The sequence below is a fragment of the Schistocerca cancellata genome, chromosome 5, assembly GCF_023864275.1.
Source record: "Schistocerca cancellata isolate TAMUIC-IGC-003103 chromosome 5, iqSchCanc2.1, whole genome shotgun sequence".
NCBI classification, from domain to species: domain Eukaryota; kingdom Metazoa; phylum Arthropoda; class Insecta; order Orthoptera; family Acrididae; genus Schistocerca; species Schistocerca cancellata.
In genome coordinates this window covers 408388407-408532585 of record NC_064630.1, presented here as the reverse complement: position 1 = coordinate 408532585, position 144179 = coordinate 408388407, and the positions used below count along the sequence as shown (strand labels likewise).

At 40.0% G+C, this 144179-nt stretch overlaps 1 protein-coding gene across 1 annotated transcript; it reads right to left on the bottom strand.

Annotated features, from left to right (window-relative positions):
* Positions 1-34571: 34571 nt before the first annotated feature.
* On the bottom strand, positions 34572-103844 carry LOC126188225 (probable deoxyhypusine synthase). Its single transcript, XM_049929777.1, has 9 exons — positions 103713-103844; positions 102639-102825; positions 100635-100744; positions 100390-100554; positions 90351-90569; positions 65665-65857; positions 64848-64951; positions 53560-53685; positions 34572-34724 (listed from the first exon to the last, which is right to left on the bottom strand). Exons 2-9 carry the CDS (start codon positions 102814-102816, stop codon positions 34626-34628), a joined length of 1194 nt encoding a protein of 397 aa, XP_049785734.1. The 5' UTR covers positions 102817-102825; positions 103713-103844; the 3' UTR covers positions 34572-34625.
* Positions 103845-144179: the final 40335 nt, after the last annotated feature.

The window sequence follows — 144179 nt, the reverse complement described above, 5'->3', positions numbered from 1 at the left end:
CAGGAGAGTACTTCAAATTCATTGGTCCTACATTCCCATCGGAGGCTGGCGTATTTCATTCTGTCACTCTTCACCTGATTTACTTCAGTCTCTGCGGACCGTGAATTCAGCGTGAAGTTGCTATAGTCACAAACACGCATATTTTGACCTTTGTTGACCAATCCACCGTAGCTTTGTGTGGCTTTCTCGCAAGTTTCACTGAAAACGGGAGGACGGACATTTATCAACAGGCGTACAAGTTCTCCGTCTGCTTCCCGGTACACCAGCATGGGGTCATCCACCCACTCACTGTCACTCATCTTAAGGCAGCTGGAGGCCGCGCCCCGTTACCGATTTCTCAGAGCTTGAGCCGCCCTATGCTACCTATTGTCACTTCCCTTCACCGCTCCCAGCCGGCCTCGGTCAACTCTTGAGCACTTCCCTGGGATAAATTAGCATCCAGTAAATTGACGCGTTTCCACAAAGTTTTCATGTCGTGTGAATTACTTTAAAATCATCACCCAACATTAATTATTCCAATACGTCCATACTATATCGTCTACAAGATGCATTGTGCCTTGTCAGTCATTTTTGTTCACCCCTACAGTTCGCTCAACGTGAGTTAGGTGATCTTTAATGACTTCATGTAAGGGGCATAGTTCTTGCAATCTTACACCTGTGCAAGCCTCTTCATCTCCCAGTACCTACTGCAGCCTACATCCTCCTGAATCTGCTTAGTGTATTCATCTCTTGGTCTTCCTCTACGATTTGTACCCTCCATGCTGCCCTCCAGTACTAAATTGGTGATCCCTTGATGCTGCAGAACATGTCCTACCAACTGATCCCTTCTTCTAGTCAAGTTGTGCCACAAACTCCTCTTCTCCCCAATTCTATTCAATACCTCCTCATTAGTTATGTGATCTACCCATCTAATGTTCAGCATTCTTTTGTAGCACCACATTTCGAAAGCTTCTATTCTTTTCTTGTCTAAACTATTTATCGTCCATGTTTCACTTCCATACATGGCTACACTCCATACAAATACTTTCAGAAACGACTTCCTGACATTTAAATCAATACTCAATGTTAACAAATTTCTCTTCTTCAGAAACGCTTTCCTTGCCATTGCCAGTCTACATTTCATATCCTCTCTACTTCAACCATCATCAGTTATTTTGCTCCCCAAATAGCAAAACTCCTTTACTACTTTAAGTGTCTCATTTCCTAATCTAATTCCCTCAACATCACCAGACTTAATTCGACTACATTTCATTCATCGACGAACCTCAAAGTTTTTATTTCTTGTCCATGGATTTTGAAACCTACTCCAAACTTTTCTTTCGTTTCCTTTACTGCTTGCTCAATATACAGATTGAATAGCATCGGGGAGAGGCTACAACCCTGTCTCACTCCCTTCCCAACCACTGCTTCCCTTTGAAGTCCCTCGACTCTTATAACTGCCATCTGCTTTCTGTACAAATTGTAAATAGCCTTTCGCTCCCTGTATTTTACCCCTGCCACCTTCAGAATTTGAAAGAGAGTATTCCAGTCAACATTGTCAAAAGCTTTCTCTAAGTCTGCAAATGCTAGAAACGTAGGTTTGCCTTTCCTTAATCGTTCTTCTAAGATAAGTCGTAGGGTCAGTATTGCCTCGCATGTTCCAACATTTCTGTGGAATCCAAACTGATCTTCCACAGGACTGGCTTCTACCAGTTTTTCCATTCGTCTGTAAAGAATTCGCGTTAGTATTTTGCAGCTGTGACCCTCTATATACTCCTTCCACCTTTCTGCTTTCCCTTCTTTGCTTAGAACTGGGTTTCCATCTGTGCTCTTGATATTCATGCAAGTGGTTCTCCTTTCTCCAAAGGTCTCTTTAATTTTCCTGTAGGCAGTATCTATCTTACCCCTCATGAGATAAGCTTCTACATCCTTACATTTGTCCTCTAGCCATGCCTGCTTACCCATTTTGCACTTCCTGCCAATCTCTTTTCTGATATGTTTGTATTCCTTTTTGCCTGCTTCTTTCACGGCATTTTTATATTTTCTCCTTTCATCAATTAAATTAAATTTCTCTTCTGTTACCCAAGGACTTCTGCTAGGCCTCGTCTTTTTACCTAGTTGATCCTCTGCTGCCTTCACTACTTCATCCCTCAGAGCTACCCATTCTTCTTCTACTGTATTTCTTTCCCCCATTCCTGTCAATTGTTCCCTTATGCTCTCCCTGAAACCTTGTTCAACCTCTGGTTTAGTCAGTTTATCCAGGTCCCATCTCCTTAAATTCCCACCTTTTTGCAGTTTCTTCAGTTTTAATCTACAGTTCATAACCAATAGATTGTGGTCAGAGTCCACATCTGCCCCTGGAAATGTCTTACAATTTAAAACCTGGTTCCTAAATCTCTGTCTTACCATTATATAATCTATCTGAAACCTGTCAGTATCTCCAGGCTTCTTCCATGTATACAACCTTCTTTTTTGATTCTTGAACCAAGTGTTAGCTATGATTAAGTTATGCTCTCTGCAAAATACTACCAGGCGGCTTCCTCTTTCATTTCTTAGCCCCAATCCATATTCACCTACTACGTTTCCTTCTCTTCCTTTTCTTACTGTCAAATTCCAGTCACCCATGACTATTAAATTTTCATCTCTACCTGAATAATTTCTTTTATCTCATCATACATTTCATCAAGTTCTTCATCATCTGCAGGGCTAGTTGGCATATAAACTTGTACTAGTGTAGTAGGCGTGGGCTTCATGTCTATCTTGGCCAGAATAATGCTTTCACTATGCTGTTTGTAGTAGCTTACCCGCATTCCTATTTTTTTTATTCATTATTAAACCTACTCCTACATTACCCCTATTTGATTTTGTATTTATAACGCTGTATTCATCTGACCAAAAGTCTTGTTCCTCCTGTTCATATATACGTCCAAATGTTGCACCTCTTGCACTAGCACAAGTGCGTGGAACAAAAACGCATGCACAAAAATTAGTGGATGGAACATAATTATACAAGCACAATATTATGTCTACAGGTTGCCTCATTGTTCAAACAGTCTCCTAGGCATCAACTTCTTTGCTTGATAGTTTGCACTGCATTTATTGCGATGAAAAATGACAGAATAAGAATACACAAAGGCGACTAGAAGTAAAACATCAAAATAACAGAGATACGAGAAATACAACGTGACAGTGAGCAGGCGACGTTTCGTTTGTAAATTTCAGATGGAGTCTAAAGCAAGATCGCAGATTTTCTGCCTGGAAAACATCAGCGATAAGGCTGTGGTCACAGTGACACCGCCATTGGGGTATTCCACTAACAACCAACAACGGCAAAGAAAATGGTTCAAATGGCTCTGAGCACTATGGGACTTAACATCTATGGTCATCAGTCCCCTAGAACTTAGAACTACTTAAACCTAACTAACCAAAGAACATCACACAACACCCAGTCATCACGAGGCAGAGAAAATCCCTGACCCCACCGGGAATCGAACCAGGGCGTGGGAAGCGAGAATGCTACCGCACGGCCACGAGCTGCGAACGCACAATGGCGAAAGATGTCTGATCTTTTCAAATCAATATTCCACTATGTTGGCAGTTTCAAAGCAAGCAGTCTCAACACGCAAACTTTGGACGGCCGCCGGTGGGATTCAAATCAGTTTGTTTTCTTTCGTCGATTCAGGGAACGTTTTCACACACAAAACATGGATTGTTAGAAATTTTTCAGTGTAGTTCAAGGAAGAACTGTTTCGTAGCATTCAGAGAATGAGAAATATAATAACTGGCATATTTCTCGCAATCTATGGCCTGAAATCACTACTTTATTGGAAACCACACGTTTTACCCACTTCAAATATTTAATAATAATAAACTGAACGTCACCTTATATTAAATTATGTATATGCTGTTGCTGTCTAGCTGTTTTAGCCATGTCTCTACTTCATGCAGCATGTCGTCTGCAATATATGAAATACCTGTACTGTATCTGAAATTTTAGGTCTAGATTATAACCTCAAAAAATTATATGTTCAACCGAGAAAGGTGACATATGTCAATTTTGATGCTTAAAGTTACTGTAGTGAATATTTGTTGGGTTGTGGTAGTCGGGCATTAGTTCTCTATAAATTGTTACTACTGTTACTGGTGATTTTATGTTATGAAGGTAGTGATTTTGACATTGTAAATGTGGAGCATGTGTACCCACTGTTCAGTGCTTTATATGTTCTGAGTATCTTCTAAAATTTAAGCTTGTTGTCATGGCTATCGAATTTTATTAATGTAAGAAGTGACATGCCTGCAAGGGAAGGGGATACATTTATTAAGAGCAGTTTTGGCTGTTGTGTAAGAGCACAAACACGCGAACTTTTGACACCTTGCGGATTTATAGTTACTTTTCTTTGAGTGCTGTTAAACGTAATGTAGACGCGGTAATCTGAAATACACGCCACTAAATCTACCGCGCTGTGCTACATATTGATCGTCTAGACTTCAAGAAACTTGACCTCAGGGTCGCAAACACACCTTCACTTGTGCACATTTTAAGGAGCATCTGCACATGCACAGCTGGTGTGACATAATTGCCGCACGGGCCAAACACGTAAGGATTTGATAAACAATGTGCACTGGCCACGGCGTGTACTGCTATAATCCTTTCAACATAAGAATAAGCCTGATGTAAACAAAGCACTATGTATTCTTCCGCATTTGCTGGAACCTCATTGGATTTCCGTTTCACGTGGGACTGCAGGCAAGCTGTTTAGAGTACTGTCAAGTACCATAATAAGGGAACGTTTTGTGCTGTGCGTTACGCGCACATCGACTTAGCGATAATACGGGACAACAGCTTTACCTGCACATTTAACTTGGACAGCGCTGTCCGATCAGCTGGTACGGCTAGCCTGCAGCGACGTGACCAGCTGCAGTTCTCACGTAAAAAGAGACGAACAGAGGGGCAATACAGCTTCTAATGTCATTTAATTTTTAATCAGAGTGAAATAACACACTGCAAATCTCCCGCAATACGCTCCTTAGACGACCAGACGAAACCCGCAACACGTTATCGTTTTTAGCTAACGTACTATTGTAAATAAAAACAAGAATGATGAAAATTTCTGACGTAACCACAGGGTAATTTTTCTACATAAGCTGTGTATGATGTAAGACAGTCTTGAAGGATTTCACTGTATACTTAAATATTGAAGCCACTGAAGGTATTACTTACAATCAGTCGTTTGGTAATCTCTTAGCTCCTCCCTTATGTGCATCTGAGAAATACATTTCAGTTCTGGAAGTGTCACCTGGTACGTTGATGACGGCCTATCGATAACAGAATCCATGAAGCCAACCAGGCACAGCATTTTGTCTTCTTCTTTTATGATGAACCGTTCTATATCCCGCAAGCATTTTGCAGTGATGTGTGAAAAAGCTATGTATGTTAGTTCCAGTACGTCTGGCAGCTTAACAGTCTTGTTAATTCTCTGCCAAATCCTGCAGCTTGGCTCCAGATCAGTTCTGTTGAGTTCATACTACAATGGTAAAGTAGCAAATGTAAAACTGCAGCATTTGTATGATGTTCTCGATGCTGTGAACTCCTTTTTCCTATCTCCTACAACACTGTATGAAATTGAAGATATTATTTAAAAAACAGTTAAAAAGATTTATCCTGCATGGCATGATATGATACCCTGCTCCTTACTTCACAAGTGTCGAAATTACATCAGTGGACCCCTGTCAAATACCATAAATACCTTATTTCCAGGCGGAACATTTCCAAACCAACTAAAACTTGCAAAAATTATACCTCTCTACAGGAAGGGAGAGAAAACGGACATAACAAACTATAGGCCAATAGCTATACTATCTCCCTTCTCAAAAATATTTGAATACTGTATGTCAATTAGATTAGAAATATTTTTAAATTCTAACAACATAATCACATCTTCCCAATACGATTTCGGAAAAATAGGCCCACCATATACGCTAGAAAGTGCTCAAGTTTCGTTGACCATAAACAACCTGCTGTTTGTATATTTCTTGATCAGTCTAAGGCATTTGACATGGTCGACCACAAGTTGCTTCTTATGAAACTCCAGAAGTATGGGATTAGAGGTGTAGCCCACAATTGATTCCATAGCTACCTTAGTGAAAGAAAGCAATATGTAGAAATAAAAAAATAAAAGACATCCAGGAACTGTGGGTCAGACACACGACATACAACAAATGATGTCCCTCAGGGATCTGTTCTTGGCCCTGTTCTTTTCATATTGTTCATAAATGACCTCCCACAACACATACCAAATGGCAGCTCCTTTCTGTATGCTGACAACACAAACATTCTGATAACCAATAGAAGTGACACATTGCAAGATGTAGTCAATGAAACTACTTGTCAATTACAATCTTGGTTTGAAACGAATAGACTACTCATAAATACTCAAAAAACTGTAAATATGAACTTCCACACTAGACAAAATCTTACCCCCTTCGATGTGGTTATAGTTACTGGCAAAGATGACATTACAAACTAGTAGGATACGAAATTTCTTGTACTTACCGTCAGTAACACTCTAAATTGGAACCCACGTATTGAGGCACAGTCACAAAAGATTAATAAAATTTGTTATTTATTCTTCATAAACTAAAGGCTATGCCTTGTCGATTTAGCCATGTCCCTCTCTCCATTGTCATCCTCTTCAATTTTTCATGCGATTTTATCCCCATATCTTCTTTGATGTTATTAAAATATGTTGCTCTTAGCCTGCCTCTTGATATTTTCCCTAAAAATTTTCCTTCAAATACATTATTTAGGAACTGGTTGTGTCTCATTACAGGCCCTATCATTTTTGATTTTATTCTTCCTATATAATTTAGCAGCTTTCTGTTCTCATTCACTTCTCTTAAGATGTGTTCATTACTTTTTTTGTCTACCCAGCTTGTTTTTGTCATTCTTCTCCATATCCACATTTCAATTGCTTCCAGTCTCTTTTTCTCAGCCTCGCCCAGAGTCCACGCTTCACAGCCATATGTTAAGACACTCCAGACATAAGTTAGGGCAAACTCTTTCCTACTTTCTAGGCTTATATGTTTGTCTGTTCATAAATTCCTTTTATTTAGATTCTCTTTATATCTATGATACATTTATTGTTGTCACTGATTGTGCTCCACATATAACAGAAGTTATCAACCTGCTCTAGAACATATTAACTTTACCATGTTCTTTTGTCTTCCCTACTACCATAGTTTTTGTTTTCTTCTTATTTATTTTTAGATTAAATTCTCTTAGAATTTTGGCAAATTTTAGCAACATAAACTCCATTCCCTTCAGTGAGTCAGCAAGTACTCCTTTGGTTGTTCTTTTCAATTTTTCAATGGTTTTTCAATAAATAAGTTGAACAAATATGGTGATAATGGGCATCCTTACCTTACTCGCCTCCTTATTTTTGCTTTCTTCTTCACACCATTCACTTCTATCTCTGCTTCCTGCCTTTTACACAGGTTCCAGAATGCCAGACTGCCTGATTTTCAGCCCATAAGTTAATTCGTCAATTAATACATGATTTAGGAATCTTGTACATTTGTCCAAAAAATGGAAAAGTAAGAAAACTCCCACTCACACAAAAATGCGAAATGGAGAGTAACAAAAGCTTAAACATTATTTCACCTTTGTCATAAACTATACTTAATTACATACAAAACAATGAAATTAAAAAAAAATAATTCTTCCTTTTTTCAGACAAGTTATGCATATTATTATTATTTCTTTCCTTTCTCAGACGTTATGTCTGGTTATAAATGGAAAGTGACACAGACCTTGTTCAAGCGTGACTTCCTTTTAATGGTACGGTATCTGTTGCATTGCATTTAGAAACTTTCGGGCAATTGAACATGTATCAATAATTACAGATTTCTGTAGTTGTATATATACGTTTGGATGTAGCTGTATTGCGTCGATGTACTGGTGGATATTGTGTGTTATGACTCCTGTAGTTTATAGTATAGTTGGTATAATGTCAACTTTATCCTGATGCCACATGTCCTTGACTTCCTCAGCCAGTTGGATGTATTTTTCAATTTTTTCTCCTGTTGGCCTTTGTCTATTTGTTGTATTGGGTATGGATATTTCGATTAGTTGTGTTAATTTCTTCTTTTTATTGGTGAGTATGATGTCAGGTTTGTTATATGGTGTTGTTTTACCTGTTATAATGGTTTCTGTTCCAGTATAATTTGTATTCATCATTCTCCAGTACATTTTGTGGTGCATACTTGTATGTGGGAATGTGTTGTTTTATTAGTTTATGTTGTATGGCAAGTTGTTGATGTATTATTTTTGCTACATTGTCATGTCTTCTGGGGTATTCTATATTTGCTAGTATTGCACATCCGCTTGTGATGTGATCTACTGTTTCTATTTGTTGTTTGCAAAGTCTACATTTCTCTGTTGTGGTACTGGGATATTTAATAATATGCTTGCTGTAATATCTGGTGTTTATTGTTTGATCCTGTACTGCAATCATGAATCCTTCCGTCTCACTGTATATATTGCCTTTTCTTAACCACATGTTGGATGCGTCTTGATCGATGTGTGGCTGTGTTAGATGATACGGGTGCTTGCCATGTAGTGTTTTCTTTTTCCAATTTACTTTCTACATATCTGTTGATGTTATGTGATCTAAAGGGTTGTAGAAGTGGTTATGAAATTGCAGTGGTGTAGCCGATGTATTTATATGAGTGATTGCTTTGTGTATTTTGCTAGTTTCTGCTCGTTCTATAAAGAATTTTCTTAAATTGTCTACCTGTCCATAATGTAAGTTTTTTATGTCGATAAATCCCCTTCCTCCTTCCTTTCTGCTTAATGTGAATCTTTCTGTTCCTGAATGTATGTGATGTATTTTATATTTGTGGCATTGTGATCGTGTAAGTGTATTGAGTGCTTCTAGGTCTGTGTTACTCCATTTCACTACTCCAAATGAGTAGGTCAATATTGGTACAGCATAAGTATTTATAGCTTTTCTCTTGTTTCTTGCTGTCAATTCTGTTTTCAGTATTTTTGTTAGTCTTTCTCTATATTTGTCTTTTAGTTCTTCTTTAATATTTGTATTATCTATTGTTATTTTTTGTCTGTGTCCTAGATATTTATAGGCATCTGTTTTTTCCATCGCTTCTATGGAGTCGCTGTGGTTATCTAATATGTAATCTTCTTGTTTACTGCGTTTTCCCTTGACTGTGCTATTTTTCTTACATTTGTCTGTTCCAAAAGCCATATTTATATCATTGCTGAATACTTCTGTTATCTTTAGTATTTGGTTAAGTTGCTGATTTGTTGCTGCTAGTAGTTTTAGATCATCCATGTATAGCAAATGTGTGATTTTGTGTTGGTATGTTCCATTAATATTGTATCGATAATTTGTATTATTTAGGATGTTGGATGGTGAGTTCAGAGCAAGGCAGAACCAGAGAGGACTTAATGAGTCTCCTTGGTGTATTCCACATTTAATCTGTATTGGCTGTGATGTGATATTATTTGAATTTGTTTGGATATTAAGTGTGGTTTTCCAATTTTTCATTACTATGTTTAGAAACTGTATCAATTTAGGATCTACTTTGTATATTTCCAATATTTGTAGTAATCATGAGTGGGGTACACTATCAGAAGCTTTTTGGTAATCAATGTATGCATAGTGTAGCGATCTTTCTTTAGGTTTAGCTTGATATGTCACCTCTGCATTTATTATCAGTTGCTCTTTACATCCTCGTGCTCCTTTGCAGCAGCCTCTATGTTCTTCATTTATAATTTTGTTCTGTGTTGTATGTGTCATTAATTTCTGTGTAATGACTGAAGTGAATATTTTGTATATTGTTGGTAGGCATGTTATGGGGCGATATTTAGCTGGGTTTGCTGTGTCTGCTTGATCTTTAGGTTTCAGATACGTTATTCCATGTGTAAGTGTATCAGGGAATGTGTATGGGTCTGCAATGTAACTGTTAAATAGTTTAGTTGGATGTGAATGTGTTGAGGTGAACTTATTTAGCCAGAAATTTGCTATTTTATCTTTTCCAGGGGCTTTCCAATTGTGCATAGAATTAATTGCTCGGGTGACTTCATGTTGCAAAATTATCACTTCAGGCATTTGTGGTATCATCTTGTATGTATCTGTTTCTGCTTGTATCCACCGTGCATGCCTGTTATGTTGTACTGGGTTTGACCACATGTTGCTCCAGAAGTGTTCCATGTCTGTTATGTTTGGTGGATTGTCTATTTTAATGTGTGTGTTATCTATTGTCTGGTAAAATTTCTTTTGGTTTGTGTTGAATGTTTGGTTTTGTTTCCTTCTATTTTCACTTTGTTTGTATCTTCTAAGTCGTTTGGCCAATACTTGTAATTTCTGCTTCTTTTCATCTAATTGCTCTATCGCTTCTGGTTGTGAGATTTTACCTAACCTTTTTCGTTTTTTGTCTAATATTTAATTTCTTATAAATTGTGTTAGCTATCCGATGTCTTTTCTCAGTTTTTCTATTCTGATCTGTAGCCTGTGTTGCCATGCTGGTTTTGTGGGTTTCTTCTGTGTGTTGGTTGGTTCTGATCTCTGCCTAGTGTGTATATTTAGTGTAGTGAGTGCTCTTATGTAAACCAGTAGTTGTAACTTTTCCTTAGTTGTATTTTCATTTGTTTTGTTGTGTATGATTGTGTTGATAGTTATTGTTGTTTCGACTTGTGGGTTATTTGGTGGTCTATGCAAGAATGGTCTAATGTCTGTATTTGTGTCTTTGTATTCTGTATATGTCAGCTGAAATTTTTCTTCTGTATCTAATATGTGTGTCACTTTGTGTTCTATTTGTGCTTGTTCTGGTGGCTGTCTTAAGATTTCGTTTTCCTCTGATTGTTTAATTGATGCGTGTTGTTCTTTGTTTGCTTGCTCTGGGATGTTTGAGTCCATTACTGTATTTTCTTCTTCTTCTTCTGATTGCACATTATTTTGTTCCAGTATTTGTTGTACTTGTTGTTTGATGTTTTCTAATTCTGACTGGGGTATCCTGTTATTTTTGATTATTACACGTATCTGATCAGTTAGTCGTTGTTCTGTTAAAATTTTAATTCTGGGTATCTGGTAATAAATGTTGTGTATACTTGTGATCTGTATCCAGTTGTGTTGGTTCCTAAGTTTGTTGCTTGGTAATAACAGAACATGATGTGTCAGTTAACTTCATCTGACCATCTCATCCTCTGTCTTTGTTTCCCTTCTAGAGTGGTTGTAGGAAGCATATCCTGCCGAACACCTCTATTTGGATTTAAATCATTTTCCGTGTGGCTAGCAATGTCGTTACCATTGTGGACAGGCATAGGATTCAAGCGTCGTCCCCGACCATGACAGCGCTTGTCCGAGGCTTCATCACACTAAAAGGGGGGTTGCCCTATTAGTGGTATGTTCTTTTCGTCGCCTTTTACGACTGGCAGAACATACCGGAGGCCTATTCTTTTCCCGGGCATCCACGGGGTTTATTATTATTATTATTTCTGTTATTATTGTTAATATAATTATTATTCTTGATAGTGGCTGACGTTGTATAAATATGTTGATAAGCATAACTGCTATACAGCAGATGTCGTACACTCATATTTATATGAATTTAAAAATTGGTGAATACCCAGAATGTATAGCTACGAGCCACCACTGACTAAGAATAATAGTACAGGAACCACAAATTGAGACACATATAGTATGTGGGAAAATGACACGACATTTACAGCCAGATGCGCACATTCTGCATTTGTGGGTATGTCCTGCATATATTTCTTTGCCTGCACGACGATGCACTGTGCTGGCAGAATCGAAGTCTGCAATATGCAATTTCTCCCAAACGATGTTAGACTATTCAGTAAAAAAAAAAAATTACGTTATTTGTAGCTTTATATGTCAGCTTCATGGTGAAATGCCCATCATTTCGCTAATTGTCATACTTGTGTTGTACTCATTTACCATGTGTAGAATTATGAAACCGGGATTTGGTTGCAATAACTACACGTCTGTTGTTTGAAAGTGTTAAACGATATTTTATTAAAAATAATCTCCATTGCTATTTATACATTTCTCCCACCTCCTTGGCAGGCTATGAATGTCACGCCAAAAAAAAAAAAAAAAAAAAAACAGTTCTCTTTTTGAAGCAAACCAGTCAGCGAGCCATTTTCGTACATTTTCATACGAATTGAAGCGTTATTTGGCGAGAGTGTGTCCCAGTGATACAAACAGATAATAATCGGACGGAGCCAAATCTGGAGAACAAGCCTCATGCCCTAGTATTTCCCAAATGAATGACTCAATCGTTTCCTGACCCGTTTTGCTGTGTGTGATAGGACGTTATCATGGAGCAATATGACTTTCTGTTGCCTTTTTCCATATTCCGGTCATTCTTCACGTAATGCTAAATTTAAATCGATCATTTGCTGTTGGTAGCGATCAGTGTTAACGGTTTCACAAGGTTTTAACAACTCATAATAAATACACCCTTCTGATCCCAAAAAACACAGAGCAGTCTCCTTTCCAAACCGATTTGGTCTTGTAGTGGTTGCCGGTGGTTTGTCTGGATTCACCCACGATCTACGACGCCTAGATTTCTCAAAATATATCAATTTTTCATCATCTTTCACTGTTCGATGGAGAAACGACTTTCTTTTGTATCTGGCGAGCAGCATTTCACAAACTGTCTTTCGATTTGCTTGCTGTCTTTCATTCATTTCATGCGGAAGCCGTTTTCCCACTTCCTGCACCGTTCCCTTAGCTTTCAACCGAAGAGAAACGGCTTTCTGCGTCACATTCAATTATTCCGCAACTTCCTGTCGAGAGTAAGTATCAGCTTCATACAATAAGGCCTGCAATTCGTTGTCCTCGAACTTTTTCGGTAATTTCCCGCGCTCATCGTTTCTCACGCTAATATCACCACATTTGAATTTTTGAACCACTCAATAAGCTGTTTTCCAAAGAGCATGTACACCGAAAGCTCCGACAAGCATTCGATGCGATTCAGAAAATCAATGCTGAGCGCAAATCATAGTTTGTAGGCACAAAACTCGACATGGTTATGGGGTTGACACAGGTACCGATGTATGGAACTTGGGTTACTGTGTGTTGACATTCGTCGTCAGCCGTTAGAGGAAGCAGATGGCACTGCATACACGGTCTCATAGGCTCTACCCTGATGGCTAGCACCATCTGTAGGGAAATTCCGGTTTGATACTTCTACTCCTGGTAAGTAAGACACTTCGTAATATGTGTAAATATTACAATGAAAGATATGGGTCAGTGTGATTTTGTGGTTGGTGCATATGCATAAGTTACTGGATTTGAAATTTAACTAACATACTGAATTTTTCTTTATACTTGGGGGAAGGTCTCTATCTCCCTCCGATCTCGGGAAGATATATCGTACGTAGCGTTTTCATTCCCGATTGCACACGCGCGAGAATGATTCATAACATCCCTTATACCTCCAAATACTGGGCGAGATATCGAAGCGAGATCCTGGCAAATGATAGCACGCAAGAGGAAAGTATTTTGCCAAATCACTAACACATGGAACTTTCTTATCTATGGCAATGTATCAGAAGTTATAGCTCTTAATTTATGTTTTCAATCCAGTGCTGTAATTTTTAAGAGTCATCGAGAACCAGTGAAAAGAGAATTTCCTAGTATGAAAATAAACATGAATCTCTCCTCTTATTTTACTGTAAACTGACATTACGAGGTTTTCCATAAGCTATTGACTTCTCTGGTCGCCAATTTAATGAGACACACTGTTTCAGTAATCTGTCGCAATAGCTGCTGCAAGCTTAGTTAGTGCAAATTGTATTGTGTTTTGGCAAAAGAAGCACAGCTAAACTTGTCAATATGAGAAACGTAGCCATTACTCATAAATGATGTGAGTTTGTTAAAAATTAACAGAAAGGTGAATCGCCAGTTCTTTGCAGTTTTGGCCAAATCTCTACAAACCATCGTATCTTTAATAGTGAACTACTGGAATGGAAACTTACCCACAGATTTTCTTCCTGTTCTTTATCTGAACAATATGAAAATAATATCAAGCATGCTCTTCAGGCAGAGTAACAAGTACACCCAGAAGCTTGTTACTACTCATCTGTGGCTAGCCAAACTGACAATGTGTGATTAGCGAATAAAGGAATTATCGAGAAAAGTGAACAATTCACCTACCATACAACACAATGGTCAGTGTTCTGATTACAGCCGAGAATAATGTGTTCAAAAGAAACGCAGAAGCTCATTAGGTGTGCCTTGTGAGGGGAATAGTTCATGTTGTACGAAAAACATGGTCATGAACGTGGGCCTGCCTTTGTCAGAAGTACATTTCAGCCAATTAAATATACCAAAACATCGAACTCTTTCAGGATATTCATACTTTCGGAATAATACCAACCACATTCTTCATTTGTGTAGTTTCTTGAGTAATTAGTTTATTGATGGGATACCATGGATGCAACCACTGAAATGCTTTTTTCATCACCACTGCCAGTTAGAACATTATTATTCAGAAGGTTACTCGATTGCATCTAGCTTCCAGTGAAAATGTGATATCTACACAAATGTAGTGTAATGTCTCTTATTACATACATATCCAAGTAATCACAGGGAAACTTTTATCCTTCAGAACTTGGACACTTTTTAACATGAGCATAACAGGAGACATATCTGTAGAAATTCCCACTTATTGAATTTTTCTAACAGATTGTACAGATATGTCACCATAATAGGCAGCACGTAGACAACCTAGTTTCACTATATAATATTTAAAATTTCCTGCCTTGCTTCTTGATCACATGATTTTCTAATATTTCTTATTTCACTACCCTAATGATGAATCGTCTGCCCCCTCTTGCGATTTGAAGAGATTGTGGAGGCAGAAGCTATAGTCCCAGATCCTAATGGCTCACCAATCATTGTGCATTGTTGTTGACAAAAGGAAAACAATAACGAAACATAGCAGATGTAGCTATAAATAACTGAAAAATATAATGTACTGGTACTTGTGAAGAAAGGCCAAGAGCTTAAATGCCGAAAAACAAAACATTACTTAAATATTAAGTCAGTAGTAGGCAATATTTTTCGGAAACCCAATACTACCATTACACATATGTGCAGTGCCAAATGGAATATAGGGGAGCACTCTTTCCCCACTCCGAAACTCACCTTCCCCATACTTCTTGCACAGCATACAGTATGACAAACTGTACCACAACCACAAAGCCACACAATATGGCCCATGCCCATCTTGCTTCACCTTTGCGCCGTGTCTCAATTTGTGCAGTCGCACTTACACCTAATAAAAAGTTACAAAAATGCGCGCTGCACTGCGCCATGCCACACGCTCTATGCGCATCTCAATTTGCTAAAAAAAAATGTTTTAAATGGCTCTGAGCACTATAGGACTTAACATCAGAGGTCATCAGTCCCCTAGAACTTAGAACTACTTAAACCTAACTAACCTAAAGACATCACACAAATCCATGCCTGAGACATGATTCGAACCTGCGACTGGAGTGGATCACGCGGTTCCAGACTGATGCACCTAGTAACGCTCGGCCAAACCGGCCGGCCATCTCTATTTGCATCTCGCGTAATTCGGCGAGGGACTGTGCGCCCCAACGTGAAGCTGTGCAATACGGCCATTGTACCTCGTGTGCGTAGGCCAGCTGCGTGGCAGATGATGCCAATGTAAGAGAAAAATCAGTTTTCCGATTTTCTTGCTGCAAAAATTGCTTAATGGTAATGGAGCAAAGATACATCATTAGCATCGCATTTTGTTTTCCATTGAGATTCTCCGTTTTCTTTACCAAATTAAAAACCACTTCTTTCGGTTTTGTGCAGTTTTTTCATTATGTAATACTTCTTATTCGATTCTGTAGGAACTAAGTGGCACATAAAAATTATTTTTTATTATCTCATAGTTTCACATCATAGCTTGATGATGAAGTGCCTATTTTTTCGATATTGGTCACTGTGGTTCTTAATTTCTAATTTACCTATCGTATAAAATCGTAAAATGTGGTCAACGACTCTTTACGATTGGTTCATTTTGCGTGATACAACACTGCATACGGAATGTAGCTAACATGTCGAAATTGTTTTTAAAACTCAAACAAAGCCCTATCTCACTGCGGTATGGAGAAAATAGAAGCTGATATATTTTGTTTGGGACACTGACACCAAAAGCGCTGCCTGAGAGTGCCACATGCAAGTAGCCTGTAGCACATTCATGAACAGTTCGTGGAAGCAGGCACATTATTCCGTCTTCACCACGCCCATCCAGTAAGCACAGATGGGCAGATGAAACGCATTTTTAATGTAAAACTCGTATCTTGAGTATCAAACACTGAAGACACATTGCTTATGACATAGCAAAACTCCTTACAACACAGTTCAGAACCACACTCACGATGGAAATATGTTAGATCTAATGGCAACAAGTAGACCTGAACTCCTTGAGGATGTCCCCATGAAAACTGTTATCAGTGACCATAAGCAGACTGTGACAACAATGATTGCCAAATTACAAAGGGCAACTAATATAAGCATAAAGATACATATGTTAAATAAAATAGATAAAAAAGAAGTGTCATATCTCAATGATATACTTAGCAATCATATACAACCACTCGCTCATAGAAAGATCCGTACCCAGCGACTGGAAACATGTGCAAGTCCGACTAATACACAAGAAAGGAGATAGTGGTAATCCAGTGAATTACAGACCCATATCACTAATGTCGATTTGCAGTAGAGTTTTGTAAAATATACTTGCTCAAACATTATGAATTACTTCGAAGAAAATGGTTTATTGACAAAAAACTAATAGCCAACATGTATTCAGAAAATATCGTTCTTGTGAAACACAAATAGCTCTTTATTCTCACTAAGCATACAGAAGAATGGAAAAGAAAATTGAGAATGCGCTAGGTGACGATCAGTTTGGCTTTAGGAAAAGTAAAGGGACGAGAGAGGCAATTCTAACGTTACGGCTAATAATGGAAGCAAGGCTAAAGAAAAATCAAGACACTTTCATAGGATTTGTTGACCTGGAAAAAAGCGTTCGACAACATAAAATGGTGCAAGCTGTTCGAGATTCTGAAAAAAGTAGGGGTAAGCTATAGGGAGAGACGGGTCATATGCAATATGTTCAACAACCAAGAGGGAATAATAAGAGTGGACGATCAAGAACGAAGTGCTCGTATTAAGAAGGGTGTAAGACAAGGCTGTAGCCTTTCGCCCCTACTCTTCAATCTGTACATCGAGGAAGCAATGATGGAAATAAAAGAAAGGTTCAGGAGTGGAATTAAAATACAAGGTGAAAGGATATCAATGATACGATTCGCTGATGACATTGCTATCCTGAGTGAAAGTGAAGAAGAATTAAATGATCTACAGAACGGAATGAACAGTCTAATGAGTACACAGTATGGTTTGAGAGTAAATCGGAGAAAGACGAAGGTAATGAGAAGTAGTAGAAATGAGAGCAGCGAGAAACTTAACATCAGGATTGATGGTCACAAAGTCAATGAAGTTAAGGAATTCTGCTACCTAGGCAGTAAAATAACCAATGACGGACGGAGCAAGGAGGACATCAAAAGCAGACTCGCTGTGCCAAAAAAGCATTTCTGGCCAAGAGAAGTCTACTAATATCAAATACCGGCCTTAATTTGAGGAAGAAATTTCTGAGGATGTACGTCTGGAGTACAGCATTGTATGGTAGTGAAACATGGACTGTGGGAAAACCGGAACAGAAGCGAATCGAAGCATTTGAGATGTGGTGCTATAGACGAATGTTGAAAATTAGGTGGACTGATAAGGTAAGGATTGAGGAGGTTCTACGCAGAATCGGAGAGGAAAGGAATATGTGGAAAACACTGATAAGACGAAGGGACAGGATGATAGGACATCTGCTAAGACATGAGGGAATGACTTCCATGGTACTAGAGGGAGCTGTAGAGGGCAAAAACTGTAGAGGAAGACAGAGATTGGAATACGTCAAGCAAATAATTGAGGACGTAGGTTGCAAGTGCTACTCTGAGATGAAGAGGTTAGCACAGGAAAGGAATTCGTGGCGGACCGCATCAAACCAGTCAGTAGACTGATGACCAAAAAAAAAAAGCATAAGTGCTATCGACACAAGACGCCAAATTGATTTCATATTTTTAGATTTCTATAAGGCTTTTGACACCGTTCCTCACAAGAGACTTCTAATTAAACTGTGTGGCTATGAAGTATTGCCTCATTTGTGTGATTAGATTCGTGATTTCCTTTCATAAAGGTCACAGTCATAATAGATGACGAAAACCCATCGAGTAAAACAGAATTAATGTCTGGCGGATAACGCTCCTTTCGCAGTAATTCTCGCAAACGTGACATCATTTTCACGTCACACACAATATTGATAACCGCATGATCGGCTACCGACTTTCGTTTGCATTCAATACTGGCCTCTCACAAAATTTCATGCGCGCGTACTGGAGATTTACAAAAGCACGTCATTCTTGGAGTGATTCGTTATAATTATTGCTATAACAAAATGTCACGTAATGATTTTTCGACGGTTAATGCCTTCATATAAGAGTGCTCTCTTAGGGTTGAGTTATTATCGTCGATAATTTACAAATTAAGAGGGAAAACCGTTCGTTTTATAATTTGTAGTACACTGTTTCAGTGTAACGGAGCACTGAAATTTATTACAAACACATCATCATTGTCATTGACTGTGACTTAACAACACATCAACGATACAAGCTTTCAAGATAGAATGTGATAGCCAAGAGCAGAGATAAAATTCCCCTTGTTAAATGATAGTGTAAAGGCCTGTCCACACGCAACGATCTGTGTGCGCAAATGTCTGCGCACATCACATCTGCGCAGACAGATCGTTGCGTGAGGACAGAAGATTTGTACCAACCTAAGGTGTGTGCAAACCTGGAAGTTGGAGTTGGAGGTTTGAGCGAAACCTCTCAAATCTGTGGGTTCAAACCACATCTGCGCAGACAAGTTGCAGCGTGTGGACAGGAGATCGCCGCAAATCTGGCGCGAAACAGCTCTTTGCTCAGTCTAGTGCTTGTATTTGTGCGCACAGGACATTAAAATGGCTGATACTCGTCAGTGTTCTCGAGAGTTTGTAAGTGAATTCATTGAAATATATAGAAACCACCCATGTTTGTGGAAGATTAAAAGTAAAGAACTGAGTGACCGATACAAAAAGACTGCAGCATACAATGCTCTAATTGATGCGGGCAGTTGACGCCTCGGCAAACAGAGAAACAGTAATAAAAAAATAAATTAGTTCCGAACTGTTTACCGAAAAGAGTTATCCAAAGTTCAGAAATCTAGAAGATCTGATGTAGGGTAGATCAAGTATAACCAGCCAACGTTATGGTATTTTGATCTGCTTGGCTTTCTTAGTGATCAAGAAATGCCAAGACCGAGCAGGAGTACAATTGAAGATAAAATTGGAGTGTCAATGTGCGAGGAAATGGAACACGAGGTAATGTAAAACAATATATTTCACATACGTTTATCAAATGTTGTTTCGATATTGCATTTGAAAATTCCAAATCCTTGTAGCTCCTTCCTGCTGCTAGGAATCTTAATGTTACCGCCAGCCGTTCATGAGGAGAAATTGCCTTTCTCATACAAGTATTTTTTCTCATAACATGAGGGGTTACAAGCTTTAAGAGATAATTAAAGTTTCGACATTCATCCGCAAATAATTTCGCCAGTCGTTAGGTTCGCCCTGCAACTCTCGCAGTAAATTTGGGTCTAGTGCAGCAGGGGATACAACCCGTCGGCTTTGAACAATGACGTCATTCCTTAGTCATAGATCGTAATGTCTTCACTTCGAGGCATAGATAATAAAGCAGTTCTGTGTTCTAATAAGCACTATCATTAAAATAATTGAATGTAAATCTAAAAGCGATCGCTTGATATTGGGTGCATCATTTTATTGATTGCTTAATGAAGTAGGATCAGTTTATTCTATCTCGTGAGATTTTTTTTTAAAGCCAAAAAACACTTATTAGGTACTGAAGGGAGCTACTTAATAAAGTAGGATCAGTTTATTCTATCTCGTGAGATTTTTTTTAAGTCAAAAAATCGTTTCTTTACTGATTGCTTAATGAAGTAGGATCAGTTTATTCTATCTCGTGAGATTTTTTTTTAAAAAAGCCAAAAAACTCTTATTACGTACTGAAGGGAGCTAGAACACTAAGAAGAATCGCTTCTCGGCTTTTGACAAGATATTGCTTAATAAAGCAGGATCAGTTTATTCTATCTCGTGAGATTTTTTTTTTTTAAAGCCAAAAAACACTTATTAGGTACTGAAGGGAACTGCTTAATAAAGTAGGATCAGTTTATTCTATCTCGTGAGATTTTTTTTTTAAGTCAAAAAATCGTTTCTTTACTGATTGCTTAATGAAGTAGGATCAGTTTGTTCTATCTCGTGAGATTTTTTTTAAAAAAGCCAAAAAACTCTTATTACGTACTGAAGGGAGCTAGAACACTAAGAAGAATCGCTTCTCGGCTTTTGACAAGATATTGCTTAATAAAGTAGGATCAGTTTATTCTATCTCGTGAGATTTTTTTTTTAAAGCCAAAAAACACTTATTAGGTACTGAAGGGAGCTGCTTAATAAAGTAGGATCAGTTTATTCTATCTCGTGAGATTTTTTTTAACAGTCAAAAAACCCTTATTACGTACTGAAGGGAGCTAGAACATTAAGAACAATCGCTTCTCGGCTTTTGACAAGATATTGCTTAATAAAGTAGGATCAATTTATTCTATCTCGTGAGATTTTTTTTTAAGTCAAAAAACACTTATGGTTTTGACAAGATCAATGTTTATCTCTCTCGCATTCCTTTGTTTCTCAACATTCTCCTCAGCTCTTTCATCTCTGTAATACATGCTCTCTGGCGACTTGTGACGTCATTGTTCAAAGCCGACGGGTTGTATCCCCTGCTGCACTAGTCCCGTAAATTTACGTGAGAAAACTGCTTTCGCTTTCGCAGCCACTGTCTACACCATTTTGACCGCTTTCTCTGTTTCCTGCTGTTGGTCTGAATGTTTTTTGAAACACAAGTTGCGAACACAGACCACAACAGAACTTCCTCCATTTCTATATTTCAAAATAACTGAATTAAATTTTTGACGTTTACGGGGAGCGTACTCGCTTGCCACTGATATTTCTTTTCTACACCGACAGATGGCGGGCGAGTTTCTGTCGTGTGAACACACCACATTTGCAGCGATCTTTTGCATGTACAGACAGACATCTGCGCCGATGTCTGCGCAGACAGATCGTTGCGTGTGGACCGGGCTTAATGAATAACGACGTGTTTTTTGGAGTCGAAAGTTGTTGGTTCGCATCCTGTTACGTGCAATTTTTTCCATGTTAGCGTTGTTACTTTCTTATGACTATGCCACAAGTGTGTTCTGCAATATTATATGTTATTTACATAGTGTCTGATCTGAGAACGAAGGATGAAATAAATATTTAGTGATTTCTGAGTCTGTGGTTAGGCAGGGACCTAAAGGAGTGCTGAAATTACAGCGACTGAAACGAGCAACGATAAAATTAATATTCTTCCTTCTCACAAATATTTGGCGCTCTATTTTCGAATATATGCCGTCTTTTGAGTGTGAAACAAGGAGCATTAACATTCATATTATTCCTTGTCACAAATATTTAGCCGTTTATTTACGAATGTTTGGCATTTTCCGAGGGAGTGGTTGGGCTGGAAACTAAGAGGACAGCCGAAATTGCTACGAGTGAATAGAGAAGCAATGATAAGGCCAATTCATACTGTCCATCATGGCACCGTCACATTAAGGTGTAGTATTCATACTGGCCGTCACAGTCGTGCTGTCCGTCATGTCACGGCACTTCAAAGTCAATTCAAGTCACATGATCTTATCTTCCATTGCTACCCTCAACTATCCTTTTCGCGGGAATTGCGTTCTTTGCGCGATTATTTTCTAGTATTTTTACACGCAACGTGCACATACATAACATAGTACAGTATATGCTTGGAGCTTGAGTTAACATTTGTATGAAAATGACGTTTATTGGACTCAAATGGTATGCAGCTTGCAGTGATAGCTTAACAAACGAAGCAAGTGTGTGGGTCCGAAAAAAACGTCATCAAGTGATACAGAAGGGGAATTTCACACGTTTTACAAGGAGCTTGAGGAAGAGGAATCTGCATTTTATATTTTGGAAAGTGGAAGCATCAGTTTTTTTTCATTTCTTGCGTCAAATTGCACCTAGAATTACTAAAAGGAACACAGCATTACAAGCTTACATCAGATTCCGTTAAAATTTGCTGTAAGATTATCTTTAGTTGCCAGTCCATTTTGTTCAAATGGTTCAAATGGCTCTGAGCACTACGGGACTCAACATCTGAGGTCATAAGTCCCCTAGAACTTAGAACTACTTAAACCTAACTAACCTAAGGACATCACACACACCCATGCCCGAGGCAGGATTCGAACCTGCGACCGTAGCAGTCCCGCGGTTCCGGACTGCAGCGCCAGAACGTCCATTTTGTGCATCAGCTATCATATCTCCCTCAGTATCTTTCCCTTCATGATGTACAGGTTTTATTTACATGTTGTATTTGGCTTTTAGTAGTACAAATGCCTTATTTGTCCTGGTGTTAGCTAGTGAAACCACATAAATATGGTCACTGGTGCTTAAAAAAACTGTTTCACACTCAATTCAGAGAGCTGCTTAACAATAAACAGGCCGGACACAAACATATATTTGAACAAACAAATTGCAATGTCTGAATGTTTTAGGGCATTTCTTTATAAAATACTAAAAATGCCTAACAACATGCAAATAAATTCCACCTGCCCACAGACAGTACTTATTTCACTTCAAGTTGCAGTTATGTTGCAATACATTTCATCGCAGAGTATTAAATATGATACCGGTATCTAAAAAAATCCACTTTACAAATTTTGTAGATGGCAAGTAATTTAGTACCTACTTTCATGTTGTACAATTCAGATTGCTGTCTGACTGCTTCAATTAATCTGTCTTCATTTATTGTAAATTTTAACAAAAAATAACGAAACGAAACAATTTATAACTAATATTGAACAACAAACAACTGATATCAGTACAAAAACCACATCAAAACGAAATATGGAGATCTGCCCATGGCCGTGTATAGGGGAGAAATGAGCTTGTGGGACATGTGATCAGCAGTGAACAGTTGACAAGACTTTCCTCCGGCGAAATCTTGACGGTGACGTGACGTGACGGTCAGTGTGAATTGGCCTACGTTCACATTCTTCTTTGTCATAAAGTCGATAGCCGACCAAGCGGCCATTGATATTGCGCATGAAGTACTGTTTGCAGGTATTGTTGAGAAAATAGCATTACCCACATCTGGCGTTCCCATTGGAAGTTTTATACGCCTTCTGTCATTCCTGGTCTGCGCAAGCAATTTAAGGTGGATTCACACTAGACAAAACGTCACCGTCATGTCTCCTCTGTAGTTCAAATTGTGGCATTCACACACACCGTCAATGGATCGTCATCAACACGACAGGACACATCACGTCACATCAAGGTATCTCGGGAAGAATTTGTTGACACGCCATTTCTAGGGTCATGTGACATTTCCCTGTTGCTGCCGGCAATTAGCACCGCCATATTTGTTTTGTTTAGTTCAGCCAAACGGCTCATGTAGACATATGAAATATTTATACAACAATGACTCCTCCTCTTCTAGCTCCTCTTAAAGAGTGTGGAACTTTCCTTCACAGTCTAGATTTTTAACATTTTTTTTTCTAACACAGACTCTTTTTGCTCGCTGTTCGTGTTCCTCATCATCAAGTGCAACAGCAGTCATTGCAAGCTGCTTTAAACTTAATTTTGGCATTTTACTATGATGTACTACGAACTACGAAATAGCGCCTCTCGCGGGTATTTTATGAATTAGCTGTAACATCACGGCCTTCATTCGACGTTGATGTTCCGGGTTGTGTGAATGCTGGAATTACTCCGACCTTCGGCGCTCAGAAACGTGATGGTGACGTTCTGACAAGTGTGATATCTGTATGGTGCAAAAAATGGCATTACACTCTAAAACCACAAAAATCTAAAGCCTATAAACTCAACAGCTTCTCGGGGATTACAATTACAAATAACTAAAACTGGAATAATCACATGGATAAAGTTGTGGGGAAAGGAAACCAAAGATCACCGATCTACATCGGATGCGATTGGCAGAGAACATCAAAAAAGTTCAGAGAAGGGCAGCTCGTTCTGTATTACCGCGAAATAGGGGGGAGAGTGCCAAGGATATGATTCACAAAGTGAGGTGGTAGTCATCAAAACTAAGGCATTTTTCGCTCATGCAAGACATTCTCATGAAATTTCAATCAGAGTGTGAAAATATTTTTTTGGCGACCATGTACATAAGGAGAAATGATCATAAGAGAAATCAGAGCTTGCACTGAAATATTTAAGAATTCGTTTTTCCCATGCGTTGTTTGAGGGTGGGATGGTAGAGAAGTAGCTTAAAGGTGGTTTGATGGATCCTCTGCCACGCACTGAATTGCTAATTGCTGAGTAACCATTTTGATGTGGATCTAGATGTAGGACTTGGAACTTTCAGAACAGGATCGTATAGAGGAACTATGGATCAAGTTTAAAAGAAAAGTTCACCATACACTGGATAGATATGTACCCAGTAGAACAGGTCATAATGAGAGGGTCATTCTATGGGATACAGTCACTGCAAAGAAACTTCTAAGGAAACAGAAACTATCACATAAAGCTGGGAGGACCGCCCCAGTTTAATCCTTCTACTACTGAAAAGATGAATGAAATAGCTGTTAGTGCCATTGGTGTTGAGAAACAGCTGAAATCACGAAAACTGAACTAAGCTCCAGGGCTCATTGGGATCCCTATCAAATTCTAGAGTGAATTTGTGGCTGAATTAACCTTTCTTTTTACTACAATCTATTGTAGTTCATTCAAAGAAAAATCTGTTCCCAGTAATAGGAAGAAAGCACAGCTCACACCCATTGAAAAGGCAGGTAGTAGAAGTGATCCACAAAATTACCATCCACCTTGACCATGATATGTTGTAGAATATTGGAACATACTCTGAGATCAAAGATAGTGAGGTATCTCAAGCAGAATGACCTCACCTATGGCAACCAGTATCAATCATGTGAAACTCAGGTCACAATTTGCTGACATAGTGAAAGCTTTGGATGAGGGCAGTCAGGTAGATGCAGTATTTCTCGATTTTTGAGAAGCATTTGGCTCAGTACCACATGCCTGTCATCAAAATTCTGTGTGTATTATCAACAAATTTGTGACTGGATTGAGGATCTTTTTGGAAGGGAGGATGTAGAAGTTATCATGGATGAAGGGTCATCATCAGATGTGGAAGTAACTTCGGACTTGCTGCTTGTGTTTTATGACACTTTGAGTGTGCACAAGGGAAGTGCGGTGAGACCCTTGCTGCTCGCGTTGTATGTTGATGATCTTTTTGACAATACTAATAGCATGTACACAACCTTCTTTTATGATTCTTATATCAAATGTTAGTGATGATTAAATTGTGCTCTATGTAGAATTCTACTAGGTGGCTTCCTCTTTCATTCCTTTCTCGTGACACTATGTTCACCTACCTTTTCCTACTATTAAAATCCAGTCACCCATTACAATTAAATTTTGGTCTCCCTTAATTGTCTGAGTGATCTCTTTTATCTTATCATACATTTTTCAATCTCTCCATAATATGCAGTGTGAGTTGGCATGTAAACTTGAACTAGTGTGGTGGGTGTGGACTTCATGTCTATATTGGCTACAATAATGCATTCAGTATGCTATTCTAGTAGCTTACTCACATTCATATTTTATTACTCATTATTAAACCCACTCCTGCATCACCCCTATTTTGTATTTATAACCCTGTATTCACCTGGCCGGAAGTGCTACCAAACTTCACTAATCCTCACTACATCTAAATTCAGCCCATCTATGTTCCCTTTTAAATTTTCTAACCTACCTGCTCGATAAAGGGCTCTAACATTCCAAGCTCCAACCCATAGAGTGCCAGTTTTGTTTTTCCACATGATGTCATCCTCATGAGTAGTCCCCACTTGGAGGTTCGAAAGGGGAACTATTTTACTTTTGAAACATTTTACAAGGATGCCATCATTACTTAAACATACAGTAGAGCTGCATTCCCCTGGGAAAAACAACTGCTGCAGTTTCCCCCCTTGCTTTCAATAGTTCACAGTACCAGCACGGCATGGTCGTTTTGGTTGATGTTGCAAGGCCAGATCAGTCAGTCATCAAGACTGTTACCCATGCGAGTACTGAATAGGTCACTAACCCTTTTCACGAACCACGTGTCTTCTCGCCTTTCAATAGATACCTCCACTGTGGTTGCACGTACAGTATAGCTATCTGTATCACTGATGCATACAAGCCACCCCACTGGTGGCAAGATCCATGGCTCATGGGAAGGGGAGTGGCATTTACTAGAATGGCAGAAACGCAGTTTTCCAAGTTTTGCGGTATAGCGCTCTCTCTCTCTCTCTCTCTCTCTCTCGCTCACTAGACACCTCAAATAAATATCTTCGAACTAGTGCCAATTTTTTCTGCTGTTCATAGCACCAATAAAAAGGGTCAGTTAATCGTGATCAAACTGTAAGTACCTGTTAATTGTATGGAGTCGGGTTAGTAAGAACAATTGCATACATATGTGACAGAATATCAGGAAAGGAGCTGTAGTGTTTGGATGTGCTCATGAGCACACGGTTAATAAAGCTGTCCACTTTGTTCTTTTATCAGCATGGACTGTCCAACATACCTATATGGATTGGTATACTACTTGCAGCCATCTAACAGTGGTTTTACAAAGAGAGTGTCACGCCTTGGGAATGACAATCAGTTTCAAACCTGGCAGGAACTGCTACTGTCAGTGAATGCAAATCCAGTTTCTTGGCGAATGTTGCTAAAGGAAGAGCATGCACAGGGCATTTGGTGTTGAATACCTTGTAAACTACCACTGCTTACAGCAGCAAATATTCAAAAGACCAAACAACACACAAACCGTGCAGTGTCTGACTATAGCCGTTTAGTAATGTAGACCGATAGGTTGCAACTTTGGCAAATGAATGATGCATGGAGCTGAATGCATTGATGATGCAGTTCACGCCGAAGGTGATTCTGTGGGGGTTAGTTAGTCTTTTTCATACCATAGCTTAGTATCAGTGAGGTTACCATGAACATGAACCACATTCCTGGTCCGGTGGGCATTATATCGCACCTTGATTGGCTCACCAAATCCTCCTATTTTAATCCGATAGTAAATGTCTGAAAATATCTGGAAAAGTGGATGAAAAATATGAGTAATCATAACACAATCTGGTGGTTCTACGGGACCCAATCACCAATGAGTGGTTTCAGCCGGATATGGCATACCTGAAAAAACTTGACATCACTATCAATGCTAGAGGCAGTGTTATACGAGCGGCTGCTGGGGTGACTAATTTTGTATTTGAAGAAAGTTAACATCATTTACAATTTCATTAAAATTATTGGGAATGTATTGCTTATCTAGATGAAATGGTCAATACAGAAGAACTCATAGAATTTTTTAGAATCGACAGGCAAAGAAAATAAGAACAATAGCCATGAAGCCTTCAAGAGTCTCAGCAAGAACATACTTCAAGAAAGTAATGAGGACAAATGGCAATACAAATACAATAGGAATTCCAGAGGAGGATTTGGATTTGTCCAAGGATGTGGCAACCGAGATCGCCCATAAGAGACAGTGATGAACGTATGCCTGTGTCACACAGCCAAATGCAATCAAATTCGGAACAGTTATACTAAATGGGTCATCGCTGATCATAATCATAATACAGACACAGGATAATGACAAGATCACGAAAGATTTACAAGAGGAGGAAAACACCATCAAAGAAAAAATATTAATGCCCATTGTAGAAACAAATCTCTGGCCTAAAGTTTTACACTGGGGTAGTCAGTAGAATTGGTATTAAAGCCACTTCAGTTAATTCGAATGATTAGTAATGTGAAAACACAGACACATCAACATTCTCAATATGCACAATGAGAACATGAAGCATAGTAGGCAAGGGCAAAGCTGCCCAAGGACAGGCAACACTAAGGTTTGCAATGCAACATGAAGAGTACGAGTAATGTGTCATCACCGAACTGTCTTAGTGTGTCAGTTTCATTGTAGTAGTAGCTTGGTTTATGAATAAGGAGACAACTAACTTTGTGGATTACAGTAGGAAGATAGAAAATCTATTTAAAAAGGACAACAGTGGCCCAGGTATCCAGTTGAGAATTTTTGTGAAACAAGTGAAAAAGAAATTTTATAAACAAAACACAGCCTAGATAACTTTTTTGAAATTTAGTTACCGATTCTTGCCAAATTATCCAGTCTTCAGACACAAAATACTGGCAATGGTGCTGCATTCTGTAATGAACATGTTGTGATCAGTTGCTTATTCCACCTCTGGGTGGTCAACTCTGATATTGGCCACAGTTTACTATTGACCATTCATTTGGGAGGATAGCTAGTTGGTGGTCAAACTCGCATGACAGACATGCGTAGCCCTGGCAGTGCTGAAGGCATAGGATGTGCCTGTGATAAGATGTGCTGCATCACTGCATAATACGGGGCCTGCACTTGGGTTTTCCACAGGGATACGATGCAAGTGCAAGGGGTTGTAAGCAGATGTGGCATAAGGATGGACCAGGATCTTTCATAGATTAAGTGGGTGGCAGAATACCACTTGAGGAGAAATGAGGACTGTGGATAAGATTTCCAGGTATGATGAGAAGTCGAAGTGATGTGGTTTTAAGTTGTTCCAGTCTATGGTGACACTGGTTAATGGATAATGGGAACTGGTGGGGATGCGGGTGCCCCATTGGAGCTGGTTCATAGGGGTGGTCAGAGGATTACAGGACTGTGTAATATGAGAGATCTGTTTGCGGACTATGTCTGCATGTTAATGCTTGTCTGTAAATACCTTAGTAAGACATTACTAAAATTGGTCTTGGCAATGAATTTCTCAGCATATATGGGACAGACTTTTTAATGTGGAAGGAATGGAAGTTATCAAAATGGAAGTACTGTTGATAGTGAGCTTGATATGGACAGAGGTTTTACGGGAAAATGAAAATAAAGTTCCATGAAAGCAGTATGCTGGGCTGAGGGGGATCAGATGAAGTAGATAAAAGTGTTGGGGCTGTGAAGGAATGAGTTGTGAGCCCAGATCATGAATATATCATCAATGAATCAGAACTAGACAATGGGTTTAAGATCTTGGGTGATTTGGAACACTTCCTCAAGATTTCTCATAAATGAGCTGGCCCAGAAAGGTGTCGTGGGTGTTCATGGCCATATTTTAGACTTGTTTGTAATCTTCCCCTCATATGAGTAGTAGTATAAGTGAGGATGTAGTTTATCAGGTTGTTAGAAATAAGTGAGTTGGTGGATCTAGAGTCAGTATGAAAGTGGGATTAGGAGACTTAGTGTTTGACAGTAGCAAAGCCTGGCCTGAGTGGATGTTGGCATGTAAGGAGGTGGCATCAACAGTGATGAGTAAGGATTCATGTGATGATCTCCTCTTCACTCATTCTATTGTCACATCCTCCTTTCCACTGGCCCCTTCTTCCATTGTCTCCGTCTCGTAATCCACTTCTTCAAGCCACTGTGTGCTGCAAGTAACTCCCCCTGCCTGTGACAGAGTGAGCTCACCTGTGCCACAGTCCTATTGGTCAACTTTCTGCCTCTCCCTCACAGCCACCAGTCATCCTTCCCTATAACCCTTCCTCTCCTAACATGCTTTCTTTTTTGTCTTGTCCTCTCCACCCCCTCTAACACACTAACCCCAGTCTAGCTGCACTGCAAGTACAATGCAGTTGGCAGAGGTGTTCTGGACTAGTCAGCTCTGAAGGAGGTCACTGTCTGAAAGCTGAGCAAACTTTTATGTGCCTGTAAACCGCTTAATGCCTCAACTACATGAGTTGTTGCATTGATTCCTTCAATTATTTACATTCCACACAGGACTTTCCATTTCAATAATTAAATAATTATTGCACAAACAGGGACACAAAATTATTGTAACTGGACAATTACAAACAAGAAAAGGTGACTATAAACAAATGTTGAATCAGCATTTATGAAATCATAGCTGTGTCATTTTCCTAATTGTAAAAGTTACATTTTTTTTGTAAATTAACGGTAGATAATGCATAATGCCTTTCATTAGCCTGTAAATGGAACACAGCCACCTGCCAACACAACATTTATTTCTGTTCCTGATTCCTTGTTTCCATTCACCACGAAAACACATAAAGAGACATATTTCTGCCTCTGTCATTCAATTACCTCTCAGTCACAATTAATTTCATTTGAATCTTTTCTTCACTCATTCCATCATGAAGCCTTCAATGCCGTTCGTTTATTCTAAAATACAATCTGTTACACAACGGAGTATCAACTGTTGTACAAAATGTCCTTTCCATTGAGGTGCAACTGAAAGCATCTTAAATGTTAGCTTACTTCATAGTGTGTCAGAGTATGTCCATGTGAAGACCCATTACGACAGGTTTTCTGGCACTGTTGTTAATGTAACCTGGACTTCATTCCAGTCAGAACTGTTTTTCTAGTAACAGATTTTCCAAGAACTTCCTTAAATGAGTCCGTTGTACAACACCTATTGTACCAATATAGATGTGTCCACACAATGCTTTTTTTCTGTGCAACTTTGTGCATGCACTTACATTTCCAACAGGGCAAGTGCACACACACATACTAATGGAAAAAAATCACAACACCAAAAAATAATTAATGTACAGTAATGAAATTTTGGGAATACGTTTGTCTAGGTAACACATTTAAGTGATTAACATTGCAAAATTACATGTTGATTTCTTTGCTCAACAATTTGTGCTGTGCTTATTGTGATGAAGGGTGACAGGGGTCATGCGTCGGTGGGAGGATGAGTGGCGAAGTGACTGACAATATGCTCCGTATAGTCAAGCCCACAATGCTCCGTATAGTCAAGCCCACAATGCGTGTGTGGTGTACTTCCTTTCAGCCCCATCGACGGGACTAGGTTCTCCTCACTCGGCTTCAAATAGGCCACAGCCCTATGACGCATGGCTTCCTGCTCCAGCGAGAGGACCCTCCAATGTGTGGTGCTTGCGGCGTCCAGGTCACTGTGCGCCATGTTTTATTGGATTGCGTTTTATTTTCTGACCAGCGGGTCGCGGCTGACTTGCCAGCAGACCTGCCATCTCTTTTAGGCAACACTCAGATGAATGTGGCTAAAGTTTTAAAGTTCTGTGCCCTGTCAAATGTTTTTACAAAGATTTTAGGGAGCGGATTTTAATTTGCTCACTGTGTAACAAGCTCACCCATATTTTATGTAAGTGGCCAGCCAATAACAATTTCCTGTGACATTCTTGTTGCTATGTTTCCCCTTTCCTTAGGTTTTACTTTCTTATGTAACATTTTCCTTCTTTTCCTGCTTTCTTTGAGTGTGTGCTTTAGTTTTCTTAGGTCTGTCCACATTCGTTCCTTTTAATGTGTGTCAGGGCGCTGATGACCTCGATGTTGAGCGCCCATAAAGCCCCCCAACACACCACATGAAGGTGACTACAGGTAAAAAAGTATCGAAGTGAGGTATTATATGCAAGAAATACAAAATGACAGTGACATTTTGTGTGTAAGTTACAGAAGGAAGTCAGAGCAAGATTTTGATTTTCTATGTATGACGGTAGTATCTGTTCCCGAAAGAACAGTTACCATTGATGACCATGCAGCTTTGCTAGAAATGAAATGATAATTAAATCGATACCCTAGCTGCAAACAGGCATTGATGTACTTCATTGGGGACACGTTGAAAATGTGTGCTCCGACCGGGACTCGAACCTGGGATCTCCTGCTTAGATGGCAGACGCTCTATCCAAATGTGTGCTCCGTCCAGGACTCGAACCCAGGATCTCCTGCTTACATGGCAGACGCTCGCCTTGACTGTCTCAAAGCAGGAGAGTGCTCTGATTGTAAATCTGTATTACAAGAATGGTGACTGTGCACACGTCGTTCTGTTGAAGTTGCGGACACTGAAGTGTTTGAAAAGAGGCGTTGGTCAGATGACTGCCGTGGATCTGGAAAAAATGATTCGGAAATTCAAAAAGACGGATCCTTTTGGTGAGCAACCTGGTAGAGGGAGGAAACGAACTGATTTGATGTCATCACTGCAGGAGTGGCATGCAAATGTGTAGTGCACAGTGAATTGCCCAAACATTGACGTACCCGTGAGCATGATGCGTAAAATCCTACAAACATCGTTCTTTGCTATCCATTCACAATTACCAATGTGCACGAGTTGCTTATTGTTGACCTGCTGGCAAGAGAGACCTTTGCTTTAGAATTTCTTGCTCGCATGGAAGTGGACAATGGAGGAGGAGATTAATGTTTAACGTCCCGTCGACAACGAGGTCATTAGAGATGGAGCGCAAGCTCGGGTGAGGGAAGGCTGGGGAAGGAAATCGGCCGTGCCCTTTCAAAGGAACCATCCTGGCATTTGCCTAAAGCGATTTAGGGAAATCACGGAAAACCTAAATCAGGATGGCCGGAGATGGGATTGAACCGTCATCCTCCCGAATGCGAGTCCAGTGTGCTAACCACTGCGCCACCTCGCTCGGTCAAGAGGACAATGACTGGCTGTGGAAGATTTTGTGGATAGACAAAAGCCGACTTCCATTTGACAGGATATGTCAATACGCAGAATTGTTGAGTATGGGCAATGGAAAATCCACACGCAAATCAACCAGTACCACTTTATCCAGAAAAGGTCACTGTGTGGTGTGGGTTTACAGCATCATTTATCGTAAGGCCATATTTTTTCGAAGAGACAGGTGCTTCCGGTCCTGTTGCCTGCACCGTCACTGATAAGCGGTATGAGTGTCTTTCGTGCAACCATGTCACACCAGCTCTCCAACAGTGTGGATGGGACCATTTTTATGCAAGATGGCACACCTCTGCACATTGCAAATCCAGTTAAGCAGCTGCTGAAGTGCCATTTTGAAAATGCTAGAATTATCAAATGCCATTTCCCTACAGCCTGGCCGTCCCGATAACCTGATCTTAACCTGTGTGACCTCTGGCTGTGGGGCTGTCTGAAAGATGATGTGTTCAGTGTTCCGAGTACAAACTTAGCTGCATTGAAGGCATGCATTGCACAACACATTCTGAACATGACCTCAGATACACTTTGATCAGTTGTGGAACATTCTGTTTCTCGATTTCAACTTGTTGCAGGAAACGGGGGACAGCATACTGAACATGCTATGCACCAGTCACATGGAATTTAATAATCCGATTTGATTTTGATTCATGCTTTTATGCAGTTTTTGGCATCAGGACAATTACAAACTGATGTGATTGATGCTTTTTATGTGGTTTTTGGCCTCAGGACAATTTTAAAACCGATTTTTCCCATCCGCCGTGATATGACGTTGCTGTGGTAGATGGGCTTACGTAACTAACGGTATCACACCTGTACGGCCATGCATAACGAGTATTACAGTTTGTTTAGCGTCAAACGTACACCTTAGGCATTGTTGTACGATTCATTTGCCATTTGTAGTTGACCATTATTAAATTATGATGCTTACAGCATCATCTATTGCTACATTTTGTAATAATTTATTTTCCTTCTGCCATACATTTTCCCTCTTCTCCGATAATATTCCATTGCAATTTGATGTCATTCTGACCAGTGGTGTTATTTCTACAGTGGTTTGAAAGTTTAACTTTAATTATAATCAACCTGTATATAAGTTTCCTTTGATGAGTCATCAACAATGTGTTCAATAGTTTTTTGTTATTTGTGAACTGAGTCTATGAGTTGTCTCCTTCTATACTTCTTTTCAGGTTTGTAATATGTATTACCTCGTTGCTGTACCTTCTTGTTACTTTATTTGTTGTTCCCAAATATTCTCTTAAATGTTAATCTTACTAGAAATTATGTACTGACAGCTCCTTGTCCATTACAGTCTGCAAATTTAAGAAGTTGAAAGAAATACATAGGCAACTTTTATGTGATTTACTGTGCATACTGGTGCAACAGAACCGCAAGAAAAGGGCAACTTTGAAAAAAAAAAAAGTGTTATGTTACTCTGGTAAATTCTGGCAGAACATAAAAAAATCTTGCAGTAAAGATAACAACTCACTAAACAGCAGGGGCACTGAATTGTCGACAGACAAAAAAATAAAACTTAAAACTTAATTTCGTTAGCTTCTGGACGACGCGATCGAGTACACATACACAAACATACTTATGCACACAGAACTCTAACTCAAGAAAGGGTTTGTCTGAAAGCTACCAAAGTTTTCAGTCTGGCATGTGTGCCTGTCAAAACTCAATACGTCTACTATTCAGTAAGTTGTTACCTTTACTCCTAACTTATTTAAAAAAATATTCTGTTTATGTAGAAGTCTTATATTTTAGATAAAAATAATAAACTGAAGCAATAAGTTACAATTTATTTTGTTATTCACAAAAATTAATAATACTTCAGACATCAGATATAGTTTTTTCTTTTGTGGCATGATACTGCTTGGCAAATGTTTCACCAACCAGAAGTGGAAATACCAATGATGCCTCAGCATAAACCTGGAAAGAGAAACCACAACTATTACTATTTTAAGCAATGTTGATAACCATAAATGTAACAGTTTCTTAAACAAATTTCACAATAAGCAAATATGAGCACAGGAAAGCCATATAGCTCTTTCACCCATATAGAAGGGCTCACATTTGAGGAGTGTGGTTCAAATCATTGTTATATAATTCAGATTAAGGTTTTCCTTTTTTTCCATAGTTTTCAGAGATTACTTTTAGCCTTGATGCCACAATAAAGAGAGAAGTATTTAAAACTTTGTCATTTTTTAAACTGGGTTTAAGCATAGAATCTACCCTCTACTATTGTGTATGGAAAAGTTGCTGGATTACCACAAACACAATCAGTTTCGTATTGTGATCAAACTATTGCACTTTTCAATGGACTTTTGCACAAAGATACTGCTTGTTTAGATTTTAATTTGTGTACGATTTTAAGTTCTCGGATGTCGAATCACTCAATTTGGCAGTCATGAACAAAACAAAAGTCCCACATACCATACTGGATTGGCAGCCTGAGGAAATTATATGGCTGAGAATGGCCTAACCATAACCTGCGTATAATTCTTATAAGCAACATTTTACTCTGTAATGGAATGTACACTGTCAGAAGGGCATTTCACAATCCTATAACCAGTTTAGATCAGCCAGTGTCCTTGTACATGCTGAAAGCAGTTTCTGTTTTGTTGTCAACAACACTGGAAACTGCTTGCAGGATATGCCTTTAGCTTGCAGATAACAATTGGTTGATCAAAATGACATAATACTTTGAACTGCTTCTGTGACGGTGTTGTAAAAAAATATAATAACCAGGAACTTTTTGCAACAAAAGGTGTCTGTTTAAAAATTTGAAAATATAGCACTACAACACAGTAGTAAAACCAGGAAGTGAAAGTTTAGTAAACAATTACCAGGGTTGCCACTGTTTCTGAAAATCAGGGAATTTCAAATGTGTCAGCGGGGTAAAACAAAACCACCGGAAAATCTCGTTTTTGTCTCAGTAGATGAAATGGTTTGTTTACTGAGATGTCGTGCATCTTCATTGGTTGGGTGTAGCTGAGCACATGCGCCGCTTCCTTACTCCCTCGTTACTACTGCTTCTCCCCTTCCAGCCACTCCTGTCAGCTTGCAGTCAGTGCTGCCACCATTTTTTGCCACTGGCCTAGTTGCTGCTGGTGAGAGGCAGGGAGGTGTGAGGAGTGATTTGTTTGAATCTGATTCTCAGAGACTGCAGACGCAGTGGCCGGAGATGGCGGTCATGTGTGCCTGAGTTGTGTGTGAGTGATTGTGTGACTGTGCATGTGTTCTCATTTTCTGACAAAGGCTATGACCGAAATTTATTTGTGAGAGTGTGATTGTCTTTTCTACATGCCTGTCTGCGGCTCAGTGATCATCTTTATGGTGAGTTGCTATCTATCCTCATTATTATTGATTCTCAGAGTATTTGCACAAGTTATCTGTTGCATGGATTGACCACTGCAGTCCCATTTCATCAACATGCTGTCTGTGACTCCTGAAAACATGGTGTCTGTGACTCCTGGATAGCTGGCTACATGAGTGGATTTCTGTGACAGGCCAAAATGGCAGGCCATTTCTGTGGGTATCTCTAATGGATGGGGCCTGCCAATCTGAAGCCCTTTGTTTCGCACTGATGTACAGGTCCTGTCCATCAGATCTAGTCTCACTGAACTGCCTGCAGGCCAGGTCTGTTTGTATGCGGCATAATGCAGTGGATTTTCATGATTTATCCATGGACCAAGGACTGCTGTACTCCTCGGCAGGCCAGAGGCCACAGTCGGGAAATTCAGAAACTGCAACTGCTCACTGTAAATTTGTTGTGCAGTGCAGCGTTTTATAGACATTTAATTTATTGTAGTACATTTTGGTACTTTGAAAGTAGTTTATATATTAGAAAGTACAGACGATAAGAATTTGAAAATTGTGGCTATCACTGGTGGTTTGAACACTATGTACTCAAATATTTATCGAAAGAAAACTCACATAATACCTGTAAAATAATAGATATAACACAGTTGGTAATAACCGACAAAATGAACACAGTAAAACCAACACTTTATTTGCAGTCATCTATATTGTTACTTTACACACATCTTCCCCACCTTATACATTTCTTTCAAGAGGCCTACTTCTTTCTGATGTTATTTCTGAAATCGATGAAGGTATTTTAAATCTGTCTTGCGACTCCAATGAAATGCGTATTTTTGTCACCAAAACGGTTTCGTTTTATTGAAACAAAGTACCTTCAATGGTCCTAATCAAACATTTATCCCATTTGGCTTGCTTTCTCCATCTAAAAACAGTTGATGTTAGTCCTTAAGATTTCTCCTCACATTAGGGAACACCATCTCCTTGTAAGCTGTATTCAGATATTTCCTCATTTGGCTCTATTGTTTCTTGTGCCGTAGCTGCAAAGACGGATTGTCAACTTACAACTTTTACTCACCCTTGAGATCTCAAAATTTGTCAGGGAAAAATGCTAAAACTTGTCTGGAAATCAGGGAAATATCAGGAAATTTCACTTGGGGAAACTTGTGGCAAGCCTGATTACAAATTACACAAACCTGAAGTCCCATAAAGAAGAGTCATTCAAAAAACACTTGGTCCACTAAGAAATGCAGAGGTATGGAAATTAAGAAATAATGAAGAAGTATATCGCGACATAGAAAACATAACTGGAACTCTATGGCCAAGGCGACTGCTATTTTTTGGACATTTATACAGAATGAACTCCAACACGTAAACCAAACAGATTTTTAAATATCTTTGAGGCAAGAATTCAACAACTGCCTGAATTCAAGAAGTCAACAATAGCCTGGATTCAAGAAGTTAGAAAAGTTTTGGAAAGAAACAACAGAATTAAAAAGACACAATGGAAAGAGAGATTTTTAAGAAGAAAGTGTTAAAAATTGAAGGTTTCCAAGGAAGGAGAGAGAAGAGGACGGTCAAAATGGTCTACGGACAGAAAAAGGATATACAATAAGAAGATGACAGAATACTGGAGAAGGAGAAAGAAGAACAAAGGAGGAAGCATTGAAATTGGTGCATGGTCCTTAGATGACCCAAATGGAAAAAGAAGAAAAGAAACGAACCTAAGTTAATTACTTAATACTGAAGACAGTATGTTATTTATATCAAAATAGCACATCCTCTGATGTTAAGAACTTGTAATCGCTGAGGAATCCAAGCCAAATCATAAACTTTTACTGGCAGTGTCATTATAGTATTGTTGGGTGCATTTCATAACTTTGTATCTTCTACTGTGACATTCCACAATAGTAATTTATATTCTACTTCTTTTGGTTTGGTTAAGTGTGGCTCTCATTATTTCAACTAAGTCTTTCTTTGAACTGTAGCTTGAATCTAGAATTCTCTTGTTCATTATCTGTGAGACTCCTTTCTTTCTTCAGCTCACATCTTGCCAGCTTCAACTTTGGATTTTCTTTTAAATACAGGTGTCTTCCAAATTTATTTTTGAAATGGTAATTTCCACTTTCTGAAGATCCTAGTTAACCACAGCGAGCCAGTGTCCTTTAATTTTTTTGTGTCCTCAAAATATATAAAAATCCACTTGGTCAGTCCATTCAGATTCATCTATGTTGTATGTCCATGGAAGACACATCCTTTTCTGTATGGTGTGTAATCTTTTCCTTATAAAAGTACAGTTCATCATTGTGCCACCTTCTTAACTTGGAATTCTCTTTTACTGGACCATAAATAGTTCTTTTCTTGGCTTCCAATTTCCATTCGGACATATTCTGTCCATTGTGAAGCATTCTGCAATGTTAAGTACCTTTGGTCAAATGACCGCACAATAATGTCTGAGCTTGGCATTAAAAGTAAGTATAATTTGTTGTAGACACCTTTAATCAGCTGGTATGCCATTTCTATTTAGTTGTTCTCACAGCTTAAGACTTCTTTCTCAGCAATAATCATTTGTATCTACTCTCCTAGTAGTTGAACTCCTATGACCACATGATCGTAACCTAATTTACAGTTTGTAACCTAATTTACAGCTATCTGTCTGGCCACTGACTATACACTGATCAACCAGAACATTATGACCACCAACCTACTATTGATATGAACCTCTCCACGTGTCAGCAGTATAGCATAAGTGAGCTTTCTGTCTGTGTATAGAATGGGGACATCACACGATCTATCTGTCTCTGGCCGAGGGCAGATTGTGATGATCGAAAGGCTCTGAATGAGCATTTTGGAAACTGCACAGCTTGTTGGATGTTTGAGGAGTGCTCTGGTGAATGTCTTCATCAAGTCGCAAAACCAAGGTGAAACCCCATCCAGACGTCATGGGGCTGGCCAGATTGGTAAAACAGGACAGGTGGCACAGTGTGGTGGAACTAATATCAGACTTTAATTCTGGGCAGAGTACAAGTGTGTGTGAACAAACAGTGCACTGAACACTCCTAAGTATGGGCTTCCACAGCCGACAACCCATGCACATGCCATTGTTAACACTAGAACTGAAATAGGAACATGAGCACTGGCACTGCACATTGGCACAATGGTAGAGCACTGCATGTTCTGATGTATCCCAATACCTTTCCCATCATGTAGACGGAAGGATATGAATCTGTCGCCTTCCAGGAGAACAGATTCTTGACACCTATACTGCGGAACAGAGACACGCTGGCGGCAGCTCCATTATGCTCTGGAGAACATTCACATGGGCATCCACGGGTCCAGTGGAGATTGTACAATGCACCATGATGGTGAAGGAGTATTGTACAATGGTTGCAGACCACATACACCCCTTCATGATGATCATGTTTCCTGATGGCAGTGGCATTTTTCAACAAGATAATACATCTTGTCACAAGGCCAGGAGTGTGATGGAGTGGTTCGAGGAACAAAGTGGCGAGTTCCAATTGACATGTCAGCCCTCAACCCCCACCCCCCCTCCCACCCCTCCCCCAACTCATCAGATCGGAGCCTGATCGAACACCTCTGGGGTCAGATTCAACATGGCATCAGAGCTCATCACCCCCTCCCCAAAATTTACGGAAAACAGGTGACTTGTGTGTGCAGTTGTGGTGTCAACCTCCTCCAGTGACCTACCAAGGCCTCACTGCTTTCATGCAATGAGGTGTCACCACTGCTATCTGTTGCAAGGTGCATGTACCAGCTATTAGGTAGGTTGTTACAATATTCTGACTTATCAGTGTGTGTCTGTTGTTAATATTGTATTATTAGTTTGTAAATGAAAGTAATTTACTTTATCAATAACTCTTTCCTTTTCTGTTAGTTGTATTTAATTAATTAGTTATTTACAAAGCTATACCACATCCCACTTTATGTACTCATTGTTGATTACATATCATTAAGCTCATAATCTATCTAGAAGTGACATACTATGGTCCACTATAGGAATCTAGATGTTGGGTCCAAACAAACTGCAGCTAATACATTCTATGCAAGCCATCACCAGTCTACGGGATACCAAGACTACATTATGTCAGTTTAAAAAAAATTTTTGCATTTAAATTTCTTATCACTGGTACTTCAGCACTATATCTCATGGCCTACAGGCTGGATCCAACCATTATCTCAACAGAAAGGCAGTTTGGTCTAGAGAAGGATGCCAACAGAGTAATTTATCACATAATGCTTGTATAACCATGTGTGGGAAAAGAATAACGTGCTGGCTGCAGGAACACAACCAGAGTGTCAAGTAACAGGAGTTCCTTCTCTTCTGTGCAACACAGGCCAGAGTAGTGAACACCTTTCCTGCCGTTACTTTCATTTCCTCCTTTCCTGTTAAGACCTTTGAAAATATGGCTACATACGTGTGACATTAACCGAATTTGTCCGAGTTTCAATTAAATGCTATGCGTTTGAAGTTGTCAGGAGATGCATTTGAAGCTGTCAGCAGATGCTTGAACATACTTTGAGTCAGTGGAGACTTTGAAAAAAGCTGGCAGTTTTAATGTGTTAGCTTAGAGGCAAGCAGCCTAGTAGACCTACACGCACGATTTGTCATTGGGACAAGCTGTCCATCCTTCAACAGTGGTCAGGAGAAGTTTTTTAAGCTTCTGCCAATCGTATAGACTTGGTTTCATACCATGAACATACACTGGGGTCAGACCAAACAGGAAATGATGCATTGCATGAGGTAGCACAGGCTCAGGCAGTAGAAGTATTTATTATGGGAATGGACTCATGGATTGGTAGGGAGATAAAAGTGGTGACTCTTGCCTTTGCAAGAGGCTGTTTCTTAGTGGTGAGAGAGGCTCATTGTTTAGCCTCATTTTCTTCGCATGACAATGACTCCTGTTGCATGTTCACAATTGGAATGAACTGTAGGCATTGCAAGCAGTTAAGCCATATTGCCAAAATGTGTCATACTCCTTGCTGCACCTATTGTAGAGAGAGCAGCCACTTTAGTATGGATTACCACTGGTGACGCGATAGACCGAACCAAAGTCGGGGAGAATTTCAAAGTTTTAGACGGAATGTCCCGTCAGGGCAACTGCAGAAGACCTAGCATTACCAACACTATCCGCTCCAATTAAGGTCAGTCAACAATGTTAGTTTTCATAGGTTGACAGAGGTGGCAAAAGGTAACATTTGGGCAAACCAGTTAGAGTTTTGGTGGACAGGGGTACTCAGGTGAGCTTAATACTTTTGCCCCCTGGCAGAAAGCAGGTGTTGAAGCCACATTGCTGTCATGTTAGTGAACTGGAGCCAGACTACCAATATTTTGGGAATGTGCTGTGCTGTGATAGACGGAAGTATGACTTTGAGATGGAGGTGTTCAGGAAAAGGGGACAAGACTTGATGTCACTCTTGCAAAATATTTCTGTGTTACTTTCAGAGCATCATTGACCTTAGGTAGCAAACTGTCCAATTCAGTGATACAATAAACCAATTTGGAGGCAACATCACTATAAAGTCACAAATACCTTATGGAGAAACAAGTAGTCTGCAAGATTACATTAAATGACGTACCTTGAAAGCCATACAAGGGGTACCCAGAAGAAACTACACTAATTTTTTGGTGGGCAGAGCTTTTGTAGTACCACAATTTGCTGCTAGGAGTGCATAGAGTGAACATTCCAGAGTCAGTAAGTCGAGTGCTGTCATTGTAGGAGGTCAGGACTAGTTCCAGCAGAGTTTGTAGTGAAAACTGCTTTGTGTGATTGTCATTTTTGCAACGGCTGATTTTCATAAACAGTGTGCAGTGGTGAGATTCTACTTTTTGCTCAGAAAAAGTGGAATAAAACCTCTTGAAATGTTTAAAAGGCATACAAGGATGATGCTCTGGGGGAAAACTCAAGTGTTTGAGTGGCTTCTCTGTTTCAAAAATCATGAAATGTCAATTGATGACAAACCTCAGTCTGGTTGTCCTTCCATGGCCCAAACACATGAAAATCTTGAAAACATTCATGCTATCATCAAAAAAGATCGATGACGGCCATCGAAGAAATTGCTGAGAATGATTTGGAGTTCAGTGCAATGAACTGTGACAGAAGATCTGGGATAGAAAAGGGTGGCTGCCTGCCAAATTCATGCCAAGACTGTTGACTGCTGAACAAGAACAAGACTGCATGGAAGCATGCTGTGATTTGAAAGAAGAGTCCTGAAATGATGTGAACATTTTTCAAGTTTGCCTTGTCCCATGAAAGTTTATTAGATAAAATAAAACATTAAACCAATGCTGATTTGTTTTTTGGATGTGAGGTGAGGCAGCCATTCACAGTTGTTTCCCACAGAACCAGACAGTTAACCAGGCTTTCTACTTGGAAGTTTTGAAAAGATTGCACAACAGTTTGCAGCAGAAGCGGCCTGATTTATGGCAGTTGGGTGACTGGTTTTCCATAGCAATGCTCCTGTTCACATAGCCCCGTCTGTACAACAGTTCGTGACCACAAATGGTATGACCCATATTCCTCAGCCACCGTACTCACCTGACCTTGCCTCGTGTGACTTTTTTGTTTCCTAGAATGAAAGGAAAGCATTTTGCTGTTGTTGCTGAGGTGAAGAAAAAAAACGAAAGACATGCTGTCAAACAATGGAAAATCCAGGGTAGAATGTATCAACCATGAAAAGGAAAGTTGCTACTCACTATATAGCGGAGATGCTGAGTCACAGATAGGCACAACAAAAAGACTGTCACAAATAAAGCTTTCAGTCATTAAGATCTTCGTCAACAATAGATGTACATATACACACACACACACACACACACACACACACACACACACACACACACACCTGCAGTCTCAGGCAACTGAAACCACAGATACTGTCAAGCATCAAAAAAGATAAATTTAAACAACTGTTTTGAAAATTTGAATAAAAGATCATACAAGTGTATTAGCGCAAGTGGAGAGTACTTTGAAGGGAGTTGAATGTTCGTTCTTAAAATGTGAATAAATAAGTTAAAAAATTGGTTTCTTTTGGGTACCCCCTTGTACGTGTTGGGACAGGAAGAGTTTTCTGCCTGGCAACAAAAATCCAAGAAACCACCGAAACTACTTTTCTGGTTGATCCACTCAGCTGATATGAAGTTTTAAACTGTTTCTGGGTTCATGCAAAACAGGGCCTCTTCAAGGCTGAGAGTGCGAATGGCAAAAAGTGTGTCTCAATTTGTCTAGATAATTTTGTAGCAAAAGATATTGTAGTTTATCATGGAACAGTACTGGCTTGTTTACAAGAAGTATCTAATAGTGAATAGTCTCTGATAAGAGAGAGAAAATGTTCAGACAATTTGAAGCAATGCAGGAAGTGTCCCACAAAGAGTTTCAAGACACAGCCAATTGGAGAACTGTGCACAATCACACCACCCCCTAGAAACCAGCTGAAGAAAAATTAATGCATCTATCTTGACCAGATAGAAGCCCATTATGCCTGGCAATGGACAAATTCATTTGGCAGTATTTGCCTGCCACAGATTAACACAATGTGAAATTCTGACTGATACTGCAAAGCTGACAGCAGAAAATCCATAATAAATTCCACGCTATTTACAATTGGTAGTTAATGGAAGCATTCAGCAGCAATTGGACACTGGGGAAACTCAAGCATCCTCTAGCCCCTGGGATTCTCCTATATTTATTGTGCCAAAAAAAAAAAAAAAAGCATTAATGGTGAGAAAACATACCGTCTCCATGTCAATATGTGAGCAGTGAATTAGGTAACTACTTCCGAAACACATCCACTGCCTTGCATTGATGAAACACTTGACTGATTAGGAAATTGCAAGTATTTTACCACACTAAACATGAAATCAGGCTAGTATCAGATTCCAATTGCAGCTCAAGACAGACCTATGATGGCATTTGTTATGTCTTCTGGACTGTACAAGTTTCTCAGAATCCCTTTTGGTTTGAGAAATGCATCCATTACTTTTCAGCAGTTTGTGGATCTAAGAGCCTAACCTAAGTTTAAAGTTGGAAAAGGATCCTTTTGCAAACTCTCAAACACAATACCTGGCCCACATTATAAGCTACGCTGGTGTAAAACCAGATCTGCACCTAAAAATGTGAAAAATCTAGAACATTTCCTTTGTCTTGCTACTTACTACGGTAGATTTGTTCAAGATTATGCCACTCTTACAAGGCTGTTGACAGTATCTTTTAGCCAGACCACAGAATGTGACATAGAAATGAAAATGATTAAAGATATTCTAACCAGACTCTCTTGTTAACTTCTCCAGACTTTGAACAACCATTTATTATTCTCAGTGACGCTAATGATTATGCTGTGGGTTGTGTCCTAAGCCAAGAGTGAGATGGTGAAAAGAAACCAATAGTTACAAATATTATCAGATCAAAAAAATGGAAATTAATTATAATGCGACTGACACAGAGTTCTTAACTCTGGTGTTGGATGTAAACTATTTGAATTGCTACTGTACGGTAGATGATTCACAGTAGTCACTGATCATGTCATGTGATGGTGGCTTTTAAATCTGAAAGAAGCAAGTAGTCAACTGATGTGATGGGCTTTAAAGCTGAATGAATATATCTATAGATTTGTTACCAGTGTGGCAAGACTCATCAAAGAGCTAAAGCACTAAGCAGAAAGACGCGTGTTGCGAGGAGACGAGGCTCTTATTGCTGTGTTGTGGAAAGCACAGGTACAATGTGCAGAATGCCAACAGTTTGCTACCCATCCATACTTTGTGCCTGAAGAAGGTAAGCTGTATCATAAAAATCCACAACGGAATTGACTGGTAATACCAAAAGCTTATTATAACACAATTTCATGAAAGTAATCAAGCTTATTACAGTGGGGGGCCAGCCACAAATGCGCAAGCAGCAGTAGGGGTACTAGTAAAAAGGTGGCCAATGTGATACTGAAAGTTACACTCGCACCTTTATTCTTTGTGCACAGAGAGCAAAACAGACTAAACCCCGAATTCCACTAAGAACTCTACTTCAAGGCTTCCATACCTTTTGAGATAGTCATGAGTTTGTTTTTGCTTTTGGAAGCTCTGGTGTTATTCTTACAGACCACAGGAGAAATGTTATGTCTTTGCTTGTGCAAATTTTCAAGCTTTTGAGAATCAAGAAATGGAGAATGATTAATTTTCATCCTATAGGGGAGTTGACGACAACCACAAAGACACTATCTTATTATGTTAACAAAACTCACTATGATAGGGACAGGTATATATCACATACTTTATCCGCCTATAGCAGTCGGACCCACGAGTCGATTGGGCACTCGCCTTATGAGGTCATATACGTGGGGAAATGAATTCCCCTTTTGAATTGGGCATACACTCCACAGGGATCAGTTCAAGCAAAGGTCAGCAGACTAGCCACAGTACTTAAACTACTTGAGAAATGGTTCAAAATAATAATATTAAAGCAACTGCTAAGCAGATAAAGAGAGGTAATAAAGGAGGTGTACTACAGCTTAACTGAGAGGGTGATTGGGTCTTATTAAGAAATGCAACAGCAGAAAAGGGAAGACAAGGAAGTTCTCCCTACACCACAAAGGATGATACAAGACTTTGTGGCTGATGTCATCTATGACGCCAAGATACAGTCTGCAGACTGTAGTACAGTTGCTCATTTTGACGGGGTGAAGCAGTATCATGGCCATTTGACACCCCACCAGCCAAAATTCCTGTGGATCCATCTTCAGTTACATTCAGTACTTTCCAATATATTAGGAAGCATAAAAACCTCCCATCTTCAACCTCACAATGGTATGAATTACACTTCAAACCCCATTACTCTCTGCAGTCGAGGACTGAGTTCAGATTCCTTTAATTCCTGAGGTTTTTGTGCATCAAAACATTTATCTTATTGCAAAAGTATCCTGTTATCGATGGCCATTTAATGAAACTTGTTTCCTATACCTTAGTCTTTTCTTTTTGCATGATCCCACTGAAATGTACCTCACAAATGCTTCTCAGCTCAGCCAACACACATATTACCGTTGAATATCGGAACTAAAGATACCAATGTCCCTAAAACTGCCCATAATACCTGAGTTCAATTCCCTGTATCTGACTATCCACTGTGGACTCCTGATCTCATCTCTCAAGAGAAAAGAAAACCTGTAGCAGATGCACAATGTATCTGGTTACTGCAGAAACCAATGTGCGACAAACATGTGGTTTCATACCTAAAATCTCATTTCATAGTGTCTTTTTCTTTTCTATACTAGCAAACTCTCATCTACTACCCAACCAGTACTATTGCTGTTAGTGCCACGTGGTTTTCATGTGTTGTGATGGACAAGTTGGGCAAAAGTTTTCTATTCTGCCAAGTTGTAGTCTGAAAACAGATCAGAGTCGCAATGGCCAAGGTCCTTCTCCACAGGGTACACTGAGCTGATGTCGCACACTTGGAGCTTGGATATGTCCACGTTGGATCTCATATTGCTGACAGAATGGCTGTAGCCTCTCAAGTAACAGATCAGTGTTGTTCCTTGCACTGGCAAGATGGCTGTGGCTGGCATGAATGCCACCTCCTCCTTGACCCTTCCCTCCCTCTGAGAATATGCACGTTTTACTGTGCCAATATGTGCAGTGTCCCTGTGAGATAACTATCCTTCCTTAATCCTCCTTTGCACATCTCTCCCTACATTACGACATTACGGTCTAGTGGCCATCACGGTTTGGCAATGTCACGAGCTCTGCCTTCCCACTATCTATGTGTGGCCTATTGTTGACAAGTTTTCAAATGAAAGCTTTCAAATGAAAGCTTTCAAATGACTAGTCACACCTGCCAGGGCACAGTGACAGACTTTGAACATGGAATGGTAGTTGCAGCTAGACATATGGGATATTCTATTTTGGAAATTGTTAGGGAATTAAATATTCTGAGATCTACAGTGTCAAGAGTGTGCTGAGAATACCAAATTTCAGGCATTACCTCTCACTATGGACAATGCAATGGCTGATGGCCTTCACTTAATGACTGAGAGAAGTATCATTTGTGTAGAGTTGCCAATGATAACAGACAAGCAACACTACATGAAATAACCACAGAAATCAATGTTGGATGTAAGATGAACATATCTGTTAGAACAGTGTGGCAAAAACTGGTGTTGATGTGCTATGACATGAGGGCCTCTGTTAACAACACGACATCGCCTGCAGCGCCTCTCCTGGGCTCGTAGCCATATTGGGTGGACCCTAGAGAACTGACATTTGAAGCTGACTGCCAAATGATTCTACTACAGCCAACATACACTGCGCACAAAGATAAGATATGAGAAATTAGGGCATACAGACAGTTGTTTTTCCCTCGCTCTGTTTGCGAGTGGAACAGGAAAGAAAATGACTAGTAGTGGTACAGGGTATCATCTGCCACGCACCATATAGTGGCTTGCAGAATATCGATGCAGATGTAGATGACTGGAAAATTATGACCTGGTCAGATGAGTTCCAATTTTGATTGGCAAGAGCTGATGGTATGATTGTTGTCAGCAAGATACTGTGCAATCTGGTGGTGGATTCATAATGGTATGGACTGTGTTTATATGGAATGGACTGGGTCCTCTGGTCCAAATGAACTGATCATTGATTCGAAATGGTTATGTTCGGCTACTTGAAGACCATTTGCAGCCATTCCTGGACTTCATGTTACCAACAACAATGGAATTTTTTTTTGATGACAATGTGCAATGTCACCAGGCCACAACTGTTTGTGACTGGTTTGATGAATGTTCTGGACAGTTTGATCGAATGATTTGGCCTTGAAGATCACCCCACATGAATCCCATCATTTACAGGACGTAATCAAGAGCTCTGTTCTTGCACTGGCACCACTTTCGCAATTATGGATGCCTATAGAGACAGCATGGCTTAATATTTCTGCATGGGACTACCAACGATTTGTGGAGCCCATGCGACATTGAGTTGCTGCACTAAGCCAGACAAAATGAGGTCTGACACTACACATGAGCTATCCCATGACTTTTGCCAACTCAGCATATGTTAGTCTGTATCCTATAAGTTAGTGAATGACACACACACACACACACACACACACACACACACACACACACACACACACACACACAAAAACCTCTATTGACAATATCTATGCTTCATATCAGCTATATGCTGATTTTGACAGTTGTGTGATGCATCTGAGTACTGTTAATGTGACCTATCATATTTAAATTAGCAGAGAACATGATTACTCATTGAGAAAGTAAACTTTTTTTTGTAAATAAATAGTGATTCATGACAATGTGATTTTAAAGTTTCATAGTGACAGGAAATGTAAATCCATTAGCATGTTTACTCCCCTTTTGTGGACCTTCTACTACTGCATAGGGCAGACTACTCAAGCTTGCATGCTCCCTTGAGAGCAGCCAGACAGCAATGTGCACAGGGCAGGCAGGCATGAGTGAATGGGTGATGCATGGCCAGTCTTGCAGCTGGGCTGCAGCATACACTATCATAGTCCACTGGCTGAGCTCAGGCGGCCAGGGCTTGCCAAGCAGGTTGCACATGTGCAGCATGCATGCAATCGTGCTGTCTGGCTGGTTGCCTGCACCACTTGCATCTGACTGTGAATGAGCTGATGGGTTCTTGCGAGCACCCATACCCGATAGGGCACCAATGGAGCAGCTTAACGTAGGGGCACGTAGTTTGCATCCCTTTTGGTTTTGTATTAGTGTAACCCTAAGTTAAAAGTTTGTTACAGGAAACACCAAGGTGCCCAACTTCTTACATATTTTTCTTATGACAGTTGGAAAATTACACGTGGTTGGAAGAGTTTGGTTAATACTAGTTGTTAGTATGTAAGTTATTAGTTGTAAGTACATGAAGCTTGCTGACACTTTTGTAATGACTATAATTGTAGTTTTGGAAAGAGGTAATGTAGTGTCTCATGTGAAGGTCCTTGATTTTAAAAACTGTCTGAAGTTGTTGAATGGCACTCCTCCAATCTCATGTGTGCGCACGCAGAGGAATAATAGGACTTATCTGTACCTTGTACAGTAAAGAAAGTTATTAAGTTTTGATAAGCTGTAACTGTTCAGAACGACATGATATTCCTCTCTAACAGATTGAAGCTGGCACTGATTAGTGTCATATTACGTAGGACTCTAATGCATTCATATGTTAATTTAATTTTCTCTATTTAATCAAGTGTGATTTTTTGTCAGCATACTATGCACCAATAAAAGTAATCAAATCCCATCCCTTACATGAATGGCATTGTCAGACACCCAATATCTATTTTAATTTATGCTAGTGTTATATTATTGCATCATGTGAATCATATGTTGTATAGTAACAAAAAGATCCTTTGCTTTGAACTTAAACATTCCTACTATTAAAATTCAGATAGCAAAACAGCACACACACACACACACACACACACACACACACACACACACACACACAGGGTGTTAGGAGTATAAGTTCAGAGATTTTTATTGGTGTCTGAGGACAATGTACTGAACAACATTACATCAGTATTTACTTCATTTGCAGACTAATAATTATAGCTATTAGGACTAATATGCTTTTACGGTTGGTTAGTATCTCCAAGTAAATGTGGCAAGAGCAAGCCATTAATGCTTATTTTCCCCTGGGCAGCAGGTCAGGTGTTGCACTGTCGATGCGCACATGCAGAATGGTTAGTCTACACCGACAAGTGTAGCCCATATAGTGGTGCAGTTACGACTGCACAGAAAACATCGGGGAGTAAATTATATTGTGTGTTTGCAGGAAGACTGTGAGAGACAGAAAAAAACAACTAACACACCGAAGAGCATACACTGTTGATCACAATATCTGCACTTATACCCCTAACACTATATATGTATGTTAGAAAACAAAATCTGTTAAGTTCACAAATTCATAAGTCATACACAAAGCATTTCGTTAACCTCTCCCTTACAAATTAAGGACCTACTATTGTCTACCAAACTGCCTTCACACCTAAACGGTTAGCATCACTGCTGTAGTGAGGAAGGACATGGGTTTGATTCCCGGTACGTCTTCGGATTGTTCTGAGATAGAGCAGTCTGGAACAGGTTCCACTCAGTCTTTTGAGCCAAATGAGGTGCTACTTGAATAAGAAGGCAGTGACAATATCAGCATTCATCTACTGGCAGTAATGGCTGGATAGATTAGTGACATGCTGGTCACATGTCCCATGATTCTAGACTGTTCCTCATACTGCCTTGTATGCAGTAGTGGGAAGTTGGAGTGGTGTTTAAGTTTAATATTGTCTGCTATCTCCCCAAGGCTCTAGGCTCCTATTAGTTGTACAATTAACACAGAGATGAGATACATTCTTACATAAGGAAGGATAGGAACACAGCAATCAGTCACAAACCCAGTGGTTTTTTGTTATTCTCGTATATCCAGATATAGCTATGAACAGCCATCATCATTGCTAAAGTACAAGGAAATTACAGAATCAGAACAGATTTATATAAAACAATAATCAAAACACCATGTCATCCAATAGCAATGAGCCATTCTACTCAACATACCATTTGAGTGAGTTACCATTTAACAAACCCGTAACAATTCATGTCCCCACATTACTTCCCTGCTGTATAGGCAGATGGAAACTGAGGTGATTGTCTACACCTAGTAGCAGCCTCAGTTTGCATCATGTGGTATAAGTAATGCCCCCACATTACAAAAATTGTAGCACAAGTAATGCCTCCATATTACAAAAATTGCTCACCTAGTTTCATTCCAATATAGCAATTTAAAACCCTTTTTTTAAATAAATAAATTCGGCAAGTATATTTACCATATCACTTTTAAAATACATCAAGACATTCTGATTTACGTGTTTGTTCATTCACTGGTCAGCCAGAACAGTATGACCACCTACCTAACAGCCGGTATGGCCACACTCAGCACAGATAACAGCAGCAATGTGTCATGGTACGGAAGCAATCGATGGTTACTGGAGGGAGATGACACCGCATCTGCACACACAAGTCAACTAATTTCTGTAAATTCTTGAGAGGGGTGTGATGAGCTCAGATTACATATTTGATTGGATTCATGTGATGAGTTGGAGTGCCAGCACATTAATCGGAACTTGCCACCATGTTTCTCGAACCACTCCATCACACTCCTGGCCCTGTGAAATGGTGCATTATCTTGTTGAAAAATTCCACTGCCGTCAGGAAACATGATTGTCATGAATGGGTGCAAGTGGTCTGCAACTAGCATAAGACACTCCTTGGTTCTCATGATGCCAACATGAATGTTCTCCAGAGCATAATGGAGCCACCACCAGCTTAGCTCCATCCTGCAGTACAGGTGTCAAGGAGCTGTACCCCTGGATGATGACAGAGTCGCGCCCTCCCATCAACATAAAGAAGAAGGTATTGGGATTCATCAGAGCATGCAACACACTGCCACTGCACCAATGCCCAGTGCCCATTTCAGTCACAGTTGCCAATGTTATGGTGTTAACATTGGTACATGCATGTGTCGTCAGCTGCGAAGGCCCATGATTAAGAGAGTTTGGTGCACTGTGTGCTCAGATGCACTTGCACTCTGCCCAGCATTAAAGTCTGATGTTCATTCCAACACAGTTCACTGCCTGTCCTGTTTTACCAGTCTCTTCAGCCCATGACATTTGACATCTGTCAAGAGGGGTGGCTGCCCAACCACATGACATCTAGACGTGGTTTCACCACGTGTTGAAGACACTCACCACAGCACTCCTCGAATACCCGACAAGTTATGCAATTTCCTAAATGCTTGTGCTGAGCCTTCGGGCCATCACAGTCTGCCCTCAGCCAAACTCAGATAGATTGTGTACCTTCCCCATGCTACACAAGGATAGCACAATCACTAATACTACATGCACCATGTGTGTGTGTGTCTGCCTAGCAGTCATTCCTCACCAGTGATGCTGCTATAGCCTGGACGGGTTTACATCGAAATTAGGTTGGTGGTCATAATGTTCTGGATGATCAGTGTATATTAGTGGTGAAATGATCCACCAAATATTATACAAAATATCACTAATAGGGCCAGGCAATTGTCCTATACAGAAGTGTCATATTACATTAGAAATAATAAATAAAAATTTGTTTTTAAAGATTATCTTGATGAAATATAATTTGACACCAATTTGAAATTCATCAAAAGCTAAAATCTAGTTTAGTTGCTACAGTGGTTAAATGATGCACTACATAATTAATACAAAAGAAAGATTTAAAAGTTCATGCAAATCTTTATATGGAAATCTGTTAACATCATAGCAAAATACTGAAACAAAATTAATTTAACTGCACACATTTAATAAAAATATACAAACATCCTCTGCTGATGTAAATTTCTTACCTAAAATATGGGATTGCAATCAGTTACTGTGTTCCTATCCTTCCTTAATTAATCTACAGTCACTGTGCAAAATGGTTGCTTATGGAATTAAAGTTGTACAATTGTATATGTCTCTCATGCTGACTGATTGCTGCGGAATGCACCACCATTCCTCAGCAGCCCAACCGCCTAGCATCCTGTAACTAGTCTAAGCCACCCACTCCAGCTACGCCACCCCGCAATGTATCAATGCCTCTGCGAAGGCCTGTATCATCATTCAAGTTTTAATGACCTGTGTAACTATTTGTCAGCCCCCTTTGACAATCCTGAAAAATGTAACGTACCTCATGTATTTTAAGTCCCCCATGTGGGAAACCTCCTTTTTATGGAAGCCACCATTTCAGACTTCTATTAGCCTCTTCCATGGAAGGGGCAAGGGTGTGTAAGCCATCACCGGTCCAGGAGGTAACAGGAACGTTTTATCACCTGTACTTTGTTACGAACTCTCGCGGCCCACATGCCTGATCCAACCACCCACTTAGCAAAAAGGCAGTTATTTCTGGAAAAGGATGTAGACACACACATTTACCCCACACATGCTTGACTGCGAACAGGGAGCATGGGAACAGAACCACATGATGGCTGCAGGGACACAAACAAGAGTGTTGATCAAGAGGTGTTCGTCCTCTCTAGTCTCAGCTTTCAGCAAAGCTTAGTGTCTCTCCCTACCCTCCTCTCTAATGATTTTTGGACTCTGTTCCACTACTGACTAATTACAATGACCCTTCTGATTGGATTGTGGTTTGTTCACTGACTCCAGGATGCACTCAACTGTACTAGGAATATAGCTAAATTTTACCTACAAAATGTTGTTTCATTGCTATCTTCCTTGGATACCCACAAAACCTGACAACCACACTGGCACCAGCACAATTACATTGTGTTACTACGGGTCATTAAAACTTGCTAGTAGCTGTATAAATTCTGTGGGGTTATGACAAATACAATAAAAGATACTAAAATAAAGAAAATTCTCCTGTATGATAGAATTTCTTTACAAACCTTGACAGGAGATGCATCCTTTCGTATCTTTCCCCATGAAATTGCTTCATCAGGTCTGGCACCACTGTCACTACCATCAAATTCAGATGCAGTATTGATGAAAACAGCGTAATCTGCTCCATTCCTCTGAAAATGAAGGTGATTTTTACTTTTTTATTTTGAAATGTAGCAGCCCAACAATAATTCAGTTAATCATTTTGCTCTCAATCACATATTACCAAGCCAAGATTACATGACAAAATCATATATTATGAAATCTTGCAGCTAAATTTTCCTATCTTGAGTACTGCTACCTATTAATTAAAACTCGCATACTTATACAACTGTGCTTTTTGTGATACACATAATCCTTTTAATTATTATGCATAAATAACTGCCCAAAATTACATCTGTAGCAGCCAATAGACTACAATCCTAAAAACTTACTGATCTGGCTCACTGTTACTTCACAGTTTGCGCTGCTGCCAACTGATAAATGAGATTTGCTCTTCAGTGATATGATTCATCCAGGCAGAAGATAATAATCATAAAGAGCACATTATTACTTGCTATGAAGGCCACTATGGGAAAAATGTTAAAATATGGACACCAGTCAAACTCATTTTCACTACTCTACACCAAGATTATGCCACAAAATCAATCAGATACACATACAGGGTGTTTTAGAAATAACTTTACAACTTTAAAAATTCATATAAATTTATTGGAAGAAGATATAGAGCTGGGTTTAGTGTTATTTTTAGGGAAATACATCAAGTTTTTTTTTACCTTAAACTAAAATGTATGTGGCTTCCGTTGGTTATCCTGCAGACATCCCATCATAAGTCAATTTCTTTCCAAACTCGCTGTAGCATTGTGGTTTTTTGGTTTTTACTTGCTCAGTTTTTTCCCGAGGGCATGCAGCTTTACTGTATGGATAAATGATGATGGCGTCCTCTTGGCTAAAATATTACGGAGGCAAAATAGTCCCCCATTCGGATCTTCGGGCGGGGACTACTCAGGAGGACGTCGTTATCAGGAGAAAGAAAACTGGCATCCTACGGATCGGAGTGTGGAATGTCAGATCCCTTAATCGGGCAGGTAGATTAGAAAATTTAAAAAGGGAAATGGATAGGTTAAAGTTAGATATAGTGGGAATTAGCGAAGTTCGATGGCAGGAGGAACAAGACTTTTGGTCAGGTGAATACAGGGTTATAAATACAAAATCAAATAGGGGTAATGCAGGAGTAGGTTTAATAATGAATAGGAAAATAGGAATGCGTGTAAGCTACTATAAACAGCATAGTGAACGGATTATTGTGGCCAAGATAGATACGAGGCCCACACCTACCACAGTAGTACAAGTTTATATGCCAACTAGCTCTGCAGATGACGAAGAAATTGAAGAAATGTATGATGAGATAAAAGAAATTATTCAGATAGTGAAGGGAGACGAAAATTTAATAGTCATGGGTGACTGGAATTCGGTAGTAGGAAAAGGAAGAGAAGGATACGTAGTAGGTGAGTATGGATTGGGGGTAAGAAATGAAAGAGGAAGCCGCCTGGTGGAATTGTGCACAGAGCACAACTTAATCATAGCTAACACTTGGTTCAAGAATCAAAAAAGAAGGTTGTATACATGGAAGAAGCCTGGAGATACTGACAGGTTTCAGATAGATTATATAATGGTAAGACAGAGATTTAGCAACCAGGTTTTAAATTGTAAGACATTTCCAGGGGCAGATGTGGACTCTGACCACAATCTATTGGTTATGAACTGTAGATTAAAACTGAAGAAACTGCAAAAAGGTGGGAATTTAAGGAGATGGGACCTGGATAAACTGAAAGAACCAGAGGTTGTACAGAGTCTCAGGGAGAGCATAAGGGAACAATTGACAGGAATGGGGGAAAGAAGTACAGTAGAAGAAGAATGGGTAGCTCTGAGGGATGAAGTAGTGAAGGCAGCAGACGATCAAGTAGGTAAAAAGACGAGGGCTAGTAGAAATCCTTGGGTAACAGGAGAAACATTGAATTTAATTGATGAAAGGAGAAAATATAAAAATGCAGTAAATGAAGCAGGCAAAAAGGAATACAAACATCTCAAAAATGAGATGGACAGCAAGTGCAAAATGGCTAAGCAGGCGTGGCTAGAGGACAAATGTAAGGACGTAGAGGCTTATGTCACTAGGGGTAAGATAGATACTCCCTACAGGAAAATTAAAGAGACCTTTGGAGAAAAGAGAACCACTCGTATGAATATCAAGAGCACAGATGGAAACCCAGTTATAAGCAAAGAAGGGAAAGCAGAAAGGTGGAAGGATTAGATAGAGGGTCTATACAAGGGCAATGTACTTGAGGGCAATGTTATAGAAATGGAAGAGGATGTAGATAAAGATGAAATGGGAGATATGATACTGCGTGAAGAGTTTGATAGAGCACTGAAAGAACTAAGTCGAAACAAGGCCCCGGGAGCAGACAACATTCCATTAGAACTACTGACAGCCTTGGGAGAGCCAGTCCTGACACAACTCTACCATCTGGTGAGCAAAATGTATGAGACAGGCGAAATACCCTTAGACTTCAAGAAGAATATAATAATCCCAATCCCAAAGAAATCATGTGTTGAAAGATATGAAAATTACCGAACAATCAGTTTAATAAGTCACGGCTGCAAAATACTAACGCGAATTCTTTACAGACGGATGGAAAAACTGGTAGAAGCCGACCTTGGGGAAGATCAATTTGGATTCCGTAGAAATATGGGAACATGTGAGGCAATACTAACCCTACGACTTATTTTAGAAGCTAGATTAAGAAAAGGCAAACCTACGTTTCTAGCATTTGTAGGCTTGGAGAAAGCTTTTGACAATGTTGACTGGAATACTTTCTTTCAAATTCTGAAGGTGGCAGGGGTAAAATACAGGGAGTGAAAGGCTATTTACAATTTGTACAGAAACCAGATGGCAGTTATAAGAGTCGAGGGACATGAAAGGGAAGCAGTGGTTGGGAAGGGAGTGAGACAGGGTTGTAGCCTCTCCCCGATGCTATTCAATCTGTACATTGAGCATGCAGTAAAGGAAACAAAAGAAAAATTTGGAGTAGGTATTAAAATCCATGGAGAAGTAGTAAAAACTTTAAGGTTCGTCGATGACATTGTAATTCTGTCAGAGACAGCACTGGACCTGGAAGTGCTGTTGAACGGAATGGACAGTGTCTTGAAAGGAGGATATAAGATGAACATCAACAAAAGCAAAACGAGGATAATGGAATGTAGTCGAATTAAGTCTGGTGATGCTGAGGGAATTAGATTAGGAAATGAGACACATAAAGTAGTAAAGGAGTTTTGCTATTTGGGGAGCAAAATAACTGATGATGGTCGAAGTAGAGAGGATATAAAATGTAGACTGGCAATGGCAAGGAAAGTGTTTCTGAAGAAGAGAAATTTGTTAACATCGAGTATAGATTTAAGTGTCAGGAAGTCGTTTCTGAAAGTATTTGTATGGAGTGTAGCCATGTATGGAAGTGAAACATGGACGATAAATAGTTTAGAGAAGAAGAGAATAGAAGCTCTCGAAATGTGGTGCTACAGAAGAATGCTGAAGATTAGATGGGTAGATCACATAACTAATGAGGAGGTACTGAATAGGGTTCGGGACAAGAGGAGTTTGTGGCACAATTTGACTAGAAGAAGGGATCGGTTGGTAGGACATGTTCTGAGGCATCAAGGGATCACCAATTTAGTATTGGAGGGCAGCGTGGAGGGTAAAAATCGTAGAGGGAGACCAAGAGATGAATATACTAAGCAGATTCAGAAGGATATAGGCTGCAGTACGTACTGGGAGATGAAGAAGCTTGCACAGGATAGAGTAGCATGGAGAGCTGCATCAAACCAGTCTCAGGACTGAAGACCACAACAATAACAACAACAACAACAACAACAACAACTTGCTCAGTGGTGACATAAATTCTTGCTCTAAGTTCAGATAGAGAAGCTGGCACAGGAGTTACAAACACTATAACCTTGGTGAATTCCCATATATATAAAAATTGAGTCATGTCAGCCCTGGGGAACGTGGGGGCCATGCAATTGGTGCATCATGGCTAATCTGTTGACTGAAATGCAGAAAACCCTGAATGTCAGTCAGGTAGTGGGTGGTGCACCATATAGCATGAAGTAAACATTTCGTTCTTGGTCATCATCATCAATCTGTGCTATCAAAAATTGCTCTAACATATCCAGATGCACTGTCCCTTTGATGGTTCTCTCACACAAAAAAAGGGGCCGTACACTTTGTTCTACATCTACATCCATACTCCGCGAGCCACCTGATGGTGTGTGGCGGAGGGTACCCTGAGTACCTTTATCGGTTCTCCCTTCTATTCCAGTCTCGTATTGTTCGTGGAAAGAAGGATTGTCGGTATGCTTCTGTGTGGGCTCTAATCTCTCTGATTTTATCCTCATGGTCTCTTCGCGAGATATACGTAGGAGGGAGCAATATACTGCTTGACTCTTCGGTGAAGGTATGTCCTCGAAACTTGTTCTTGCTCAATGCTCAAAAAACGTTCAGTTTAGGGGTATCACAGACATTCTGCAATGTGTGATGTCAATATTCACTGCCCCAAATCCTCCAGTTACGTGCGAAAAGTCGACTCATCAGAAAGGATAATTTTGTCCAAGAAATTTTCATCTTTATGTAATCGATTTAACATATCTACACAGAAGTTCTTTCAAGCAATTTTGTCAGTGTCTTTTATTTCTTGTGCAATTGTCAATCTGTACGGTTTCAAATGCAAACACTTTCTCAACAGACGCCGAATAGTCATATGTGGGATTTGCAGTTTGCTAGGTACACGCCGGTTCGATTTCGTACGGCGGTTGACAAAATGTTGTCTCACTCACTCAACAAGGTCATCAATCAGATGCACTTGGACGACCTGATAATTTTCCATGTCTTACCGAACACTCTGTTTCTACAAAACATTTATACCACTCATAAACTGTAGGCCTATTAGAAGGATCTTCAGCACACTTGTTACAGAAATTACGCTGAACTGTTGTCACCGACTCCGATTCTTCAAACCAAAACACACAGCTAGCACACTTGGGTCCAGTGAAGGCAGCCATCTTTAATGCAACTGCCGCTAATGCTCCTTACGGCGCGATTCAGCACTAGCAAAATATGTGCGACAAAACTTGATGTATTTCCCTACAAATTGACACTACAATCACCTCTGTATGTACTATGAATTAATTTATATGAATTTTCTAAGTTGTGAAGTCCTTTTTGAAACACCCTGTACTTTCTCCATGCCAAACTAATGAACAGTATGTTCATCGCCCAGCTACAGTGAACGGTGGCACGCTTTCTCAAGAAATACATATGTATATAATAGAGGGAAACATTCCATCTCTGCCCAAACTCTTTGCCTTTACAAATGTCTGCTTGTGTCTGTGTATATGCGGATGGATATGTGTGTGTGTGCGCGAGTGTATACCTGTCCTTTTTTCCCCCTAAGGTAAGTCTTTCCGCTCCCGGGATTGGAATGACTCCTTACCCTCTCCCTTAAAACCCAAATCCTTTTGTCTTTCCCTCTCCTTCCCTCTTTCCTGACGAGGCAACCGTTGGTTGCGAAAGCTAGAATTTTGTGTGTATGTTTGTGTTTGTTTGTGTGTCTATCGACCTGCCAGCGCTTTTGTTTGGTAAGTCTCATCATCTTTCTTTTTAGAAATACATATGTAATTGCATCCGACTACCAGTTCATTGTTATTGTTATTATTATTATTGTTGTTGTCATCTTCTCTTTACACAGATTATACCAACAGCACAGTTTCATTTGCTTAAAAAATGCAAGCTATTGATCTTTTCCATATTTTACGATTCAGTCACCTCACGAAAACTGATCCTAACAGAAGCAGTAATTGGTCCACTTGCTGGATAAAAAATTTTTTTAGTGTTTTTAATGTTCTGAAAATTTAATCCATGTAAGCTCAGCCCCATCTGTTTGCTAGTTTTGTCTACACATTTTCTGTTAGACTGTATCTCACCACTAAGTAGCCAGTAAAAAATTGCCATGGCATATATTCCATTTGTTTATCTGATAATCCACCCATATCAATCTCAGTTGTTCTGACAATGACTCTGAAATTCTTTCTTTTTATATTGTCCATTTAGGGGTATTAATCTTTCTGTGCCTGGCTCTGTGGGTTAGAATTGATTGTGCAGCAAAGATCCAAATCTCACTGCTGCACTAACAGTACACACTAATTCCAGATAAATCAGATGGTCTCTAATACACACTTTTATCTGACTATGTAAAAAGTATACTTGTGTCGTCAACACATTTTGGTGTATGTGGCTTGTGTTCACTGTCCAGCTTGTGAGCCACAAATGGTCTTTTCAAACTTGGGATTTGAGTGCATATCACTTTATGGTTAAAATGTTGTCAACAGAGAATTGATGCACGCCACAGCCATGTCATTTTACCATCCAACTGTTATCATGAGACATAAAAGATTAAAGACTATCTCTTAGTGATCAGCCATGGCCAACATCCCCAACTGAAAACTACTATCAATAAATTTGGGCTTGTAGGTGCCCTGGAGAATATGCAACAAAACTAGGTGCTGACTTTTGGAAAGCAACTGTGAGGGCAGCAGTCTGGTCTCTAGGCATCCACTATGGAGAGCAGTACAAATCCCCAAGCATTGTGGTGCATAAAGAAGGATGGCAAGGGAACACCCACAATGGAACATACATCAATGGCAACCGATTCTCTTCACCAACGGGTGCATGGTCTGTATGACTCCTGATGATTATTGCAGAAGAGTGTGGAGGCAGCCAGATACCAATATACACTTTTCAGGCAAGTGGCCCCAAGGGGGTCTGCAGGGAAATGTGTTAGTCATATTTTGGGCCAGCATCATGTAAAAATGTCAGATGCCTCCCATCATTATTTCACGGGCATACAGTATAATCTGAGTCAGAATACATTTTTGCTGCTAAGACAGCCACAATTGTTGTATGTAATGTTCACGAGTAAAACATTTGCTACAGTTGTACAGTTATGTTAGTATTCAGATGAGCCACGTACAGCAAATGTGTTGCTTTGTAAGTTACCTTTGACATGGGTGCTTCGACGTGTTACTTATAGACACACCTGAAGATGGGGCTGAGTCCCTGAAACTTGGTAGTGCAAAGACTTCAATCAAGAAATAACTGTCCAAGGGTAGTGGATGTTTTAATCATGAACACTGACTGATAATGCTTATGAGTAGTTGACATTTGCAGTGCATTGCTGCATGGATCAATGGCACACTGGATGACATCTGGAGGGTCTATCAAAGAGTGGGACATGCTTAAGCAGCACAATCTTGACCACTTTGTGGACAACATCACAAGAATGATTCAAACATGTTACATAGCGTGAGGCAGACTAACGCAGTATCAAATGTTAACAAGCAGCAAATTTTGATTTCAAAGATGTGCACTTCCAAACAATCTGATTTTACTTTGGTTATTATTTTGTTTTTATTTCATGGTAAAGTTATTTTTTGTTTCATATATCTGTAACCAGCGATTCTTTAAAGAATAGATATTCCATGTGTAACATATCTTCACACATCTGATTACTTTACAAATGAGTTAATTTATTAAATATTTGATGTTAAGCATGTAAAATCTTTATGGATGAAGATGAAAAACCATAATTATGTTGGTTTTATTAGTTTCAGATTATGCACCCACAAACTAATGAAAAAATCAAAACCAAAACTGGTAAAAAAACTAAAATGTCACACTCGATGCTGAAGTTTTACCACATGAACAATGAACATTTAATAAGTTATAAACTGTTTCCCTTTCATTATTTTGTGGTGCTGTATGTGAGAAAAAGTTTACAAAAGGCTTGAAATTAAGTTTTAGGTTTGTTGGAAGTTCCCAAGTGCTCTCATTAACAAACAGTAGACAAGTGTAGTTTAGGTAATTTGAGATCTGTTTTAAGGAAAGCTATTGCAGTTTTTCACACATCTCAATGTTTATGACTTAGCTCATGAACTATGTGACACTCATTTTTATAATTTTGAAGACACAATCATGTGTGGATATTGTCTGCGAAAGTGTGAACAGAGTTATAGCGAGGCTGCCGGAAAAACATCTCTGACACTTCGCGCATGTGGGGCACATTGTGTAGAGGTGACACTCTACTGCCAATCTGCACTTTGGAATTCATAAACATTGCCATGGTGACAGCCACCGTTTGCCACCGCTACAACTGAAGGTTGCATTTGGGCTACAAATGAGCGATTGACACGGTTTAACAACAAACAGCTGCGTAGTAACATTGGCAACAAATCTCAACAAACAGCTGTGTAGTAGCACTGGCAACAAAGTCACTGGCTGTCACATGTTGGTTTTCAGCAGCTTGATTATAGTAGTGGAAGAGTAATAAATTAAACTTTCATGCCTGAAGCTGAGGTTTTACTACATCAATTGGGAAAATGTAGTAAGTGATAAAATTTTTTTCTTTTATTATTTTGCGAGTATGTGTATGGGTGGGGGGGAGGTGTCAGCAAGAAGTTTTGAAAAGGTTTCAAATTATGTGTAAAATATGTTGAAACCCATAAAGTGCTCTCATTCTCAATCACTGTTTGAATGTAGACTGGATAATTTGCATGTGCTGTGAGTCATGCTGCCTCAAGACAAAGACTGTTTTTAGCTTTAATACTCGACTGGTTGCTGTGTTTCCTCTGCTGTGTAACCCCCTGCCTCACAGCTCAACAACTAGAAAAATGATTAAATTAATAGCATTTTAAATTTGGTCAATAATTATATGGAATACTTAAAACCAAATTTTTGTTGCACCTGGAAGCCTTTTGATAGACAATCTGCAACTGGGATTGGGTGACAGTCTTAGTCATTTACTTATATTGATGGCTTATTCTCTCATTCCCTGTTCACCCTGAATCTAAGCCCAGACAAATTTGAAGATACGCAAGTGCTGCAAAACTTTCTTATCTGAGCAGTTTATCAATGGATTTCTCCCACTGTAATATTACCTTACCTCAATTACTATTATACCTTACTATTTACTGGCTTCCCTTTTACCTATCTATTTTTCCTTTTTTGTTTTTTTGTACATCTTCCAATTTATTTCCAGTCTTTGTTTTGTCTGTGTCATGATTACTACTGTAGTACCCTGGAATTTGAATATCAGGTGACTGCCACTGGTTACATTGTACTCCTATTGCGCAGCCTCGCCTCTTCTGAGCCAGGAAGGGTGCCATTTCCACCATCCAGGACCTGTATATTTCACTCCTTTTGTTCCTTTGACTTTTACTACCCGTAATTGTCTTTTCAATTGCCTGCAACTCATTATTTGTATTTTGGAATCTGAGCAATCAGTCCACAGTTATTTCCCACTTCTTTCTTTCAATTTTAACATTCCGTATTTATGCGAATCTAATGTGATGTGTATGCCAATTTTAAACATTAAAATCATAAAAAGCAGTTTGTTGGTGCATCACTGGAAGGCTAAATTTATTTTACACAACAATGGATGTATACACAAACTATCAAAACAAGAGCAATTTTAAGTGAACCATTGTTAAATGACACAATCATTATTCAAAAAGAATGCCTAACTTGATTACCTACATGACATGCAAACAAACACACCATAAATTACAAGCATTACTCATTATTATTCACAATGTCATCATTACTGGTAAGCTCAGAGGAGTCTACATCATAAACAGATTCGTTTCCTCTTTCCCCATCATCTTCTGTGTGTTCCATAACACATCATCTTTACTGCCTCCAGAGTATTTGAAATACAGCATTTATTGAATGCTTTTCTAGACAGGCTGAAATCCAGTCTGCAATAATGTGACGAGCAGCACAGTTATTTTTTCCTGTTGGAGTAATATCACAGTTTGGTTCATGAAACCATTTTTCATACTGTTCCTAAATGTAACCTTTGAAAGGTTTATTTATACTAACGTCCGGGAGTCGTAACAGAAGTCATTCCTACAGGAATAACAACATGGTCACTGCCTAGGCTGTGGATCTTCTTTTTTATGTCATCAATCAGATGACTGTGAAATTCATTGACAATGCATTGATGGTAAGTTTGGAAAGCCCATCACAACAGAATTTCCACATGTTTAGGAGCCAGTCAAGCATTAAAGTTTGTCATCCATCCCTTCTCTTCATTTCCAACAATGATGTCATCTGGGTAGAACTTTTCATTTTTAGGGGTTGTGGGGCTTCTTTTCTGTTTGAAGTTTAAGTAAGGTGGATGTGTGTTCCCACATGCTGTGATTCCCAGCATTATAGTTATGCACTGTTTTTTCACACTCTGATGTTTTGATGGTAACTTCCTTTGTTCCCTTCTCATCAACTGTGTAATTATGTGACATATCGAACCAAACTGGCATCTCATCTGTGTTGCCTAATTGGCCCATCGAAAAATTCTTCTCTTGTCGAAATGTGATGACATACAACTGAATTTCTTTTTTTGCAAAATTCTGAGGAAGCTTTTGGCATACTGTTGTACAGTGTCGTAGAGGAATCAACATTTCCTAGGCTAGCTTTAATCTCGTGTGTCAGTATATTAAGAACAGTAGCCAGCTCTTTGTTTTGTTTCTTATGTCACTAGTTACAGGTTCCCCCTTCTTCGTCCTTTCATGGATGAATTCCGAAACTTTTACTTCGATGTCAGGATGTTTTCCTTTGTGGGAGCCAGTGAATTTCTTCCTAATAATACTAATTATAAATACTGCCAATTCTGTTTCTTCCATAAGCAAACGTTACACTCAGTTCCCATGAACTCTTATCCTGCCCTTCTGTTACCACATTTTTCAGCATAAAGAATTGCTTTATACATGGTGTTCTTTTTTACTTGCCTTCCAATTTGTGACTGCCTAATGCAAACATACTATACACAGTAGGCCAACAATAATGTAATGAAGTTGACAATTTTTATTTTAACAATTAGTAAATGAAACTTCCTAGCAGATTAAAACTGTGTGCACCGACCGAGACTCGAACTCGGGATCTTTGCCTTTCGCGGGCAAGTGCTCTACCATCTGAGCTACCGAAGCTTCGGTAGCTCAGATGGTAGAGCACTTGCCCGCGAAAGGCAAAGATCCCGAGTTCGAGTCTCGGTCGGTGCACACAGTTTTAATCTGCTAGGAAGTTTCATATCAGCGCACACTCTGCTGCAGAGTGAAAATCTCATTCTGGAATTAGTAAATGGATTCTCTCATTCCTTTTCACACAATCTACTTTGATGCACTTTATATGACTTACCATCAAATTAGCATTACAGATGTGATGTTTAATAACACCACCTCCTATTATGATCATTCCAGTGTTAGCAGCCTTAACTGCCATTGTGTTCAGCCGGCGAAGATCTGCATCAAGCAAAAAGACAGGTTAATATTAAAATATATATTTTTGAGGGGGAAATAAAATTTGAAAAATAGGGTTGTGTGAACATGGAAATGTTGTTTTACACTGTATATTGCTTCTTTAGTCCCACATTCTAACCTCATACTAAGGTAATAAGAAGATTATAATAGATAAGGCATTGTTTTCTTATAACTCATCAGTTAAAGGCTTAGTTTGCTAAAAATACAAGCTTTTATTCTGTGACAGTTACACAACAAAATCTGTAAGTAGCATTTCATATTTAAAAATGGTGGAGTGTTTGAAATACATAAAATAAAGTTAGAAATTAAACTGAAAACAAACATACTAAGTTATAGATTCACTATTTTCCTGATTAATGAATTTTGTACATAGTTTCAAAAGCTAGAGTGACAGTATTTACTCTTTTTTACTTCAGCCCTGCTCCAAATGTTGCCAGTTCAAAAGATTTTCCAATTATAACTCAGATAAAAAATTTAATTTTTACCAAGTGTGCATCACATAGTTTTGTCATCTCAAGTAATATTATGAACATATTCCATACAAACAAGAGGTCTGTTTACGGGTGGGATACTAGCCAGGTTGACAGAAAATAGAAAAATCCAGACATCATGAGCTGAGAGGAGGAAAGTCTTCTACATGCCAATATTGTAAGTCAATGCAGTCATGCTTAACTTCCTCATTTGTGTAATGGTACCTTGAATGATATCCAAGACAAGTCCAGGATTCTTATACGAATGGAAATACATCATATCACCGAGGCTTCCATCAGTTAGAGCTGGGCTAAATACTGGAATCTTGTTTTTGGCTGCCCAGTAATATACAGAATCAGGGTTATTAATTTCTTCCCCTAGCCTTGCAACCATTTTGGATGGTGTCCATAGAGTACCCTAAAAACACAAAGTACATCTAGACATAACATCTTTATTCTAAGTCAGGCAGGGAACCCCAACATCTCTGAATTATATAGACAAATGAATAAACTCATCAGGCACCACATTTATAAATATTTCAAGAAAAAAAACTTTATTTGACAATAAATGTGTACAACAAGAAATAAAAGAAGAAGAATTAACAAACAAAATTCCACTGCCTCAGATGGTGTCATCCACTGACAGACAACAGAAGTGACACAAAATAACAAAAATTAAAAAAATATCCATGATCACTGAAGTGGTAGAAGTTAACAAGTGCTAAAATGAGTTAGCACTGCATGCAATCACTGTGCTGCTATCAATTATGTTCATTATAAAAAGGCTGGTACTTAACAACTTCACTTACATTTGGGGCCAAGAGAATACAGAAGTGTGCAATGTAAAATTATAACCGCAAAATGCTATGTTGGGAGAAATACAAGAAATTCATAAACGCTGTGAAATATAGGAATGTTTCAACACAGGCTGCAGAACTACAGGTCTTTCTAATAGAAAAGTCTGGGGAGTGGATGGAAACTGGGATAACAATAAATTGCAAGTGGAGACAGTTTGCACAGAATTTATCAAGAGGGGAAGAGGAGACAAGAACGTTGGTTCCAAAAATGGAAAGTAAGATGAGGGTAGAGGCCGTGTATTAAACAAAAATATATGAAGATTAAAAAGAAAATCCAGCACAGAATACAAAAAAGTCTAAAAACAAGTTGGCAAAAGAGTTTACTTAACAGAAGTAGCTTTTGGTGCCAATACGGTAAGTAAAACTGATTTAATGTTGGATACAGTATGAGGAACAGTAATTCATGGAGGACAGATGAGGAATTTTTATAACTGATGTAAGATACATAAAAAGAAATAACAGTATTCCATCTCCCAGGGAGTGGGCAGATCCAGGCATATCTGATAATCAAATAGCACATGCAACAAAATAGTTCACTGGTGGGCGGCCAAATGTCAGTGTGCAATGGGCACAATATTTTGGTAAGCGACCATGTTGCCATCATCAGGTGCAATGACAAACTGACTCCTTAGGAGCTAGCGTAGTGCTTTGACATCCAACAATTACTCCCATCCTCTCATTAAAACATCACTTTGTCTGCAGCTTGTGCCAATAGACTTGTGCTGGCAGCATCTCTGCTGCTGTTCTGCTCGTCTCCAAAGTCAGTCAGTGGATTTATCTCCTTCCTTCTCTTAATCGAACTAAACGCAGATTACCAGCTCCCACTATGGGTGTAGCCACTATCACCTTTGATCAGCAGTTCACTTACTTGACTCTCAATAGATTATGTAATGACACACTCCCTGAAGTTAGACATCTGTGTTGGGACCTTAGTATGGTTGTAATCTACCCAGTGTTATTCCAATAGGCAATATTCTGGAACTGTCAACTTGTTTGGCTACTGCTGCCTGGTATTCTCGGCAATGATCTCCCGACACTACGCACTGTCTGTTCTGTATATGCCATATCAGGATAGCAGGGTATCTGACAGGACCTGGACTTCCAGAGCCTGAGGTTGTTCTTGATACTAGCAAGCAGTGCCTGTGTTTTAGCTGGTGGGCAGAAGACAGTCTTCACTTCGTATTTCTGGAGACTTCGTCCTATGTTTCCAGACAAGGTACCACAGAATGAAATAAATGCAATGACTGCATCATCCTGAGCTCCCTCTTCCATTTTGCTGGTTGTTCAGTCAGCGTACAATGTATGGCAGTCTGAATTATCCATTGCGTGCAGGCGCTCTACCGGAATACTACCCTCAGATTATCAAGTGCTTGGCTCATTTTTGGAGAGGTTGTGAGCACTATGCACCAATGTTTGAGCACCTTGAACCTCTGAGCTGGATAATGGCAGCTGTCCCCATGTAGATATAGATAGGTGTGAAACTTCTTATGGTACATGCTGTGGCCCAATGAGCCATCTACTCTTCTCTTCATCAGGACATCCATAGAGGGAAGCACTCCAAGCACTTCAACTTCCATGGTAAAACTGATGCACTGGTGTATGAAATTAAGATGTATGAGGAAACCATTCAGCTTGTCTCTTCCATGTGGCCATATGATGGTGTCATTGATATACCTGGAAAAACATGTTGGTTTTCACTGGGCTAATTCCATGGCTCCCTCCTCAAAATGTTCCATATACATGACTGCAACAAGTGGTGCATGTGGATGCACCGAGGCTACTCTTTTCAGCTGCTTGTAGCAACCATCATCGAATGGTTGTTGTCTCTATTTCAAACTTCTGGCCAACAAGTTAAAAATATTCATCTACTGTCACTCTGGTGAAAAAAAGACGCAATGTCAAAGCCCACAAGGATGCCTGTATCCTTAAGCTTGAAGTTCTTAAGGCGTCCAACAAAATTCACTGAGTAATGAATATGACATGAGCATCTTCGGACAAGAGGGCTAAGTATATCCTTTGGGTTTTTGGTGGGTGCGATGGGGCACCAATGTTGCTAACTATGGGCATAAATGCACCCCATCTTTATGAACCTTCGGAAGTTGATAAATTGTTTGTGAAATCAGAGCTCTCTGTCATAGCTTCTTAATAATTTCACCTACACAATCCAGATTCTTTGAGAAGTCTTTCTCTTCACTCCCTTGGTACGATAAGTGTTGATCTTCTGGTATGCTATGACTTCTAGAATCCCCACATCTTTGTAAAGTAATCCTGATGAGACAGGTCTACATTTGCTTCATCTTTTTCAGCCAGGAAGACCACGGTATCTTCATTTAGTTCACATATAGCTGTTCTCTCTATGCTAGAGATGTTCAGTTTCACAGGTTTTGTTTCACTGAGAGCACAACAGGTTTCATGATATTTTTCTTCAGCTGCTCCAAGTCGAAGTCATGCATTTTCCTGTCCCCCTGCGCTGATATTGTCTATGATAGGTGCAGATTTAGGAGTGAGTGCAAAGTTAAGTACTTTTATCAGAACTGAAACAGCACCCTCATCCAGATTCTTTGCCATGAGATTGATTATAGCCTTGCAGGGAGTATCAGAAACTTGTTTCTCTGATATATGCTCAAATTTTGATGTTTGATGCCCAATGGACTTACTTTCTGTAGAATCTGTTGTGGTCCACGTGACTCCATCAATCCATTCCCACTGCCAGGAACCGAACTGGTCGGCAGCTGTAAATGCAGTTTAAATAGATCTTTATTAGTTGAACCCAAGAACCAGCAAGTAACGTGTACTTTTCCCCATACAATGGCTATGCTGGCATGCTTCTTGTTTCTTCTGGCTGCCAGTGAGCCAATATGATAGGCCTTGGTGAAGTTCGACACTACAAATTCTTCACAGCTGCTCATTAGGAATGTAGAGGCACTCCGCTAACAGCTCCTTTGGCTGTGAAGCTTGTTAAGTCCTTTCATGCTGTGACATATCTTCTCCTTGTAGCGGTATGTGATGTGGTTCTACAGCTCCTCTCAGAGTAATTCAAGACGAAATAGTTCATGGGTGACAGTGTGTTATAGTAAAAAAAGAGAATAATAAGTATACATATGTGAATGGAAAAAAATTAATTTAAAGTATATTACAATTGCACTATTAGAAATGTTCTGCATGTAAGAATTTGGGCTAATCGGACTTCCTCTCTTACATTTCAACTGTAGGTACAGGCAGCCGACTTTAAGGACACCAGTGCTGTCAAAAATAAGAATATCCTCCTTACTTGGTTCCACTTCACTTCAATAAAAAATACTTAATACTGATATCAAGTCTTCTCTTATTTCAATACATATATGATACAAAACACTTGTAGCCCATCATACTCCGAGCAGCACATCTTAACAGCACTTCTATATAAGAAAGTGTCAGTAACAAAATCATGTACCAAGAAAAATGAGTGATGATTTTTTTCATTTGTCCACACCTTACCGCTCACTCATAATTAATGTCTTTGCTGACTCTTATGGTCAATCGATGTTTAATTTTTGGTTTTTAATAACCTTTAACTTTACCACGTCACCAGGATTTTTCACCATGTACCTACACAATTGCCCCCACACTGTATGTTGACATGGTATGGAGACAAACAGTGTTTTTGTATGTGCATAACTTAAATTAATACTCGCCGATAGGGGTCGACGCCCTTTATTTGTTGGCTTCTCTTTTATTTGATGGAATGGATATGTCATCTTATCCTATGAATGTTAGAGTTCTACAAGATATTAAAAGATTATATACATAATATGATAGTCCATTGCATATTTGAATTTAGTGCGCTGACAATAATGTTCTGACAATAATGTTCAGTTTGTTTCTGCCTCACTGCTGGGTTTCGCGCTTGTGGACTGGCAGATTTGGCGGCTAAGAACTAGTCGCTAAAGGTCAACATGTTAGATACTACCGTCACACTCGTTTTCTTAGTGTTGATTTCACATTGAGTGTCACACTTTCACCCGAGTACCAAATATTAAAGAATTGCCATAGCATTTGTCTTCATTCTGGGTGCAGTGGATGCGTACTTACTGTTCAAAATCCAACGCTGTGGCCGAAGATCTCCATTTTTACACCCAGGGCGTCATTATTACCCACTGTACTCACATTTTCAGCGGAGAGAACCCTGGCCAACAGCATCCATCGACGAGGTAAGTACTGGCTCGAATAACTATAGTTCACTTATTAATGTATCAAGCATTGTGAGGCACGATACTCAGAATTTATTTCGTCACACACTTATGTTAATGTCAACACACATGACCATCCCCTTGTTGAAAGACACATATAGCCGTCCAAAACATTGTATAAATTGCTTGTCTTTAAAGTTCATTCTTTCACATGGAGTTTGGTTTCCAATGAAAATTCATACAAATAATGAGTTACAACAATATACATAACACAATAGCTTATACATATGGCTGACAGACCATCCATTGATTATATTATGAACATAAATTAAGTTTTAAAATGTCAAATTTTTCCATTAACTGGGTTCTGTTATTACAGTTGTGTGTTAGTTTTAACTTATCTTTGTTCACATCACATATACAAATTATTTACATAACACATTGTTATGGTACAATACAAGCGTATGATATGTTTATGCTTCGTTTTATAGACATGCTTTTATCACTTATGGGAGCTCATTTCTTCCTTAGGTAGAGCAGGCAGAAAAACATTTGAAACAGGAGTAAAACATTATGCATTACTGGCATAACTACACTTGACGGCACTTCATTTGTTTGGGAGGGAAGAAAGGAAATACTCATCTACTGGTGCAAGGATTTATGAGGAAATATTATTCATACAATCATGGACTAGTTGTCAAAGAACTATTATTTCATGGAAACAATGTGTACTGATTAATCAGTCACGTAGTATCATATTGTTTCTTCATGCGTTAGTGCTGCTTACTTCAATTCACGTGCAGCTTAGTGTGAAATATGAAGTAGTTTTAATCTCTTAGACTTATCTTTCTTGAATACCTGGAAATGTAATTATACAAGCTTTTATGTGACACAATAAAAATTAATTGGTTTTTGTAAAATCACTAGCTTAAATGTTTGTGTGCACTCTACAGTGAATAGGTGCTGATAAATGTCATGGAGATATACCGCGACAATGTGTATTTTTATTTTTCATTGCCTTATGACTTTTGTATAAATATCCTAATAACGAAGTGTGGCCCATTTCTTCATTTGGTACTTGCTACTCCCAACGTAATTCTGTTCTTCCACGCAGTGATGTTTGTTGTTGTGGTCTTCAGTCCTGAGACTGGTTTGATGCAGCTCTCCATGCTACTCTATCCTGTGCAAGCTTCTTCATCTCCCAGTACCTACTGCAACCTACATCCTTCTGAATCTGCTTAGTGTATTGATCTCTTGGTCTCCCTCTACGATTTTTACCCTCCACGCTGCCCTCCAATGCTAAATTTGTGATCCCTCGATGCCTCAGAACATGTCCTACCAACTGATCCCTTCTTCTAGTCAAGTTGTGCCACAAACTTCTCTTCTCCCCAATCCTATTCAATACCTCCTCATTAGTTACGTGATCTACCCACCTTATCTTCAGCATTCTTCTGTAGCACCACATTTCGAAAGCTTCTATTCTCTTCTTGTCCAAACTAGTTATAGTCCATGTCTCACTTCCATACGTGGCTACACTCCATACAAATACTTTCAGAAACGACTTCCTGACACCTAAATCTATATTCGATGTTAACAAATTTCTCTTCTTGAGAAACGCTTTCCTTGCCATTGCCAGTCTACATTTTATATCCTCTCTACTTCGACCATCATCGGCTATTTTACTCCCTAAATAGCAAAACTCCTTTACTACTTTAAGTGTCTCATTTCCTAATCTAATTCCCTCAGCATCACCCGACTTAATTTGACTACATTCCATTATCCTCGTTTTGCTTTTGTTGATGTTCATCTTATATCCTCCTTTCAAGACACTGTCCATTCCATTCAACTGCTCTTCCAAGTCCTTTGCTGTCTCTGACAGAATTACAATGTCATCGGCGAACCTCAAAGTTTTTACTTCTTCTCCATGAATTTTAATACCTACTCCGAATTTTTCTTTTGTTTCCTTTACTGCTTGCTCAATATACAGATTGAATAACATCGGGGAGAGGCTACAACCCTGTCTCACTCCTTTCCCAACCACTGCTTCCCTTTCATGCCCCTCGACTCTTATAACTGCCATCTGGTTTCTGTACAAATTGTAAATAGCCTTTCGCTCCCTGTATTTTACCCCTGCCACCTTCAGAATTTGAAAGAGAGTATTCCAGTCAACATTGTCAAAAGCTTTCTCTAAGTCTACAAATGCTAGAAACGTAGGTTTGCCTTTTCTTAATCTTTCTTCCGAGATAAGTCGTAAGGTCAGTATTGCCTCACGTGTTCCAACATTTCTACGGAATCCAAACTGATCTTCCCCGAGGTCGGCTTCTACCAGTTTTTCCATTCGTCTGTAAAGAATTCGCGTTAGTATTTTGCAGCTGTGACTTATTAAACTGATAGTTCGGTAACTTTCACATCTGTCAACACCTGCTTTCTTTGGGATTGGAATTATTATATTCTTCTTAAAGTCTGAGGGTATTTCGCCTGTCTCATACATCTTGCTCACCAGATGGTAGAGTTTTGTCATGACTGGCTGTCCTGAGGCCATCAGTAGTTCTAATGGAATGTTGTCTACTCCCGGGGCCTTGTTTTGACTCAGGTCTTTCAGTGCTCTGTCAAACTCTTCACGCAGTATCTTATCTCCCATTTCATCTTCATCTACATCCTCTTCCATTTCCATAATATTGTCCTCAAGTACATCACCCTTGTATAAACCCTCTATATACTCCTTCCACCTTTCTGCTTTCCCTTCTTTGCTTAGAACTGGGTTGCCATCTGAGCTCTTGATATTCATACAAGTGGTTCTCTTCTCTCCAAAGGTCTCTTTAATTTTCCTGTAGGCAGTATCTATCTTACCCCTAGTGAGACAAGCCTCTACATCCTTACATTTGTCCTCTAGCCATCCCTGCTTAGCCATTTTGCACTTCCTGTCGATCTCATTTTTGAGACGTTTATATTCCTTTTTGCCTGCTTCATTTACTGCATTTTTATATTTTCTCCTTTCATCAATTAAATTCAATATTTCTTCTGTTACCCAAGGATTTCTATTAGCCCGCGTCTTTTTACCTACTTGATCGTCTGCTGCCTTCACCACTTCATCCCTCAGAGCTACCCATTCTTCTTCTACTGTATTTCTTTCCCCCATTCCTGTCAATTGTTCCCTAATGCTCTCCCTGAAACTCGCTACAACCTCTGGTTCTTTCAGTTTATCCAGGTCCCATCTCCTTAAATTCCCACCTTTTTGCAGTTTCTTCAGTTTCAATCTGCAATTCATAACCAATAGATTGTGGTCAGAATCTACATCTGCCCCAGGAAATGTCTTACAATTTAAAACCTGGTTCCTAAATCTCTGTCTTACCATTATATAATCTATCTGATACCTACTAGTATCTCCAGGATTCTTCCAGGTATACAACCTTCTTTTATGATTCTTGAACCAAGTGTTGGCTATGATTAAGTTATGCTCTGTGCAAAATTCTACAAGGCGGCTTCCTCTTTCATTCCTTCCCCCCAATCCATATTCACCTACTATGTTTCCTTCTCTCCCTTTTCCTACTGACGAATTCCAGTCACCCATGACTATTAAATTTTCGTCTCCTTTCACTACCTGAATAATTTCTTTTATCTCGTCATACATTTCATCTATTTCTTCATCATCTGCAGAGGTAGTTGGCATATAAACTTGTACTACTGTAGTAGGCATGGGCTTTGTGTCTATCTTGGCCACAATAATGCGTTCACTATGCTGTTTGTAGTAGCTAACCCGCACTCCTATTTTTTTATTCATTATTAAACCTACTCCTGCATTACCCCTATTTGATTTTGTATTTATAACCCTGTAATCACCTGACCAAAAGTCTTGTTCCTCCTGCCACCGAACTTCACTAATTCCCACTATATCTAACTTTAACCTATCCATCTCCCTTTTTAAATTTTCTAACCTACCTGCCCGATTAAGTGATCTGACATTCCACGCTCCGATCCGTAGAACGCCAGTTTTCTTTCTTCTGATAATGACGTCCTCCTGAGTAGTCCCCGCCCGGAGATCCGAATGGGGGACTATTTTACCTCCGGAATATTTTACCCAAGAGGACGCCATCATCATTTAATCATACAGTAGAGCTGCATGTCCTCGGGAAAAATTACAGCTGTAGTTTCCCCTTGCTTTCAGCCGTTCGCAGTACCAGCACAGCAAGGCTGTTTTGGTTAATGTTACAAGGCCAGATCAGTCAATCATCCAGACTGCTGCCCCTGCAACTACTGAAAAGGCTGCTGCCCCTCTTCAGGAACCACATGTTTGTCTGGCCTCTCAACAGATACCCCTCCGTTGTGGTTGCACCTACGGTACGGCCATCTGTATCGCTGAGGCACGCAAGCCTCCCCACCAACGGCAAGGTCCATGGTTCAGTGATGATGCTAATTTTATTTATTCTTTGGCTTCGCATGAAGTGGTGTATTACTTCTCACTGCTGTCAATTTTATGCCTTCGTGTGCAAATCAAAAGAATTACTTATATCGATACACATTACTTTATCTTAAAATACACCCCAGAAGAAAAATTACATTTCGAGTTATGTACACAATGTACAATTATCTTATGACAGAAAGAAAAAATGCTACTTAGCTTAGCTTCATCATTCTATAAAAGCTTTTATATCCTTGTCAGGGTAGAGACCCTTGTCTCTCCCTGTTTGCTGATAGACTGATCTGTATGTCAAAGGATATGGCATTTCGGAAATTACATATGGTCCTGAATAGAGTTTGTCGCTTCTTATTCAGTTTGCCAAATTTTGTTGATTTGGAGTGCGTCCGTAAGAGGACGTGTTGCCCATCAAAAAATGTGCAATATGTTTCAGTTTATTATAAATTTTCTTCATATACTCGGCCCTGTTTTCTATTGTAGCCATAGCTTGTTTAATTTTGTCCTGTAGTGTCATTTCTGTAGTGGGTACCTTTGGTATGGGCAACTCCCACTCATCGATTGTTTTGTGCGGAACATCAATTCATTAGGTGTGAAAGCTGTTGAAGAATGTGGAAGTTTATTGACAACTTTCATGAAGGGAGTTATGTATTCTACCCACTGGGTATGTTTGTGAGGGGTGTATGTCCTAATAAACTGGTTAAATTCTTTAAAGACTTGTTATACTAGACTTGCTTCTGGGTGAAAGAAGCTTACTAATACACGTTTTATGCCCTGTGAGGTCATAAATTGTTTCCACTTTTGCCCAACAAAATATGAAGCATTATCAGTTAGTTGTACCTTTGGTTTACCTACTCTTCTAAAATAGTCTCCCTCAATTCTTTTCCTGATATTTGTGGCTGTTGCATTTTTAATGGTATACATTTTGATATGTTTCGAGAAAATATCGTATAGTGTTACTATGTATCTTACTCATCCTCTACTTCTTGGATATGAGCCAGCTACGTCCAGTGATACTACATCTAGAGTTTTTTTTGTGAGTATTGGGTGTAGCTCAGTATATTTTGACACATTGGACTGTTTTGATTTTTGACATATTGCACATTTTCTTAATACCTGTAGGACTCGCCTTCTCAAATTTGTAAAATAACAAAGTGCTGCAATTTTTTCAATACATTTGCCTACTCCACAATGTCTCCATACTTCATGAGTGTGTCACACACACCATTGATCAGATTTTTCATGTTTCCTGTGAAACAAAATGCCCTTTTACTCCTCATACCATTTATTAATCTTTCCACCTTCATCTTGCTTAAGGTTTTGCATGACTTTACTCTATCTACAATCTTGCTGTTGTATAATTTTCATTTACTTACAAAACTTAGGGTAATCAGACTGTTGTGTTGTATCTTGCATTAATAACATTTTTATTTCTGCATCTTGCTCTGTTAATTCATTAAATTTGTCTAAACCTCATGATAACCTAGACAAGGAGCCTGCAATAACATTCCGACTTCCTTTGATATAAATATCTCGAAACTGAATTCTTGTAAATATAGACACCACCAAGGTAATCTATGGTGCAATAGTTTACATGTTAAAAGAAATGACAGTGACTGATGGTCACAGTAAACTTTAGTATTCTTACCCCCAAAAAATATTCAAACTTTTTAAATGTCCATATTACAGCTAAACTTTCCAATTCTGACACAGAGTAAGATCTTTCAGCTTCTGATAATGTGCAACCAGCAAAACTGATGACCTTGAGTACTTCTTTACCTTCTTCTTCTTCTTCTTCTTCTTCTTCTCGCATCTGGAACAAGCATGCCCCCATCCCCTGAGAGGTCAATAGCCTGGGGTTAACTATGACCGGTTGGTGTTTTCTGACGGTGTAGTGTGACTGAATTCATTACTTGGAGTAATTTCAGTTAGTTGCACTGTGTGGGTACTTCGCCAATTTGTGCCTGGGCTGCTGTGACATTATTTTGCTGCCCAAACGTTGGCTGGGGTACAGCGCAAGGCATGGCATTGTTGTCGCGCATCAGCCACTGCTGCAGCTGACTGTTTCTGTTCATTTTTGGCAAATGGCCTTGTGATGGTGGATTGTAATTCGCTCATGCGTTGAAATTACCCCTCTTGTTTTGAAAATTTCTTTTAAATCATTTGTTCTTTCCATTCCCAATACCGTACTTGTTACCTCTGGGTATGTAACTTTGTTGTTGTGTATACCATCCTTGCTGTGTGTTTACACCAAATTTTACTGACTGGTTTACATAACTATGTTGTTGTTGGGCCTGATTATCTGTTGCTCTATTGGGTACGGGTCTTTCCTCAAAGATCAAGTCGATAGAATCAAGCACGGACAGAAAATATTCAGTGCCGTGCTCCGGCTTTGTGACTAATTTTTCTCTAATGTGCGATGGTAAACGACTTTTCAAAATTTTTAACACCTGCGATATTGGTTTCATCCAGTAGTGTGTCTTGTTCAGGTGTTTTTCAAAGTATCCATACAGACTATCGTATTTGCCACTGAACGGTGCAGGATTGAAAATCTTGCATCTAAGTCTTTCTTGCACTGCCTCAGACCAGTATTTGTCGAGGAAAGCTCGTTCAAATTGGATGTAACGGCTGCAATGTTCGGCCACTTCAGTTGCCATAAAAGAACGCCACCTTGCATAGATCCCATAACACATCTGATTTTCTCTGCTTCCGTCCAGTTGCGTGGAAATACATGACGAAAAGAACTGATAAATACTACCAGATTCATTATTTTACCTTCAGTAGTGAATGTAGGAAACTGTCAATGTCTCAGCAAACCTTTGTCTGCAAAAATAGTTGGTAGAAAAGTGGCATTTTCAGTCATATTTATGTTGTTGTAGTTACCTGTAATTACGGTTGGTAATTGTTCAGGTATCGGAGTTGTGGATAAATACCAACAGGTTGTGGTTTGTTCACTGTAGCCTTGTATTATTTACATGCATATTTTGAGATCTGATAATATTTTCTTCTAAAAGATTGCGGATCTCATCTTCCGTGGCTTGTAGATTGATGTTTACTTTGTTCACTGTTACATTTTCTTTTTTCTAAATAGCCTTTTCTACTACATCTGTGTATAACTTACAATCAGTTACTAACTTCTCTGCAATGGTATTATCCTTATCTAACATACCTGCTTCAGCTTGGCTAATGATATCACTCAAGATTTTCATTGATCTTCTCTCTCTCCTTCTTAGCACATGCTGAGTCAACTTCTAATGTTGCTACCCTTAAAGTAAGGTCTTTTACAGCTAGAGGTACCCTTCATAGTCTTTATTTAGTTTGCTAATGACAGTGGTTGGCCTTTTTAGTGTCGAACACAACTGGTTTTGTGTGGCTTTGATATTTGTGTTTGCGTCTGTGATTTTCTTTATCTGTTGCTCTACTAGATCATTATGGTCATTAAAAGAATCTACCTTCTGTTTTAACTCCGTAATGTTACTCTTAACTTCAGAAAGTACTTCACGCTTTACTTATTTTTTCATATCATTCAATTTTTAGTCTATTTCAGTGCGAAAATTTTTGGCTAAGTCACTGAATTTCTGTGAGGTCATGTCTTGCATATCCTTGAATAATTGTTTTCATTCTTGTTTCATTATATTTAGATCTTGTGTGACGGTGTTCAGATTGTGTGTCAAACTATCAATTTTTGTATTCATATTTTGTTTCATAGCACTGAAATTGGTGTTCATATTGTGTTTCATATTACTGAGATTGGTGTTCATACCATCAAATTTAGTGATTATGTTAGATAATAGCTGCCACAGCAGTGCTTCAGTTGTACTGCTGTGGTTGCTGTCAGCTGTACTTTCGAAGTTAATGTTTGTGTTAGAACTTCAAGTTTAACACATATATTTCGGAATGACACAACAACACATATAAGTCACAGAGTAAGTTGACAAGTAAGACGTGTGTACACGTTAGCATTTGAATGAGCACTGAGTCCCAGTCTAGCGGCCGCTGCTCGGCTGGCTGCTTAGGTGGCGCGGCAGCTGCATGGCTGGCAGACAGCGCCACACGTAGAGGACACGCGTAATTGCGCGGCGGCACTTTGAATGATCGGCAAGTCACAACAGTTTGTGTTGTGAACAAATGGTGTTTGTAACGTGTTATCAAGAGTCATATTTGTATTGCTCTCCAATGTTTCATTCATGAGCAGTATAGCACTCTGGGAGATGCTTGACATTGTTTTGTCAATTGCAAACACCGTCGTCAAGGTTATTCTGTTGTGGAACATCACTATCGTTTGTCACACTTGCGACACTCATCTCTGACCTACTTAAACTTTCTGCTGTAGGCATGTATGGCACCCAAACTTCAATTGTTCGCTCGCACAATTCTACACCATCTTGGCTGGTTGCATTTTCGCTATTGCTATCAACAATGAACATATATTCTTCTGCCATGTTGTGTGAATATGCAAAAATAAAAAATTCACAAAAATATTGAAAATTTCAAATGCTAATTATTAGACTTGTTAATGTAATTTACGCTATGTCAAAGCCTGTTTTACGACTTTTATGATGCGCAAGCTATTGTGTCACAATTCTGTAAGTTTTACCAGCAATGCATCACACACTGAAAAATTCCTGTAAATTTTCCACCATAAGATTCAAGGAAGGGAATAATGTGGAAAAGGCACTACCAAGCGTAACCATGCAAGCAACTTGCATAGCTTCTTAACTTTGCTGCGCCGAACAAAACGGCTTACTATGGAAAAATTTTTCATAACCTGTGTCCAATGCTTATTCCTTTCCAAAATTTACTCTTCAATTTTTGCCTTTTTGCTTTACATGCTCCCCGCCATTGGAAACAGAAAATACAGACAATTTGTTTTTATGACCAATAACAATGTCACAAAAATTTCTTACTATAACAATAGTTAACAAACCCTATTTACAACCAGTGCCTTGAAGTCATCGCACTCAGGTCGCAGGTGGTGTTATAATAATAAAAAAATATATATAAGAAATACTATACATATGGATGGAAAGAAAAATTTAAAGGATAATACAAATGAATTATTAGAAATGTTCTGCATGTACAAATTTGGGCTATTCAGACTTCCTCTCTTACATTTCAATTGTAGATGCAGGCAGCAGACTTTAAGGACACCAGTGTGTGTCAAAATTAAGAAAATCCTCCTTACTTGGTTCCACTTCAATAAAAATACTTAATACTGATATCAAGTCTTCTCTTATTTTGAAACATATATGATACAAAACACTTGTAGCCCGTCATACTCCGAGCAGCACATCTTAACAGAACTTCTATATACGAGAGTGTCAGTAACAAAATAATGTACAAAGAAAAGTGAATGATGATTTTTTTTTTTCATTTATCTGCACCTTACCGCACATTCATAATTAATGTCTTTGCTGACACTTATGGTCGATAGCTGTTTCATTTTTGTTTTTAATAAATTTTAACTTTACCACATCCGGGGGGTGGGGGTTCCCCCATATACCTACACAACAGCCAGATGTCAGTGTCCAACAGGCACAATATTTCAGTGAGCAAACCCATTGCCCTCATCAAGAGCTGATGAACTGATTGCTTATGAGCTGGCACAATGTGTTTATCTCTTTTGCCCTTCCCTCCGAACTGCTACTGCTACTGCTGTCTGTGCCGAGGGGTGAGGGCACATCCAAGGTGGTCTTCCCACTGACATGTCACTCTGTGTGTGGTTCATGCCATTGCTTTGCCTGTCTTTGATGTCAGTTCATTGTCAGATACTCCCTTCCTCTTTGTAATTAGAGTGTTGATTCCCTGACTTTGCTATGGATGCAGCCACTATCACAATTGATCAGCAGTTCCCTTACTCAAATCACGATAGACTCTTTAATGACACACACTCAGAAGTTAGACTCCAATGCCAGAACATGAGTATGGTTGTAATCCATTCTATGTAGTTTCTACAAGCAATTTTTTATGCCTGCTGAATTATTACACTGTTGAATCCTGGTGCACTGTTAAAGTTTGCAATATGGACTTTCTGACATATACTGGGTGATCAAAATGTCAGCATAAATTTGAAAACTGAATAAATCACGGAATAATGTAGATAGAGAGGTACAAATTGATACACATGCTTGGAATGACATGGGGTTTTATTAGAACCAAAAAAATACAAAAGTTCAAAAAATGTCCGACAGATGGCGATTCATCTGATCAGAATAGCAATAATTAGCATAACAAAGTAATTCAATGCAAAGATGATGTTCTTTACAGGAAATGCTCAATATGTCCACCATCATTCCTCAACAATAGCTTTAGTCGAGGAATAATGTTGTGAACAGCACTGTAAAGCATGTCCGGAGTTATGGTGAGGCATTGGTGTCAGATGTTGTCTTTCAGCATCCCTAGAGATGTCGGTCGATCACGATACACTTGCGACTTCAGGTAACCCCAAAGCCAATAATCAAACGGACTGAGGTCTGGGGACCTGGGAGGCCAAGCATGACAAAAGTGGCGGTTGAGCACACGATCATCACCAAACGACGCATGCAAGAGATCTTTCACGCATCTAGCAATATGGGGTGGAGCGCCATCCTGCATAAACATCGTACATTCCAGTAGGTGTTTATTAGCCAGGCTGGGGATGATGCGATTCTGTAACGTATCGGTGTACCTCTCACCCGTCATGGTAGCAGTTACAAAACCAGAATCACACATTTCCTCAAAGAAAAAGGGTACGATAATGGTAGATGTGGTAAATCCAACCCATACCGTGACTTTCTCATTGTGCAATGGAGTTTCCATAACAGTTCTAGGGTTTTTGGTAGCCCAAATTCTGCAGTTGTGGGCGTTGACAGACCCTCGGAGCGTGAAATGAGCTTCGTCGGTCCACAACACGTTACTCAACCAATCGTCATCTTCCGCCATCTTTTGAAACGCACACACCGCAAATGCCCTCCGCTTCACTAAATCGCCAGGTAACAGTTCATGATACCGATCGATTTTGTACGGATAGCATTGGAGGGTACGCCTCAGTGCCAACCAAAGAGTAGTGTATGGAATGCTGGTGTGATGTGCGATTGCACGAGCGCTGACTTCCCTGTGCATAGACGAACCCGCTACAGTCTCCATTTCTTCCTGAACTGTCTCAGCAGCATTACACCTTGTGCTCAGTCGGCCACTACGGGGTCTATTGTCTAAACCACGGCTTCCCAATGTGTGGTCCGCGGACCCCTTATGGGTCCGCTGGCTATTTCTAGGGGGTCCGCGGCCACCTTACACCAAATTGTGTAAAATAATGAGTAAAATTTTTGATTAAAAATGTGAAAATCAATTTCATCACTATTTTTTTTTTTTGCATGTGAAAAACATGTGTACTTTTACTTCAGGTCGTATTCCCAAGCACCCTTTGCGGTTCCAAAGTGAGAACGCATACACAGTTTAGTGCCGGAGAATGCGGCTTCTTTGATTGACTGTTTTGCAACAATATGGGGGTCGTTTGTGCGCTGGCTGACGGTGCTAGATGCACTGAAACCTTTTACGCATGCGCGGAACGAGCTTTGTCAACCAATCACAGCACTCGCTGGCACGTATGCGGCCCCAGGCATCATTAAATGTTAAACTTGCTTTGTCAGTGCACTGCCTATTTCATAAGTCGATTTTTGACCAGTTTATTACTTCTAATGTGGATCGGTGACTGAAGTCAGGATCATTGAAGAAGGGTGCAGTTTCTCCATCAGCTTCACAACAAGGGAAGTTTCCAGATGAAACGAATGAGGTGGGAGGACGACCAAAGGAAGAACAATCACAAGAAGTCCCACAGCTGGATTTATTATGTGAAAACGCTGCAAGTACTCCATTGGTTGCAATAGCCTGTGGAAGAGGAATAACAAAGAAGCGTAAGTACAACAAAAGCTATTTAGAAATGGGCTTTATGGAGACAAAGGAGGGTAAAGCTCAGTGTGTAATTTGTGCGAAAGTCCTTCCGAACTGTTCAATGGTTCCAGTTAAATTGCGCCATCATTTTGAAGGTACTCCCCCCGGATTTCCAGGCTAAAGATATCGATTTTTTCAAAAGGAAGAGTGCTGAACTAGCTGCTTCTCAGCATTGCATGAAAACTCATGCAAAAACAATTAATGAAAATTCATTAAAAGCTTCTTTCTCGGTTAGTTATCGAGTGGAAAAAACAGGCAAAGCTAATACCACTGCAGAAAATCTCATAAAGCCGTGTGTTAATGATATTGTTTCTTGTATGCTAGATGAAAAGGCAGTAAAGCTTGTATCTTCGGTGCCATTATCAAACAATAATGTCAAGAGATGCATTGTTGACAAGTCAAATGATGTGAAAGACACTTTTTTCTTGCATCCAACACAATTCATTTTCTCTGCAGATAGATGAATCCACTGATGTTGCAGGATTATCGATTTTATTGGCTTTTGTCCATTACGAATATTCTGGATGTTTTGAGGAGGACCTCTTATTGTGCAGACCACTACCAGCCAACACAACAGGTGCTGAAATATTCCGTCTATTGGGTGATTTTTTAAGGACTAGCGAAGTTTCATGGTCTAATTGCATAGATGTGTGCACAGATGGTGCAAAAACTATGACGGGTCCTACAGTCAGAGCAATAATGAAAATAAAAGAAAATGCCAAGAATTGCAGCAGTAGTCATTGTGCTCTCCACAGATACGCTTTAGTTACGAAACAAATGCCTGTTTCGTTCAAGAAAGTTTTAGACGAATCCATTCAAATCATTAACTACATAAAATCAAGGCCATTGAAGTCAAGACTTTTCACAATACTGTGTGAAGATAGGGAAGCCTTCATCGTTCTGTGCTTCTACACACAGAAGTGAGGTGGCTCTCACGTGGGAATGCACTCTCTTGGTTGTACGAATTAAGTTTGGAAGTCTTAGCTTTCCTTTTGGAGCACAACACCAAATTAGGAGACCTTATTAATGACGAAAATTGTTAGTGTATACTTGCCTATTTGTCAGACATTTTCTCCAAAATGAACGAAATGAATATTTCACACCAAGGGCAAAGTGAAACAAAGGTCACTGCTATCGCAAAGTTCGAGCATTCAAGAGGAAAATCAATTTTTGGGCAGAGAGTGTCAAGGAGGGGGAGGTCAAGTGTTTTCCTCTTCTCCAGGAGTTTTTGCAAAACAAAACATTGACACTTGGGAAGAATTTGTTTTATCAAATCCTGGAACATGTCCAACACTTGATGCCATTGTTGGAGCATTATTTCCCAACAGCTGAAGATGAGAAGCTGTAGAAATACGAATGGGTGGTCAACCCATTCACTGTATCCAAAAAGCCAAACATTCTATGATCAAATGAATATGAGTTGTTGATAGAAATTGCCGCAGACCCTACCTTGAAATCAAGTTTTGACATTGACAGTTACTCTCACATTTGGATCCGTTTGGATAACAAGAAATACTAATCCCTTGTTGAAAAGGCAAAATGTGTACTTCTTCCATTTGCCCCAACATACATGTGTGAATCTGGATTCTCGATCTATGCTGCCCACAAAAATAAGTACCAAAGCTGTCTAGATGCGGAACCAGACATCCGTCTCTAGTTGTCAAGAACTGAACCCAACTTTTCAAAATTGTGTCAGCAGAAGCATCCTCAACCATCACCTTAGGATTCTATTATTATTCCTACAAACTCATCTACAGTAAAGAAGAAAGCATTTTTCTTCGTAGATGCTCAGTGAACGTACCTGAACTATAACTCTGTAGGAATTTTGTTTCTGTCTTCTATCATTTACAAAATAATTATTAACTGAATTCTGTTGGCATTGATATTTTTGTTACGAAAATTAAAATGATCTCTAAAGCTAATTTCTTTTCTTTATAATATATTCTGTCCTCTCAGTTAAAAATATGGCCTGCCTATACTTCAATTACATTACTTGCTACTACTCTGACACTATATTGTGGCAACTGGCTGTAAGTGTAAACAAAGGAGGACTTTTCACGTAAAAGGTGAAAGGTGAAACCTTGTAAAAGGTGAACCACCTCTGCCAGAATTGTTTCCTTTGAAAAAAAAAAGTCTTACGTTCTGTGAAATACTTTGTCTTCTTATACATAAATAAGAGTGTCTCTTTGTTTTCCTAATTTGTTTACAGTCGAGGCTGCCTGCCACGATATAATGTCCAAGTAGTAGTTGAAATTGTCAGCAGTGGCTGAACTGTTGCCACACCGCCTGCCAGTTGCCAGCTACCAACTGACAGTACACTGCTGCAACGCCGCCTGCTAGCTGCCGGCTATGGACTGACAGCTGCTGTTTAGTAGATACGCAAAGACGTAAAAATAACTAGACTTCCCAAGCTGTTTTACATGGGCACAAAAATCGATTGTGGAACTGGAAAACAGCTTTATAAAAGCAGATTTCCAGAGTCGATTTTGAAGTGTTTACCTGACCAACCAAAAGCGGAACTGGGACATCGGCTTATGAAATCCGGTTTTGGAAACACGTGTAAACTGGGTGAATGTATTCCCACACATTGCACAACAGATGTCACAATAGTCCTTTAAAGGCAATTCCTTGGCCTCTTTTCTTTTGTGATGTGTTTGTATTCCGAATCATGGGTCTGCCTCTTTTCTTCACAGCTGCGAGGAATGGCCGCGCAGTTTAAGGCACCATGTCGTCGTGGATTGCGCGGCCGCTCCCACTGGAGGTTCGAGTCCTTCCTTGGGCGTGTGTGTGTGTGTGTGTGTGTGTGTGTGTGCGCGCGCGCGCGTTGTCCATGGTGGAAGTTCAACTTAGGTTAATAGTGCGTGAGACTAGGGACTGATGATCTCAGCAGTTAAGTCCCATAGACTTTACATACATTTGAACATTTTTCTTCGGATTTCATGAAAAACCACACACACACACACACACACACACACACACACACGATTGTTACGAAATATGCATGTTCCTTACACAACAATAGCCAAACAGTGGAACTGAACAGATCATAAGCGGCAGCTTGTCAACAGCGAACAGTTTGGACGTGACGCTGATTGCTGGTGGAGGAAGGCAGCTCCAGCGTGTGAAATGTAAATTACCAAGTAATTTTAATCAGGCTATAGTGTGTTGAACAAAGAGAGTAAATCCACTAGTAAGTGTCTGGATACAGTGAGAATTCAAATTGGATCGTTAATTTCAAGTTGTTTTCATTCTTATCTAAACCAAAGACTATTGATACTTCAGGGAGTGCGGGGGTCATTGCGAACATGGCACTTGCTTTAAGGAGCTTTCAGTTTCCATGGGTTTCGCTCTGAAATTTAAAGTTACAGTGCTCTTGACTGACTATCGGTCTGCCATGGATTTTGACTGAAGAAGGGGTCCGCCAGCTGAAAAGGTTGGGAAGCCCTGGTCTAAACAACCCGTGGCTTCAAACTTTGAAATCATTCTCGGCATAGCTGCATTTGTCAACGGACCTTTACCCGTTCGGATCCCCTTCCTATGGTGATAGGATCGTAACTCTGAACTAGCACATTCCCCATTCCGATAATACAGCTTCACTAAAAGCGCTTTTTCAGGTAACGTCAACATGCTGCGACTACTGGCGCATCTGATTCTCTCTCTCTCAGTACAGCCCCTTTTATACACGATTGTCATGGGCAGTCACTGACATTTTGCTGTCCAGTGCCATCTGTCGGACATTTTGTGAACTTTGTGTTTTTTTTTTTTTTTTTTTTTTTTTGTTCTAATAAAACCCCATGTCATTCCAAGCATGTGTGTCAATTTTTACCTCTCTATCTACATTATTCCGTGGTTTATTAAGTTTTCAAATTTATACAGACTTTTTGATCACCCGGTATCTGTAATGCCACTTTGCCAGGGTATCCGACAGACCCATGATTTCCAAAGTCTAAGGGTTGTCCTGGACACTATCAAGCAGTGTCCTCCTTTTAGCTGGTAGTTGGAATACTGTCTTCACTTGGTGTTTCCGGAGGATCCATTCTAACTTTCAAGATAATGCACCACACACAGGAACAATGTACTCACTCCCTACCCTGAAGAGTATGCTTAGCCCAATAAAGATCCTGAGGAAGAACCCGACCAGCCAGACATGTCTGAACCAAAGAACAAGCAAAAACACTGAGTGTGGTCTTGAACCCCGTCAGACACAAGTATTTTAGAAGTACAAACTCAAATCCTTTGGTCACTACAAAATATGGGATCTCAATACTCTATTTTGGGGGTTTTGGTAATTCAAAATTTTAGTTGGTTTTGGGCCCATTAATGGCTTCAAAGTAAATAAAAAGATTGTGCAGAGTACACTAATTTTTCCAAATTTGTCGCAAATTTATTTGGTTTAAAATTTTTGTACGCTATAATGTGCTGTGGGTCTGAAGGGATTAATCAGGTAATGTGCAATGTTAACTTAAAAAAGTCTGCACCATTTAACAAAGGACATTTTAAGGGTAACATACATGAAGAATACTTTTTTAAATATGTTACATTAAACAATGGTAATAATGTGGACCTCTGAAACACATTATCTCAAAACACCTATTTTCCATCACTAATATTCAACTTGTCATTACACACACAAATTTAGAGATAGAAATTTATATACATATATTTTTACTGATGGTTTATGTCAGAATGACTGGACGATCAATCAACACCAGGATCAAAGAACATAAGCAACACTGCAGGTTCAGGCCGGTGGAGAAACCGACCGTGGCAGTGCATGCACTAAATGAGACCGACCATGTAATAAAATTCACCGACATGGAAGTTCTGACTGCAGACAAGCACTATCACACCTGCTTGTTCAGAGAAGCTGTAGAAATACACAAACACGGAATTAGCTTCAACAAGAAAGAAGAATGTCTTACGGCAAACGGATACTGGCTTCCCGTACTGCAGCAAATGACCATCACAGGTAGCAAGAGGAGAACCGCACCAGAAAGGACCGCGGAGAAGCCCTCAGATGTTGGCGCGCCAGGTACATATAATCTGCGGCCGCGAGCTCAGCTCCAGTTCACCACTGGCAATGGAGGGTGAAGCTTTGACAATGCCAGCCACTCATGCAGGTGAAACGTCAGTAAAATTGTCAGACAAACATTGGCCAAAGAACCCGAGACAGAAGCAAACAGGCAGTTTGTTAGCAGATGATGTTTTCCACTTTCTTTGCATGCGATATACATCTTTAATACGGTACCTATTCAAACGCCAAATACTTCGGCTACCTTGGTTACAGAAGGACCCACCACATGACTATTTTCTCCCATTCACATTCACTTAGCTCTGGCATACTTGCAATGTATCAAAGGCATTGTACATGCGTCGTTCGTGATCAAATAGAATGGTGCCACCTGCAGTCTAGGCTAGCATCTGCATTTATGTTTAAGCATACATTTCTCATGGTGTTCCATCTTTTTGTCCAACCACTATTGGAATCATTCCGATGGAAGCCAACCTGTTTTATCCAGTACATCAATGACACCTTTTTACGGCGCAAAACTGCTATGGTCATTAGTGCCCGGTCTGTGACTTGAAAAACAATAAAAAACCGAAAACGGAAACCAGCAGCAATGGGAACGAAAGTCATAAAATTGGAGAAACTAAAAGCAGAAGGAAAGCTTAAAAATCCACTACAGAAAGGGGTTGGTTGTCCCAAAAAAAAAAAAAAAGCTTCAAATGACTGACGTCATTTCACTGGCACTAATGAACTCTAGAACGTGATCGGCCGAGCGCGTGTCACCTGCTAAAATTGACGATATATCAGGCGACAGCTGTAGACGGGCGCGTAACGGATTAAAATAGGGGCACTCAATTAAAAGGTGTCTTACCGTCCACAGCTGAGAGCAGTGGGGACAGAGTGGGGGAGGATCGCCGCTTAAAAGATGTTGATGGCTAAAAAGACAGTGCCCTATCTGGAGTCTAGTTAAAATTACCTCCTCCCGACGACGCGGTTGGGAGGAATCTGGATGGAGTGTTCCCCATTCGTTACGTATATTCTCATATGTCTATATGGGAATATACATAACAAAAGTACGATTGCAGGTTGTATACACATGGTTGATGACATGTGGAAGTTTGGGTCTGATCGCGGAGTATGCTCGGGCAGCCTAATGGTAAGCAAGAAATCCAGGTCCGAGCCTCGGTCCAACAGAAATGTTTATTGTAGTCATCCCATTATACTGCTGATGATGATGTCCATATTCACAATTGTGTATATAGTTCATGGATAGAAAAAATGTCTTGAAGATGCTCTTATTATCAAACAGATTTTCACAAACATGATCACATATTGCATTCCAGAGGAGCTGTATGTCAGAAATGAGACACTTTACCCTTATGAGTCTGTCAATGTTTTGCTCATGACTCCTTGGCAACAAACATTTTTTCCATTAATATTTTAATTCAAGAATCTTTGTTATCATGAATATTCTTTTAAGCCACTCTCAGTTATTACGCAGTAAGGCATCATATACATCATACATTATTTCAGCAAAATTATATGTTATGATTCTGCATATATGCAAACTACAAAGGGGGGGGAGGGGGGTTACTGGAAAGAAAGAAAAAAGGAATACTGTGATTTACCATCCAACTTACGATGAAAGCATTAGAGGCAGAACATAGGCTCAGATTTAGGAAAAAGAATAGCAGTTCTGAAGGATAATGCGAAGGTAAGAAGAACGAAAATTCAAATAAAGCTGTGAAGTATAGAAAGGGTAAACAGGTAACACAAAAGAGTGAGTTTGCAATGGTAAAAGAATGAAAGAAACAGGCAGTGTGATATCGAAACAGTCGATAACAGAAGATATACACAAATGACAAATGTAGGAGTCAGTTTGCCCCGCATTTTACTAATAGTTCAGCATGAAGAACTGAACACTTGTTTCACTCTTAGGCTGATGTATGAGATACTCGTTCATGTAGATAAGTACTGGGTTCTACAGTGGTGTGTTGGTGTATGTTCACACTGTGTTTTGGACACCAGAACAGTGACTGTCTTTCACTCAAAAATTTTTAGATCACAGTCAAATCTGGGCCAATGCAGCTGTAGTTAATCTTTAGCATGGAAACTACCTGGCTAAGAGACAAAAGCAAACTGTAAAATGTGTAGGTCCCACTGCAAAAGAAAGGAAAGGTTAAACAAGAGAAAGCATATTTTTTCCCCCTAGAGGGAACCAAGGTTCTTGTAATGTTTTTCCTGACTATGATGTAAAATCATTACCTACACTAATTGCTGACAATAAAGCTAAAACTGCACTACTTTAAGAAACTGATGTTATGGTAATAAATCTACAAAAATATATTAGAAACGTATGTCAGTAAGATTGATGATCATCTGAGTATATTCTTTACAAGATAATGGGAAAATAAAATCATACCTTGTGGTCATTTACAACACTAGGAAAATTGATAAGAAAATTATTGGTTTTTCATCACTGATGTAAGAATATGTAAAATTATTTGTGCTGTCACAGTATAAAGTTTACAAACCTTCTCCTTTTGTTCTTGCAGCATCTTGTCTAAAATAGGCATCACCCAGTCTTCAAAACGACAATAGTTCTCATTTGGGACAAGAAGATTTCCTATCCGGTTGATGCCCTTTTCACGTAGCCTGCGGCCATCTAGATGAAAATCGCCAATATATGTTGGTGCTAGGCATTTAATAAAGTCTTCCTCAATGCCACCAGCTGTTGTGACCACACAGTCCACCTGCACAAAAGGAAGTAAAACTTCTACTTTACATAATCCAAAGAAAATGCTGCACACAAAGAGAAGAGTAACAGAAACATTGTTTCAAAGTAAAGAGTGTATGAATTTAATTTGAGAGTAAAAATAAAACAAAATTAAAAATTGAGCCACATGTGTGTCTAAGATCTCTGTATTAAGTATCTGATGAAAAGCAGTGCTTTGTGGTTACTTAGCTTGTTATTTAGTTATACATTCCACGGATCATTTGCGTAATACATTGTAAATATGTGGAATAAATCATTTTACATCCAAATCTCAAATTAATTTGTAAATATGGCTACATCCAGAACATTTATTATGTTGGTGCATAAGTTCACAGTGTTTTTGTTTTGCATGTGTGTTTGCTACGGGTTTATTTATGGATTGTCATTTTCACTGTTACTATCTGAGTTTACATACTGTCATTTGGAGATAAAGAATTGAGTTGTGGATGCTGGAAAATGGAGTGACAAGTGGAGAAGTCAGAACGTTTTTGACATATGCTTTTCTTTGTTCAACAGAGGACTGACAGCAATGGAGGCAGCCAGAAGCATTTGCGCTGTGGTATGGGGGTAATGCCACTGGACAGAGCACAGCAAGAAAATAATTTTTAAGAAGGATCCTTTTGATATTGGTGACACTCCACAATCAGGAAACCTCCAGGGTTTAATGAAGATCATTTAAACTCATTACTCCACACAGATCCACATTAGTGTATTGAGAACTGACAAATGTGATGAACTGTGATCATTCCGCCAATGTGTGACATTTGCATGTAATGGGGAAGGTTCAAAAATCGTGTTTATGGTTGGCTGGCATTTTAGAGTGCAAAACTGCTTGTATCATAACATAAGAAAAAACAGGCAATTAATAAAAACCTGACGTGAAAAAGGTAAAAACCCAATCAAGCAACTTTAAAAGAGGAACAGCTAAGAACAAGGACATCCCTAGGGAAAATTTCTCAAAACATCATTGAGACGGCAGAGGTCCCCACATGGGGAGGCTCAAATTTGCTTCACCATGCCACTGCGTCGAATAAAAAGTAAGACGCAATCAACAAAATGCACGTCATCAGCTGAAACATATGACTAAGCAGACGGCAAACACAGACGTAAAAGTAAATAGTTAAAAAATGGGCACCAGATCAGAAAGTGTCACACTGTCAAGGGTTGAGCACAGTAGCACAAAGTGGGGCAGGGTCACCACTTAATAAATGGCAGTGACTAAAACAACAGTGTCCTATATGCAGCTGGGCTAAAATGACTCCTCGCAATGTGAGGGCTGAGAGGAAGTCAACCATGCTATTGGGAGAGGCTTAATACCCAAAAATTTGTTCCCTTGGAGAGAAGACCATTACATACTCCAAAGTTATACTACATGCCAACAGACAGTGACATGAAGACCATCTGAGGGGAAAAGAATAACTAGCAGGCTGAGGGATGAGACATGCAGCCTCTGCAGTGGCTTCAGCAACCTCATGTCCTGGCATGTCGACGTGACTGGGAACGTCACATTGGCTCCCCCCACAGTCAGCAAGTGGAGGCATTCTTGGATCCATTGTACTAAAGGTTGGACTGAATACACCACATGAAGGCTCTGAAGAACACAGAGAATCTGAACAGGTGACACAATTTGGAAGCAATTTTGGTGAATGTACTGGGTGACTTGATAAAGGGCGTCGAGCTCTGCGGTAAAAATTGAGCACTGGTCAAGAAGCTGATACTGAAAAGGATCATTGCTAAGTACAAAGGCACACACAACACCGTGGCCTGTTTTGGAAACGTCGAACTAGACGAAGATACAGTCCCCAAGCTGCATGCAAAGTGCAAGAAACTCACTGCGATACACCAGATCAGAGTAGTGTCCTTGGGAGCGAATGGAGTCTGAAATGAACACATATCTCAGCACGAAGCAAGGGTGGTAAACAGCTCACACCCATGGGGAACATGGCATGGAGCATAAAGCAAAGCTGTCGAAGCAGCAAATGAAAGTGAACTCTGGGTGGCAACGGAGAAGACAGGTGCAGCCCATACTGACAGTGAAGGGAATCATCAAAAATGGTAGCACAGGATGGGTGACCGGCCATAGAAGAATGACGGCTTATGCAATGACCGAGGAGAACATCCTGCCGGAGGACAATGGTAATTCAGCAGCCTCAGCATAAAGACTCTCAACTGGACTTGTATAAAAGGCTGCAGTGTTAAATGTATCAAGCAATCACAGATGTTGTTAAGACAATGTAAGATAGACAGACATGCAGACGAATACATGATACATTCATAATCCAGTTTCAAACAGACAAGGGACCGTTAAACACAGAGGAGGATGGTCTGATCCACTCCCCAAGAGGTAGAACACTGAGGGAGCTAGTACAACAAGCTGCCAGGTAAGAGATGTGGGAAGACCAACAGAATTTCCTATCAAATGTGAGTCCCAAGAATTTTGTTTTGTCAACAAATGGAAGAAGGAATGGGCCAAGACTTAGGGATGGGGGAAGAAACTCACGCCACAAGTTCACACATACAGTCTTGTCAGTGAAAAAGCGGAAGCCTCTGTTGATGCTTCACGAGTGAAGATTATTAAGACATCGCTAAAGACAGGTTCATTGAGAGCTGCGATAGATTGCAAAGTCATCAATGAAAAGAGTGCCTGAGATATCTACCAAGAGACAGTCCATAATACGGTTAATGGCTATGGCAAATAGGACGACGCTGAGCATAGAACCCTGAGGAACACCAATCTCTTGAAGTAAAGTGGCTGACAGAGCTGAGCTCACACATACCTTAAAAATATGGTCTTTTAAAAATTCCCAGATTAAAAGGGGCAGGTGACCTGGGAAACCCCACTCGCACATAATACAGAAGATACCTGTCCTCCAGCAGGTGTCATATGGCCTCTAAAAATCAAAAAAACATGGCCAAAGTTTGGCACTTCCACAACAAATTGTTCAGAATGAGTTGACAAGGTGACGAGATGATGAACTGCAGAGCGGTGCTTACAGAATGCGCATTGGGCATTAATGAGGATATTCTGAGACTCTAGCCACCACACCAGCGAACTATTAGTCATATTGCAGATGCTACTGGTAATGGAAACTGGGTGGTAGCTGGAATGAAGGTGTTTGTCCTGACCAGGCTCTGGTAAGGGAATAACAACGACCTTGTGCCAGCGACTGGGAAACGTACCATCTGTCCAAATGCGGTTATATGTTTGGAGGAGAAAGTGTAGGCCCTCAGGAGGAAGGTCTTGCAACATCAGAATGTGAGCACCGCCCAGTCCTGGATTGGAGGACCGGTACAAAGAAAGTGCACATTTGAGCTCCCTCATAGTAAAAGCAGTATCATAACATCCACGATTCTGGGAGGAGAAAGGTAACATCCTTGCCTCTGCAGTCCATTTCAAAGGGAGAGAGGCAGGATGATAGTGAGTGGAACTTGAGTCTCTGCAAAATATTGGCCCAAGGTGTTGGAAATATCAAGAGGGTCTACAATGACAACGCCATGGTCAGACCAGGAACCAGGGAATGGACCATGGCTCCTGAACGCCGATAGAGGTTACCCCAAAACACATGAGGGAGTAAAACTGTTAAAAGAGCTTTGAAAAGAAAGCTGATTGGCTTTTTTTGGTATCTCTGAAAATGATGTGACACAGTGCTCATAGTTGTTTATAACAGATACAGTTCGTTGTCATGGGATGGCACTGAAAAATGTGGAGAGTACGTCTTCACACACAGATTGTGTAGCAGCATGCTTCAGTCCACCAGGGGACGTGGACAAGTCATGACAAGGAAGAAGTGGAAGGTATGGAACATTCCAGAGCAGTAAGACTAGCTTTTGTAAGATATTCTACCTGGTCATCAATGCAGGGGAAATGGTGTTCATCAAAAGTGGCCAGACAGGAGTAGAGCTGCCAGTAAGCTTTGAAAAGTTGCCTGTTGGTTGGATGTACAGATAGGATAGGTGTTAGCAAATGAATGACACAGAGGAAGTAGTCACTCAAGTGTGTGTCGGAGAGAACAGACCACTCGAGACGACAAGGACCTGAGCAGTACAGTTTGGAAGGCCCAAGTGGGAAAAGGAGTTTGTGGAATCAGAAAGATATGTGGGTGTACCCATATTCAAATTGATTAGATTGAGATGGCTGAAGATATTTACTACGAGAGAGAATCTCTGACAGGGGCATTGAGAACCCCAAAGGGGATGGTGGGCACTGAAGTCAGCGAGCATCTAAAAGGGAGGAAGAAGTTGAGCAATAAGTTGCAAAATGTCTGCCCTGATGACAGCAGAAGATGCTGCAAAGAGAGAAGGTGAAAGCGGGAAGGGACAGACAGACAGCAATAGATTGAAGCTGGCGGTGCAAGGAAATGGTGTGACTACAGATGTCATTCCGAACGAGCAACATGGCTCCCCATGAGCCGGAGACCCCGCCTCAGGAGGAAGATAAAAACAGACTGAAGTGAAGTGTGGGAGGTGAAAGTGAAGATGAAGGTGTAATTTTGCTTCCTGGAGGCAGAAAACAAATGGACAGTATGATCGTATGAGGAGCTGCAGTTCAACCCTATTGGATCTGATGCTGCAAATGTTTGGAGAATAACCATATCTGATGAGAGAGAGGAGATGGGTCAAATAAGGGGACACTGCAGTGGTTGCAGAGTGCCAGAATTCAAATGTGCACAGTGACCAGGTCCACAGGCTGGAAGATCCTGGTCCATTAGTTTGACAGAGGTGTCAGTAGTCACCTGTGGTTGGTGATACATCCCTGTGAAATGGAGGTCAGCCGGCTGAGGGTATCACTTAGTGACAACACTGAAGAAGAACAATGAGTGGAGATCATTTGTCTTTGTCTGACTGCTTAGAACCTTGGTGTTTGTCAGGCGCAGACCCAGATGTCGACTGGCTAGATGTGTGCAGAAAGTCATCGCAGGGATCTAATTCCTGTGTTTCTGTTTGTGAGACATGCAATTTCGCTGGCGCAAGCGAAGGTTTTTTGGTATGGTGAGCATCTGCAGCAGGTGAAGATGACGGGGTGACCTTCAAGCTGGATGATTTCACACCTGTGACACTGACTTGGAAATTGCAAGTCTGCATAGCCATGTCTTTCATGGGCTGGGGTGTAGCAAGAGCTGTACTATAACTGCCAGAGAGTGGTGTACAAGGTTTGCAGCTAGTCAACTTTTCCGAGCAATGTGAGTAGGAACCTTTTCCCTTCATCTGGATCTCCTGAATGGCTCTCTCAGTGAGACAGATTGGACAGTCATAGGACAAAGCAGCAAGATTATCCTTGCAGTTGATACAGTGAGTGGAAGGACATGGACATGCACCCTCATAAGTGTCCCTGCCGCAGGTTACACATTTGGCTGCATTTCACAAGATTCGTGAGTGTGGTTGTAGTGCTGACATTTATAGCAATATGTGGATTAGGGATTTATGGTCTGAGAGTAATAACTTCATTGCCAGCCTTAATTTTTGATGGATGTACCATACAGTCAAATGTGAGGAATAGAACGCGAGTTGGCACTAATTCTTTATCAGCCCTTTCTATGACGCGGTGAATTGCAGTCACTCCATGGGTAGTGAGATAGGCTGTTACTTCAGCCTCAATCAAGCCATCAGGCAGCAGAGTGGACGTGACACCGTGGGAGGAATTCAGAGTGCAGTGAGCCTCTACTTTAACAGGATAGCCATTGACATGTGGTGCATCAAGCAGTTTCTGCACTTGAAAAGCGCTATCTGTCTCCAAAAGCAAGATCTCATTATGGGATCGAGAACAGGATTTCAAAGGGCCGACAACAGCATCACACCCTTCCGAATAACAAATGGATTAACTGTTGTGGATCTGTGACAATCTTCTGTGTGTGACACCATGGGGTATCAGGGTGTGTCTGGGAGAGACGTTGATTGTTTTATCTCAACTTATTTACATTTTTGAGATAAGGAACACATCATGGAGAAATCATCCATGATTGCCAACATCTCTGATGGTGCACTCCTTCCTGCTAGGGGCCTTAGATGATTGTCCACACCTCAGATCACACCTCCCAGACTCAAGATGGAGGGACCAATTGGCATAGAGGAAGGTACCAGCTCAGGCAATCATCATCCTCCCCCTGTCCTGGCCTTTACCAGTGTTTACGTTCGAGCCCTCCTGGCTGACCTGGGGCTGGGGATTACACATTACCCAATCGCCTTTTACGCATTGAACGCTTAGGGCAGCCTCCACGAATGCAAAGGGAGGAAGAAGTAGAAAAGGAAAAAGAGAGACCTCCAATGCCAAAGCAGAGGAAGGGTAAGAAAAGGAAGGGTAGGAAAAGAAAGATGTGTGGATGGGATGAATCCATACACAGTTTTAACAAGAACTTTGGTTTCCCGAAGAAGGAATACAATTCGATCCCCAAGGAAGGGGAAAATAATAACAGGAGGATAGACATGCAGCACAGAAAGGGGAGTAGTACTGCAAAGGCTCATCAATTGGCTTGTGAACAATAATGAGCACTCCCATCTTGTATCATTACTGATGATGAGAAATGGTGTCTTTATGTTAAGGTAAGGAGAAGAAAGGAATGGCCGAACCCAAACAAAGCGACAGCTTCCTGTACAAAGACCTGCGCACATCCACAAAAATTAATGTTAAGTACCTGGCAGAATTGATGGTGTGGTGTGCTATGAATTGGTTTCCCGATTTGTAACCGTCAAAGCTGACATTTACTATCAACGTATGAGATATTTTGAGGATGCAGTCCAAGGACAACAACCTAAAAGACCATGTAGGGATGCTACTCCTCAATATCACCTGCCTGCATTCTGCTAGACTGACAAAAAAATTATACTAGAGTTGGGGTGGGAAGTCATTCCACACCCAACTTATTCACCTGATCTTGTGCCCTCAGATTTTCACCTTTCTGCTGTCTATCAAACAACATTCAAGGCACTTCCTTTCCAGATGAAAATGCGCTCTGAACAAGGCTTGGTGAATTCTTCACATCAAAACCACCCGATTTCTACAGTCGAAGGATTGAAAAGTTACCCCAGCATTATCAGACTGTTGTAAATAGTGAAGGAGAATATATTAGTGATGACTAAAGTCTGTTTTATGTGTATCTGTTGAGTTTATTAAACTTATGGAAAAATCACTATGATCTTATGCACCAATGTAATGTAAGTTTTTGTTTATTATTATTATATTAAATAGACAGATGTGTTATTAATTCCCACACTACACATTTTGCACATTAAAATAATAGAAATTTTTCTGCAGAATAGTTGGAGGAACAGAAGAATAATTTTCTCTGTAATTATATACGACATATTCTGTACAATGACGGCAAAATGTGCATCAGATTCAACAGTTGTATTTTTTTCTTCTTTGGTGCAACCCCCCCCCCCCCCCCCACACACACACACAAACATGTGCAGCTACAATGTGCTAGCTGAACACACAACTGGATGTTACATTTAGCCAATGTCAGCACGTAAAAGTATGTGGTGCAATTTGCTAGGATATAAAATGGAATGATCATAAAGGTTTAGTCATAAGTAAACCAAGTAGCAGTCTTCTGTCCAGTGATAGGATACTGGGAAAATGGCATCAGTCTAAAAATGAGATTACTTACAAAACACTTGTGTGAACCATTCCAGAATTTTGCTCAGATTTGTTGGACCCATACCAAACAGGACTAGCAGGGGACATTAAACATATATTAACAAGGGCAGCATAGATGGTGAGAGGACTGCTTGACCTATGGGAATGTGCGGGTGCATGCTGTAAAACCTGAACTGATTGTCACCTGCAAATAGATGCCACCTATCGCACAAAGACCCACATACAAAGTTTCAGAAACCAGTATTTTACATATAGATGTATACTCTGCAAACCAATTTGAATTTCATGACAGAGGGTACTTCTCATTGTATCTCATATTAGAGTTTCTTCCCATTCCATTCACAATGTGTGGAAGGAGGAATGATTGCTTAAATGCCTCTGTGTGCACTGTAATTAGTCTAATATTAGCTTTGCTGTTCCTATAAGAGTGGTCTGCAGTCATTCTCATATGCATATAGAAACCCTAATTACATGGTACAATGGTAAGTACTTTCTGCACTTCACAGGGGTTTGCAGAGTATCAATGTAGGCATAGGTTGGTCTCCAGTATGCTAAATTGCACCCATTTGGACAATTTAAAATATCAAATGGTGTATCTATAATTTGTGGTCAATTTATTTTAAGTATTTACTAGGAATTACTCTCTGAAGAAGACACAAAATAAAGAGAAGTGAGGAACAGAAGAGTATTCTGGGAATGGCACTATACAATGTCACATTAAATTTCTACAAGTCAGTAAGGTTTCTGTTTATAATGGACAGGGCACACAGTCCACAGCTGTTTGGGATAGTTTCCTTGAGACTGTTCAAAAACTGTGTAGTTCCAAATCTTAAACAGATTTTGAGGCTTCTGTGCTGGTTACATCATCTTTTGGGGCACACCTGAATATGTTCTTTGCATGCTATTTGTGAATCAGGGTTGGCAAACAGGCTGTTCACGTAATTTGCATGATGTCCACACTCTTGTGTTTCAGCAATGTGGATAGATTTATGTGGATTGGCATTGTTCTCTATCACATGACTTACTGCACCATCAAAAAGTGACACACATCAATTTGCTATTTCAGTAAAAAACATTTAGGCTGGAAAAACTGCTGTGAAGATATGCAGAAGTGTTGTAGCACTGACTACAGTGACACCGAGAACATCACTCCACATCCAGTAAATGACATATTCCAATATGTTTCTGGTAAGGCAAGACTTTCCTTGTTTTTTCCCCACATGTTGGTACAGAGAATCATGTGTTAATTAAGTTTAATCCAAGTACATAGTTTTGGCCCAATTCCAACCACGATGTTGAACATACCACTGCACCCCGTCATGCTGATTAATGGTTAATGTCAATATCAACTGGACAATATGGCAGGTAAGCTTGTGATTGGGGAGGGGGAAAAAAAACAGGAACTGGAAATCAGGTTTCTGAACCCTGTTAAAGTGTGTAAAAAAAATAATAAAAAAAGCCTGCCTTGGCTACACCTAAATATTCTTATCAGTGAAAAAACAATTAACTATAATAATGAGATACAATATATTGTCCAGTATAGAATATGAGTAAAATATGACCATCAGTCACCTGTCCATCCAATGAACTGCTACTATCAAACTGTGGCCAAGAGCTGTGTCAGTCACCCAATGGGAGAACACGTACTGAGTACAGCACGCTTCTCTCTAACGGCTGCTTCACAAATCCTGCCACGTGGCTGCCCCTCCTCCTCCCACCCCGTAATAGCTTCAATGAATTACACATATGGGAATTAGCCTTGCCTCACACCCTCTGACCCTGCAGTTCTCCTGGCAACAGTTACACCTATCCCCACCTCACACATCTGACACGTACATCCCCCTTTCCACATTATTCCTCTGTTCTACCTCTATCCCCCAGGTCAATTCCTCCATGTCAATGAGCACCACACATAGCTCTGCCAGGACCAGATTAATATCACTTGTTCCAAATTCCTGTCCTATGCACTTGTAAATACAATTACCACCATTGCCAGCATCATTGTCACCACAACTAGCATCATCTTCATATGACACATAAATGAAGAAAATAATAATAATTTTTCAATATAGACAACTTACATGTGAAATATGTAGAACAAAGCGTAACGTATGGAGACTAGAGAGATAACTGATAGTAGTACCAAAGATACCTAAAGGAAATACCCATGTAATTGTATACAATGTTAATTATGTTATCTTACCAAATTATGCTGGACCAGAAAGCGAATAGTGTCCCGAACACCAGCAGATATCATGTTTGATGTGTAGCCAAAAAAAATTGTGCAATTAGTTTTCCTTTTTATGAATTCATCTTCTTCCAATTTGTCCTGCAATTCTTCAGAAAGTAGCTGCCTCCGACAAGTTATCTATGAAAATTTCAATAGTAAGGTAGTGTAAATATATAGCATACAACTTTATTTTAATTAACTGTTTTCCAAAATCTTACCATTCTCTTTATTTCCTCTACCGCTAAACCAAAATTAGTGGCTTGAAATCCACTAAATCGGAATGTCTCCAGCAGGGCATGATAATTAACTCCTTTGTTAAAATCATATCCTGAAACAAATTAGCAGATTTTCATTTATATGCAAAAATAACAAAGTCAAAATTTGCACATAAAAGAAAGATTAATATAGATTTCTCCTTCCAGTTTCAATAGTAACTCAAGTGGAATTTCTGTAATTATAGTACAACATTCCAAGAGAGCAGGGTATGAATCCAGAGTGGGGTGGTGTGCTTAACAGAATGTTAAGTTTGCTGAGTAATGTTTCTTCTCCTCCTAAGCTTTCTCACATTCCAATTATTCATCTACAAAATCAAGCATTTCCTGAAAAACATATCAGAATGTCATAGGTTCAAAATTATGCTTTTTATAAGTGGACAACTGCAAATTTAAAAACTATGCTCCTTTTATATTGTGTGTTCCCTTAAGTTTAAATGATTAATTATGTAATCCCTTAACATCAATTGGAAACAAACCACAGAATTTATTTAGACACAAATTAAATAAAAGAAAGAACACACAGATGTTTCATCAAAATATTGAAAAACTGAAAGTATTACACTTAGTATGGTATAAAAAGGAATGATAACTCAGAAAACAGGTTTTGGTGTTTAAACTTATTTGTCTCCACATACATGCTTTTTAAAATTTTGAATCTTGTGCACAATTTCTGTTCAAATTCTGTCCCTTAAAATTCTTGTTAACTCATTTAAGACAAAAATACCGAGTCACACAAGAGACTGAGTATTTCTCATCAATCAGTAGAAATCGTCAACTATCCACATTTTTGTTTGGAGCAACGAATATTCGAATTAATCGTTTTTATGATCTTAGTTACCCCTATTTGTCTTCAATGTTATCCTTGCTACTTATTAATTCATACAAACTGCCACATAAAAACGACAAGATTAAAGTAAGTGAACAGTGATGAAAAGGGGACAACATGAAACTTCAACCTTCCAATGCTGCATGTCACCTTTGTCCCATAATGTAACAATGGTGTGGTGTTCAACAACAAATGCGCACAAACAGAAAGAGAACAGAAAAATGACAATAATTATTTTGCATCTATATTAGTTTTTGAAATACACGTTGCAGTGAAAGACAGATCTGTAATATAGCCCAAGGTCTAGATTAAGTCAGAAAGTGACTGGTTGAGGGTTGGTGAAGAATAGTGAACATTTCAGTTAATCTCCACCCACCACCCAATGTTTTGGAATTTTCCAGGCACATCTCTCTTGCTAGATTACATCAACAGAAATAATACTGCTGTGGAGTCAGTGAAAAAGAGATCACTGATAGCTGGCAGCATTGTTGCCAGCTTTCAGCTACAAAGAGCAACTGACTTCAGATGAAAACAATAGCAGTTTACTACCTGATCATTTTGTTTACCTTCAAGAATGTCATCAAGGATCAATTTTGTCTGCAAATTTTGACTTATATTCAAAATTGCTTATTGGAAATAATACATTACTGTCACTCGCAATGAAATATTACCTTTATTTTACATTTAGGTTTTACTGTTTTGCCTGTGATGCTTCACTATTGTTTTGATGTTATCTGGTACAAATGGTCTAATGCGGGGTAAGCAATAAGAAGAATTGAGCACTAATCCTTTGCATATATGACATTTCCTAAATATTAAACTGATTCCTTTTGCAGATACAAGTTTGTGTAAAATGCCGTGTGACACCGTAATTTGGATTAATATTTTACTCCATTGGTTGATTTTAAAGCGAGATTAGTGCCTAGTGAAGTACTATCTTACGCACCTGTGTTTATTCTAATTATTATTATAATAATTACTACTACTGTTTTTGATCAAAGTACCACAACCAAGTTATATAGCTAACAGAAAATCAGGTATTTTTAAATAAGGTAATTATGTCTACTGCTAATTACAAATTTATTTTTGACAAGACTTGTATTAGTGAATAAATACATTACCCTGAACTATCGGTGTCCCTTCGGGCAGTGGGGCACTTTCTACTAAGACAGCACTTTTAGCCTTTTCTGGAATATCCTCAGTTAGGCCAACATTTCCTCTCACTATAGTACATTTGTCCTTTTCTTCAACATCATCTCCTTTCTCACATATTTCTTTGACCTCAGTACTTCCTGACATTCTTAGACCCTTGTTAGTAGTAGAAAAAATATTTATGGTTACAACTGTGTCAATGTTTTACAAAACAGCTCTGTAAAAGCCGCCATAAGTGAAATTTCATTACAAACTACCGGTAGCTTCCACAATTTTAAACTATCAATGAGTAATGCAGACTAAAATAACTGTGACAGATGCACCTGTTAACTGCATTGGAATTGTGCCAACTGATTAAATTGATAATAGCTTGAATGCCCACTATAGTAAAGTATACCACATATCCTCAAGGTATTGGTTTTCAAGTTATGAAATCAAACCTGCAGTATGAACTATAATGAAACGAGAATATCTATACTATGATGATATTTTCTCCAATGTTAACTTGAGAAAATGGAGGCTTGGTGAACATAGGTGTGAAGATGGGGTTTGAGGTGGGGAGAAGGAATGTCACATCATCTGATCCTGTATAATAATAATTTTTTTCCCCATCTGTGGTATTTTTCATTTGATACCATCATCTGAATCACAGTTGTACATTGGGTTGCATGGAGTTATCAGCACGAAAGCAGTCATCCAAATTACAAGGAGACTGGAAAGAGCCACAGTTAATCACGTGGGGCGAGTGTAATGCGAAAAATTTGGGTATCATATTTTGAATCATGAAATCTTAAAACACATTTTAGCACAGGGCCTACTTATTGAAATTTTTCTGCTGTGTGTTAACATCTCCAAGGGCTATATTCGAATCTTGTTTCCCTATGTGTACATACAGGTGCAAAACTGTTGCTAAATTCGGATATATACTAATTACTTGTACTGCAACGCAACTACTACTAATACCCTGTTTGTACTTGCACTATCAATCCCAATACACAATCATTTTCTGGAAATTTGCGCTTTAGACGTGGAAGATTTCCTACCTATAATGCAACTTTAGCACAGGACTTCAATTTCATTTATTAATGCTGTAGAAGACAGGCATTTTCTTTCGTTGTTTACAAATCGCCGGTCTTTCCCACTGGTTTTCAAATTCACATAATATCTTTGGTTAGGCTGAGACAACACCAGTGATCAAGAGAATCGAGCAAAGGAGTTACTTGACAGCTCACTGCACAAACTTTGTGAGCTCCCGTTTTCAGCTGTTTTCTTGCCTCGACCAACAATAGAATTAGGCCTCGGCGCCGAAAGCTTATACTATTCCTTTGCACTTTAATTAACTTGTTTAATTTTAGGTGGTTTATAGTAATGATGTTTCTTAACTATTGTAGGCTAATTGTGAACCCGAGATATTCATGAAGGTACTAGGGAAAACTCGGTAAAATAACGATGCAGCAGGAGGAACCTTATGACTCGCAAGCTGATTCGCCTCTTATAGTTACCATACATGTACGTCTAATCTTTTTCGACGAATACTGAACGAAAGGATCTAAGATTGGCCTGATAACATTCAAATTTCTTCTCTCCAGATTTTAGCCATTGTTGTTACAGGCGCAGCTGTTTATTTCGAGTACTATCACACTGAGACTGCACATTTCTATGTTGCAAGATTTTTCGCTTATACTGGATATGCAGAAGCACAGAGCGTTTTAGCACAGAAATATTTGACTGGTACACAAATTTCACATTACTTATTTGAGAAATATTGAACCTTTTAGCTTATAATGAACAAATACTTCCTCCAAAACAGGAAGCGGCGTTCGTAGAAATGTTACGTTAGCGATACATTGGCTGAAAGAAGCTGTTGCACAAGAGCATCCTCATGCAGCTTACAATTTAGCTATTGTGCATATGGATGGGTACCCAACTGGCCTTCGGCATGGGTGAGTACTGGCGCTAAATTTATGATTTGAGGGAATTTTTCTTTAATAAACTTTTTCCATTATTTTTCAAAGGTAAGTTTGTAGTTACAGTTTTCATAGTGTAACTCATCTGGGCAGCACATCTGCATTTATTATTTTTCTTTATTTATTTCTCCCTTGACCATTTGGCACAGGTATATAAATAATATATACATATATTAAACAAATACAACCCAGGATCAGATCAGGCGAGGATGGAGCAGGAAGTTGGCATGGCCTTTTCAATGGAACCACTTCAACGACTTGGGGAAACCATGGACAAATGGACAACCCAAATAAAGAAGGCTGGTTGGGTGCTTGAACCCTGCTTCTCCTGAATGCGAGTCCAGTGCATTAACACAGCCTTAGCCACCTCACTCGGTATATGATTTCGAAAGAAAACCACATGTACCTTGTCCATAAGTAGCTTAAATTATGCACAAGACATGTAATCAGTGTAATCACAAGTGATTTGGATTCCATATTAAACTGTGTCCCCTTATGCCAGTAGTATAGCTTAGGGACACACAAGTTGCCAAACAGTATCCAATTGAAAGGCTTTCACCAGGCCATTGAGCCACACAAAATTATTATTCTATTGAAACATGCAACTTCGTTGTATTACACTTCTGAAAAATATAAGCAAACGAACACATAGCAGTACACTTCTGAAAATATTACTCCCAGCACCTGCTAACATTATATGCATCATAAGTATCTCTGCAACTGATTTCTTTCAGTGAGATGATGTATTAAAATACATCTGAAACAGAGAAAACAGGACACCACCAGCAGAAACATCATTTATGAAGAGACTCACAGGTATAGATAGTACATCTGTGAACAGATTAGAATGTACTAAACAATAAACGATAGCCTAGTATTTCTGTAAGCGAACAGAATCACATACATCATAGAAACATTTCTCAACAAAAATGTTTTTAACTCTGCTCTGAAGGCTGTTTCCTTCTCCATTCTCTTTATGTTTCTTTGCAGTATATTATAACTTATATTGTCAATGTGGCTCATATATCTTTGTATGCAAGTCGTTCCTTCTCACTTTACATGGAGGGAGCCACATGGCGGGAGTTTGGGTGTTATTACTATGGTTATTGCTATTAAATTGCAGTTCTCGAAATTAAGCTCTAGTCATCAACATTGCCTATGTACAGGGAGGTTAGTTTAAGCATACACAGCTTTTTAAGTAGAGGTTTGCAGTATGCCCTTGTAAAGTTATATGTCAAGATTTGAATAGACGTTTTGTGTACTGGTAATGTAAAGTTTTCATTTAATTGACTATAAGTTTTACCCCAAGAAACTATTTCTTAAGCTACAAGGGATTAGAAGTAACCAAACAAACCCATTGTGCACATTCTGAGGAGCATACTTTTGAAACGATTCTCAGACCAAAACCTGCCTAACTGAGTCTCTGGGAGAGTTTTGTTACATGGCTTTTTGCTATTTAAGACTCGATCAAAATACATTGAAGATTTTGTACACCACCACTTTTTCCTAGTTGAATGTAACTTGTTTTGTTCACATTAAGAGTCAGCCTGTTGGAATTGAACCATGAATGCATGGACTTAAGAATATGATCACCAAATGGTGTAAATTGCACTGAAGATGACCCCATTGCGGGTTGAAACCAGTTGGCAGCAAAATAAATAATGCGATTGTGACCGTTATTTTGAATAATTGGTTCGAGCTTTGCAGTTTGTAAATCTGTACAGATTATAAGTGACACTGGTACTTCAACTGCACCTGCTGATATTTTATTTTTGAGGTTTTTGCTTACCTTTATATCATTGATTTCACTAATTGGAAGCATACTCATGCTATATGCACATGTACAATACTTAAGCTTACACTGGTTTGTGAAATTTATAAAGTAATCATTTACATAATTTAGCAGGTCTTTACATAAATTAGCAGGTCTTGTTGTCATCAGCATTCATAAGTGTGAGTTCATGACTGTCCCCTGTTTCAGTTTTCACAATTCCTCATACAGATTTTGACTTATTGCTGCAGTCTTATTATGTTTTTCCTGTGCAGGTACCCATTGATATATTTTCTCATAAGTCTATACATATTCTACAGAATGGATCTCTGTAGATCTTTTCATTTCAGAACTGAGCCTTCTTAGAGTACTACAGAAAATCTTAGTGTACGTGCTTGACTTACTGGTCACACATGAATGGACTATGGTCAATTCCTTCAAAAAACACATTTCAAAATGAGTCGTAAATACTGAATAGAGAGAATTATAAGCGTTGTTAGAGCATGATTGTGAAAGAACTTCTAATCAGGAGTCATTACTTACACTATTTCTAAACTTACACAATTTTCTGCAGAGAAATTTCTGTTATAAAAAAAGATGTTGAGGAAGAGATTTCTGAGAACATACATCTGGAGTGCAGCATTATATGGTAATGAGTCATGGACTGTGAGAAAACCAGAAAAGAAGAGCATCAAAGTGTATGAGGTGTGGTGCTATAGAAGGATGCTGAAAATTAGGTGGACTGATTAGGTAAGGAATGAGGAGATTCGCACAGATTTGGTGAAGAAAGGAACATGTGGCAAACATTGACAAGAAGAAGGGTTAGGATGGTGGGACACATGTTAAGATGTCAGGGACAGGCTTTCATGGTACTAGAGGGACCTGTAGAGGGTAAAAACTGTAGGGGAAGACAGAGGTTGGAACACATCCAACAAATAATTAAGGATTTGGGGGGGGGGGTGAAGTTCTGTTCTAAGATGAAGAGGAATTCGTAGCATGCCACATCAGACCAGTCAGAAGACTGGTGACTCCAGAAATAAAGAAAATACATCCCTTTCTTTAACAAGAGTAACTGGAATAGTGAGGATGGTGGGATTATGATCAGATATCCCTAAATCAGTATTAATAATTTCTATCTCTGCAGTATACAATTTGAAAATATGTTTTCTTTAAGATGTTCCACTCGTTGAAGCTGGACCGTACATTAAGAAATACCTCTTTTCATCAATATTCAGTCAAAAGGTTTACACTGAAGTCCCCACAGACAATTATAATGACTATTTCAGTAAACATATTGTCTCACAAGAATGTTAACTTATTAACGAAAGTGTCTGCATCCCTACTAGGTGATCTACATGCTACTGCAATTATTATTTTACCCAGTTCCCCATGCAACTGAATCACAGCAGCTTCAAAATACTTTTAGATTCTCATTGCTTCGTTCTCACACTTCCTTTTATTTTGAACAAAGGATTTGATAAAAATGCAAACTGCTCCACTTTTGATATCCTTTCTATCGAACTACCTGGCTGAACCAGCCCTAGATCAACTTAGAACTACTTAAACCTAACTAACCTAAGGACATCACACACATCCATGCCCGAGGCAGGATTCGAACCTGTGACCGTAGCAGTCTAGAACAACTCGGCCACACCGACCGGCCAAGTTCAAAATCTATATTTCTCAAACTCTTGATAAGCTATAGCTATAGCTTAAAATATGAAAATCTCTAGCACATAGACTGGTAACAGTTATAAATAGATTCCGTTGTGTCGTATCTGTAATGCACACTGCAACTGCTACTTGTGACGATGGAACTTCTGCTGCCAGCGAAAGGTCTTATTCTACTATTGCTGGTGTCAGGACTTCTGCTACCATCGTAGGGTCTTCTGCTAACAGTGTAGCTTCCTATACTACTCCTCTTTTGCTGCTGGTGTAGGGTCTTCTGCTGACAGTGCAGGATCCATTGCTTCCAGTGTTATGCCTCTGTTGGAGATAACCTGGCTTCTGCTAAAGGTGAAATGGCCTCTTCTCTAGGTGCACAGGCGTCTTTGTAGATGACCTGGATTCTGCTGCAGTTGGTCTGACTTCTGATATATATGGCATGATCTTTGCTGTACTGGGTGCCAGTGACTGGGGATTTCACAGATGAATTGCTTCAATAATCGCATCAATATATGATTTAATGAACGTCAGATTTCAATTGTCGTTGCTTCTATGTTATTATTGTTCCTGTAGAGACAATTCCTGGTTAAGTGGTCTCTTACAGAACTGTCTGCACAAAGAATTGTTGCATATGCAAAAATCACTGCAGAACTTTTCAAGGCTTTTGTTTTTGGACTTTATTCCAAGACTAAGACATGAATTTTTCATGATATTATGTCTGTGAGGTATACTAACAATGAAGTAATTCACTTCAAATGTTACTTGCAAAGCTTCCCTAAGAGCATTCCTACACATTTGCTGTCATTCCTATAAACATCGTTTGCACCTTCAATTATCACACAGCCACTACCATACTTTAATATCTTGCCACATTCTTTCAGTACTTCCTTGAGAGGAGTGCTGGATTTGGTGACACCTTACACACTAAAATGCGATTCTCTAATTTTTCTAATTAATGCTACTTCGCTTCCATGAATGTCAGATAGTACAATATTATGTAATATGGCTGTTGTGCTGATTATCGTGTGATGCCTGTGTGTAGGAGGACACTATATTATTTGTGCTTCTGATGTTTTTATATCTTTGCCGCTTGGGACTGACACACGAGCTTTTATTTGTTTGCATACGTTTCCCCCCCCCCCACCCCATGAACCATGGACCTTGCCGTCGGTGGGGAGGCTTGTGTGCCTCATCGATACAGATAGCCGTACCATAGGTACAACCACAACGGAGGGGTATCTGTTGAAAGGCCAGACAAACGTGTGGTTCCTGAAGAGGGGCAGCAGCCTTTTCAGTAGTTGCAAGGGCAACAATCTGGATGATTGATTGATCTGGCCTTGTAACAATAACCAAAACGGCCTTGCTGTGCTGGTACTGCGAACGGCTGAAAGCAAGGGGAAACTACGGCCGTAATTTTTCCCGAGAGCATGCAGCTTTACTGTATGACTAAATGACGATGGCGTGCTCTTGGGTAAAATATTCCGGAGGTAAAATAGTCCCCCATTCAGATCTCCGGACGGGGACTGCTCAAGAGGATGTCGTTATCAGGAGAAAGAAAACTGGCGTTCTACGGATCGGAGCGTGAAATGTCAGATCCCTTAATCGGGCAGGTAGGTTAGAAAATTTAAAAAGGGAAATGGATAGGTTAAAGTTAGATATAGTGGGAATTAGTGAAGTTCGGTGGCAGGAGGAACAAGACTTCTGGTCAGGTGACTACAGGGTTATAAACACAAAGTCAAATAGGGGTAATGCAGGAGTAGGTTAAATAATTAATAGGAAAATAGGGATGTGGGTAAGCTACTACAAACAGCATAGTGAACGCATTATTGTGGCCAAGATAGATACGAAGCCCACACCTACTACAGTAGTACAAGTTTATATGCCCACTAGCTCTGCAGATGACGAAGAAATTGAAGAAATGTATGATGAAATAAAAGAAATTTTTCAGATAGTGAAGGGAGACGAAAATTTAATAGTCATGGGTGACTGGAATTCGAGTGTAGGAAAAGGGAGAGAAGGAAACGTAGTAGGTGAATATGGATTGGCGCTAAGAAATGAAAGAGGAAGCCGCCTGGTAGAATTTTGCACAGAGCACAACTTAATCATAGCTAACACTTGGTTTAAGAATCATGATAGAAGGTTGTATACATGGAAGAACCCTGGAGATACTAAAAGGTATCAGATAGATTATATAATGGTAAGACAGAGATTTAGGAACCAGGTTTTAAATTGTAAGACATTTCCAGGGGCAGATGTGGACTCTGACCACAATCTATTGGTTATGACCTGTAGACTAAAACTGAAGAAACTGCAAAAAGGTGGGAATTTAAGGAGATGGGACCTGGATAAACTGAAAGAAACAGAGGTTGTACAGAGTTTCATGGAGAGCATAAGGGGACAATTGACAGGAATGGGGGAAAGAAATACAGTAGAAGAAGAATGGGTAGCTTTGAGGGATGAAGTAGTGAAGGTAGCAGAGGATCAAGTAGGTAAAAAGACGAGGGCTAGTAGAAATCCTTGGGTAACAGAAGAAATATTGAATTTAATTGATGAAAGGAGAAAATATAAAAATGCAGTAAATGAAGCAGGCAAAAAGGAATACAAACGTCTCAAAAATGAGATCGGCAGGAAGTGCAAAATGGCTAAGCAGGGATGGCTAGAGGTCAAATGTAAGGATGTAGAGGCTTATCTCACTAGGGGTAAGATAGATACTGCCTACAGGAAAATTAAAGAGACCTTTGGAGAGAAGAGAACCACTTGTATGAACATCAAGAGCTCAGATGGAAACCCAGTTCTAAGCAAAGAAGGGAAAGCAGAAAGGTGGAAGGAGTATATAGAGGGTCTATACAAGGGCGATGCACTTGAGGACAATATTATGGAAATGGAAGAGGATGTAGATGAGGATGAAATGGGAGATACGATACTGCGTGAAGAGTTTGACAGAGCACTGAAAGACCTGAGTCGAAACAAGGCCCCCGGAGTAGACAACATTCCATTGGAACTACTGACAGCCTTGGGAGAGCCAGTCCTGACAAAACTCTAACATCTGGTGAGCAAGATGTATGAAACAGGTGAAATACCCTTAGACTTCAAGAAGAATATAATAATTCCAATCCCAAAGAAAGCAGGTGTTGACAGATATGAAAATTACCGAACAATCAGTTTAATAAGCCACATCTGCAAAGTACTAACACGAATTCTTTACAGACGAATGGAAAAACTAGTAGAAGCCGACCTCGGGGAAGATCAGTTTGGATTCCGTAGAAATACTGGAACACGTGAGGCAATACTGACCTTACGACTTATCTTAGAAGAAAGATTAAGGAAAGGCAAACCTACGTTTCTAGCATTTGTAGACTTAGAGAAAGCTTTTGACAATGTTGACTGGAATACTATCTTTCAAATTCCAAAGGTGGCAGGGGTAAAATACAAGGAGCGAAAGGCTATTTACAATTTGTACAGAAACCAGATGGCAGTTATAAGAGTCGAGGGACATGAAAGGGAAGCAGTGGTTGGGAAGGGTGTAAGACAGGGTTGTAGCCTCTCCCCAATGTTATTCAATCTGTATATTGAGCAAGCAGTAAAGGAATTTTGCTATTTGGGGAGCAAAATAACTGATGATGGTCGAAGTAGAGAGGATATAAAATGTAGACTGGCAATGGCAAGGAAAGCGTTTCTGAAGAAGAGAAATTTGTTAACATCAAGTATAGATTTAAGTGTCAGGAAGTCATTTCTGAAAGTATTTGTATGGAGTGTAGCCATACATGGAAGTGAAACATGGACGATAAATAGTTTGGACAAGAAGAGAATAGAAGCTTTTGAAATGTGGTGCTACAGAAGAATGCTGAAGATTAGATGGGTAGATCACATAACTAATGAGGAAGTATTGAATAGGATTGGGGACAAGAGACGTTTGTGGCACAACTTGACTAGAAGAAGAGATCGGTTGGTAGGACATGTGTTGAGGCATCAAGGGATCACTTATTTAGTATTGGCGGGCAGCGTGGAGGGTAAAAATCGTAGAGGGAGACCAAGAGGTGAATACGCTAAGCAAATTCAGAAGGATGTATGTTGCAGTAGGTACTGGGAGATGAAAAAGCTCTCACAGGATAGAGTAGCATGGAGAGCTCCATCAAACCAGTCTCAGGACTGAAGACCACAACAACAACAACAACAACTAGAAATAATGTGGTATTTACAGCCCTAGACTTAAGCAGTATTGAGCAACAGTTTGAATTGTGTTATTTAAAATTGCTAATAAATAGAAATCGGTTGTCTTATTATAAATTTACAGTGCACCTGTAGGAATCAGGGACAAAGAGTAAAGCAGTCTTGTCAAAATTGTAAAAAAAAATCAATCATATTACTAGGTGACTTTAACCGAAATCTATATGCTGAAAGTAGTACTGGTAGTACTGGTACCCTAAGTACAAATGAGGAAATGATATATGGTAAATCATAATAACGATTTATTGAAGATTTATACACATTGAGTAGGTTGATAGTAACAAACCGTTACAAGACAACATACAAAAGCGAACTGAGGGAGATAGCATTTAACACAACACTTAGCACTGCACTTAGTTGATTGGCCAATCTCATGGTTGTCACAGTAGCTTTGATTAGATTAGATTACATGTCCTTTTCGTTCCAATTGATTCATAGTGAAGAGATCGTCTGCAATGTGGTACTTGTTAGAAAACAAGAATACAGAAAAAATATTTACAAAATAAAAACAGATTTGCTAATGTACCTTCCACAGATCTAAATGAAATTGTCCTTGTGGATGTGGAATAGGTCAAAAATAAAATAAAATCTTAAGGATATTTATTTACATCTAAAAGGATGTAAAACTTGTCACTAAATTTTAAATGTTCAATACAATTTAGTGAATATAATAATTTGTAGACTACTGTAGCCACACGTCATCAAATAGGCAAATAGAATAAAGTATATTTCATACCATTTCTTTACAGTTATCGAATTACTGCACAACATTTGTACAGAAGATAGCTTATGCTCTATATTCACATTAAGTGGTATGATTAATAACATACACTCATCAATCGGATCTGCTAAGAAATTCATCAGTGGAGTAGAAGTAGTTGGCTACCACTAAATCCTTTAAACTCTTCTCAAACTGAACTTTTTTATTAGTTAAGCTTTTATCACTGCTGGCTTGTTATCGAAAAGTGTATTGCTCAGTAGTGGACACCTTTCTGAAGTAATGTAAGTGATTTCAAATCTTTGTGGAACGTGTTTTTATTTCTAGTACTGATTCCATGAACTGAGCTGTTGGTTTGAGAAGAAGATATACTTTAATGACAAATTTCATTAAGGAATAAATACATTGGGAAGCAGTAGTTAGTATGGCCAGTTCATTAAACAGCCATCTGCAGGACATTCTTGAATTCACACCACAAATAATTCGTATTGCGCTTTTTTGGGCTCAGAAATCTCCATCTTAGCTTGATCAGTTACCCCACAAAATAATACTGTATAACATAATGGAACGAAAGTAAGTGTAGTATGCTAGTTCTTTTATTTTTATATCACCAATGACTAATAACTTTCACTTGGCAAGTACAGATTTGTTCAGGTGCTTCAGCTGCTTTCAGTTAATTTTATCATCAAGCTGTAATCCTAAGAATATAACACTCTCAATTTTTTCTATTTGTCATCATATGTTAAGTATACACTGGCAGGAAACCTTTTACAAGTTCTGAACTGCATATGATGTGTTTTTCAAGGTTTAGTGACAGAGAATTGGCTAGGAAAATTTCATTAGCCCAACTTTCTAAGGCTATACTTGAATTTATTTATGGCAATGTTTGTCTCATCTGCAAACAAAAGAAACTTGGTATCTGTCAGTGTTACTTATGAAAGGTCATTGATATACATAAGAAAAAGTAAGGGACCTAACATGGAACCTTGGGGAACACCACATGTTATCGGTTCCCAGTTGAATGATGGCTAATAGCTTAATACACATGTCTTTCCTATTGACGCCCTTTGTTTTCTGTCAGAGATATAGGATTTGAACCATTCTGCAGCATTTCCTGTTACAACACAATATTCTAAATTACTTCAAAAGATATAGTGATCTACACATTTAAATGCCTTTGACAGATCACAGAATATACCAGTAGCATGAAATTTATTGTCTAATGAATTAAGTGCATTCTTACTGTATGTGTAAATAGCCTTCTCAGGATTGGAACCCTTTAGAAATCCGAATTGTGACTTGGATAATATATTATTTTGGGTCAGATGGTTAAGAAGACCACTGTATGTTCTCTTTTGTAAAATTTTTGAAAATGTGGGCAAAAATGTAATTGGATAGAAGTTTAACTTTATTTCCTTATCTCCCTTCTTATACAAAGAATTAACTTTAGCATATTTCAATTGTTCAGGAAATGTTACATAAATAACTTAATATGTCAGTAAACTCAGAGGCACACTGTTTATTCAACAGCTACTAGGATGTTTTGATATTATGTATCTTATGGTGGACATTACTTCTGCTAGTGCTGTGAGCGTCATACTCGTATTAATGTAGCTATTTGTACTGACTGATCTGAGGTATTCCATGCAGCAACTATTGAATCTGAAAAACTCATATTTTTAGTAACAGTTACGTCGGTATGCCCAACAGGGCGAACATGTAGGTTTCATCTTTATGCATGCGGCTGCACACCACAGGAAGCACAGTATTTGCAGTGGGCGCGGATTTCGGTAGAGGACGCTCCTCTCACGGCCGCCAATGCGCATACGCTTCTGCGCCAATTTTTTCTATAAAGCCAATGCTGGGACCTTGCAGTCTCCAGTGCCGGACACTAACCTGAATATGGCTGGATGGTTGTCAGCCGAAATGTTGTGGCAAGACGTCAATATGATCCAGCTGTAATCTCGAAACCTTACTGAACTCTTATCTCTTTCACTGCTAAGACACCAGTAAGTTATCTTGGGCACATTATCAGTCAAGATGGAACAAGAAAGGATTCTCAACTTACTTCTACTGCACGTGGTCTTCTGATGTTACAAGCTACTAAACAGTTACATTTGTTTATTGGATTATGCAATTATTATCATAAGTTCATGAAGGGATTCATTGAAATTACACAGGCATTAACTAAGTTGCTACGAAAAGGTGTTGGTTTTTGGATGATAACATAGTGTCATCCCTGACTCTGAACAGGAATTCATACTTTCTTATGATACCTCCAGCAATGCTTTGGGTTGCATTTTAAGTCAGAATCTTGATGGGAAAGAACATCTGACAGCATGTGCCTGCAGACAGTTGAATGAGACTGAGACTAATTAGTAGACAACTGAAAAAGAAATGTTAGCAGTTATTTACAGAACCTCTTATTTTCATTGCAATTGGTTGGAAATTCAAAGTGATTAAAGACCATGCATCTTTAAAATTATTATTAGGGCTGAAACATCCATCAAGTCTATAAAGTAGATAGGTGTTAAAATTAAGTTAGTTTAGTTGTGAAGTAATTCATAAATCAGGAGTCAGACATATGAATGATGGTGCCCGAAGCAGAAAGATAGCAGTTTTATAGGTAGTAAGTGGAAGCCAGGCATTTGATAAAGGTAAAGTAAGCTGACTTTGAGTGTCAATTTTTTTGAATACAACCTCAGTTTCAATCGAAAGAAGGCTTGCTATGCAGATCTACAAAGTGTGGACCTCCTATTTTAGTTTTTGCAGGGTTGAGAAGGGAAATATTATGTCAAGCATGAAATGATGTCTTATCAGAACATGAAGGGAAAAGAACAGCTGCTAGACCTGCAGCTAAAAGAATTTGATGGACAATGCACCACAGTGATGCAGAGCAGTCGATAAGATATTGCATCCCCTGTGCACAAACAGCAGTTTGGAGCCATCAGAAATTCGGTTATGGAGACTACCAGAATTTGGAAAACTATTTTCTATGCTAGTATTGGATGTTTTAGGACCTTTTGACCTTTTGATAGAATTCAAGCCGGTAATAAGTATATCCTTACCATATTAGATTATTCTTCACGATATTTAGTTATGATAGCCATCCCAGATTGGAAGGGGAGTATGGTAGCACAGGCAATGGTAAACAACTGGTTACTGAAATTTGGCATACCAGCAACCATTTTTGTGTACCAGGGAATGAACTTTGTATCCAAACTAATAACTTTATCCAAAATGTTAAGCCATTACGTAAATGCCCACCATTCAGATTGAGGTGTATATTTGGGTTTTGTTGTCAGTGCATATAAAGCAAAAGTTCATATCAGAACTGGCCTCTTACAGTACTAAGTAATTTATGAGCAAAAAGTACCATCGACTAGTTCAACCTAAATTGGGTCCACAGGGCGAACTAGCGAAAAATTTTGGGAAGAAACTGAGAGAAATTTGATAAAGGTGAGGTGCCTACACAAAAGCTTTAGAGAAGCAAGAACATACTGGGCAATGGACGAGTAGAATGCCAAAATACAGAATAGGAAAGTGAGTATTACTAGTTTATCCATATACCACAAGGGGCAAAACGAAATATTTTTTAACAAAATATCATGGACCTCACCAAGTTATCAAAGTGATTTCGCTAGTCAATCTAATATTATGTTGCCAATTAGAGCTTCTGTAGTCCACGTAAATATAGTCAAACCGTTTAGAGATGACACAGATTCCTTCAACCGTTACGGAAAAAGGAGAACTGCCAAGGAAAAAAAGAAACATTATAAAAACGCACCTTATGCACTTAGGTCCAGGAAATAGAAAAAAATTCATGTAAAAAGGACAAATGGAATTAGTTACTTATGTTAGTCTTAATTTACTTTACTTATCATGTTCTGTCTTTTATTTATTTGTGTACAGGAGGGAGTAGATTCACCTATTTCCTTTTCTGTCAGGAATTAAGACTCTCATATGAGCTATGGAGGACTCAGTTGCAATAGTTAACAGATATCATACCATGAATGGTAAGATGTAAAAATGAGGTTGGTTAGATGTAGACCTCCTGTTAAAAACTGTGTTTGGAACAGCAGATGATGAGGATATCAATAATTAAAACAGTATACAAAGTAGATGGAGAGATGCTCATGTCAAAGTGTCTGTATTAGATTTAAAAGATTATGTTACAGAAAATTTTATTATTTGTCCAACAATGGTGATACAAACGAATAACTAGACATGTGAAATGCAGTTGTTCTTAGGGAAAATGAAAGCAGTGCAGTGCAAAAAAAAAAAAAAAAAAAAAAAAGTTTTAGCTCCTCAGCCAACATTCCAGAAAATTAAAGATAAGAGGATTTACTTGATATTTACACCTGAAACAGTAATTATCTGTAGAGTTAAATCAGATGGAATAAGAAACTAGAATTGCAGGGCAATGAGCTGTTAATTAATAGAACTTGATGTGAAATAGCAGAAAGACAATTTCACCTTCCAGCTACCACCACAGGCACAGCAATGATTAATGTGTCTCAACCAATGTTGTATCAGTGGAAGAACCACTACACGTATTACCTAAACGAGACATAACATTTGATAATGATACCTTAGATTCTACTACACTACAAGTCCTTGACGAATTATTAACTTCAGAAAAAAGGACAAATTTCAGTCAGTCAAATAATGCAACATGTTTTACAGTATCATGAGAATGGTAGGCAAAACACAATCATTTCCGGTGTGTTAACAACAAGCATAATCCTGGTTCTAGTGTTCATCTGTGAAATTTATATTTGTATAAAGTGTAAGATATGTCATTCAAATGAACCTACTATCCAACAGCTACCTGTTGCATGGATACAACCTAGTAATAGTGAATGTAGGTAGAAAGTGAAAATAGTGCATGCAACCAGGACAGAATGATAAAGTAGATTAATTAAGCTAACTAATATTCAAGAATAAGGTTTGGAAGCAACTCAGAAAACAGTAATACAGTGACTTCCCTTTTAAATACAGAGCAAGTGCAGACTAATTATTAAGCGAAAGAATGGGATAATTTGAAACGAATTTTTAAAGAGGAGAGATCTGTTGTGGTGCAGATTAGTAAGGGGTAGAAATTCGAAAGGAATTGTTAAAGCTCATTCACATAGCCACAGCCAAATTCAAGTCATGCTAGAGACAGAGACAGTACTAGGAAGTGAGCCAGTACGTCACAAGTGGCTCAGATCATCGACACATCAAGACACCACCTGTCAACCGAGGATACACATTCAGCAGAAAGGAGATTGCGATAGAAAACCAAAGGAAGCAAGACAAGTATATATGTTATCCCTCTTTAAAAAGAGCACATAGTGAGGAACTGACACAGCAGTTAACTGCGTGTTAATTGAATACAGAAGAATAAGGAGGACACATGCAGTCATTAAGAACCAAGCCTTGCATCGTAGCCTCACACCAACTCCCTTTAAATACCCCAGCTCCTATCATGAGTTGATCAATGGGATTGATGGCATATAGCACTCGATTCCATGATTACAATACTGAAGTGAATCTATGTCCTAGACCCTCCAGCACTGTCTATGAACTAGCTGAAGATGTGCTCTAAATATTGGCTTCACCTGACGAACTTCATGCTGCTCACTACCTCCATCTACTGGTGGAAGAGGTAGCTGTCTTCAAACTGTACCTCATCATAGGATATTGTCACCACTGAACTTCGAAGCAGAAGCCAGCGACAGGTTCTGTTGGGGTCAGTGTTCCTGTTCAACACTCAGGCGCCTCCAGGCGCTAAAACCTACCAGGGATAGAAAGGAGATCAATTGACTACAGACACCAGGTACATTGCGGATGGGTCATCAAGAGCTACTGTAGAATTTGAAATGGGGCCGAGGACACTCCAGTAGCCAGCCTGAGGCAACTTCACACTGGGCAATGGCCATGCCTGCTCACTGGCAACTGGTGATATCTTCTCCTGGGTGTGCAGTCCTTGAGCTGATTCGATGGATGTCAGCTAGAATCCAAAACACAGCTGAATGAACAACAGCCAAGGCTGGTGCAAAAAAGTGACGACCTGTAAATATTGTGAATAAATGCCCGAACTCTAATAATGGTTTGGTAGTGTTGTTGATACTTCACAGGTCCCCAGCAGCTATCCTGACTTCATCCAGAGATGTCCTTACATGGCCCTCTGTACTATGATTTCAGATGGTGGAAGTGAGCAGGTGATGACATAAACAAAAATAAGAAAATTGTGCGAGTTACACAATACGATCTGGCGGCAAACCCAAGAAGTGTATTTGCAACAGATCCGTCAGGAAAGCAGAAAAAATCACAAAAATAAGATTTTTTTGGAAAAAGTAGCCAGTGATGGAAACCTAACCAGCTATGTGCACATAAAACAAAAGCAGAGGAAACATATTATAATCTAAAGGTACGAAAAGAAGTGAATCAAAATGTTACTGTTGGTCCTCGGGGATGAGTGTTTAAAATACCTGTTTGGCAAACTTGCACTTGTGATTTTTCTACTGTATAAACTAGGATATTCTATCAACAAAAAATTACTGGTTAACTGTTATTATACATTATTTCCGTTGCGGCTGCTGTGTGGGGTGCTGTTATGGGCAAGTTCACTAGATACAAACTGAAACTTCAGATGGCATAAAAAGCAATCAGATGTGTTCAAGGATTGGGTCCTAGAGAATCCTGTAAGAAACATTTCAGTCAATCCAACAGATTGACAGTCCCAAGTCTTTATATGTAGAACCACTTAATATATGTCAAAGAGAATATACAGTAATTCATTCTGAGAATGGATGTTCATAAGTACAACACCAGAAACAACACAAGAACCCCCCGAACCCCAAGCCCAGAGGAGGAATAGACGTACGCGTAAACACAGGGCGGGGAACACGAAATCACCACAACAGGCCATGCAGCAACAACAGAACAGCAACACACAGGAAAAGAGTCAACAAGACACCGAGACTGTAACTCACACTACCATCCCCCTCACCACAGAAGTAACACAGGCGCCACAATCTCTGTCACAAAACACAAATGCCGCTCCTAACAACACACCAATACCCGCACAAGCGGCCGCTAACTCCACAACAGCACCTCAGGCTGCTACACCCAACACCAACACATCACCTGGGAGAATACTGGAAACACTATTCCCTCGACACACGACCGTTCAAATCCTTACCAAGGCACTGACGGCCGTCACTACACTCATCACCCAGCTCATGAGCGCCGAACCCGGGCAATACTGGGCTGTCATACACACTGCCATCACAACACTCTTTCACACTCTTACATGAATAATATACCACACCCGGCCCATAACGCAGATCCGCACACACTATCACAGATCCTGTCCTGGAATGCAGACTCGATCCACAACAAAAGGGCAGAATTTGCCGCGTTCATGGAGCGCAAGGGAATCCTTGTCGCGCTACTGAGCGAGACTAAGCTTAAACCGCACAAACAATTAAACTTTCCTGGCTACTGTGTCTATCGTACCGACCGACCGGGCGACGCTGTGGCAGGTGGAACTGCAATCGTCATACACAAAGACATTGAGCACACAAACATAGAGCTCCCTGAACTGGAAAAAATCGAGGCTACGGCTGTCAGAGTCAAGTTCAACGGAGCCTACACCACACTGATATCGGTATACAACAGCCCTGTAGGCATTTCAACACGCGATATTAGCACATTACTCAACATTTCACGGCGAGTAATAGTCGCTGGAGATCTGAACGCAAAACACCCAGAATGGAACTCACGCAGACGAAATCCCAACGGCAAAAAACTGTACGAACATTCACTAGGCAGAAACTACATTATACTAGCACCGACTGAACCGATGCACATTCCCTATCAGAGGGGACACAGGCCAGACGTGATAGACATGGCCCTCATCAAGGGCATTACATCGCCACTCAACGTTGCCGTTGAAAACGATCTGCTCTCAAACCACCAACCTGTAATACTATACATTGAGGAAACACTGAAGCTCATAGAACAACGCAAGATGTTGGACTACGGGCGCGCGAATTGGACATTGTTCAAGCAAACGCTCGATAGCCACATCCCACCTATACACGAAATTAATGAAACAGCACAATTGACGAGGCAGTAGAAACCCTCACTAACGCCGTCCAGGACGCAATGGCAGGCACCATACCTGATCGCACCTCACAACAACGCAGTGCGGCCCTGTCCCAGGAAATCCTGGGCCTAATCTCAATGAGGACTCGCCTCAGGAGACAATGGCAGCGCACCAGGCACCCGTACTTCAAACGGCACATTAACAGGCTACAGGGCATCATACACCATAAAATACAAACACATAGAACACAACAATGGAACCAAAAACTCGAAGGGCTGGACACCGCACGACCTGGCGTGTGGCAACTAGCCCGACACTTCACCAGGGAGAAAATATACACCCCAACGCTTCAAGGGCCTGACGGACCTGCATACTCAGCGGAAGAGAAAGCAGAACTAATGGCCCGAACACCCGCAGCGTCATTCACACCGAATCTGGTACCATCAGATCCAGTGTTCACACTTGCTACTGACCAGGAGGTTACACGCATTCTAGCCCAATCATCGCGCGACGACATTCGACATGCTAGCACAGCCACAGTCTGCTGGGCTATAATGCATTCCGCTGCTAGGAAAGCCCCTGGTCATGATGGCATTCAAAACCGTGCCCTCCAGGAGTTCACGGATACAGCAACTGAGTACCTAACACACATAACGAATGCCATACTAAAACACCAAGACTTCCCCGCCTTTTGGAAGATGACCAAGGTCCTGATGTTCAGGAAGTCGGGGAAAGACCACAGCCTCCCACAAAATTACCGACCCATCAGCCTTCTGAGCTCGCTCAGTAAGATTGTTGAGAAGGTGATTCTCAAACGCATCTCGAGGCACTGCATAACAAATGACATCCTGAGACCGGAGCAATTCGGCTTCAGGAATCACCACTCCACAACACAACAACTCCTACGGGTCGTTGAACATATAACGTATGGCTTCAACATAAACAAAGCTACAGGGGCGGTGTTCCTGGACATCGAAAAGGCTTTCGACCGTCTATGGCACAACGGCCTCATCCGCAAACTCAGCGACGCGGGATTCCCCGACGGGCTGCTGCGTCTAATACACTCATACCTCACAGACAGGAGTTTCAACACTGACGTGCAGGGAAAACAATCAACACGACACGGTATACACGTGGGAGTACCCCAGGGAAGCATCCTAGGGCCCCTACTGTTTAACCTCTACATAAACGATCTCCCAACCACACACAACACAATTATGGCAATCTATGCGGATGACACAGCCATCCTTGCACAAGATTGGAAACCATCAAACATTACGTCACGCCTACAGACTGCACTCAGAGTGGCCGAGCCTTGGTTGGAGAAATGCCGTGTTAGAGTAAACGTCGACGAGTGCGAAGCCGTTCTGTTCACTAGAAAACTGAAGCAACTGCGCAAACACCGCTACTGCAGACCAATAACTCTACATACACGTCCAATACGTTTCCGCGAGAAAGTCAAATACCTCGGTGTCTGGCTGGACCGGAAATTACTCTGGGGGACCACATACAACACATGACCAACCGAGCTAGCGCGAGGCTCAAACAGCTCTATCCTATGCTCAACAGGCGTAGCACACTGAACAGAAGGGTGTCGAGGTCCATGTACATGACACTTATCCGATCCCTGATGACGTACGCAGCTCCTCTCTGGGGATACGCTGCGCCTACACGCCTGCGCCGTCTGCAGCTCATACAAAACAAAGTACTCAAAATCATAAGCAATGCTCCACGATACACACGCATCGCGGACCTTCACCGGGAATACCGACTTGAGACTCTCACGGAGGTAATCGACAAACTCACCACAAGACTATACAGAAACTCCAGACATTCGCAGAACCCGTTTATTCTGAATCTGGGGAACTACGACCACAACCATAGATGGAAACATAAAAGACCAAAAGACATACTTGTAAGGACATAACATCTATGGCCAAGCATACGCAAACATAACGGCACAGGCGAGCCCCTGTTAATCAGACGCCATTACTGGATATCCAGCTGAAATACACTGCCGAATAACTGGCACAACACAGGGAAGCCGTACCGTACACTGCATGCAAACAAGCTCCACACATCCCCCACACAGTGAGATGATCTATGGCCGATCTCCCACTACTGTATAACGATCTTGATTGTTCCAGGAATGTAGCAGCTGCAGCAACTGGGACACATCGCCATCACTTGTCATGGTAATGATGCATGATACCTATACTAACAAATCCAACCTTGCATGAGCTATCGCAGCTAGGAAGCCACTACTGCTCTTACTACCCATCCCACTGTCGCAGAGGTTTTTTTCCCACAGCACGAGCCATGGCACTTTTTTCCCGCTGCTCTTCAAATCGCTACCCTCACTCGCGTTTCGTCCATTATCTATCACCTGATGGACCGTGTTAATGCGTAGCCTTACCCAGACGCACGGACAACATCACAGCCCAGCATCCTGTGATCCACTTACTAGATAACTAACATGTTTACGGAGGTGACAGTAGAACTTTTGGTTTGGTCACCACGTTGGTGCGGGCGTGGAGGGGCCCCATCTCTGCGTAAAAAAAACCAGAAACAACTGCATGCTAGACATATCATAATCAAGATGATCACTGATTCATTTTAGCTATAAACATCTAAGGAGTTTGAAGATATATAATAAACTGCCAAAATCAGCAAAAGTCCACACTGTAAGTAAATTTAAGATGGTATTAGATGTATGGTTTAAAACTCTGGCACATTATTCAGTGGGAGAATGTCTTCTAGATAACTTCAAGGACTTGTATAATGATGAAATGACTATTAGTAAATAAGAGTATTATACCTGTGTTCTTATTCAAATCACAATTGTAATCACAATATATTATTTCAGTCATGTAACATATAGATATTCCATTTATTGTGTTAAATTAGAAAGTATGAACACATGTGTGATTAAAATGCAGACATATAATGGAAGAGGTGGTGATTTATTCATATATTGATTGCATAGATACGTAATGGGATAGACTAGAATGTAAATTATGTATTGAGAATCATCAATTTGTAATTACCTTAAAACTATATGTTATTTAACTATACACTACAATTACCTACATAACTTGAATTGACAACTACAGTAGCAAGTCTTATAGATAAACATCTAAGCATCAAGAAAGTAAATATCAAGCTCTGAGTGCAGAAACTAGAAACAGTTTGGCTACTAACTGTATTGATGTTTGGCTTGCTGTTGGTGCTGCATCAAAATATGACTTCACACAAGGAACAGCCTTCAACATTTAAACTACTTTGGAAATATGGGGTTTCTGTCCAAATACGAGATATTTCAGTTGTCTATGCTGAAGGTATTGGAACAGTCAAGTTAAACACACTAGTATATGGTGTATTGGAATTCTGTACACTGGAGGACACATTATATGTACATGGTTTGAAGAAAAATCTTGTTTTAGTGGGAGCAGCTGTCAGCAAAGGTTTAAAAATTATATGCAACAGTAACAACAACAACAAGTCTGAGGAACATATTGAGAGACCAGTGACAATTCTGTTAGGGAATATTGTTTCTGTGGTAAATACTGAATAAGCAAATTGTGCATAGTCTGACTTAGATCAGTTATGGCACAAGAGGTTGGGATACGTGAATTTCGAGAATCTGAAGCAAATGGCTGATAATAGTTTGATTCTAAATTTAAAATCAAACACTTAAAAGCAAAATGTTTTGTGATTTATGTCAGTATGGTAAGCTGTGCAAGAAGGGATGTAGATCGAATTTGCCAACTTGTGTCTGTATTCCTGCACAATTTTTTCATCCTGATGTATGTGGAAGCATGCCACTCCCATCATTAGATGGAGCCAACTATTTTGTTCTATTTGAAGATGAGTGTACTTCAAGGAGACTTGTATATTTTATTAAGAACAAAAGTGATATTACTTATGTATTCTCAGAATTTCAACTGTTGGTGGAAAGGCAGAAAGGGAATAGGTTTAAAGTTATCAGAATTGACAATGTGACAGAGTTTTAATGATGAACTTCATAATCATTTCAAGAAGACTGGCATCATGCATGAAAACAGTTCACCATATACACCACAGCAAAGTGCCAAAGCTGAACGTCGCATCAAATCAGTAACAGAAAGTGTTTACACAATGTTTCTCGAGTCTGGCCTTCCAGATTCATTTTGGGCAGAAGCTGTCAACGAGGCAATCTGCACATTAAACCATTCTTCGTGGAAGTCTGTGTGTGAAAAGATACTTTATTAGAAATAATTTGGGAACAGAACATCATTAAAATATTTGAGAAGGTCTGAAGCCAAATGTTTCCTGCAAATTCCCAAACAGTTTAGATCCAAATTGTGCAGGTGTGTGTAATGGATGCTTGTATAGAGTACTGCTACGTTTGTGTTACATGATGATGAAGTGAGAGGGTGAGACATGGTGCTAGTACATGGCCAACTCCTCTTTTATAGCATGAAGGAAACTGCCGCGTGTAAGGTCCCAGTTTGATAGACAGATTATCGTCAACTGTGTCAAATGCCCTTACTTCATGAGATACTTTGGAGAGGTTTGGACTTAATTCAGGGTATTGGCGCAAGGACTGGTTATCATAAACTCTGCAACACTACTATCCTTCTCGCGCCATCCAAATATTGGCAGTGAAAATTTCATCCACCTCCATGATTCGAATTGGCTTACCTCCGAGTCGAGAGCCACTTTCTTTTGCAAATGAGAGCCCAGTCGGCAAACGACATGCTTCCGCCATCCCTCCCGTCTACCAAGAGTAACATAACAGCAGCAGAGAGGGCTGCTTTATGTTCACTTAGTTAGTTACTTTCATGTTCCATGGATCATTTTACACGATAAATCGTCATGACGTGGAACGAGACGTTTTACATTCATATTGCAAATTAATTTGCACATCTATTTGTACTCTTAATATCACCATATTATTACTATTATTATTCCCCAAAATGAAAACAAGATATACAGATTGAGTTAGCAATTCCTATGCACCACCTTGATCCAGATATTATTATTTTACCTGCTCACAAGGCCAGTGCTACAGCTGATCGGGACAAGCAGGATAATGTTCAAAAATTCTGTATTTACTATCTGATCCAGCGTACTGCAGGATCTATGCTGATCCCACAAAAAGTGTTGAGAGAAAGACTGACACTCTCCTGAAGAAAAGTTCTGTGTCGCAGGAGACTATCAAGAGTCTTAATACTTATTGTGCTGCTATCCCTAGATTGCATGAACCTCCAATGCACTACAAAGAAGAGATCTCTCTTCTCTGATTGTAACATTTGTGCTCCGACGTACAATGTTGCAATACACCTTGATACTCTGTTGAGCCCACTAATAGGTCATTGTGAGCAACACATTAAAAACTCAGCGGATTCCTTAAGTCGATTAGAGGGAATGCGATTGAATGACGCTGATATTCTAGTAAGTTTTCACGTTGTCTTTCTCTTCACTCGTATACCTGTCTAATTCGTTACAGTTAATAGAAGTTTGTTGTTGAATTAACGAACCTGCTTTGACATGTGTTGGTACATGTGGAAAAGGGTTGGCTGCCCTCCCTTCATTGGTGTGTTGATCAGCAGTGGAAGTTTATAGTACGTTGTGACATCTGTATAGGAAGCCCATGCACACTGACTTTTACCTACTGGCTGATAGTTGTCACCATCCAGCTGAGTCTGAAGGGGTACTTCGTATTTTGGTTCACAGGGATCATGCCATTCCACATCCTGCCACTTTGTCAGCTGAGTTACCAGTACTGAGGTCAGCCTTCGTCAGATCAGACGGATCAGACGTGTTGCGTTGTCAACCAACCGTCCACCGAGTATGTGTTGATAATACCGAGTTGGTACCAGGGTCTACGGCCTCTCTGACTTACGCAGGAAGCATTTCGAACAAGATTGGTTGCATATGTCACCATATACGCTGGAAATATGATGTGAAATGTGTTTCCGATCTCCATCTAAGACTAGGGTCCTTTTAGGTTCCTCTAAGGATGGTCTTTGTTTGTGTAAGACGACAGTCTGTCGTATTCCTTGCAGTTGTGGCATATCATATATTGGCCAGACTATCTGGATCGTGGAGGATCAGTGTACTGAGCATATGAGTCACACATGCTTACAACAGTCGAGCAATTAGACTATTGCAGAACGTTGTCTAGGCACCGCTCATCCTGTTGAATATAATAACACGGAGATATTGACATGCTCTTTCAGCTATTGGGCAGCGTTAAGGAAGCAGTTGAAATTAAATTAGCAAGTAACCTTGTAAATAGAGATGGAGGTTTTTCTTAAATTCGGCGTCGAATCCTGCTCTCTCCTTCGTCACAAAAACTGAGGGACAGAGTTAATGCTATCTCAGCCATTGTTTAGTAGTTTTCTCTATCGATAAAATCTGGTATTGGTCGTCTTTGATTGTGTTGTGACCCTAACGTTTACAGTGTGTGTATAACCATTCTCTATAGTATTGTATTGTATTCTATGTTAACCGGGGGCCTAGAAACGGTGGAGAGGCTGCGTCCCCGCTGCAGCCGCAGTGGTTCACAATCCTATGACGACTACCTTTGTCGCCGGCCAGTGTGGCCGAGCGGTTCTAGGCGCCTCAGTCTGGAACCGCGCGACCGCTACGGTCGCAGGTTCGAATCCTGCCTCGGGCATGGATGTGTGTGATGTCCTTAGGTTAGTTAGGTTTAAGTAATTCTAAGTTCTAGGGGACCTTAGAAGTTAAGTCCCATAGTGGTCAGAGCCATTTGAACCATTTTTGAACCACTACCTCTGTCCACTTCACCCCTCTGCCACCCCACACCGAACCACACTTTCACGGTTATTGTGCGGTTTGGCCCCCGTTGGACCCCCTCAGGGGACGTCTCACACAAGACTAGTCTAACCCCTATGTTTGCGTGGTAGAGTAATGGTGGTGTACGCGTACGTGGAGAACTTGTTTGCGCAGCAATCGCCGACATAGTGTAGCTGAGGCGGAGTAAGGAGAATCCACCCGCATTCACCGAGGCAGATGGAAAACCGCCTAAAAACCATCGACAGACTGGCCGGCTCACCGGACCTCGACACAAGTCCCCCGGGAGGATTCGTGTCTGGGACCAGGCGCCCCTTCCCAATCCGGAAAGCCGTGTGTTAGACCGCATGGCTAACCGGGCGGGCACCTTTCCGTAACTGCTCTGCAATCCGGTGTTTTAAATTCCCTTTCACATTGCTTACTTGCTGCAGTTTTGCCTAGAAAATGACAGGTTGGTCACCTGCAGAAACATCGGTGGGTGTCGACGACGTCATGCGGCTGCTTTCTTGTAAGTTATTTCAACTGTTTCAGAATTTTGAAACCATGACTTATTAAACTGGGAATTCAGTAATATTCATCCCTGTGATCACCTGCTTTCTTCGGAGTTGGATTTATTACATTCTTCCTGAAGTGTGAGGATGTGTGGTCTATCTCATACATCTTACACAGCAGGTGAAGTATTTCTGTCGTCCCTGAATCTTCCACGAACCTCAATAACTCTGAGGGAATGTCGTCTACTCTAGGCCGCTTATTCCAACTTAGATCTTTCAGTGCGTTGTCAAATTCTTCACGCAGTATCATATCTTGCGTCTCATCTTCATTTACTTACTCTTCCCTTTCTACAGTATTGTCTTCAAGTTCATTTCCGTTGTGGAGCATATATTGCTTCCACTTTTCAGATTCCCCATCTTTGATTGGTATCGCCTTGGCAACTCTGCTCTCTTTTCTCTGACGGTCTCTTTAATTTTCCTGTAGGCAACATCTGCTTTTCCCCTAGTTAAATACGCTTCTGAAGCCTTGCATTTGTCCTCTAGCCGTTCCTGTTTAGCCGTTTTGCACTTTTTGCCAGTCTCATTTTTTAGATGTTTGTTTTTGCATTCGCCAGCTTCATTTTTTGCATTTTTATATTTCTCCTTTAGTCAGTTAAATTCAACGTTTCCCGTGTTACTCAAGAGTTTCTATTTGGTCTTGCGCTTTACCTATTTCATCAGCTGCTGCCTTCGCTATTCAATCCCTCAAAGCTACCCATTCGTCTTCTGCTATATCCCCTTCCCCTGTTTCAGTCAAATATTGCCTAATGCTCCCACAGAAACTCTCGACAAACTCTGGTTTTTTCAACTTAAGAAGGTGCCATCTCTTTACTTTCATACCTGCTTGAAATTTCTTAGGTTTTTACTTACAGTTCATAACCAGTAAATTACTCTCAAAATCCATATTGTTCCTGGAAATGACCTCCAGTTTAAATCTGGTTTGTAAACAGCTGCCTGACCTTTATATAATCAGTCTGAAACCTTCCAGTGTCTCCATGTTTCTTCTACATATACAACCTTCTTACATGATTTTAAACCAAGTGTTAGCGGTGGTTAAATTATGCTTTGTCCAAAACTGTAGCAAGTGGGTTCCTCTTTCACTCGTTTCCTCCAGCCTACAATATCCTGTCTATTTTTCCTTCTCTTCCTTTTCTTACCGAATTTCGATCATCCATCGCAATTAAATTTTATTCTCCCTTAACTGTCAGAATAATTTCTTTTATCTCATCATACATTCTTTTATTATCTGCACCAACTGCGGAACTAATTGGCTTATAAACTTGCACTAATGTGGTGGGTGTTGGCTTCATGTCTGTCTTGTTTTCACTAACCTGTTCGTAGTAGCTTTCGTGAATTTCTGTTTTATTAGTACTGAACCAACCAAAGAGGAAACCAATAAAAGTGCCTATGAAAATACATGTAAGTGTTTCACAGTCAGGACGCAAAGATCAGAAACTTCCTTTTTGACCTTTTACTGTTGAAGAAAGAATAGTCATACAGATAGAATTCAATGCATCCCATAAAAGAATAGATAAAACTGAAAAAACATAGAATGCAAATGCGTGTGGAGCTGTAACTACGTTCTTCAATTACAAAACTTACGTTAGGTTGCTTGGTAAGTCGCTAAGACAAATCTAGAACCGAGCGAGGTGGTTTAGTGGTTAGCACACTGGACTCGCATTCGGGAGGACGACTGTTCAAACCCGCGTCCGGCTATCCTGATTTAGGTTTTCCGCAATTTCCCTAAATCGCTTCAGGAAAATGCCGGGATGGTTCCTTTGAAAGGGCACGGCCGACTTCCTTCGCCAACCTTCCCTAATCCGATGGGACCGATGACCTCGCTGTTTGGTACCCTGCCCCCAACCAACCAACCAGCCAACAAAACTAGGTAACAACAACAGACCAACTTGACCTGCTTAGTATCACATCTCATAGGACTTTTTAATTATGTTACCGTATATGTTACTATTGGAATTAATAGAGCATGATGAAACAAAGCAAAGGCAACTTAATTGGTATCAATTCGAAGATAATGAACCACCTGTATGTAAGGGGCCGTCAAAAAGTTTATGTTCGAAGGCCGTACAGTCCAGAAGCGGTACGCCAATTAGGCAAAATCGCCGTGATTATTGAGGCAGTCATGCCATCTGTGCACCAGATACCGATTTGGTAAAACACTGTGTCCTGCTGTACGAAGAAGTTTGTAACTAACTGCTGCACATCCTCGTCCGACAGGAATAATCTAACGTTGAAGGCTGATTTTAATGGACTGAAGGCTAAGTAACGGCCTTGTACGGAAATGAAATGTGGAAAATAAGCAGATCAGGCAAGAAGAGACTAGAAGCTTTTGAAATGGGGTGCTAAAAAAGAATACTGAAGATTAGATGAGTTGTCCTTCAACTGTAATGTTCCTTCCTAAGAAGAAATTATCCACCACTAGACAATCAACACAAACCGGAGGTCAAAAAATGGTTCAAATGGCTCTAAGCACTATGGGACTTAACATCTGAGGTCATCAGTCCCCTAGACTTAGAACTACTAAAACCTAACTAACCTAAGGACAGCACACACATCCATGCCCGAGGCAGGATTCGAACCTGCGACCGTAGCAGCAGCGCGGTTCCCGACTGAAGCACTTAGAACCGCTCGGCCTCAGCGCCCGGCCACAAACAGGAGCGTCAAATAGATGTTATAATAGTGAACTTTGAGCCTTTTTCGATGTAAACTGGTCAAATACTCTCAAGCGCTAAAGAAATTGGTATAGGCTTGTGTATTCAAATACAGAGATATGTAAACAGGCAGAATACTCTGCTGCCGTCGGCAACGCCTATATAAGACAACAAGTGTCTGGCGCAGTTGTTAGATCGGTTACTGCTGCTACAATGACAGGTTATCAAGATTTGAGTAGGAACATGGTGTTATAGTCGGCGCACGAGCGATGGGACACAACATCTCCGAGGTAATTATAAAGTGGGTATTTTCCCGTGCGACCATTTACGAGTGTACCGTGAATATCAGGAGTCCGACAAAACGTCAAATCTCTGACATCGCTGCGACCGGAAAAAGGTCCTGCAAGAACGGGACCAGCGACGACTGAAGAGAATCGTTCAACGTGACAGAAGTGCAACCCTTCCGCAAATTGCTACAGGTTTCAATACTGGGCCGACAACAAGTGTCAGCGTGCGAACCATTCAACGAAAGGTAATCGATATGGGCTTTCAGAGCCAAAGGCTCAATCGTTTACCCTTGATGACTGTACAACACAAAGCTTTACACTTCAACTGGGCCCTTCAACACCGACATTGGGCTGTTGATGACTGGAAACATGTTGCCTGGTCGGACGTGTACGGGTATGGAGACAACCACATGAATCCATAGAACCTGCAAGTCGCCAGGGGATTGTTCAAGCTGGTGGAGGCTCTGTAATTGTGTGGGGCGTACGCACTTGGAGTGATATAGGACCCCTTATACGTCTAGATACGACTCTGACACGTACGTAAGCATCCTGACTGATCACCTGCATCCATTCATGTCCATTGTGCATTCCGACTGATTTGGACCGTTGCAGGAGGACAATGCGACACCCCACGCGTCTAGAATTTCTACAGAGCGGCTCCAGGAACACTCTTCTGAGTTTAAACACTTCCGCTAGCCACCATACTCCCCTGAAATGAACATTATTGAGCATATCTGGGATGCCGTGCAACGTGCTGTTTAGAGGAGATCTCCACCCGTCGTACCTAACAGACCTGCAGGATTCATGGTGTCAGTTCCCTGCAGCACTACTTAAGACATTAGTCGAGTCCATGCCACGTCGCGTTGCGGCGCTTCTGCGTGTTCGCGGGGGCCTCCACGATATTAGGCAGGTATAACAGTTTCTTTGGCTCTTCAGTGTAAATGGGAATGTTTGAAAATATAATGTGGATGGACTGACAGAGAACTGAATCTCCATAATTCTTAATGCAAGTCCCTTTTTTCTTAATAACTGCACCAACCCGCTTGTTGGTATTTTGACAGATAGCATTCACAAGGTAAAAACTCCAGCGCCATCTTCTTGCGCCGAGTTTCTGAGCACAAGCACAGGTCGTCCTGCAAGTGTCACCCTCAGAAAGTTGGGTAGGTCATATATCGAAGTACTGGCAGTTTTCGATCATTTCATGTGGCTACAACCTGTGAACTTTTGGAAGATATACTATTTCTGTGGTATTGTCCAGAGATCTCGGTGCCACACTAAGGGTGGCAACGCCTGTCAATACCACAGACGTTAGCAAGATCGCTGCAACCCGGAACGACGTATGGGAGGCGCTCTTGAAGACCACACCTTCCCTGTCATCTCTGGAGTGCCCTCGTGCTGAGGTCAATGTAGAGTCGAGCATGAAAGAGCTCTCCCCAGTTCATGACCTCATCTTAAAGAGTCAACATCATAGTGTAGGAGCAACGAGATGTTCAAGTTTTGCCCTATCTCGAAATAGAGGAGAGAGCACCACAGATATTATATGTGGTGTTGGATGACAATCATTAAAACAATGGCGTCTTTCGTTGTGGCAAGATCTTCCCGTGAAATTTCAATCACCAACTTTCTCCTCAGAGTGTAAAAACAATTTGTTGGCGCTCACCTACTTAGAGAGGGATGATCGTCATAATAAAAAACAAATATAATAGATCGCACAGAAAGATTTAAGTATTTGTTTCTCCAGTGCGTTGTTCTACACTGGAACGGTAGGGGAATAGCTCGAAGGTGGTTCGACGGACTTAATTGTGAATTGCAGGGTATTAATGTAGATGTAGATGTCGATGAACTTGTGCTGTTGTAAATGTCGAACATTGTACCTCAAGAGAACAGTTTGTTAATTAGTGTGTCAAATGACGCTTTGCTGGTCAGTGAGAGTTGTAAATTATTCAGTTCTCTCGTGGCAAAGAAGTGTGTCCGAAGCTAAGTAAATCTTTTATTCATTACTGTAAAAGCGAACTAATATTTCATGTGTTCCAGTTCCCACATGCTTCCTCACCGAGCAATCAAAGAACGCGCAGCTATAGCCAGACTATTGTAGATTTGTTATTAGAAACTCTCTTGACGCAAATCGTCCTGTAGCGTGTCGTTGCGACACTGAAGACGTGACAAGGACCTTCTGAGCTAAGTTTTGCAGTCACCAGAATAGAAGACAGAAACATGAAAAATAAGGTCCTTTGCTTTTGTGTGAAGGACAGAAGTAAGAAAAGAAGCGTGAATAAAGAGCAGACAGTTCAGAGGTAGCGCGTTCCCATCTAAGAGCTGGTGTGGAGCACGTCACTCCGTGATAGTGAATATGCGGACGTCCAAGGCAATAGCGTCGCACGCATGAGGCCGCCAATAACCGCACGAACTGCGGCCGAGATACAGCGCACACTTATCACACGCCGGTAACTCCCTCGAGTGCATCCGCCACCTAAGCCACGTGTAATCGGAAGCAGCACGGAATCGAGCGATTGCCATCATAGCTTAACGGCACGATTCTTGGAGACGACGTCACCTTAACAAACCTGCTACTTATGACGTGTTTCGCAAGCTATTCCATTACGATAGCGACAAGAACGACTGGTAGTCATACTACTTTAATTATAATCTCGAAAAAATGAATTAGTTGTGCTCCAGATTTTAAAGAGCAGAACCGTCGTTATTTTCCGCTTGAGCGACATCAGGTAGGCCACAGAAGTATATGATTCAATTATGTAAATTTTTTATGCTATGTTCGTACTGAAATGTTGCTACTTTTCTGTGTTTCATATCGCACGGAGGATATCCTGGCAGGTGACTCATCGGTATTCCACTGACGCAGCAAACTGGCAGTGCGGGTCACTCACTAATCACAAGGGCACCGACGGTCCACGACGGCGAGAACATTGAGACATGATTGTCAGCATCCTCTCTATGTGTTATTCTAAAGTTGATGTTCAAAAGGACTTTATGAAAATGTGTAAGTTCTCAAAAGGGTCTCGAGGTGGTGTGAACATTGCATGTCATGTCAATGTCTCGTGAATAGAAAGAGTGTTTTTAGATGTGTGTCAACTACGTTTGTTGAGTAGCGTTGTAATAGTACCAACGAAATGCACAGAAGTTACTGAAATTGGACTTACTTCGAGAAAACGTTTGAAAGTCTATGATTGATGATTGGTGGAAAGATGGGTCTTCTATTTTAACCTTTTGCTAAGCATTGAACACTGCTCTGAAATTATTAATGAGCCAGAAAATTTTGAAATATGATGCTCATCAGAACCAATATTGAAAATGTTATCGGTTTATGAAGGAGCGTCAGAATTTAAGTTTTGGAAAATTAGGAAAAGGAAAAACCTAACTTCTTTTAAAGTGACGAACTTCGAGCAATACAGCGAAGTAGTTTCAATTTATTGACTGAGTGTAATTTTGATCTTGATGGTCATTCGGAAGAAATCACAAAATAAAAGGCTACGGATACTTTATCTGTGAAGCTTGCTTGTTAACAATTTCGGATTATAGGTGTGTTTGACAGTAAAGTGGACATAGGACTTTCAAAGGGTAGCAGATCTTAAATTCTCATCGCAGACATGAACTAACATTTAAGAAGAAAACTGTTTAAAGTGATGTCTTTCTATAATATGCAGTATAGCTGTTAAAGAGTATATGTGGCCGATCGAATTTTATCAACACGATGTGTCACTGTTTTATTGAAATGGAAAAACAATTCTTATTCGTCAACTACGACTTATTTGAAATTTAAAAGTGCTCTCCGTTCTCAACTAGGCAGACTAAACGATCATGTTGTATATAAGCAGAAACTGGAATTCAGTTTCTATTAAGGAAGACATATGCAAGAAGAAATTTTCGTACGAGGTGCGGTCCTGTCGCTTAATACGTTCATTTATATTGACGAAAGAAGCCATTTGAATATAATTAATTCTTAATGCATCTGAAGAAAGAGTACAAAGTCTTCTCGTATCCAGTTTGGCTCTATGGATTATAGAAGACAAAGAGGCATTCAGTTAGCCACGTTATATCATGCGAGAGAGTGCGCAACTGGTGAAGGACGACATCAGGGCTACTATCGAGACGGGACATCTCAAGTTACCTAATTAATGTTTTGTTTGTTTGAGGTAAATGTCTGCAGTCATGATAGGCATTGCAGTTCATGCACCACAATAGAGATGCGGCTGCAGGTGCAGCCCGTTGATAAAGTGGAGTATCGTGCGGTAATTAGTTTTCTGTACTTGAAGGGGAACAACACCGCAACAATCCGTGCTGAATTGGTGGAAGCGTACAACAAAAAAGTGCTCCAAAGGATACGTCACCCGTGCTGTGTCTTTCGGCAATCAAATTTTGCCTTACCTCCTTATTCTCTAGACACGGTATTCAGTGAATTCTTCCTCTTTCCTCCATCGAGTGACAGGCTCTCCAGAATGACGAGGAGGTTATTTTCGAGATGGATCGTTTCATGAAAAACCGAAACGCAGACTCATATGACAAACATCTGTTTGGAAAAATGCATCGCGCTGAAGGGAAAAGAAAATCCAGGGCTACTGTCGCAATTTAATTCTCGTACACTGCAAACACGAGCAAAATAGATTTTAGTGTCAGTGTCTTCGAGAAATTGAAGAAATCGTTAAACCTGAACAAATCTGCAGGTCCCGATGGATTCACTATCAGATTCTATATCGAATTTGCGGCTGAGCTAGCCATACGTATAGCTATAACATCCCGAAAATCACTCGAACAAAAAACTGTGCACAGTGGTTGGAAGGAGGCATAGATCACATCCGTCTACAAGAACGGAAGCAGAGTTGATTCGCAAGAAAACAGTTCAATATACTTGGCATCGATTTGTTGTACAGTCTTAGAATATGTTCTGAGCTCGAACGTAGTGAAGCATCTCGAACAGTATGTCCTCCTCCATGCCAACAAATGTGGATTATAGATACATCGATCGGATCAAACCCAACTTTCACTTTTCACACACTACATGGATCAAAGCAGTCAGGTGGATATTATTTTTTTGACTTCTGAAAAGAATTTGAAACCATACATCAGTGTAATCAGATAGGTGCAGTACATCTTGATTCAGTAACGCTCGTTAACCAAAGTAAGGTCATACAGGCCATCGAACAAAATTTGTGACTGGATTGAAGGTTCTTTTTGTTTTGGTAGGGAAAATGCAGCATGTTGTTTTGGATGGAGAGTTATCGTCCGATGCAGAAGCAACTTCGAGTGTGCTCCAGTAACATGTCCTGGGACCCTTGATCTGTAGGGTGGGTATAATTAAAATGCAACTATTCAGGTCCAGTGTGGGCTGTAATTATCGTACGGCAGCGAAACTTGGTAGATATGTTCATGTGAAACCAATTAACGCTGGAAAAAATTAGTTCCAATTTCGGCCACATGTGCAAATCTGGTGCTGTACAGCATCTTGTCGATGTCTCCGGTGCTCATATTGAACAAATTGTGTAATCAGCGGTTAATAATAAAATCAACATTGTCTTTCTTATTTGGTTGACCTTTTCTGCCCACATCCTGTTCCTAATCCATTACGTATGGAAAGTATTTATATATGTCTTTCTTGCGTTCACAGCGCCAGATCTGCAACTGGTGGCCAAAATTGGAGCTAATTTTTTCCAGCATAAGTCGATTCCGTATTAATGCATTAGAATATCAAGTTTCGCTGCCGTTACAGCACTCGCTGAACATCTGTGAGTTGCTGCACTTTAATTAGAGCTACCCAGTAAGTCTAGTAAAATATTCCGTATGCTCGGACCTTCGTTAAGGCTGCAGTGGGGCACCGTGTCAAATGCTTTCTGGAAATTTAGAAATATCCAATCTGTGACAACATACTGTACAGTTCACGATGGAGAGCATATAGCCACAATATTATCGATTTTCTGTTCTAATACATTTGCGTACTCAGCAAGGAAAAAGTGACTGTCTACAGGCCTCTACTTTATGACAAGAGTGCATTGTCGTGCTGGTACAACCATCGTCCCCGAACTATTCCTCTCCTGAACGTAGTACACAATGCTGTAAAATGTATTGATATCCTTCTGCATGTGGCGTTTTCTAAAGCACAGTAAGGGGACCACATCCAAGCCACTTCCTTACCGTAACACCACCTCCTGTGTATTTCACTGCTGGCACTACACATGATGACAGATAACGTTCTCCAGGCATTCGTCAAACCCAGACCCTTTCATCCGATTGCCACAGGGTACAGTGCGATTCACCACATCCTAATCATGAAAAACACCCGCATATTGCAATACAAACTCCTCTGTATTCACTGTTGGTACTGCACATGATGATAAGTAACGTTCTTCAGGAGTTCGCCACATTCAGACACTTCCATCGGATTGCTACAGGATATAGTGTGATTCATCACTCCAAATCACTCGTTTCCAGGCTCCCACTATCCAGTGGCATCTCTCTTTGCAGCACCTCAAGCGTTGCCTGCCACTGTCTTCAGAAATGTGTGGCTTATGAGGAGTACTTGACCTTTGTACCCCATTCCATTTAACTCCCTACATACAGTCATTGCGTTAGTTGGTCTGCTGATAGCACTTTGGAACTCATGAATGATTCTTTCCGCTGATTTCACGTGATTTTTTGTAACCAACCTCCGTAATGGTCGACGGTCCCTGCCCGTCAATATACGAGGACTGCCTGGTCTTAGTTTACCTGTGACTGTAATTTCGCATTTCCTTTTCACAGTCATATCATCAACAGTCGACTTGGACAGATTTAGAGGAGTTGAAAGGTCCGTGATGAGTTCGTTACATAGATGACACTGATGACTAGTTCACGTTCGAAGTTACTGGGCTCTTCTCACTGACCCATTAGTCTGTTAATGCATCTCCCCTGACAACACAGCGGGACCTTCCCCTCGCCTCCTTTTATACGCGGGCGGGGTCCGCCTCTCGTGACATTTAGTTGTCAATTTTGCATTACATAAAGGTGTCCAGATACCTTTGGTTGGTTGGTTGTTTGGGGAAGGAGACCAGACAGCGTGGTCGTCGGTCTCATCGGATTAGGGAAGGAAGTCGGCCGTGCCCTTTCAGAGGAACCATCCCGGCATTTGCCTGGAGTGATTTAGGGAAATCACGGAAAACCTAAATCAGGATGGCCGGACGCGGGATTGAACCGTCGTCCTCCCAGATACCTTTGATCACATAATGTATTTCAGTAGCTGTGGCGACAAGAGAACGTTATCTCTAATACAGCACCTGTAACAGTTACTCATGAATGTTTGCGTAAATTTAATATATACTGAACAAGGCCAGAATATACTTCCGGCGCAAAGCGAAGTGCCAGCACGACGGTCAAGGCCGGCCGCGGTGGCCTAGCGATTCTAGTCGCATCAGTCCGGAACCACGCGGCTGCTACGGTCGCAGGTGCGAATCCTGCCTCGGGCATGGATGTGTGTGATGTCCTTAGGTTAGTTAGGTTTAAGTAGTTCTAAGTCTAGGGGACTAATATCCTCAGATGTTTAGTCCCATAGTGTTTAGAGCCATTTGAACCATTTGCACGACGGTCAAGAACGTTAGAGCAGAGATATTTCATTTCCCGTTATCGGCCCACGCATTTTTTAAATTATTTTTCAAATTAAAACAAAATGAGGAATTTTATGTGTCAAGATATCTTTCGAAATATTCTGTTTCTTTTCTTTGTGATAGAAACATGAAACTTATTCATGATTAGACAAATTCGCACACAGGCATTGTGTGCGCCCAGCTTCGACCATGTCACAAAACGGTGTTTTCTGAGGTTTATAAGAGTTTATATATGGTTGTGTCAATAAGCCAGAAGAAGAATAACGAAAGTAGACGTATACTGATCAGCCATAGCAACATCACCATCCACCTAAGAGAGCGTTTCTTTACATTTGACACACAAAACCCTGCAGTTCGCCGTCAAATAAATTGCATGAGTTCCTAGTACGCGTAGAAAGATTGATATCACAGTTTGTCCAAGCGGATTCCATACTGATTCGAAGACGGTCATCAGTAAACTCTGACGCTGTGTTCGATGAGATCGCTGATATATTTGGTTGTGTTTGCTGGGTCTAGACACCACGGTATCAATTGGAATTTATCATGTCCCTCTCACTATTTAAGCATGATTGTAACCCTGTGCCCCATGTAACGTTATCCGCCTCCAACTAACGTCACTGGGTTTTCTAAGTTATACGAGACAGGCTGGAAATACAAGTGAATACAATTATGAGTGGTCACAACATCGATCCAGACGTGTACTACGACCATTCTTTGTGTCCTTGCGTTAACAATTTGTTATTTACAATTCGTATGTAGTAACTGTGTTGTTAAAATTTTATGTGGTCGCTTCTTTCTTTCACGTGGGAGCTTGTATGTCTAAGTCTTCAATATCAGAAATCGATCATGCGTGTATTCCCGTTTAGTTATTTTTCATGTAATTGTATCTTCGTAGCGAAGTGTTCCACCGTATGTTAGAACGTTCAGACAACCAATATCCTAAACTTAACATAGGGGCTCCACCAGAAAAACAAAAGAATTATGTGACAAAGTTTTAAGAGAAAAATGACGGAAGAAGCACTGCAGATTACAAAATGAAGAAGAAGAACACGTGTACAGATATGGCACACAGCTGTATACGAAAACAGAATTGGAACTAAGAAAGAAAAAAAACTCATTGCTGACGGCATGGCAGTACTGAACCACGTATGCATATTTGTTAAAATCACTCGACTCGCATTCAGCAATTCAATCCCTCGTCCATTCATCGATTGATGCGAATGGGGGGAATTGGAAAAGGATACTACCAATTTTTCCCCCATCCTAGTCGCTCTCCGTCTCTACTACCCGTGTTATCGAAGGTATGTTAAACTCTATAATCTTTCTTTCGAAGCATGTATGGAGCGAAGATAGACAGAAATGAATGATCTCAAATTATCTTTTTTACTCTCTTATTCGAACTACCTGATTTTGAATATATCGCTGCACCATATCACGACAACCGCAAGATTCAGAACAACAGCATTTTGCAAGAGTCGGCATCTACAGATATTAGCAACGGCGAAGTATTTCTGTCTGAAATTGTACCACAATGCAGCGTGACTATTCATTTGGGCAGTGCGAAGAAACTGCCCCGAAACCTTTATACCGTACCTACTAGTTTTTAACGTCCCTGATCGTGAGAATAGACGGTGGGTGGTGTGGTTATAAGCGCCGTGCACGCACGGAGAGCAGCCTCCGCCTCTTTTTTTCCCTTTCGTTTCACGAGCACTGAAGCGCGACGGAGGTGAACGACCAGATGGGTCTCCTGTTCAGCTGCTGCAACGGGAACCGCCAGCAGGCAACACATGCTGCGCCTTTCCAGGAAACACATCAGACAACACCTCGCCCATGGCTTTCACAGCCTGATTGCCGCAGTTTTCCACATTTCTCTCGTGACAAACAAAAGTTTGCCACCACAGTTATTTCAGGTAAACTTGGTAATTCAAAATTCCTGTTCCAAAGTTCCAGAGTTTGTAACAAGCATTACGTAGATCTTTCCAGTACGTCACATTTACGTAGACGTTCCGTTTCACTGCTACGATTAAATTAGAATAAAATGAAATGTATAAATGCAACACGTGTTCTGGAGTCAATGCACCATCACAGATATGTGTTTGTTAATGATATAGCATTACAATCTACATTACATCTACAAAGTACTGCTTAAGTTCATTTTAAATAACGTTTCTGGGATTGTGGACAGGTTGATATGGTGCAATTATTAACCTCTTTGATCGCCAAATATAATTCCATTCGATATTTTTGCCGTCTGATCACTTAAGGAACTACTTTAGGAGATCTTAACAATGTCAACGGAAGCTTAGTTCTGATGAATGTAGGCCGTGCTAGTTATATTGCAGTTCATCATAAAACAGATACGAAACATTTGTTTTACGGACAGTAAGGAAACAGCTTTCTTATGGTCATTCACTCTTACCGTCAATCAAAGGCCTTCTAAAAAGCCTAGAAGATTGTAACAGGAAGTTCTAATTACCTCATTATTGTATTTGATCTCATCATCTTCTGCAGAGTAAGCCCGTACATTTTCCGCAGTTAACATCTTATTTCTTACTTGGTTTTCCTATATGTAATTCATCTCGTTGGTGATATGCCACAGCTTGTTCTGGAATGTGATAATTGCTTATTCTAAGTAAAGGCGTGTGCTTTTTTCATAGTATTGAATTTCTCCTTTTTATGAGAAAACGTAACTGTTGTAATCTATTTTTCTTATATCTTTCGCCAGTATGCTTTCTTAAATCCTCCTGATCGGGGTTCACAGTCAAGTAGGATACCTTATTCGCCGTTGACTGTAGGAATTATTTATTTCACAGCTGCTATTTTCAAGTAGTACTGCAAAAGATTTAAAACCGTCCAACGTGAATACCTGTTATCGTCAAAAACAAGTCTTTTCACTGCAGAAACTTTTTTTGGCGATGACACGTAGACATGTCGGGAGGATTTTAAATTCTGAATGTGCTGAAGGAAAATGTTACAGTAATACTTGAAAATGGCCCAAAGGTTGAAATTGCAATTGTGAAATGATTAATTTGTACAGTCAACGGTGAATATGACATCCTTTTTTTTTAAAAAAAAAGTGCTTCGTTAGTTTGATGTTATTTTTTGTTCGTCGCAGAAACTTTATTTACGTAGCTCAACGTCAATGTGCCTCGAACATGGAGAGCCATTTGGTTTATTTAGTACGCTAAAAGCTTCGACAGTATCGATCGTAAGCACTCTGCAGCGTTGTCTTCGTGACACGAGAATATCCAAGTACTTAATGGCACGAACAGCTACATCACAACATGATCAAGTGTCTACTGTAATATGGAACGATATGTGTTTCTACGTTTCTGTGGGTATGACTTTTCATTTCTTCTCCATTTAAATGCGATCATTCGAAAATTTTACTTTGCTCGTGACAGAAATTTTCGTGTCATCATGTAGATTCATTCATATATAACAAGCGGAACGTGTTAATCCGATTTGTAGCTATTGAAAAACTGTAATGAAAATTTTCCGTTTTCTTGTTACAATGTGAGCTGTGAACTCTGTCATTGCTGAGATACTAATAAACATCGTATCTGACACTTTCGATACCGCTGCCTAGTAGCAAAATTCATGCACACGGAATATTCGAACAGATATGCAGTTGCGTTGAAGACTTCGCAACGAACAGAACCTAAGACGTCGTTCTTAATGGAAGGGCGTTGTCAGAAACGGAAATAGCCTCCATTGCACGTTAAGATATCGTAACAGGGTAGCTACAGTTCATGGTATACACTGACGAGCCAAAAAAATATGGTCACATGCTTAATAACGTGTTCTTTGTCAACTTTCCAAAGCAGCACAGTAACGATTATGCGTGGCATGGGTTCGAAAAGTTCTTGGTACTTTCTGGAGATATTTGGGGCCAGATATCTACACACTGATAACGTAGTTCCCGTAAATCACAGGCAAGTTGTTTGTGGGTGTTGAGTTCGCGCCCGATAGTGTCCCAGATATGTTCCATCAGGTATATATAAGGCGAATTTAGTGGCCAAGACATCGACGTAAGTTCGCTGTCATTCTCCTAACACCATTGTAAGACGATTCTGACCTTGTGACAAGGACGGTAATCCTGCTGGAAAATGCCGTCGCCGTCGGTGAAGACGTCAGTCGTGAAGGGCCGCAGGTGGTCCGCAAAAATGTTCACTCAAAAAGAAACTCTCGAGTGCGAGGTCGCAAAAAGCCACTCGGCGCCCCACACATATTGTTTACCATGCAACCACAATATAGGTTGCTAATGACAACAGGAAGCGTGACAGCATGACAGCATGAGGCTACGGAGTTTAGTTGAACTGCTTAGTCGACGAGTAACTCACAACAGTGTTAGAGTGCTAGTGGTGTTGATACAAAGCAGAGCAATGGAAACAATAAACAAGGCAAATATTGCATTGTACCTACAACAAAAGTTGCCGAAACTGACATTTCGTAAGTAAGGAACCCACGAATTTCAGAGATTAAATTTTAGCGCTTCTGCAAGATGAGTCAGTGGAATGTGTGGTGCTGTGTATGCTCGACTGTGTGGACAATGTACACGAGGAGTACAACGATGACATATGTGCTTGACAAGTGAAAGTGATACTGAAACAGGTGTCGAGCAATGTAGTTCATCATCCTTGTCAGATAGGGAGCCACAGATCCAGTCTCTAGTGACACGTAGTGAAGGACAATCGTTGTCCAAGGAGCGGGTACTAATCATACATTACTGGCCATTAAAATTGCTACACCAAGAAGAAATGCAGATGATAAACCGGTATTCATTGGGCAGATATATTATACTAGAACTGACATGTGATTACATTTTCACGCAATTTGGGTGCATGGATCCTGAGAAATCAGTACCCAGAACAACCTCCTCTGGTGGTAATAACGACCTCGATACGCCTTGGCATTGAGTCAAGCAGAGCTTGGATGGCGTGTACAGGTACAGCTGCCCATGCAGCTTCAACACGATACCACGGTTCATCAAGAGTAGTGACTGGCGTATTGTGACGAGCCAGTCGCTCGGCCACCATTGACCAAACGTTTTCAGTTGGTGAGAGATCTGGAGAATGTGCTGGCCAGGGCAGCAGTCGAACGTTTTCTGTATCCAGAAAGGCCCGTACAGGACCTGCAACATGCGGTCGTGCATTATCCTGCTGAAATTGAGGGTTTCGCAGGGATC

Coding starts and splice junctions, on each gene's coding strand:
- LOC126188225 (XM_049929777.1), bottom strand. CDS start 102,816: ATGTCAGGAAGTACTGAGGTCAAAGAAATATGTGAGAAAGGAGATGAT. Junction 100,555..100,634: donor TAGAGGAAATAAAGAGAATG/GTAAGATTTTGG, acceptor AAATTTTCATAG/ATAACTTGTCGGAGGCAGCT. Junction 53,686..64,847: donor TCTGTAATGCTAATTTGATG/GTAAGTCATATA, acceptor CTTCATTTTCAG/AGGAATGGAGCAGATTACGC.